At 39.7% G+C, this 144,179-nt stretch overlaps 5 protein-coding genes across 7 annotated transcripts in view; 1 reads left to right on the top strand and 4 right to left on the bottom strand.

The window, feature by feature from the left end:
• The window catches only part of dbh (dopamine beta-hydroxylase (dopamine beta-monooxygenase)), a 12,053-nt gene extending 5,158 nt beyond the window's left edge, over nucleotides 1-6,895 (top strand). The window contains exons 5-12 of the mRNA XM_014993869.2: nucleotides 561-663; nucleotides 1,510-1,676; nucleotides 1,789-1,932; nucleotides 3,388-3,426; nucleotides 3,782-3,841; nucleotides 3,950-4,077; nucleotides 4,998-5,157; nucleotides 6,368-6,895. Coding sequence (XP_014849355.2) covers nucleotides 561-663; nucleotides 1,510-1,676; nucleotides 1,789-1,932; nucleotides 3,388-3,426; nucleotides 3,782-3,841; nucleotides 3,950-4,077; nucleotides 4,998-5,157; nucleotides 6,368-6,460 — 894 coding nt within the window. The 3' untranslated portion in view covers nucleotides 6,461-6,895. The remainder of the gene's footprint in view (nucleotides 1-560; nucleotides 664-1,509; nucleotides 1,677-1,788; nucleotides 1,933-3,387; nucleotides 3,427-3,781; nucleotides 3,842-3,949; nucleotides 4,078-4,997; nucleotides 5,158-6,367) is intronic.
• Nucleotides 6,896-6,979: 84 nt separating this feature from the next.
• sardh (sarcosine dehydrogenase) lies at nucleotides 6,980-36,080 on the bottom strand. Its single transcript, XM_014993867.2, has 22 exons — nucleotides 35,632-36,080; nucleotides 33,971-34,160; nucleotides 33,601-33,737; nucleotides 33,264-33,442; nucleotides 32,222-32,401; nucleotides 31,591-31,714; nucleotides 30,203-30,303; nucleotides 28,292-28,396; nucleotides 25,802-25,931; nucleotides 24,919-25,005; nucleotides 22,356-22,446; nucleotides 22,085-22,226; nucleotides 19,253-19,336; nucleotides 19,045-19,158; nucleotides 18,479-18,617; nucleotides 16,665-16,778; nucleotides 16,093-16,240; nucleotides 12,654-12,747; nucleotides 11,141-11,303; nucleotides 10,826-10,994; nucleotides 10,161-10,296; nucleotides 6,980-9,294 (listed from the first exon to the last, which is right to left on the bottom strand). The coding sequence occupies exons 2-22, from the start codon at nucleotides 34,153-34,155 to the stop codon at nucleotides 9,166-9,168; spliced, it is 2,751 nt and encodes a 916-aa protein (XP_014849353.2). The 5' UTR covers nucleotides 34,156-34,160; nucleotides 35,632-36,080; the 3' UTR covers nucleotides 6,980-9,165.
• A 2,768-nt stretch (nucleotides 36,081-38,848) lies between these two features.
• Nucleotides 38,849-50,149, bottom strand: cercam (cerebral endothelial cell adhesion molecule). Its single transcript, XM_014993873.2, has 12 exons — nucleotides 49,793-50,149; nucleotides 48,121-48,231; nucleotides 45,560-45,677; nucleotides 45,275-45,409; nucleotides 44,960-45,164; nucleotides 44,261-44,380; nucleotides 44,044-44,120; nucleotides 43,671-43,777; nucleotides 43,273-43,405; nucleotides 42,404-42,531; nucleotides 41,708-41,911; nucleotides 38,849-40,335 (listed from the first exon to the last, which is right to left on the bottom strand). The coding sequence occupies exons 1-12, from the start codon at nucleotides 49,993-49,995 to the stop codon at nucleotides 40,101-40,103; spliced, it is 1,776 nt and encodes a 591-aa protein (XP_014849359.2). The 5' UTR covers nucleotides 49,996-50,149; the 3' UTR covers nucleotides 38,849-40,100.
• A 16,068-nt stretch (nucleotides 50,150-66,217) lies between these two features.
• Nucleotides 66,218-75,055, bottom strand: urm1 (ubiquitin related modifier 1). The gene is made up of 5 exons (XM_014993874.2): nucleotides 74,980-75,055; nucleotides 73,196-73,266; nucleotides 69,086-69,167; nucleotides 67,396-67,444; nucleotides 66,218-66,851 (listed from the first exon to the last, which is right to left on the bottom strand). Exons 1-5 carry the CDS (start codon nucleotides 75,012-75,014, stop codon nucleotides 66,783-66,785), a joined length of 306 nt encoding a protein of 101 aa, XP_014849360.2. The 5' UTR covers nucleotides 75,015-75,055; the 3' UTR covers nucleotides 66,218-66,782.
• Nucleotides 75,056-80,019: 4,964 nt separating this feature from the next.
• On the bottom strand, nucleotides 80,020-142,764 carry sh2d3ca (SH2 domain containing 3Ca). Of its 3 annotated transcripts, XM_014993875.2 has the most exons (16): nucleotides 142,249-142,764; nucleotides 139,893-140,156; nucleotides 139,322-139,793; nucleotides 135,319-135,358; nucleotides 92,463-92,591; nucleotides 88,947-89,096; nucleotides 87,993-88,270; nucleotides 87,815-87,892; nucleotides 86,306-86,433; nucleotides 85,844-86,213; nucleotides 85,365-85,494; nucleotides 85,037-85,152; nucleotides 84,712-84,883; nucleotides 84,503-84,614; nucleotides 84,215-84,421; nucleotides 80,020-82,518 (listed from the first exon to the last, which is right to left on the bottom strand). In XM_014993875.2, exons 1-16 carry the CDS (start codon nucleotides 142,265-142,267, stop codon nucleotides 82,343-82,345), a joined length of 2,841 nt encoding a protein of 946 aa, XP_014849361.1. In that variant the 5' UTR covers nucleotides 142,268-142,764; the 3' UTR covers nucleotides 80,020-82,342. The 3 variants fall into 3 exon arrangements, with proteins under 3 accessions (XP_014849361.1, XP_014849362.1, XP_014849363.1); XM_014993876.2 differs by lacking the exon at nucleotides 87,815-87,892 and having other exon boundaries at nucleotides 142,249-142,529; XM_014993877.2 differs by lacking the exons at nucleotides 135,319-135,358; nucleotides 139,322-139,793; nucleotides 139,893-140,156; nucleotides 142,249-142,764 and adding an exon at nucleotides 126,706-127,242.
• Between the last annotated feature and the right edge of the window lie 1,415 nt (nucleotides 142,765-144,179).

The following is a 144,179-nucleotide window of genomic DNA, read 5'->3' as shown; positions in this document are numbered from 1 at the left end:
ATGCCTTCTGTGAGCTGTGAAGACAAGATTAGGTTGGAAATATTCAGGCCTCTTTCATCACCTTCTTATAGTGTTGTTTTATCCTCCTAGGCAGTGCACTGAAAGAAGAGGGTATTGAAGCCTTGTAAAGCAGCTGAAAAAAAAGAGGGAGAAATAAATTATGGAGAACTGTCCTTTTGAAACAGTGGAGGAGCAAGTTTAAAATGTTTTTTTTTTTAGAAAAATACACTTTACACGCCAGCATAGGATTTCAAATTGTTTAATAGGTTCAAAAACACAAGTAAAGTTATCTGATGTGCAACTTTTCTTTGCAGGGAAGCAAATTCTAATATTTCTGTTACCTTTCGGATACTAGAGACTAATTTATTCATGTAAAACATTTAAAAAGTATTTTATTTTTAAGGGAAAATCCTGATTACTATAAAACATGAGTGTAATTCTAACACAGTTGTTAAATGAACTGTAAATTGTAAGTCGTCCAATTAGCCACTGCACTACGCAAACTCCTGCTGTGGTTTTTCCTCATGAATCTTATATTTCATGTGTTCCTGTGCTTGCAGGCTTTTTACTATCCTCCCGATGCAGGCCTGGCAATAGGTGGACCTGGTTCCTCAAGGTTTCTTCGCCTGGAAGTCCATTACCACAACCCTCTCCTTATATCTGGTACACACATGAATACTTAACTGAACTGGATGTACTGCCAATGGCAGACATATTCTTCTAAGAAAAAATAGATCAGCTGATTTGACTTTTGCAAATATGTATCTGGATGTGAAATATCTGTGTATTTCACATTAATATTCTCATGTTCCTTGATATGAATAATTTAAAACGTGTTTCTGCTTTTATGAAAAGTCTAGCGGTTTTAATCAGAAGAGGTGTGGCTAAATGTAATATTACAGGTTGTAGGTGCGCCAATGAGAATCTGTTTTCTGTTAGGTTCTGGTTTATCATTCAGAATCATGAGAAGACATATGAGATGTGTACACAGCTTCTCTGTGCTTTCATTAATTCAAAACATCTTGCTCTGCTGCTGAAAATACTTAACTTTGAATCTTCTTCCATCACAAACTGACTTTCTGGCCACCTTGTCAGGGCTGGTCAAGTGGAACAGGCAATTCCGGTGCATCTCAATTAAAATTCATGACTTGCAAAATTTGCAGCAAGTTAAAAAATGTTAACTTACTATAAGATCACACTTTTTTTTTTTACTTTTCTCATTTTTGTTTAAAAATAACAATTATCAATTAGCATTTCCTTGTCATGTCCAAGCCATAAGTGCTTCCAAACACATAGAAGACCAGACAAAGTGTCTATTTGACACTTTCAGTCATTGATCACTGACAACTTAAATAGCAAAAGGCTGCTACAGAAAACAAAAAGGAAAAAAACATCTTCATTTTTACATTTTTCAAAGACTGGGAAGGTGCACAAATATTCTACCTGTGGAATATTTTTCAAGTATCACAGAATACATGAAACATTAATGAGTCTGTATTTTTAATGCAGGCAGGCATGATTCATCTGGGATACGACTGCATTACACTCACAACCTGAGGCGGTACGATGCAGGGATCATGGAGCTGGGCCTCGTTTACACTCCTGTCATGGCGATCCCTCCAAAGCAGCATACCTTCTATCTCACTGGGTATTGCACATCTAAGTGCACCCGGACTGTACGTACATAAAAGCTTCATCGCTTAGTGTTTCAAAAGCTGAGAAACTCAGCTTTGAGATTTATCGGTAACCTAAAAACTCTTTTTATTTGTCTGCCGGTTGTCTCTCTAGGCTTTGCCTCCGGGAGGTATCTATGTGTTTGCCTCCCAGCTGCACACCCACCTGGCTGGCCGTGGGGTCAGAACAGTTTTGGTGAGGGGAGGGAAAGAGCTGGACGTGGTACAGGAAGACCAACACTTCAGTACAGAGTACCAGGTGAAAGAAAGGACATCTCTAACCATGTCAATGCTAAAATGATGCACCTTCGCAATTTTTTTTCTAATACAAAAAGATTGGAAAATTAATTTTAAAAAATCATACTTTAAATGTGTTCAGAAATACTGTTTAAAAACTTTCAAGAGGAAAACCAAAACTCTTTTTCCCTATGAGAAAACTTTTTATATTGTTTCATAAATATGATCATCCTTAATTTACAAATAAACAGTAAAAAGTTTATCAGAAGTTAAGAAGAAAGAAGTGTCCATGTTCCAAACAGCAAGTGTTATGTGGGCAAACTAGGTGCCACATCACAGCTTTTCTCCATTATTATTCTAACAAATAAGAAAAGCTTAAAGATTTATTCATCATGTCGTCATTTAACCACTTTACCTTCCAAGAAACTGAAACAAAACAGAGTGCAGTCTATTACTCATTTTCTAATAAACTTATTCGTGGAAGTTACAAACTGCTACTGTGCTAACTTCCTGCAGCAGCTGGCTGTGCTAGAGTGCTAATGTGACTGTGTGCAAAAATCTGCTTTAGAGGAGACAGCTGCTATTTTAAAATCTCTGATTCAGAATAACAATAATAATAAAATGCTTCTTTTCTTGAACAGAGCCACTAATTTATCAGCCAACAGCTTGAGGTAGTTTGAAAATGCTGCCAAACCTCCTGCCGCATCTAGCTGTGCTACAAGGCTAATGACATCTTGATTATAAACAGAAATACCAATAAGACACAAGTGGCACTTTTTTTTTTATTTCTGTCCTACTAGAGTGTTAGCTACCATTTCCACATTTTGACTTTTTGTGGTGGGTTTAGTGTGGCTTGTTTTACATTTCCTAATCCACCAAAAGGGGGAGCTACAGTCACAACAGCCACTCACTTCCGGTATGAATGACAATATAACTCATGTCATGGTTTAAGGACTCATAACACACTATAATTTCGAAGCTGCAACAACCTTATCTGTCAGCTCTAAACTGAGAAACAGAGGCATTAATATGTTGAGTTACAGCCCAGACGCATGCTTTTTGCATGCTACATATGCTCATCACCTGTTATGTGATAAAATCTCAATATGATCTAATGTGAAACCCATCTAAATGTATGTTGAGTGGCGTTAATTCAGAACCTGAGGCCTCGTTAGACATATGAGGGCCTTTGTAACAACGTTCTCCGCCAAGCTAACACATTTTCTAAAATTTGTCAGCATAAAAAGTCCTGGGGAGGGAAACGGCTGCCGTTCCTCCTCTCTGTAATTAAAGTGTTTGTACAGAATGATGCAAAACTACTATGCTGAATTGTATGGTTAACTCTGAAGAACAATAAACACATCCTGTTTTAATTAATTGTCAATCATACCCAAACTGATTTTTAATGTGAAGCACAATTGATTTTTGACTCATGAATCCTTTTGTTCGGCTGAATTTGCTCTCTTCTTACATGTAGACAATCCGAGTTCTGAAGAAAATGATAAATATTTTACCAGTAAGTATAACATTTTGTGGATTTTTGAATAAAAAATGTGTGTATATATTTCACATGTGAAAAATAATCTATCTCAACTGCTTTCTTTTTTTTATTTCATTCTTAAGAATAGCAATTTACAACTCAGCTGGTTCAAGTTTATTCATATTTCCTTCCCGTTTGCTTGCACATCAGTGTATAATTAGATAATCTTACCACTGTGTGAAGCATTTAATTGAATGTAAATAGAAGGAGGCTGTAAAATCTGAGATGTGATGGGGAAATTCCCAGAAGATTGACCAAAAAGCTCTGATACACAAAACACATTTCTTTTTGATGCCAAACTGGCTGCTGTAATTATTGTTCTGTCCTGCAGGGCGACGTCCTTATTACAAAGTGTACTTACAACACAGAGGACAGGAGCAAACCTACAGTGGTGAGAAGTTTCAGTCTTTAAATGAAAGCTTGTTTTAACACTGTATCCCTTAGTTCCCCCTCTGATGTCCCTCACACTCATTATTTTGTTCTGCTCTTTTCTCCACAGGGAGGTGTTGGCATCATGGAGGAAATGTGCGTCAATTATATACATTACTACCCTCGGACTCAACTGGAGCTCTGCAAGAGCCACGTTGACCCAGGGTACCTGCAGAAATATTTTAGCTTCATTAACAGGTACTGCAGAAAGACTCTTCAAATCGTTACGAATTTCTTAAACTTGTGTGTCTTTTATGCCAATTTCAGTCAGAAATATTCAAATCAATCAGGAATTATATATTTGTTTTTTTTATAATGCTGGTATGTTTAGCAAACTCCTCTTTTATTTTCAGAGGAAAAACAAAACTAATATATTTTTATACAAAATGCATCCCACTGAATATTTTTCTCATACGTATGAAGCTCAGACTATTTACACAGCTCTGATGTTTTTAATGAGAAACATAAAAATACTACAATAATTTTGACAAAATACATTTCAAGGAGTGCTTAATTATTAATATTAAAAACACTGAAACGGGTCAATGATTAGCAGGAACAATGAAAACGAGGAGAGCCGGGGTTCAAACAATTTCAGCTTTCTAAAATCTACTGTAAAATATTTTTCCACTTTAAGTCAATATTTTACAATTAGTCTCTCCTTCTACAAACATATTAAATATTAATTCTATTTTTGAATTTTATACCTTTAAAAGGTCATTAGGTGCATTTTTCCATTGTTTGAATCTGTAAAAAAAAATCTAAAATGCATCACACACACAAAACACACAATCAAAAGCAAGGGCAAAAAAAAATATTAAGTATGAAATTTTGCAGTAGTTCTTGTTAAGATTGGACAAAACATGAACTTTGTTGGTTTGATAGCTAATCTGAGCTATTTTCATTCAACCCTGCCTAAATGGAAGGAAAATTAAACCAGGATAGCACAAAATGTCCCCGAGATCTGTGAAGAATTAGAGAAACAAATGGGGATTTTATCCCCCTTCAAACCCGACACACTGCTATCCTCTAAAAGCAAAGATAAGCGTTTAAAAATACCTCGTCTCCTTCTTTTGTGTCTCCTTCTTCCCCGATTTCTCCTCACTCTTCCCATCAAGGTTCCATGGAAATGACCAGTGTGTGTGTGGCGATGTTGGTGTGACAGATCAGTACGCTCAGCTGCACTGGGACGATTTTGCCGGAGAAGTGCTGGACTCTCTTTATAACACGGCTCCCATCTCCATGCACTGCAATCAGTCCACTGCACGCCTCTTTCCTGTGAGTCCCTCATTCATCAAATACACATATATTTGCAAGCTACAATGGACTGGTGAGCTACCAATTTAACCAAATCAATGTGGATATCATTTCTGCAGAAGAGTCAGACTCAGTCAGAAATAAACCCACACAAACATCCGAGATGTGTGGATGAGAGTGAGTAAATTGATTGCAAATGGTACGACGACCTTAATCAAGATTTCTGGACAGAAATGCTCTTTCGTCAGAATACTAGATTTAGGAATTCTGGCTTGTAAAAACAGGAGTCAAATTTAAAACCAATTTATTTAAATTATTTTCTTAATGTCACTCTGCAGCTCAGTGACATGGAGCGAAGGCAGCTTTATCAAAGTATGTGGTTAGAAGAGAAATGTTACGGAAGGGAATATTGTCAGGGAAAATATAACTAAAACACCATGCCTCATGGAAAATCTACAAATGCAGGACCTTATCATTTTAAAAGTCCTTTAATGTCAAGCCCAGCGTGTGGTCTTTTCTCACACTGACGTGTCTCTATAAATTGTTGAACGAATGGAACGCAAAAGAGCTCAAGATAAAAATGTGTAAGAAAAAAAACCCCTAAATGAGTCAGCGTTTATACTTGCAGTCATTCTCATTGTTCCTCAGTGATTTCTTTTACAATATGTTTGTTCTTGCTTGCAAAACTTCGTAAGTCGATGCAGCAAGTACAGGCTAGAGTTATTCTAACAAACAACCGGAGGCCGAAGGGCTCGGCCTCAGAGCAGACTCAAAGCGTTGCACACAGCAACGGGCTGCCTCAGCATGGTGGCATGAATCCTTCACTTAAAACTTTTCAGATCATCAAGCAAACTTTAAATTGAGACAAAGATAACCGTTGTCAAATTAAAAGCGACTCGAGTAAAATGTCTCAAACGTATGAATGAATAAGTGCTTGATTTAAATAACCTGAAAAAGAAAATCTAGTTTTATCTAGCCAACTGGTTTTGCCTAATTTGCATTTCCTGAATTGCATTGTTCTTTTGAAGACATTTACACATTTATTGTCCTTGGCAAATTATGTTTACTATAAATGTTTGTGCTTAAATGTGATCAAGACTGCAGAGTTGTTTGTATTATATAAAGAAGCCGAACAAAAGACCAATGAAGACATATGGCGTATCTGGACATTTGTTGAAAAGAAACAGAAGAAAATGCCTTTGAATAAAACTATTATTAATTTTTCTCCCAGGGTGAATGGGAAAAACAGCCCCTGCCAGAAGTCACCTCCATCCTGCCAAAACATCGCTACCCCTGTGAAGGAGGTGCAGAGTCGTACAGCTGAGCCGGCGCCGCTCCAGTCTGAGCAGAAACATCTGGAGTAGTTTGAGGACAGGGAGCGACCAGCAGACCAACAGGAGATTAAAGAGGATTATTAAATGTGACTTAGTTTGAATCGAGTTTTATCTCTACATTAGCTGATAAATAGCATCCACTGCTTACTGTAATTATATGCCTGTGCAGACACCCACCAGCTGTGTTTATTATTAGTGCATACTAATTAAGCTAATCGCAGTGTTGTTCATGTGTTACATCTAATGAAAAATGACAGTGAGATATTTGACATCAGAGGTCTGTCAATGTAAAAATAAAAAAACATAAAAGCTATCCAAAAATTAACAGAAAAAGTTTGTTCCATTTCTCACGATTCTGTTAAATTACAACTAAAGCGTTGCATTTGTCATATAGTTAAATAAATAAATATTGTATGTTACAGTAAAATGTTGGATTACCTTCCAGTCTTTGCCGTATTTGATTGTTCCTATGGAGGTTTTGTTTTTGAAAAGAAAAATGCACAAAGTGCTTTAGGTAAAATCACATTTTATTAATAAAGAAATTCTCTTCAACACAAGTAACAAGTCTAGATTGACATCAATAATTTACTTTGACTGTTTCTCTTTGCATGACTCATTTGTTATTTAAAGTCAGCGCTGACTTTAAATAACGATTAATTAGTAAACATTTTGTACTTGATGTGCAGCAGCAAGCATCAGAGAGATACTAGAGTGATGCTAAGCAACTTACAAACCCATCCAGTGACTAAAGGGCACCTTATGTTTTAAAGGCTCAGTTACAGAGTAAAGAATTTATTACATAAAGAGCACGAAGAGCATGTAAGAAAGTAGCATTACTACTACAACTTTTACTCCATACTCAGTAACTTTATATCGACGATGCGGCTATTTGCCACTTCCTGAAGATTCTTGTCTGGCAAAAATAATCTTAATTATGAGGTAATCAAAATGTCAGTGTCACTGAAGCTGTGTTTTTATTATGCTAGCCTGAAACTTCAGCCCTAGAATTTAATGACCCCGAATCCTCAACCAGAGATGCTTCAAACACGGTTAAAACTCGGCATTCTGCAGCCGTGAATGTTAGTTAGTCTCCAATTCTCTTATTCTTTGAAATTGAATTAACGTCTAAATTGTAGCAATTAGTTTAACAAACTAAGCCGACGCCACTCACAGAGCAGCAGCCTCCATTCTTTTAACCTTAAAAACTCTGTTGCACATTCCTGAAGGGTTATGGCTGTTTTCGTTTCTGTCTTGGAACATTGAAACATAACAGAAATAGATTAAAACCTTGAAATATTCTCTCTTCTGCCCTTTCACATCCATTTCAAAGGATCAGAGTAATATCAAAAACTGAAAGCTTCCATATCGCAGCCATTTTCTTATGTAAATTTCTACTTTACTCATCTGTTTATAATTTGACGCAGACTATATAGTTGCAGGATGCTAAGTCCAGTTCTCAGACTTACCAGGGAAAAGTTGCAACTTAAGATACAGTAAAACTTTGATTTTAGGAGAGCTGAGGTTTAACAATGTTTGAAAAAGTTGTTTTTTTAAAAAGTGCACTACTTTTTTTTTTATTTGCCTCTGTGGAGTTTTTTTAACCTGTAGAAAAAGAGCAGAGCTCATAGCCGTTAAGTACTTTTATGAAAACCTAATGGAGCAAAAAGAGCCTTCATGGAATATTGTGACCCCTATCGCGTTAATGTTAAAAAATATTCATGATAAATAGTTAACCTCATAAAAAACATCACTCTACCTCAGCCATTTGGTGGGCATGAAGCGCCAAAGGCACAGTTATAAAACTTTGAAGCCAGAAGCAGGAGGTCACACACAGTCAGTTTGCTAGATGGCTGAATATTTTACCCTTCAGGACAAAGCCTTGATCTCTAGTTGTTGGTGATCAAAAAATATGAAAAAAAACAAAAAAAAAACCCAGCTTTGCTCTTAATTTAAGCCAAATTACATTAAATACTCAATTACCTGGGAAGCGGCAGGATCTGATTTACTTTGAGTAAAAACACACACACACACACACACACACACACACACACACACACACGCACGCACACACACACACCCACACACACACACGCGTATAATCTCTTTTCCGAGCCCTTTTAGGACTTCTTTTGTTAAGGACACTCTCAGTGCTTCACATAAAACTTTACAACACAGACACGTCTATCTATGGTCATGATAATTAATTCTGTTCAACAGCTCAGTGCAAAGTGAGCTGCTACAGGAAGTAAGACTTTCAAAGGTAAAAACTGAGTCTTTAAAGTAATAAATATCTGCACTAATATCCTCTAATGAATTGCTAGTTTGGCAAAAAAAAAAAAAAAAAAAAAAAAAGAATTATTCGGGTAAGTTATGTTTGCGTGCTGAGAGGATAGTGAAGTTTATTTAGTTCTAAAAAGATTTTGTCTTGATAAAAAGTCCTGAACTGGTGGAAATTTTATGGTAATAATCGTATAAGAGCACATGTCAAGGAATAGTGGACCTGCTTTGATTTTGAACATTTAAATCATTTAAATGAGCAAATATTGTTAAACTCAATCTCCTTCAACGTCACTTTATCGCTTCACATTTATGAAACACCATCAATGGCAGAGGTATACAATTGTAGTGGCAACTGAATGTGGAAAAGCAGCAGATTGCATATTATTCTCTAACCAGAGTGTTTTCACATTGGCCCTCACTCGTAGATTCCTTTAACCCGTTTATTTTCAGGGTCGAATGGAGATTTGAGGTGCGCCTTGGCCTTGTACGCCACTCCCATCCTTTCGAGCGTGAACTCTCCGGTTTTAATGAAATCGGCACTGACCTGGTGAAGGAAATAAAAAGATTTAGTTGGTTAAAAAAAAAAAATGAATAACGATAAAAAAAATAAAAAAAACATGTAAAGGGCTTGAGGAAAGCAGGAATGAAAGAGGGATTTCAAAGGATTCACAACAAACAGAAACCAGCAGCTTGGAAGTCCTGAACGCAGAAAGCAATTAAGCCGTTTGTGACTCGGCTGTCAGTTCCCTTGAAACACAGAAAGCTAATTTTCACTGACCAGCTCACATTTCCCTCTCGGCAGCAGCCCTCCCTACTGATCTCCCACTCTGTCTCTCAGTCATTTACACAGTGAAACTAACACAGCTGGCTGCCTCTTACATGAAAACTCTGAGTAACTCCAGGTTTTTATATAGAAACCTTAAATATCACTCGCCTGCAGCAAAGAAAATACCAACGCTTCATTGAAACAAAGATTTCAAGAGTAGCAAATCCATCGGTAGCCCTTTAGAGAATATGTTTTTTACTTATCAGCTGGGTCAGATTTATGGTTATCCAGCAAGATCTATTTAGGAAAATACTTAGGTTAATAAATATTTAAGATAACAATTTAGATTTCAAGAAACATTCTCGTATGAAACAGTGATAAAAGGCTTTCTACAAGGTTTCCACATTCATGGTTTATCAATAATTACAACCTTGCTGAGATATTCAGCTTTACTCACTTCTCATTTAGTTCAGTTGAACTGAATGCTGTCCTACATAATCATTAAATATTTTAAGTTTTTCTTTTAATCAATCAGCTTTGGTCCAAGAGAGATAAAAGAAATAATGTGAAACTAAGGGAACAAGAGCAATCCCAGAAACCAAGACTGGATAATAAACGGAGAAAACAACGTGCAACAAACTCACCACTCCTCCATCAGGGTTGCGGATGTATCCATAACCAAGAGTTTTGTCTATGAAAAAGCCGTAGTCGGCTCGCCGGAGGTGACCAACAGGGACGCCGTTACGGAAAATGGCCTCCAGACCGAACATTGGTATTTTTCTGGTGTAAAAGATAAGAAAAAAAAAACAATGGCGTTGCAACATACTTCTTTTAGATTTTTGGAAAAAAAAAAAAAAAATATATATATATATATATATAAATATATATATAATACTTTCAAAGTGCAAACAAAGATACCAAAAAAAAGTTGAGAATCTGTGAAAAGGAGTAATAACTTGATTTTAGGCTCATGGTTTCCTAACTGAGAGTTCCAGATTTCTCTGCGCTTCCTTTCATTTAGAAAAACATGATACAAAAATAAAAAAAAAATCATTATCAACCTAAGGAAGATATTCCTACAGATTCAGGCTCCAACTACAGATGGATGATCAAACAAAGTACAGCAATAAAAATAATTTTTTATACCCGACATAAAATACTACAATGAAATACTGCAATTTTCCATCATTTTCATGTCTGCATACTAATTTTAAGCAAAGAAAAAAAACATTTAAAATTAAAAAAAAGAAACTTTTTTCCCATTTTGCTGAAGGCTTAATTGCAGCCTTCAGACAGAGTATCTACTGACTCATCGATGGTGAAACAGACGATACGCCTCCTCAGCCCCTCTTCCTTCTGTCTCTCCAGCGTTTCCCGGCCCTGGAATGGGATGGAGCTCTTCAGTTTGCAGGTGAAGGCAAGCCCCGCCTCCAAAGGTGTGTCATCGGGCCGAAGGTCAGCGTGCCAGTGTCTGTACCCTGAAGAAATTTTAATTAAGAAACCGGGAATACGGGCTTATGAGCATCAAGACCTCCCCTCCTAAAACCGACTTTGCAGTGAAACAAATGTTGAGAGGAAATCATTATTTGAGCTGAATTTCAATATGTTAAGTTGTTTACGTTACCCTTCTCTATGCTGAGAGAGTCGATTGCTCTGTAGCCTGAATTGATGATGCCATGCTTTGCACCGGCGGCCATGACAGCACGGTAGACGGGAAAACAGGAGTCTTTGGGAATGTGGAGCTCCCAGCCGAGCTCTCCGACAAATGACAGACGCATTGCTCGCACCTGGATGACAGACCGGGTAGAAAAGAGGGTTACAGAGGAGGAGGAGGTATTTGTGTGGAGAATCAAGCTGCCACAACGAGGGTTCATCTGTGCTCATTCGCATATCTAGTTGGACAAAGAAAAGCAAGAAACAGAAAAAGAAATGAATGAGAGTCAGGGAAGAGGGTAAGGAAAATGTTTGCAAAAATATTGACAGGAGAAGATAGTACACACCACATGAGCAGGAAAGGAAATGTGGAAGGGGACAAAAAAAAAATGAGGAAAGGAAACTTCTCCAACGGTTCTCGCAATTGGTGCAATGACAGAAAGTCCATCTGTCCAGTCAGGGATCACTGCAGGCACCATATGCACATCTCCAAGCTCAGCGTAGGTTAGTACATTGAGCATATGACCCTAACACACATATGTGTGAGGCATGCATGCATGCCTCACACACCACCACACTCATGTACCAGGCAGCCAAAAAACAAACATACAGACAGAAGCACGACATGAAATTATACAGATAAATGTGTATGCTTGCGCAACTGCTGCCGCTGACAAGTTAGGAAAACAGAAACAGACAGCGAGAGAGTCTAATGAGCTGTGAGGGGGTGCGGAGGGGCAGGAAGAGCTCTGCTCACACAAACAGCACTGCAACCATTAAACTGTCACCGAGACAAGGCCAACAACCAGCTGGAAGACAACACAAGCGCCTCGCTCGGCACACATCCCCACACGCTCCTGCAGCGGCGAATGGAGATGCAGATCGCAATCGCTGGGACCTTGCATAATTTATGCAAGAGAAAGTAAAACAGACTGAGGCTGAGTGTGCCGATATGTGCCGCTGCATGAGTCTGTAATGAGTGCAACGCTCTCTCCTTTTAATCAGAAGGTCAGAAATCACAGGTCAAATCACAGACACCTTACAGAGTTATTAAACAAGTATGCGACAGACTGGAATGTAACAGTTCAATGTAAAACAGAAAGCCACAATCATCCCTGCTAAAATAGTGCAATATAGTAATTGCTACTATCCATTATATTATCTATAATAATCTGTCTTTTTTATTTTGATGCCAAAATCATAAGAGTACATTTTAAAAAACACATTAAGCCTCAATAGGAGTAACGTATACAGCTATGTGCAGGTATAAAACTTTAACAATTCAATTAAATGTCCCATTTAATTAAACTAGGGTTTCCAGTTCATATATGGACTGATTTGACATGTTAGTAAGAACTATCATTTATTCTCCCTCAACACAATTAAAAAGGAATCTCTATTCAGCAAATCTCAAAAGTAATAAACTTTTACTCAATAGTATACGACTGGTGCCCATGACCGAGTGTGATTCTTAGCGTTTTCACCTGATATCCTGCTGCGTTCACAAGCTTATGGGTAGAGAAGGGAAACGCTTCGTTGCTGAGATCTGCATCCAAAACTTCTTGCAGTACTTGTCGACTGTTAAGGCAGAAAAAAAAAACAGAGTCACAAACTATGTTAGTCATTCAACCTATGTTTGACCAAATCAGATGAGCCAAGTGTACGCAAACATGGGATTGTGTTTTATTTTTCATTCTGAAGCTAGATGTAAAGTCAGATACCAAAAATTGCTGGACTGAGTAAACAAAAGAGAAGTACATTGAAATCAGCTCGCAAGATGAATTGGTGACTATTTGGTCAACATCTCCGACTGGTGACTAGTCAGTTAGAAACGTAAAAATCCAATCTGTTTCTGATCGTTTAACACACGATTTCAAAGCACTATCATTTCGCAATCATTGCTGATGGCTGACGTTAGTCATTTCCACTTTTAGTTCAGTGTTTAAAGACAAAAGCAAGAGAAGAAACTTGACAAGAATCTATTTAAAAGGAACTGTCATTTTCATAACACATCTGTGGTTCATTCAGGCTGCAAGAAAGAAGAGAGCAATATTTCCAGCAGATAACAGAAAGGCTAAATAAAGTACAGCAGAGTTACACCATTCGAGTCCTTAAACTTTTCAAACTGAGTTAGTTAAGGCACATGCACCTTGTTAGGTCTAGATGGAGCCAAATTATAAAATATTTTTCTTCTTCCACTCTTCTTTGTGTTCTTCATCACTTCTGCCCCTCACTGTTTGTGGCTGATAAAAAAAATTGCAATCTGATACAACAATAGGCACAAATTGGTACCATCTGCTGGACTAAATGGGCATTTTCACAATCTGCATATATTCTGTGCTATCTGAGTTATAAAGTTGGTGTAAAACTAAACACAGGATGTGCAAAACAATTGTTTAAAAAAAATTGCACAAAGTTGTTAATTCTAAGCTGTAAGTTTATTATTAAAGAAAGTTATTATTTGATTTCTAGGTCACTAAAATGTCTCTCAAACAGGAAACACTGGAATTTGAAGAAAATATGCAATCGTTCCTCCTGCAAGCTACACTGAAATCAATATTACATAATGATGAGTCAACACAAAATAATAAATATTTTATTTTTGCTCTCTTGGCCTCATATGCTTATGAGTGGGAAGACAGAGAAAACATCTTTTTAAGGATTTTTTTTTTTTTTTTTTGCCACGGTGTGGCAGGAAGCCAGGCGTGTGGATATTTGTGGAATGACTGAGGTTCTGCTTCTGCAGCTTTGTGCAAGTCCCTTTTTCTAGAAAGCAAGTGATGTAACAGATATAGAAGGATGTGGGCACGGACAAATATAAAGCTTTATTCTTGAGCTAATACGGGCTGATGTTTACCTCAAACTGTGCTCTCAAACTTTCTCAAGAGAATTAAAGAGCCAGGAAGCAAAGGAGGCTCTTGTTGTCGTTTATTTCTTTTTTTTTTGTCCATTTAGCATTGACTTCTCAGCTGTGCATACACACGGGATGTTTCATGATTCTATCAATTACGCATACTGTTAATAATTATCTAAACAAGCGGCTGAGTATTAGTTTCACACTTTGAAACATGATGCCAAGCTGAGAGAAAGAAAATCAAAGGTTCCTCTCATTGGGGAACTTAAGTGAGACGTCATCGGGAGAGAAAACCCCAACACATCTCTGTAAACACTGTGAACACATCTTCATGCTCCTCAAGCTTTACTGGGATCAATTTGCTTCATCAGTTAGCAAAAACATGACAGAGGAAGAGTAATTTTATGAAATTCCTCAACCAGGCAAGACATGAATATGGTACTTTGGAGAGGCAAAGAGAAAAAGAGAGAGAGAGAGAGAGAGAGAGAGAGAGAGAGAGAGAGAGAGAGAGAGAGAGAGAGACAACACAAACTGCAATCTCGTACACACAGTTACAAAAAAAGATCCATAAACAAATGAAGCGACTTGTCGTTGCTAGACTACAGTCGGGGACTGAAATAATTATTCCTGGCTTGACGTAAGCAGATCAGTGAGGAAGACCATGAAAGCAGGGGGGCAAGGTGACTCAGAATAGGTCGACCAAGCAGGAAGCGAGGAACAGTGAGAGAAGACAAACGAGGAGATCTATTCGATCACCGCAGAGGGAGAAAAAAAAGGAACCGAGGAGAACAGAGGGTAAAAAAAAGAAAAAAGAAAAGAAAAAAGAAAGGCCTCCAGGAAAAGATATCGACAAATCCCACACAGAGAACAGGGGTGGACGGACCCTGCAGCTCCGTGAGCGGGAAGAAGAAAGGCAGAGGGCAGAAAAGTGGGGAGGAGAGGAGGTGAGAGAGAAGGAAAAGTTAGATTGAGGTGAGCACAGAATGGGATCAAGAAAAAGTAAAGTTGGCCTTGCTTGCTCTGCGAGTAAAAAAACAAAGAAATGCTGGAGGAAGTCAGAACAAACATGGGCTACCGGTTATTCACAGCAATCTTTTTTTATTTACCTGAGCGAGTCACCAACCAAAGGTTACGGCTTCAGTAAAACCACAAGGACAGTTCTACACGTGAAACATTATTCAATGTGATGAAAACACATTTACAATGGAGGAGATGTTCACAATGAGTGAACAACACAACAAAGAAGGAAGAGAGTAACAAAGAACAGGAAACAAGCCTTTAAAACGCCTTTCATGTCATGGACTTGGCAGGTTTTATCAGTAAAATAAAAAAAACTGATCGGTTTCTGGACATTCATCATGATGAATGTTAAATATAAGGGAAAAAATATATTAACCTTTTATTAAATCTTTAATTCAATTACGTATTTCTACATTAAATATTTACAAAAATTCTCCTCTGCAATTTTGTTTATATTTATTTTACAAAAGTAACTGTTGCCAGAGTTATTGGTACTCTGAATAATTCATAGAAAATAAATTTAACTGAGGTGCTTTTGCCCTGTGATGGGCTGGCAGCCCGCCTGGAGACGGGCACCAAACCCGCCCACCACCCTGTCGTTTCACAAAATTACCCTGATGAGAATGTTTTGCTGGCATGTAGATCAGTGGATTAGTTCCTCCTTTGCACTACATTACTAAATGCTGAAGCGTTTCCTTCTGTGCTGTAGCTCTTTGAGATTGAGATCAAGCAACTGATTCTAGCCTCACTATAAGATGTTTTTTTTTTTTTTTTTAGTTGTTTTAGGTTACTGTCCATCTGTACTGTGAAATCCTGGTCCAATCGTCTTTTCTGCAGCTTATCTACTCTGAGCACAAGCTCACATGCTGTTAATTAAAAAAACAAAATAGCGGCTAAACTATTTAGATGTTTAGATGGCTAAACATCTGTGAAGTTTAGCCATCTTTACTGTTCAATGACTAAATCATAAATTTGACCTACATTATGATTTCCCCATTCTCTTAAGTAGGGATAAATGACGACCGTTCCACCTTCTTTCCTCGTCCCACCTCTTAGGCCCCTGGATGCTGATCATCCCCATGTCTTCGGAGTGGTCCGTCAGCTGGCAGTGGAAGCCTTGGTCCTGAATAACCGTCCGAATGTGGTTCCAGTTGTGTTCGGCGACTCCGCCTCCAATGGCAAGGTAGTATGCATCACCTGGAGCAAGAGAGGCCAGTAATTTGAGAAGATTAGGCACAGTTAGCCAGCAGAAAAATACAGCATGACTCGTTAGCTTCTCGTTATATGTCGTATGAAGACGCCAGCTAACATCTTAAACAATATAACAATGCAGACGTGATCACATCCAACTGTTTAACTTGACTTTTTCATTCCTGTATACTCGTGCTGATGGAATAAATGGAGGAAGCTTAGAAAATTATCCTACTCAAGTTTCTTTCATTAACGCTGGCATTTGGGTAAAGATATTCACCTGTGATTGCAATAAGTAATAATTCTGCCCATGTTCTCTCTTCCCTCACATCTCTTCACATTTTCGGCCAAGTTTTGTTTCAGACTCAGTTCTTTGGTTTGTGTTTTCAGGTGAAGTTTCTCAAAAAGAGGACGTCAGTCTGTTTCTCACCATCTGATTGCGGCGCCAGCGGCAGCTTGGCAGCGCCTGGCTCCAGCCTGCTCACCGTCAGGTCGGCCTCCGCCCCTCCTCTTTTATTCAACATACACGTATACACAGTGGAACCTGAAACATGCACACACACCTGTCAGTGAATACTTATTTACAGTGCTTTGCAACAGCATTCATGCCTATTGATCTTACTTAAAAGTCACCACATGGTCAACATGAACCTCAATGCATTTTATTTGGATCTATGGTGACAGACTAGCACAAAATAGTGCATGCCTGTTAAGTAAAAGAATAAAAATTAGAAGTGTCAATTTGCATTTAGCCCCTTTACTTAGGTCAGAAAACACGATTCTACGTTCTCACAAAGCACATACCAATCCATAATCTGAAAATGGAAAGAGTGGCATATCTTCACTTAAAGCTACAGTACATACCTTTCACAAAAATATGTTTTTTATGTATTTGCTAAGCGGTGTATTTATGCAGCTAGTACTGGAAGAACTGGGAGAAGACAAAAGAGTTCGATTTTTTTCACAGATTATCTGGCTTATACTTTACTATCTCGACAAAGTGATAGTTTTAACAATTATTGTGGAGTCGGCATTGTGCGACAGAGTTGCTTTTTTTAGCAGGACCACAGAAGAAGCTGGTCGAAGTCAGTGAGAAAATGGATGGAGCGAAACAAAGGTTAAACCCGGAAGAAAGCCTGTTGGGCAGCTATTGCAAGAAGTCATGCATCAAAATTTGAGGCAAAATGTGAAAAAAAATTCAATGAATATGAAGAATTATGTAATGCACTATATATATGAGCAGCCTTGAATATGTGCAAGCTCAGAGTTTAAATATTTACTTTCCCTCAAAAATCACCCCAAATCCATGGTTTATTTTCTCTCCTAAGAGCATCATACCATAAATAACTCTGCAACTGGATGTTCTCTATTGAATATATGTATGACCAAAAATGTTTTTTTTTAATTATTATAGCACACCACTTGACAGGAAACAAGTTCGGTAACAGCCGGATGACTCTAATATGTGCCAAAGCATAGGTGGCATATTTTACTGCAAAGACATTTGTTATAAAGAATCAAGAAAACCTCCAAAATCAAATAACTCTATAACTAATTACAAGTGACACCATTTTTTTAATGCTCATCCATTTCCTAAAAGAGTTAATGTTTGCAGTCACAGATAAATATGTGCAGCTGATGCCTTCATCAGCTGTAATTTAAAAGAGTGATTACTGTTAACAAATACAAATCTGTTCAAAAAGGATTATCTAACAAGGCTTGGAGGGAGATGTAGTGTAATTGCCTCCGAGATAAAATGATCAGAGAAGTATGAAATATTGGATTTAAAGGAAACATGGCAGGATAGTCTTGCACAGACACATGCAGCTCTACAGTGCTTTGTTAATGGTGGAGAACTGTTTCTCCACACTGTCTGCAACCATGTAAAAATAAAAATAAATCATTTTGTTTTTTTTGCATAATTTGCTTCGTTAATCCATGTGCAAACTTCATTTTAAGTTAGAAAAAACCAAGAGTTTTACAAATACAAACAGTTCATGCATAACCCCGCTCTATCTGACTCTAGCCTTAAAGGGCCGGCGTCTTACATGTTTTTGTTGTGTCCCAGAAACCAACACACCTGAATGAAAGGGCTGAATCACTCCCTAAGCATCTCATCAAATTCTGCAGAGGCCTCGTCATGAATCATTCATTTCATTCAGGTAAGCAGTGTGTGTGTGCGTGTGTGTGCGTGTGTGTGCGTGTGTGTGCACGTGTGCTTCTTCAAACAGTTGCCCGACTAACCTGGCTTCTTGTTGACATCAGCCGAGAAGAGCCAATCGGCTGCTTTCTTGGCATCTGGTCCGGTGAGATAGAACTTCCCAAAGTAGGACATGTTAAACACGGCGACGTCGTGTCGGCATGAGAGACACTCACTCTTAATCTGCATCGGAAGCAGCAAAACTCAGCACACGTGTTCAACACACTCGCTGAAGAAAAATAATAAAAAACACGTCGCCATCTTCTTATTTTGAAGAAGGCTTAAATCGGGGTTGCATCACAAAGAGCAGAATTCATCAGGGGAGTGAAGTTAAAGGCAAAAATCACAGATTTCACTCCCAGAGTGTCTGTCAAGTTGCTAAATTAGCTTGGAGGTTTAAAGCTCTTTATGCACCATTAAAGCCACTGCTGGTACCCACCACCATTACTTGTTTATGACAGAAATTCATTCAGTCTTTCAATTTTTCTGCTCTGCGGACTGAAAAGTAAACATTCACACTCATCAGACTAACTTGTGTTTTGACAGAGAAAACAAGCTGTTGAACTTTGTCTGACTCCAGACACAAACACTTCTGCTCTCTGTAACTTACCACATCGTGATGCGGAGGGAAGTCGAAGGTGTACTCTTTGCCCAGGAGTTCTTTGTATTTGTAGTTCTCGTTTTTCCTAATGTTGTAAGCTCCGTAGTAATCGTACTTTTTAGGCTTTTTTTTAACAAGACATGCAAACACAGTGTTAAAGTATGGCAACTACAAGCAGTAAGTCTGTGGTAGTGTGTGTTTGTTGCAGGAGCCTCACAGGAGCCGGCCCGTCTTTGTTGAACCAGCCGGGTCTCTCCCAACCATGCCTCTCTTGAAACATGCAACCTTGCTCTGTCAGCACCTGGAGTGATGAAATAAACACAAAAACAAATCAAATCGCTGCAGAATGCACAGAGGGCACACGAAGCTGAGAATATTGCCAATCCACCGGTCAGTGTTTACTGAAAATACAAGTCCGTGGTTAAAAAAACAAAATATTGTTTATTTTGAAACAGTGAATTTTATGGGACATGTCAACACAAAGCAGAGAGTAATTTCAAAGTGAAATGAAAATACATGCATATGCATTTAACCCTCTTTAATCTGTTGCACAAAGTGAAATCCAACTAAATGTTCAGTCAGACTGGGTTGCTGAACAGCAATTTTTTAAGTATTGTCACACACTTCCAATTATATTTAGATCCGGACTTTGACTGAGCCACTAACCCTGCTACAATCCTCTCCACAACATTCGCCTTGGCCTTTCTGCGGCGCTCCTTGGTCTTCATGCTCACTTATATTCTCTAGTAAACCTCAGAGGCCCTCACAAAACAGTAACTGGAGTCTATTTACTTTTTATATGACTTCTGAAGGAAATTATTTGCACAAAATTGATCCATCTATCTCTTGCAATAGCAAGATTACTGACCAGGACCAATTTTAGTAACTTAGAGCTGCTCTAACAACATGTTATTCCTTGAGTCTATTGATCTGTCTGCATCAACAAGCTAATGAAACAAAAGGCCAGTCCATCAACTTGATCCAACACAAATGCAGACATAATGATTACTGCAGACAGTCGCTGACATTTGTTGCATTTAGAAGAGATAATGAAGTTTCTCCACTAATGGAGGAACTGATAAAAAAAATAAAAATAAAATGTTGTACCACGTTTGTTTATATCAAGTGGCTGCAGAAACTTCCTAATTCTTGAACACTGTTCAGATAAGATATTTCGAGGCTCTCCATCCTCCTTGCTAAAACTGACAGTCGCCCACAGTTGGTAGGTATGTTGTGCTATGCTCTCTCCCGAGCAGGCATCAAGCTGTCTGTCTTTTGCCAAAACGTCCCACACTGAGCTATATTTACCATCTGTGCTACCGAGGTGGAGAAAGCGTGCGAGCAGCAGTGTCAGAGATGACTTGCTGATGGTCTGAAATAACCACATATTGCCTCCTATAAGTAGAAAGTCTCATTATTTGCACAGAGACAGCTTGCCTGCCTGGTCATACCTTAAAGCATACCTTCTAGCGGTAGTGCATTACAACACTGTGTCATTTCAGATTTGAAAAATGGATACAAGTGTTCCCATTAAGGCAGGTTAAGCCGTCTTCAAGGATCTAAGTTGTCAAGTATAGAATATAAGAGTTAGAATTTAAATTTCAAACATTTTTTTTTTACATTGCTACAATTTTAATTCTTCATGTAGTCAAAAGACTACATTAAATAACTCCTCCATCACCCCTTTAGTTTTCATTTTTTGTTTTTATTTTGCACCATGTTTAATGAACCTCTGCAGAAAGCTTTATGTATGCATGTAAAGCAGGGGTCCCCAAACTTTTTCCTGCGAGGGCCACATAACTGTTCCCTTTTCTGGTCGGGGGCCGGTCTTAGTTTTTCGAGAAAAAAACCTTAGAAAACTTTTGTTGACGGGGGGGGGGGAGTGAAACTGTGGACGGGGGGGGCCTGGATTACTGCCGACGACATATTCGCGTTTGTAGATAGATTTTTACCCAGAATGCAAATGGAAAAAAACCGTGAGTGAAACGGTGACTAGTATATATTTCATTGAGGGAAACTAAGTTTCATATCTGCTCAAGAGCCCCCCTGGTGGTTGAAGAAAAATCCACATATATATGAAAAAAAACACTGAATGCTCTGGTATTGTTCAGGGGGCCGGACCAAATGAGGAGGCGGGCAGGATCCAGCCCGCGGGCCGTAGTTTGGGGACCCCTGATGTAAAGTGTTACAGAAGCTAAATAAATCAAGCTTGGGACACAAATGAAACTTATGGGACCATAACTTGTTCTAGAAAACTCATGCATGCAAGGGTAATAGTCCAACAGTTAAAGTTAAATAAATATTTAAAAAAAGTATGTCTCTAAGTGATTCTTTAGTGTGTGAAACATGGCGGTGAAATCCATTAAGAGTTTGTGCTAGGCCAAGGAGAGAAACAAAGCTGAAAAACATCCACAACTTATCCAACAGAGCCGAGTGGATCGTTTATAGTCATGCATTAGCAAACGCAGTCACTGCAGAGCTAAGTTACGCCGCTTATGCCATCACTTTGAATCAGCCACGAGACGGAGAGGAGGCAAAGAGAAGACTGAAGAAATGTGAGAGGCAAACCCACTGAGAGAGAGACAGTGTCGGTGCTTGACAAGGCAAAATTACAGACAAAAAAAAAAGACAGTTATGCAATCTATGGAAATAGTGGAAGTAATCAAAGTTGACGGGAGATGCCCTGGTGACTTGAAAGGGGTGAAATGATTTGCTAACTGCAATATGACATTCCAGATAAGAAGTTTCACTGAACCAGGGAGGTGATAAGCTGAGCCAGCTTTTCATCACTGTCAGTCTCAGGCAAACTGGCAGCATAGGAAATGGCCTACAAAACTATTTGTCAAAGCTTACTTTGAATCCAACCCAGATGGCCAACTTCTTAGTAAACCTTTTGTTCATTTTCTTTCTCATAAGGAGCACAATATGGAGCAAAAAACCCAGCATAACTCTGAAGCAAGCGAGGCATCCTAACAGGAGCAGGACTTGCTCGTTAAAGTTATTTGTCAGTCGGTAAATGCTGGTGAAACACAATGAGTAACCGCCGTACCTCATGGAAAGGGTCCTTCCTCATGTTACGGCTGGCCAGTGGCTCATCAAAGGGAAACACTACAGAATAGTTTTTTGCATACGACTCATGGCTCCTCTCCCTGATCCAGCGAGCGTTGTCTGTCAGCAAACTGTGAAAACGTCTAGAGAAAGGAGGGAGAGGGATTTAGTGCTCAGTAAAGAAGTTGCTCCAGACTTCAATGCAAGCTGTGGCTCCTGGTGCCATTTGATAAAATGCCATTGAAGAGTCTTTTTAAGGCATGCCCATATACCTGATGTCGTATCCATACATGTCCTTTTCTGGCCGGCCATGTATGATCCACTTAGCGAGCTCTCTGCCACATCCACCTCCCAGCATCATACCTGATGGAAAAAGACAAAGAGGAAATGTTGGGAACATTGAAATGTTATGTAAGATCAGCTCAACTTTGCTGATTTGATCTAACCTAACAGTCTTTAGGTGAAACTCGAACTGAAACCTACGTTTCCTTTTAGTGCACTGGAGTATTCAATAAAATGGGGGGAGGGGAAACAGCAAAAACAATCTACATGTTTTGCTCTAAAGCACACCAACAACTATTAGTTCAGAAGTAGCGCTATCCACTTCGTGAAGCTAGAAACAGATTCATTTTAAACTCATGTAAAGCGTTTATTAAAACATATAGTACTGTAAGTGTAACCATAAACATCAATGTATTTTACTGAGGCTTCGTGTGATAGATGATATAATTCGCAAGTCAAACACATAATCTTGCAGCGTAAAATCAGCAGAAATATGTTAAGGTAAGTGGTTGCAGGTGAATGGAGGCTTTTGTGAGGCATTCAATGTGCACACAAAACCCCCAAAAATTGTCTTCCACAAACTCAAGTTCTCACCTTCGGCTTCAGGACATAATGCTTAGTTTGTCTTCTGTTGACAACCTTTCGTAAACTAGATATATGGATATAAAAATTTCCAGATTAAAGAAACCTTTTGTTTCCAGATGAAGCTTCTGTTGCTTGTGGCCTTGAAGGCAAAACAAGAGAAAACCTTAACAAGCAGCCGAAGCTCCGCTCCCTTTTCCACCTGCCTGATGGTCCAAATTGTCAGAAAGACAGAAAGTCAAATTAATTTGAAGAAAGGAAGAAAGCCACGTTTTCCTTTGCCGCCGCAGCTGCTGTGTGACATACGACTGAGCCACAGAGGACTGCATTAACCTTTATTCCAACACTTGACCCCTGCTCAAAGCAGCCCCGGAGCAATCTGACCTCGTCATCTGGCCAACAGCTGCAGTGTTCTGTTTGTTTCCAACCATTCACCAAACAAACGACGGCAGCCCAACGCTGTAATCCACCGAGTCCCAGAACTGCTGGGTTAATGAGCTGGGTCCCTGTAGCAACCCCCCTGCTTGTGCTGCGTTGCCTGTAATTTGCATACGTTGCGAGTGCTGCACAATGTGTGCTGCGTGCACATTAACATGCAGCAGCATCCCTCCATCCCTCCATCTTTTCCCCGCACGTCCTCTTCCTCCATCTCTCATCACTTCACTCATCTGCAGCCAGGAACAGTCAACTCTGAGCCTGGGAGGAAATCTGAACGGCTGGCAGGCCAGCTGGATGGAGGGATGGATGGGTGGATGGATTGAGAGATAAAAGGGAGGAGGGTGAGAGGAGAATGATGGAGTTCACCCCAGACAAAGTGGTGAGAACCAGCGAGGCGAGGTGTCACAGATAAATGTCACCTGAGATAACCACACTGACGTGCGAGTGTCTGCTTGTAAGCCCTCATGCTTCTGCTTCCACTCACACCAGAACTCGATTTTTTCCTTCCCTTTTCTTTCCAGGGTGCCTGTGTAAAATGATTTATTTTTCCTTAAGAATTGGTGATATTAGATTTGCATAAACAAAAAAAAAATGCTTTTTTTGTTTACGCAAAAAAAGCATTTTTACAAACTCGGCCCCTGTATTGTGTTTCATTTTACTGATGGAGTTAGTTTTATTTTAAGATTTTTTTTGCCATGTTTACCACAGGTCCCAGTACATGTGGATGACTTTTACATGTTTTCTCATAACAGGAAACAGATCACTGCGACAGCAGTACCTTAAAAGAGGGAAAAACATCTCCATACAAATCTCAACTTCAAACCACTTCTAGATTTTAAACAAAACAATTTCAAGAGCTGTACAATCCTCCCCTCCCCCCCCCAAAAGGAGAATAGTACTTGACAAACCCTTACCTAGACATAATGTTCAGGTTAATGGACAGAACCAGATATTAATGTGCCAAAAGGTCACAGTATTATGTAATATGTGACAACACTTTACTGAGGCCCACTCAGAACTCAACTTTATTCCAACCCCCCAATCTTTTGTCGGAACATCTTGTGTGCTTGACCCCACGGCTCTCTGCAGAGAAAAAGCTTTCTTTCAATTGCCTATTAAAGCTCTTGCTGATTACTTCAGCCTTTACGCCTCCTCTCTCTGTCACACACTTCTTAGATACTGATATTTTTCCAGGGCTAATGTCAGAGGCTCAGTGCAGTAATGGAGTGACTTGTGCATGAACAAGACTGTGTATGTGGTCTATGAAGTCCTCTCTAATATTTGTTTGTGCCTTGGCCCACGTACACAGAGATATAAGTCCATGTCAAAGATTGTTAAAAGCATCCAAACATTTCACCTCGTTTTTCCTGCTTACCCATTTACGCTCTTAAAAAAAGTTTATTCAGCCTTTCATGCGTCATTTCAGATTTCTCAAGGTAAAGCTCCGCATCAAATATTTCAACGGTTAACTTTAAGGTGAAGTTTAGAAAAATACCTTTTCTTCTTGTTTCTTTAAATTGATGCAGCACATACCAGCACTGTTGAAGCCACAGCCCAGGAAGTAGCCTCGAACTTCTGGTGCTTCTCCCATCAGCGGCTTATGGTCAGCGGTGAAAGATTCTGGTAAAAACCACAGAGTTGACATTTTTACATAGTTAAAATTCTGCTATTTTTCCCACACCCAGTTTTCTGTCTATGGTGGCCTGTTTTATTAAGCATAAATTTAAAAGTGGATTATGAATTTATAGTATATATTTCTCCAGTGGACTGGCTTAAATCGTGCAATTACAGATGGACTGATGGACGATTAGTTAAATTGTTGACAAACATGGGACAGTATGTATGGATGCAATGTTTACACATAAAATAAAACATAAAATAAAAGGTATTTCATCGTATTTTGCCATTTTCACAAAGCTCTGGTTAACCAGGGCAAGGGCCGGTGTGCTGCATATTTTAGATGTTTCCCTGATGAGTCAACACACCTGAGCTATAAGAATGGTTCATTAACAGAACTCTGCAGACCAAGGTGATATGCTGAGGAAGTAATTCAGCCATTTTAATAAGGTGTATCTCAGCAAGGACACATCTACAATCTGCAGCACATCGGCCCTTCAGGACTAGTGCTGGTAATCACTTTATTAAATAAATAATTTTAAGCAAGCCTTTGTTTTATTCTGCTGTTGCTACTTTAACGTGAAGTTTCCTACTCTCCTATTTTGGTTCAAATTGTCAGGCCTCTCTGCTTAGAAGCTTAAAAAGGACGAATCAGGAACTTAACACCAATTAATCCTCATCTGTAATGAAATGAATCCAACAGCTGAATCCACTTTACTACTTGCCTAAACAAATTTACTATGGACTTTGCAATGAGTCCATGATAAATCATTATGTGCGAGAGTGTGTGAGTTTGTACCTGGTCCACAGACAGTGGACTTGATACCGGTCTGCTCCAGAACAGGAACTCTATTTATAGCTCCCTCGATATGTTGCATAAATACGTCCCAGTCCAGGTCAAACAGGCTGAAGGCAAACTTATCTGACACCTGGGAAATTAGGAAACATTGGGAATAAATCCAAACTCCATGAGAGCAAGCAAGTCAAAGATGAAAAATGGAAACAGAAAATTAGTTGTTTTTTTTTTTGTTTTTTTTTTTGGGGGGGGGGGGTCCATTTTGTATTTTTCTTGTACCAAATATGAACTCAAATAAATTTTAGCGAGCAAAAGAAATGTGAAACCTCTCCATTTTTATAGCCCCAAAACAATACTTCTGACTCTCCCTACTGCCTGAGACATCACCCAAACGGCACAGTGAAAAAAGTTTCTCCTCAAGATGAATAACGATTCAATTTGGTGCAGAGTTTAAATTTCCCTCAACCTAGGATCCATGGATCTGTAACCTGTGTGAAGGCGCGGCACGTCTTCAAAAGGTTACAGCTTTAAAAATGTCTAAAATTCCACGTACTTTTCCTGTAATTCAAAGTCCTTTTAACGAGATCCCACAAATCAACCACATCCTGGCTACCCAAGAAGAAAGTCCAACTGATTAGCATGTTCGAATCCCCGTCTTACTCAATAGAGAGCAGTTGAGCTTCATCTTTTTGCTTCTCTCCAACTCACTTGCTGTAAACTCAACCAGCACTAAACCTTCAGTGCCTATTGTGTATGCATAGAAGCAGTAATCACCTCGCATCCAACATAGATCATGTCAACTTAGATAATCTAAAAGGAATTTAGTAAGCCTGCTTTTTTTTTTTTTCTGTGCAGCAGTTTTATCAAACATATTTGAACTCCGTTGGAGCATCTGGGGAGCAGCACAGCTTTCCAAGTCCCTTCCGACCCATCGGTCCTGCTTATCATCACGCTCTGCATCGATTCTCACTGTTTTCCCACTAATTCTCCTTTATGTATTGCCTCCTTTTTTTTCCCCCTCTCCATCCGCCTTAGACATCAAAGGAACCCTCAGCTACCAAACGAGAACAAAAGAAGCTGCCACCGCACAAAGAAATCTTCTCACACATAAAAACCACAGAGGAATATGCGGACTGGCAGGCTGCAGAAATGGAAGAAGCTGAGGAGGTCGAGCAAGAAGCAAGAAGATATCATCAAGACCCTGAAAAAAGAGACGTCTTTTTAATGTCTTCCGTGTAATTGTGAGTGTTCCTGTCGCGGGATTAAGTTGCTTTGAAGAACCAGAGATTTGTAGGGAGTGAGGGGCTAAATCCAACATAAATGTGCAAAAGACACAATGACACCGCTTTGTTCCCTCTGATGTTACAGAACATATCCAATAGAGAAAAACACTTCTTAGTTCATAGGCAAAACAAAAGCTAACCCCTCTGGAATCGGTTTATTTCTCAACTGGCTTTATTGAAATTAAAAATTTTTAGAAGAAATGCTTTGAAATAAATAATCCAATGAGGGCCATCTCTGACGCAAAAAGGTGAAGAGAGTAAACTTTTCTGGGCGAATCAGAGAAAAATCATTAAAATCACACGAGTTTATTGATCTTTGGAAAGTATGTTGTGCTCTTGTTAAAGACAGTTCTTGTGGACAACAACCAAGTCCTGTTTTGTTTCCCTCACTGGGTTGGTTTTTATTACAGGGAAAGAAAGAGAAACTTTGAAAATCTAATTTTGTCACTTTTAGTACCAAAAATGGAAACCAATTAGAATCGGTTACATGTTGAAACACCTACAAACAAGTTCCTACAGACACCTGAGCCTTTAGTTTGTGTTGCTATGGGAACAGTTGTCTTATTTGCTAAAAAAAAAATGTAATAAACCGAAATTATAACTTGCTTCAGTTGTTTGTATAAAAATGTGAAAACAATTAGAGTTATCAGTCTTTTTTGACCATTTCAAAATATAAATACTGCAATTCACTATTAGTTTACAATAGGGGGAAACAATCCCTATACATAATATGCAAATTGCAATAAAATGCCAGGACTACAACACACATTAGCTAATTATTTAGTAGCCACACGTTGCGGCTCTGTCTGACTGCAACTGTGTGGTAACACTTGCTACTTAATGCAACAGAAATAGTTTTGGGATATTGTCAAGTCATTAATTAAGAAGCGGCAGCTAAGTTGTTTCACACTTTAAAAAAGCAGACTTCAGTCAAAAGCAAGTTTTTCAATAAAACCTTGCTAAAATGGAAACAAAGTGTTGAACTCCAGTAGCTGAAGAGCGCACACATTATGTCTGTATGTCTGCTGCGAACCCAAAGTTTAAAGATATGAACTTTTTTTTTTTAATATTACTTTGATGGAAATCACATATTTATCGCGACATTCACCATCATTACTGCATATCGCAGGCTTTTCCATTTGTGCAGAACCATTTGATGTGAGATTTTTCCAGACAGAATCTAAGAACAACGCATAATATTTAGGGTTACCTCCTCCCAGAAGATGGGATTTTGCTCATAACCACCCACAGACAGAGCATCACCTTGGAGGCGCAGGTACACCGATGCGTCATGGTCCCTGACATTTGGCATGTTCTGCAAGAAGTGAAAAGAAAAGTTAAAAGGATTCAGTAATTAGAGCTGAAATTAGTCGGAAGAACTCTCAGATGCAAGCCAAGGGCATCTGATGTAAACTGTTTTCACTTATAATTCCCACTTAATTGTTTAGTCTTTAGAGTTATTGTGTGTTTTCCTCATTACGGTACATTCTAGTAGGTAATACTGAAAATATTTACACTTAATAAAGGAGACGAAAGCATCTAAAGCTGTACCAGTCAATATCCGATATGGATAATAAACAATGAAGGAAAAAATCTTTATTCAATTTTCCTCCTTTGTTATTAAGTGACTGAAAGTCTCAACAGCAGTCCAGTTGCAGTGAACAGTTTTACCAAATGCAAACAAAGCAAACTGGCTCAGAAAATGTGTGATACACCCAATATGAACAAAATAAACTTGTAATGGCATTAAAACTAAACTCCTGATACTTGGTGCAGTTGTAGTGTCTGTAATGTTATGCTAGCTGCAAGCATTGCAACAGGATTTTGCACATCCAAGATTGTTCAAAGTGTGTTATATGACTTGCTATGACGCAAAACCATGATAACAAGATATTGTTTTTACAAAATCTCAAATAATACTTGAACTATGACCCCTAGCTCAAGAGGAGTTAAAGAAGAGGCATTATGGATGCAGAGCAGGACCAAAGAGCAGAGAGAGAAGGAGAAAAGTAAAACTATCTCTACTGAGTAAGGATTACATTTGGCAATTTGGTTCCAATGTTTTAGGTTGAAAACTTTCAATATGAACAAGTCTGGTTTGTTTTTGTGGGAGCTGATCTCAGAACCACTTATTGCACAGACTAAACATGTACAACACTGGAAACGTATATCAAATCGACCTTCGAATTGTTTTACACTTTGACTCAAAGCTCCTGACATCACATTCTAAAACTGGACAGATGTATTGAACTCTCGTGTGCCAGAGCATCTTTCTGCAAAATCGTTTTTCGTGTCAAAACCGTCTGGTCTGTATTCATCCTTCCCAGACTCCATCGACTTTTTGGGTACAAAACCAAAATACCAGCAAGCCAGCTGACATTTTAAAAGCCGCTCACGACAAATAACGGAAGCCAAACTGCTCCTTTGTCCTCTCCCTCCTCTGCACTCAGCTCAGTGTGGCAGCTCCATGTGATCAATACTGAACACTGTAACACTCACACATATAAAAAAAAAAAAAAAAGAAACATACAAAGACCTCCACAGCAGCCTCACAATGACAAATACAGACGCATGGACAGCGTGAAGCGCTTGACCTGACAAGTTGCACACACTGGGAACAGATTCCCTGACGACATCTGTTTAGTGGGTGGGCTGACGTCTGTGTGCATGATGGAGAGGTAATGCTTGTTAAGCTTCTCTTAAACTATATAACACAAGAAAGTGCTGACAGCCCACTCTAAAACCACCAGCCTCTCGGGGAAGAGGATATATGAACACAAACTGCATTAAACAAGCAGAAGATGGACGGAAACTGCAGTGATACACTGAAGCATTTTACATTTCATGTCTCTCGGGTGCTATGTAGCGTAAACAAGCATAGCCAAAGCAAGCACAAATAATAGATACAAATTAACCTCTTTTTTTTTCTCTCTCTCTCTCCTCCAAACATGCCAACAACAGCTTGGAAAATTAGGAGCAGTAATTTATTTGGTCATAGTGACCCCTGCTGGTCATATTAACCTGATACATGGGAAAGCTTCAACTTCCAAACCAAGTGGCCCAGTGTTTGTAACAATATGTCTGGTGAACCAAAGCAAAGAATAATTAATAGAAATCTCACCTGTATGCCCTCTATCCTCTCTGTCACCACATAAGCATGATGCATGGCAATAAGAGGAACATTGACTCCAGCCATCTCACCAAGTCTGGTGGCCCACACACCTGTAAGTAACAAACTTTACCGAAATGCTAAGCAGCATTGGAGAATCAAAATTCTCCAATGCTGCTTTCTAGGGCTGTTGTAAACGAATATTTTAGTAATCGAGTAATCTATCGATTATTCTTAAGATTAATCGAGTAATCGGATAAAAAAAAAGTAAAATGAAATATTGGTAAATCTGGCATAATACCGGTGTTACTATCAGATATCAATATCAGTCCAATTTTTCATATTTAAGCATCCCTAACAGTTGCTTTTTTGTAGTTTAGAAAACTAACCTGTAAAAATAATAGCTCACTTTCTAAGTTAACCAGAAGAAAAGTTATAGAAAAATCTGAAATTATATTGAATTTAATAACAAAGAGGCAGGCTCACAAATATGCTTATAAAAAATGTCTACAATCCAGCTTTTAGTTTATGTATTCATCTTCAGTGAGTTTAATAGATTAATTAAACTCACCTTGCCACCTAACCTGTCACGCTTTGGGTTTGAAAATACGGGAAATGCCGCCTGGAGTGGGAGGAGAGGGCGAATGAACGAACGTAAGATGGGTGGAGGGGAGGAAATAGACCAGCGGACTGACGAACCGTTAGACCGGGGGACGAACACGGGGGGAAGCAATACGGGATATTTACGACACCTTCACTGGTCACACTCAGAAACTCATCTACCAGCCATGTACGATGCGCTCCGCCACCCGTTTCTTCAGACCGGGATATGAAATTTATTGTGCGGTTCGTCGGTAAAGCTACATTTACACGGTAAGCAACAGCTACTCAGCCGCCCGCCCTGTTCAGGCTATCCGCTCACCTCAGCGCTCTTCCCGCCGTTCGCTTTCAACCAGCAGCCCCGGAGGAGAAATGCTGCCGTACTCCAGGCATCCCCCAGTCATTTTAAGGATGCTTATTGGTTCCCCAAAAACGATAAAAAGTCGGGCATTATCATCAATCAATAAAATCCCCACGGGCCAATCTTGAAGATTGGACTTTATGCCGCTGAGACTTAGCTTTTGTCAACAACTCAGAGGCGGAAGTGAGAGCTCCGCGCAACGCAAATGAAGTCCCGGCCGGAACACGTGCGCTAACTAATAAAACATAAATTAACGAAGCTTCGAGGCAGGTAAATTTTCCTCGAGGAATTTTAGTAATCGAGGTACTCGAATCATTCGAGGAATCGTTTCAGCCCTACTGCTTTCTTTAACCTCGTCCAAATGTGTTGACATTTTTCTAAGCAACGTAAAAACGTGCTACATCGTCAAAAGGATAGGTGAAGTTCCTCTGAGTTTTACCTGCGCAGTTCACCACACACGGAGTTTCAATGGCTCCATGAGGTGTCTCCACCGCCTTAACCTTCTTGACCCCAAGGTCGTCCGTTCGCACTTGGATACCGGTCACTGGGCAGTTCTCAATCACCTGATTCAGACAGGAAAGTGCAGTAAAGTAATACCTCAAGACATTTGACATCCAGAACTGTTTAAAGTTGGTCAGTCATTGTCCTTTATTTAATTTATAGGATTTTTGTAGGATTTTTGAGAAAGGGCTTCATGAATCCGTGAGTGGTGAATCATGAAGCCCTTTCTCCAGCTGCAGTCCAGATTTTGTGAATCTGCATCAAACTCTTGAATGGGCTTTATTACAATTCTATTGAGGCAGCAGAATTGCATAATAAAGCAAGGAGTATGTTCCTTGTGTGTCATTTTCATTTTGTCTTTCCACTAAACTTTCCATTAGTGTTCTTCAATCAAGAACTCTAAGTGCAATAATCTTCTGCGGCTTTGTGAAAGGTGCCAGCATCTGTCTGCTGAACAATTGAAAGTCAGCAGTGTTTGCATGATCTTGTAAATTGACATTTTTGTACAAAAATCTCCCTTTTAAAAAAAAAAAAAAAAACCCAGCACAACAGAGATTAGCCCAAATTACCGTGACTCCTCTGGCTGTAGCAGCTCTGCTCAGGGTGGTACAGGTGCCTGCAGGGTCCATGGTGCCATCTTTGGGAACATACAGCGTTCCATACAGATCGTCAATATTCATGAGGGGATAAAGGTCCTTAGTCTCCGCAGGTGACAGAACGTAGGACTCGATGCCATAAACTTTACCCAGCTGAAACACAAATGCCAATTGACTTATTTTCTATGATTTTGAATTCACGTTTTATGTGTTTTCCAACTTCCGGGGTAGTTTTCTGATTAATAAAATCCAGTGTAAAGCTTGGGAATGTTGCTATAAAGCTACCTATTTAAATTTGCCCATAACTAGTTCTGATACAGTTATGTAATGATGAAAAATATATAAACACTCAGTCATAATAAAAATAAATAAATACATCACACCCTGACAATTCTGGACATTTTTTGTCTTGATCTTTATTAAATAGATAATATGCTGCAATATGTGGTGTGTGACTGGGTACATAATGGGCTATATATAAACTGTTTTAGAGTTTAAGCACAAAAACATAAACTGTGCCTTCTTCCAAAAAAAAAAAAAAAAAATCTAATATATGAATAGTAAACCACTTATTGAGACATATAGCCTTGGGCATTTAACGTCTTTATAGAAACTGATTATTCTGCATAAAATGGTTCAGATTAGGTTTTGTACTATAAATGTCTGGATATAATTAAACTATAAAAAGCTATTTCAAATTATTAAGGATCTCTAACGACCACAGGACATAAACTCGCTATCCTCATATCTGGTGAACCGTGCCCATTATGGTGAAAACCTTTAAGCCTGTCACTTCAATGTGTTTAAAAAAAATCAATTTCTATAAGTCATCTATCTGTACTGCTGTTGGGAAACAGTGCGGACGAAAATTTCTGTCTGGATTTTGTTTAAATGTTTGTATGTGAGCCTATGAAATCAAATACTTTATATTAATAAAACACTTATTACAAGGATCCATTAGTGCATGGCACTTTATATTACAGGCAATCAAGAACCAAGCAGTCGCTGTCCATACCGACATGAGGCGCTTGTATTCATCCAGTCTTTGCTTGTTGGAAGCAATGAAGAGTCCTCCATTCTGGATCCAGCCAGTGTGAAGGCCCGTTTCCTCTTCCAGGTCTTTGCTGATCACGTTCCTGGTGTGGGCCAGGAGCTCCACCTCCACGTCACTGGGACGGAGTTGCCACAGAAGGCCTGAGAAAACAGTCTGATGTGAGGTGTGTGATTGAATGCGCATTGATTTGAACAGGGACAATTATCTTCTAGACAAAACCCCAATCTGGGACAGAAACTCTTACTTACACAACCTAAGACTTTAGTTCAACATTTTTTATTAATTCTGTTGTAGTTACCGGCCGTATGCCAGGTGGTGCCAGCAGTCAGTCTGTCTCGCTCCAGCAGAGCTACGTTGGTCATCCCCATTTTGGCCAGATGATAGACGGTCTGACAGCCGATGCTACCTCCTCCGATCACCACCACATCAGCTGACCTGAGGGAACAGGAAGGAACTTTTAAAGCTGGGCTGAAAAAATGCTAAATCTACAGTTTGAGTCTTTAAGAAAAAAAAAAATCAGCCTTGATATTTATTTGTATTAAGACAGAATATCCAGAGCTGAAACAACCTTCATGAATACCTGCTAAACAGAAACACGAAACTAACTTTTCAACTGCAAAATTTACTGGCTGAAGTATCATCTTAACATGTTAAACTCTCTGGCTAACCTTGGTAGAGGCTTAGTGGGTCCTGTGGAGGCTCCTTCCTCCTGTTTGAGTGTCTTCTCATAGGGGACGCTCTTTTCACTGGTGTGTTCAGTGCTGTAAGACCGAGAGCTTGTCCGGCACAGCGGGGCTACGGGGGGACGCGCTGCCGATACGAGGCGCCGGACTGCACGCCCAATGAAGGCCATCACCTCTGTGAACACAACAGACCAGGTTGAAAACCCCAATAAGACATTTTTCTTTACAAAATAAAATATCTTTACAACTAATTTTAGTTCTATCAATTCACAATGGGTCAGTTTCTGCTATGACGGTAAAACAGGGATAACAGTCTGAAAACCCCAAACTGGTTTTGTTATGTCGTACCTATGATTTAAATGACTACTTTTAATAAGATACCAGAGGAAGTTTTCTCATGCTAAATAGAACGCGGATACATACTTTACAATCCATCCCACACATGCTGCTGCATACTGCCAATCAGCTGGCTGAAAGAAAGTTGTAAACTCCATTCCATCCCATTTGGCTTCTTGGAAAAATATCTGATTAAAAAAATAGCATAGTTTGCCTGAATTATTAATTAGCTAATATTAGATAGTTAGTTTTGTGTGGCTTTATGGAGAGAAGACAGCAGAATAATACAGCAACATGAAAAATAAATCAAAAGTAAATACATTTAGCAAGTGTTTACTCCAGATGTTTACATAAGACTTTGTATCAAAAATAACAGTAAAAGTAAAAAACATTATTAGAACAGTATTAAATATATTTCTAACAATATTATGATTTTTTTTCTCATGAGATTCTCATGCTGACTAGAAAATATAGAGAAATGTCTTCCTGCAACTGGATGTTTATAGATTTATGCCTCAATTCAATATTTTACTTAAATAAAATCATCTTATTATAAAAAGTTACATATTGAATTTTGTTTGGTAAAAACGTCGAGGAAAGACCAACCTATCAGGTGTGTTGTAACACCCCAATACATGTCAGAGGCAGCATGAAGCTGCTATCTGAGCTTAATTCCTGTATAGAGAGGTTGAAACCTAAAGTGTGGTCCATTATCACAGCCAGTGATTAAAAGGTGACATACTAACACACGCCGGGTCGGTAATTATCATACAAGATAATTATGAGGTGGCAGACATTAGCAGAGTTCAAATTAATGCAGGACCAGGTGCCTGGAACTGGGCTGCTCCAGTATAAACCCAGCCATCCATCATTAAGGGCACAGAAAGCTAAGAAGTACAACAGTAATATCACAGAAAATAAAAACAACAACAAAAATACATAAACTGTCAGGACACACACACACACACACACACACACACAAGAAAAACTGATTTAAGGAAGCTTATTTGCAAGCTCAATTTAAATGAGTTTAAAAGAACTTTTGCAACAAAGTTTGACCTATATATTTTTTTCACTTTACACTTTCAAATTAAGCGCAAGTTAATGTGTAAGCAAGCGACACAGCATGGAACAACACAGCAGAAGCACTGTGCAGGTAGAGAAGGCTGTGAAACGGGAACGGCATGTTACTAAACGGCAGTAATTGGAGAAACGTGGCAAACAGAGCATGGAGTCCAAACACAACAGCAGCGAGATGCACCGCACTCTAACTTTTTGTTGCAGTCTGGGTTTCCACGTGGAAAACTTACAGTCGAGTCCGAAGGACAGCCCCGGAAAAGAAAACAAAAACAGTCGATGCGAGGAGGGGGGGGGAAATTGGGTAAAAACAAAGGGCTATGTGCAAAAAAAAAAAAGGAGGGAGGCTGGTGGGTAAAAATGGCCGAATAGTTACCAAAAAAAAAAAAAAGCGAAGCGGTACAGAGGTGGTGCAGCGTGGGTTGGAGAGCACCGCTGTCAGATAGCACGATCTGTAGCGGGACAGCAGCTGTAAGTCCCTGCCTTCAGCAATCCCTCCTTCTTCCTTTCACCCTCTCAGACGAGATCAGCCCACTGTGCTGAGCTGACTTCAACTGTTCTGCAGGGAGAGATCAGGGCTGGCACCCTGGAGGCTGCAGGCGAACTGCAATCTTTAACAGAGGCAAACCAACATAGACTTTAACATTATTGATTCATTTTATCGATTCAAATTTATGCAAGTCTGTGGTTATTTGTCATCTTGGAAATACTCATTTTATTACCTATAGAAACATGAAAATATAGTATGTGGAAATATATTTAAAAAAGCAATCATTAATAATAAAGATCTCAGAAGCTGGCAGGGGAATTTGTAAAGCCTTGTCACTTTAATTGACATTTAATTTAATTAATTTCCAGCAGCTAGGTTTCCACGTTTTGTGTGATACACTAACACAATAGTGCATTAATTTAAAACGGAATGAAAAGGTTTGGTTTTGGTATTAAACCCCTTTTACCTCTGATAATCCCAGAAAATCTGCCGCGATCATTTGCCCTCAGAAGTTTGTTGACATATAAGAGTACACACATCTGTAATTTAATATCAGTATTAATGCAAATGCTCTTTGAGGCCTCAGAGGTTTGTCAGATAACATCTGAGAACAAACAGAAAGACCAAGGAACGCAGCAGACAGATCAGGAATAGATTTGTGGTGAAGGTTTTAGCAGGTTTATTTTGTGAACCAACATTCAAAGACGTGAACGTCTTACACAAGCACTTTTCAGTCTATCATCAAATTAGAGAATGGTACATCTCTGAAAACCTAGATGTCCTCTTAAACTTTAGATAAAGGCCACATAGACTGTACAAATGTTTAAAACACAAAATGTCTTCTTGCTTTCCATCCTGTTTAATTTCTATATATGTGTTTTAGTTAGATGTGGGGTGAGCAGCTGCTTATCAAATTCCTTCAGGCACAAAGACTTAATGAAGCAGAAGTAGACTACAGTAAACCCCATTACACATACAGACACAAAGTTATGATCTACAATCCCTGTTTTGAAATGGAAAACCTCTGTAGATACACATTTCTGTATTACTTCACTCATTTTCTGTCCATTTCTAACATTAAAGCACAAACATTCACTGTCAGTGTTCAAACCCAAATGATTAAGTGATAACAAATACGGGCTTTCCTTCTGAGTTTATGGTCTTAATCACAGAAATCCAATCTCCTTGATTCAAAATAAGAAGAACCCGAGGTTAGTTAGTAAAACTATGTTTCCAGCCATGTAAAACAGATGAAGCAGTGTGTGTGTATGCTGGGGCTGAAACAACTTGACTGATGCGTTTTTTTCTATCAAGCACTTAAAACAAATTCTAAATGTATGAAAATAAGTTTGGAAGACAAGAAATGCCGGTTACTTTAGTATGTCCACATTATGAAACCTTATTCCCTGTTGCTGCGGTCTGCCTGTTTTGGCCCCCTGAGTCCACGCCTCCTAACCAGCAGCCAATAGTTGCTGAGTTTAGATTCCCTCCTATGACAGGAGGTTCTGTCTAGTTTGTGCAGCTTTGAACAGGACAGAAGCTGAGTGTAGAAGCTGCTGCTGCCTGTAACCTTATTTTCTCTATAGAGAAAATATTTAAATGTTAATAAGAATATAACATTTTCCTTTTTTTGTAAAAATTGAAAAACCTTATTTTCTCTATAGAGAAAATAAGGTTACAGGTTACGTTTTTAAAAGATTTTCTCTTTTAAAAACGGACACAGAGTTCTGAGCAGCACAGGAACCAATCACTGACATGCATGAAGGGGCATATAGATGTGTGAGATCTGCTTTAAATCCAAATCTAAGAAAGGAAGGAAGCTTCAGCAGTCTTTGAGTTCCTCATGACTAATGTGTATGTTTCTTTTTAAACACAAGTCACAGCTCGATAAGCTTGTGTACTTTTGGCCATGTAAACAAGTCCAGGAGTAAAATTTGTACACTGTGAACCACGCTTCAGTTTGGCTTCTTTCATTCTGATTTCAGATAAATCAAGTCACGAGAACCAGAGAGCTTAACGTGTGTAGAGATCTGATCAGATCATGTGCTTAGTAAGACTCTATTAACTCTTTAGGACTATCACCCTGATTTAAATGTAAGAAAATAGAGTTTTTTCCCCTTTTAAGTAAAATAGATTAGTTGATTTTCATGTTAACATGATGACACTTCAAAAATCAGTAATTTAAATACATGTTTTACTTAAAACTGCTAGAAATGACCAAGTCACCTGACTTCTACCTAAGCAAACATCCATGGCAACGACTAAATATCTCCATACAAAGGACTCACAATCTTCGGCGTTTGAAAACAGCTTGTTGAAGAAGAACGGGTCAAAATTCCAGCTGAGCAATGCGTGTCACTGGTTTCTCCACACAGGAGACATTCTGAAGCTTTCACTACCAAAAAAGGCTTTTTCACAATGTTTTTAATACACTTCTGTACCTGTGTCCAAGACTAATTCGCTTTGTTTTCTTTGTATGTCTGGATAACTTGAGTTGTTGCTGTTGTCTGTTGTGAATTTTATTTTAGTGGACCCTTTGAAATTATTTAAAGTGAGACAAACCTATTAGCACCTGTTCTACCACAGTGCATGTACACACAAGTAGTTCTGGAAACTGAAGACATTTCTAGTAGTTTGGTAGTCAACCGGAGCAGCGAAGTTTTTAACCTCATACAATCATCACTATAACCTCAGCAGACATTATCTTAAACTTTATGACCTGTTTGACAAAATACTCTTTTCAAAATCAGACATTTCTTTAAAAAAAAAAAAAAAAGCCTCAGACAGACTGTAGTCGCAATAATTCAAGAACAAAGCAAGTTACAAAGTTACAAACCCGGTACTTTCTCATAAACTCCAACCACTGCTTCGACTATCTGATACTTGAGAAATGACGCCCTCTTGTGGTAAATCCGAGCCTGTACAGCATGGGAAGCCGAATGAAAACTTCATCAACTACATTATTGTTGAAGTCTTCTTTTATTATTATTTTTATTTGACTGGTTTGTCACTTTAAAATGACAAATGTTCCATACACCCCACATTAAAACATGAAAACAAATAAAAAAATTAAAAAAAAACAGCCAGAAGAATAAGTCTTGATTCATCAGTAAGACACATCATCGATGACTCAATAAATTAAAACACATGCATTAGCAGAAATAATTGAAACAGAAAATAGGTCACTACACATGTTTATGAAAATAAATGTAGAAGTTTAGTCAAACCTCATTTATGTAATTCAAATGGCTCATAACTGCTAATGTAAATGTTTTATGTAGTTCCCTAAACCCATATCAAGGCCTTTTAACGTAAAAAATAAACACTTCTAACCTCAGCAGACATCTGTGTTTTCTGTAAATTAAAAAAAAATAAAAATTAGAAAATCTTGAGTGCCTTAAATTATTCTGATGTTTTATTTAATATAAAATAACAACCGCTATACCTCCTGATCACGTTAAAATTGAACAATTTTTAAGAATATAACATTTTCCTTTTTTTGTAAATATTAAAAAAATACGGTAATCCATGATTTGTTTAGTTTAATTTGCCCATTCAGCTCTGTAAATAAAACAACAGGGAGCCAAATCTATCCAATACTTTACCTTTTTAAGAAATACTTACTAAAAACTATCTGTAGCATTCAGTGTGTGTGAGTATAAGCACAATATCTGATGAATACAGTCTTGAATCACTCATGAGAGTTCTGAACCTTCACATGTCGAAGCTTTGACACTGTTACCGCTGAGGAAACTTTTACCATGTAGAGCTTAGCAGTAGGTGCAGTTCTGTCCGTCAACAGTTCCACTGGAATTAAAAAAGTACCTGGAAAAATCCTCTGACTTCTGGACAGACTTGTGGTCAAGCGCTCTGAGATATACAGTCACCAACAGGCATACATCAAACACACAATTTCTTTTACACCCACCAAAGAAGAAGTAACAATAAAAACTTTAAAAACTCTGAATTGATTGAGGAAATTTGTTGTGCAAGTTTCTGCATAACATTTAAAGCATGCTGCTACAGAGTGAGTCAATAAATAACCCCAAAGATCCTCCATGGAGTACCACACACCCTCTACAACAATAAAAATGGAAAAAGTCCAGCTCTTGGGACAATGAGCATGTCTGCCTCATCAAAGCGACTGAAATGAAGTCTGACATCATTTTGTCCCCTAAGCGTCCGTCTTTCTGACCTCCCACCGTCCCGGCACTAAAGTTCGTCCCTGTAGGAGGCCGACAGCATCTCAGGCGGTGGTGCAGCCCCCTTCAGTGTTTTATGGGAGCCCCTCCAATCAGTCCTTACTGAGTCATCGTCCCACAGCGTGGAGGTCTCTGTGTCACTCACCCACTCAGGATCGCCGGCGTAGTGACATGGCTGTACCAGAAGGGGGCGTGTGCTGAAGGCTTGCAGGTTTCTGTTGAGGAAATGGGACTTGTAGTCCTCACTGTAAATAGAAAAGGAAGTACAGATATTTAAAAAGTTTTTTTTTTTTTTTTGTGATTTCAGCTGTTTATTTATTTTTCTTTTTACCACAAATATTTTCTCTCATATTAATCAAAACTAAATAATAATAAAAAAAGAGATGCTGTGATTCACTCTGATTTTCAGTGTCGTTTAGTTACACTGAGTATGAAGGTCGGACAGAAGGACCAAACGTGGGGTGCAGACGCTGTGTAATCTTAGCGGGGCAGTCAAGCATATCAAATGAGCCTCTCAGAGGTTAGAGACGGAGAACAGAGAAAGTGGGCTGGCTGGGTGCCAGCTTTCCACACAGTATGGAAGTGCATGCATGCACTCCATACTGCCATCTGGTTTACACATTCTGCAGCATGAAACATGTTATTTCTGCAGTCTGATGATACAGGGGGTTTTTTCAGTGAAGAAAAATTTCTTATTGCATGTTAGCAATAAGAAAAGCTAACATGCTAATGTAAAAATAAGATCAAGATTGGGCTGCAGCCTACAAACATGCACATCATTAAAAGAAAAATGTCCCCTAAGTCTAAAGTGAAACATTACTGCAATTATTTCTAAGCTAAAGCCCACTGACGGATAGCCACAGTCTTTACTCCGGCTCTTTAATCTGGAAGTTCCCACACCAAACAAAGCTAAGTATGAAACTCAGGCATGTAAATTAAAGAATGTGTTGGGCAATTATGAGACCCGTTTTTAGATTTTTAAGACTTGGGTAGAGAAAGAATATACAACACTGGAATGTATTGAAGGCGATGAATGTGTGCACATATCCTTTTTTGTTTTCACATTTTACCACATTCCAGGCACAAACATCAATTCATTTTATCTGGATTTTATGGGATAAACCAACAAATTGTAAAACATAATTATGAAATGAGGGGAAATTCATACTTGGAGTCATTTCTTCTGTAAATAAAAGTCTAAAAAGTGTGGCCTTCTTTCCTCTGATACTGCTAAATCAAATCTAGTGCCTTTGGAAAATTAGTTTATAAGTTTTCAGTTTAAACTTAGTTCATATATTGATGCTCTGTAAAGGTCTCAGGCTTGTTGGAGAACATTAGTGAATAAAAAGCATCAGGAACAGATATGGTATGATATTTTATGAAGATAAGTATTCGGTCACACAAATCAACACCACACTTTTTATTTGTAAAACAACCATGCAGAATTTTCCTTTCACACACCAATTATGTGCTCCTTTGTGTTGGTCTGTCACATGAAATCCCAATCAAGCATGTTGAAAAGCTATGAATTGTTTTTCACGTTTCAGTAGAACTGCTGTACTAAAAGTAGTTCCTCCTAAGAGCACATCTAGAAATAAAACAATGTTAAATACTTACTTGGGATGTTTGTCATACATGATGGGGAGGAATTCATCGACAGGGAGCATCTTAGAGAGCGGCTCAGCATTGAGCAGTTTCTGGGCTCCCTGCTGAGAGATGGCGTAGGACAGAGTCCAGTATGAATAGTCGGCCACCACCAGGTTCCGAACGTTCTCCACCGCCACCTCCTTCCCAGGATTCACTTGCTTCCTGCCTAGATATCTGTGGAAAAGGAAAGGGAACGAATTTAGAAAGACTGAAAAAAAAAAGTCAAAATGTGTTTTCTAAAGTTCATTTGATTTAGTTTCTTCTGTTCCTTTTTTTTTCTTGCATATGTTTTACACATGTCTAACCAACATAATATGCACAAAAGAGTTAGTAATGGTTCCTCCTCCCGCTAACAGATGCTTACAGAGAGCTTTGATTCCATGTCTGACGTTTTGCCCAACACACTCGGTATGATTTAAATTGAAACAAGCTGGTTTGGGGTTGCATGAGACAAAGAAATCCAGCAGCAGTAAGACGCACGAGAAGGAATTTACACTGAGAACATTCAGCTGACTTTGAATGGTCAGATAGCTATCTATGAAGAATTATTTTATCCCCTTTTCCCACTGTTTACCACATTTAGACAGCTGAATTTGTTGTGTTACATTAACTCCTCCCATCCCTACGGAGCCCTCCAGGGGACATGGGGAATTTTTTTTCTCTCACATTAAGTCCCAGTCCAGCTCCACCTGCTCCACCTCTTCCATTAGCCTGAGCACTCGTCGCTTGAAGTTTGCCTCGAAGCGAACGTCATCCTCAAAGATCAGGGCTTTATCCATTTGCATGTCCACAACCTACAGAAAAAGAAAATATATATATATGATATATATATGATATATATATATATATATATATATATATATATATATATATATATATATATATCATATATCATTATATATCATTATGAAAATATCTGTAAATAGGTAAAAATTTCCACAAATAATTTGGAGTCATGCCACAGAAAAATCCATGGAAATTGAACAGTGAATAGGTAGAGATCTGCTGTAACGTCAAAAAGAAAGGTAATGTGATTTGCATCTCAAAATAACAAACCACAATCATAGTTTGATTAAATATTAATTTAATCAAGCTATGCTTTTTGCATTTTTGCTTGCTTTATCCATTTTTTATTGATGTAAAAATGTAGTTCACACACCAAAAATTGAAAAAAAAAAAAAATACAGCTTTGGAAGGTGAAATACCTCAGTGCAATGCTACCTGACATACTATTGACTGGCACTTGCAAAGCAGCCAATCGTGGAGCACCATTCATCTTCCTCGGAGATGATTGACAGAACCCCCAAGAGCACAAAGGAAGACTGTCCACACAGTTTTCCCTGCGTGTATTAATGTTGTGTGAACTATTAGAATAGGCAGTTTTAGGTGTTTTGAAGGGCTCTCAAGTATCTGCAAATTTCAAATATTCGTGGGCCGCCATGATCCCCAACTCGCGGGTTCCCCTGTAAACTTTCTAGCGCTCCTCCAGGTTGGGAATGTCCACACCAGATCTTCGTGTGGCTCAGTTCTCTCACCTCCTTCCAGATGTAATAGTGGCTGAGGAAGCAGCCCACCTCTCCTTTGGTCAGCGTGCGTCCAGAGAACGGGTCATAGTAACCCGGCAGCAAGTCGACACCCAGGAACTTAATGTCGCTGCTGTTCAGTGCACTGCAGGAACAAGCAGTGAGAAACAAATATATATTTGCTTTAAAACAAACAAACAAAAAATCCATATTTATCAAACTTTGTCACATTTTCTATTAATGCAGCACCAAAATACACAACTGGATGGTTTTACTACCAGCCATTCAAATGCTGACATTCTCTAATTCTTACTGTTTTGCCTTTGGGATATTTTTTTTTACTTGATGATAAGACACTTAAGGAACTGCATTGATGAATATCTGTCTGGAGACTTTGAGTGTGTGCTTACTTTCCGTCTATAGCATCTACCACTTTGACGTCAACCTCCAGCTCGTTCAGGGAGTACAGCATCCTGTCTCTGCGGTCAGGCCGGCGTCGCAGGTTAATCAGATAGATCTGCAGACAGACCAAAGCTAACGCACGCGCTGCGGAATAACTAAAAGCTTTCAAACTTTGTGCATCTAAAGACATCTTCTCAGGAACTGCAAGATTAAATTAGGTTAGAATTCACTTTCCTTCATGCTCTTATCATAGCATCATTATTATTATTTTTTTCTTTTGGCAGTAAAAGCCACAAATAAATTAGGTTTACAAATATTTTGCTCTGAACAGAAAAAATAAAAATAAAAATAAAAAAAAACCTCAAACCATAAAAATCTCACCTCATCAAACCCCACCAGGTCTCTCTGCTTCGGGAACATGTGAACGTATCGAGAAGGATACATGGCGGGCCCATCAACTTCCAAACAGAGACCAGATTTGAGTTTGAAGAGGAAATGCAAGAGAAACAACAGGAATCATGCAAATGTGTCTGACAAGACAAAGGTTTCGGTGATGTAAAGCACTTGTCAGATAACAGTCTGATGCTCGGTTTCTTACTCAGTGACTCCAGCTGGACGTGGACAAAGTTGAGACGATCGTCCTCCAGCGTGAAATGAGGTTTGCCGGGAACATTTAGGTAGCCATAGCGCTCCTTGTTGCACACGTACATCTGGACCTCTACACAAGCAAAAATGAACACTCAGAGAGTTTTTTTTTTAATGGCTTATAATCTTTCATCTTCTGTGGAAGAGTATTTACATTATATGTGGGGAAAGTGTTTAGCAATTTGAGCTTGTTTGAAAAGAACTGTCTTTTCCCCTAAGCCCTGATTTCCTCCTGAGGTGTTTGTTGGGGAATTTGTTTCAACCACAGCACCGAGGTGCAGAAATGTTGCTGCATTTTATAGAAATAGCCCAGAATAACAGCCCAGTCTTCATCCGATCATTTCATCTTTTGTCATGGAAACATCGGATCCCCACATAAGCATGAAATATTCGTTTTGCCGCTTCATTTCTTTGGCTGCTTCCTTTTCTTTGGAACATTTAAACATAAACAGCAGCATCTTCTGGAAAGTTTACCTCATGGGGAAACATCTCTAACTCAATTTATCTTTTGAAACTTGGTGGCAAAATGCTGTAGTTCTTTAATTGAACTTCTAAGCATCTAGAGCGGTTTCTGCTTTCACCATTTACAGAATATAACTCTGTCCTTATAAGAAGCCAGGACAAACATTTCATCTGTTCTGAGGTGACAAACCTGCAGCACGACAAGAAAAGGCAAATACGATGATGTCATCATAGGGCCATGAGTAGTCTTCATGAGGAGGGTAGAAAGCCAGTTTCTTCATGCCTTCCTTCCTCAGATCCAGCAACAGGGTGCTGTGGACCATCGGCACGGGGTAGCAGCCGTGTCTGTGGCGGTAACGTGTCGGGAAGTATTCCGCCGTTCGTCGATAATAACCCTAAGAGAAACAAATAACTACACTGAAAATGAGCATCAAACATGACTGTTTTCAGGTTATGCACCCACTGTGAGAGAGACGTCTTCATTTTTTTCTCAGCGTTTCCTCACCTGCGGCGTGATACCGCACCAAAAGTTGGAGTACGCTCCCGGGGAGTCTAACATGGGAGCGATGACTGACTTGTTCTCAGCGATCATCAGGTTGAGGGTTTCTGGGTTGGTGAGGATGTTGTCTGTGTCAGCATACTGACCAACAGGAACCACAGAAAACAAAGAAGACAGCGGCAAATTAAATTAACTCTAAATGCGTGAAGAATCAGCCGCAAAGAAACATAAACGCAGCAAAGCGAATCAAGAGATGTCAATATTGTAAAGGGATATGATTAAATAAAATACCAATATGTAGTCAGCCCAGCGTTTTCTGGCAAAGTTGAGAGCTGCCTGCTTCAGTTTCATCACATACTCGTATCTGCTGTTGGGCCAGTGCTTTGGACCAAACTCCCCTGCATATGACCTAGAAAAGAGACAGATGTCATCCCTGGACATATTTCTGTTTTGGAATTTTATGGAACTGTTAGCATAGCGATCCACAAGCTGGAAACGATTACATTTTATAGCAAAAATTGGTTCCTCCTTCTTAAAACAAAATAAAAAAAATAAAAAAAAGTGGGTCTCAGAGGACGATGTGCTCTCGGAGAGCCCTTCCGGTCTATAACTGAGTTAAACTGAGTGATCCTGATAGCTACATGCATTTCCAATACAAATCCAATCTTACAAGAAGTAAAATGAAACATTGACCTTTAACAACTCACTTTCTATTACAATTTCTAAATTGGAAAAAAAAAATGAAGTAAAACTGAAGGTCACATTTTCCTCATATTCAGAGTCAAAAAGGGTCTGAATAACATAAGAAATTGAGTCTCGTATGATAGCTTTTGTGGGGAAAAAATGACTAATTTTTAAGATGCATAGATTGTATTTCATTGAGAATTTTCTCTACACGGTACAAATTATATCTGGCTATATATCTATTAGACAGTTTCAGTTTGAGCAGAAGTTTTTTTGTTTTGTTTTTATTTTCTAAACCATTAACAATCTCCTAGCATCATTCAGGGTGGATATTTGACCACTGAAGCAGAATTGTTGTCATTTGTTTAAGATCAGATTGCGTTCAGTCACTGCCAGGTTCTTAAGCATATTCCATAAACTTTCAAAAACATTTCATTCAGGCTCACTCCAAAGTTTAATTTTAACCTTCCTCCCAAAACCACTCGTGGAGTGTTTTGAAGATCCTTATCCGGTTGGAACTTTCAAGTGTGTCTGACGTTTTAACCATCAGACCCAAATTGTCACCTTGAGACGAAGGAAAATTGGTCAGGATGTTCAGGAACAACCCAGCTCTTGAGGTAATTATGAACTGGAAGATGCTGGAACACCAGTGTCACCATCCAAAGTGAAACAAAGTTTATAACCATAACTATAGGTGCTGACTATGAAAAAAGCCTCCAAAAGCACAAATTCCACTTGAAGGTGTCCACACAAGCCATGCGTCTTCTGGAGAAAAGTTTGATGATAACATGAGCCAAAATGGACTTTTATGGTCACAATGAGAAGGAGTATGTTTATGGGAGTCAATGTGAGGCTTTCGAACCTAAGAACATTTTAGGAAAGCTCAGGCACTGGTGGTGCTGGTGCGCCTCAATAATAACGTAGGCTGACAAAGAACTCTGATACAAATATTGCAGCAATTATCCATGTTTCACTCACTTCATGATGCAAGAAACACGTGGTAACAGATTTGGTATGGCCTTATTCCTGATTGATTTGGCTATTAATTATCTCACCCCTGGATGGCAAATTAATCCTTAAATATTAGAAAATGAACACGTTAGTAGAGGTAACATACCCAGTCCTCACCCTGCTGAACACTGTGAATCCTAAGCGACTGAGCTCAACACACAGGCGCCGTATAGAACAGACGTTTCATTATTTACATGCTGTTTCACAAAATCCCCTTCGCTTCTTCGTGAACGCACATTTGTTTTTCGTTATCCAAGAACCGATGCCAAGACAATAAAAACAACAAAAATTTTGTTAGCAAGATCATTTTCACCTGTTGAAAAACAACGCAAATTAATCTTTTTTCCATTTTTTTTTAAATTGGATAAAGAAATTACCATGACATCCATATTCAGGATGAGTGTATGTAAACTTCTGAACTGCAAGCTGGCGTGTGAATGGATTTTCAAGAGGGTGAAAACCACAGGAGGAACTTTGCCTTATGTTTTGTGTTGAGAATGAAAAAAAAATCATTGATTTTTATCCCTGAGTAAGTCATCCTCCAGGCCAGTTTTACGACCGGATCGTCTCAGTAGGGTTTAGTCAGAACGAGTAACTGAACGCAAGTCTTGTCGTCACTCATTTCCATACAGTTTGCCTCCAAATAATCAGACTTTCTAGATATTTCTTTAAAGTGATTCTGAACAGATATTATTATGTCATTTAGATGATATTTGTTTCAAGAACTGGGCTGAAAATGATTAGAAAAAGCAGATAGATCAAAGAACTTTTTTTTTTTTTAAATATCTTTAACAAGCTTGAGTGAAACTTTCCTGGAGCCGAAACAAAACAAAAAAACGGAAGAACATTTGGTTTCTTGGAAGCTAAATTACTGCATTAAAAGTTGCTGCTCCTTATTATAGAGTTATCTACATAACAGCAGAGTAGAAACATGCAAACAGACTTTTTTTATTATTATTTCTGATGACAGTGCTAACATATAATTCAATCTCAGTGAGAGTGAAAACTTAAGAGGCAGTTTTGAGATGCAAACAACATCTGGTCAGAAATGCCCTCTCCTGCTCTTTTATATACTCACACTAACACTGTGATCTGTGGCTGTCGTGGACCAACGCAGCCCTGCAGGAAGCTTAACATAACGGTAAATGTGGACTTACGTCGGCTGGTCCATTGGTCTCCACTCGACATAATGGTAAAATCTCTGCATGACAGTGAGCCACTCTCTCAGAATGGCTGTGGTGTTGTCCGAGTTGTGATCTGTCGCGGCCCTGAGAGGAGCAGGGAGAAATCAGAGCGGGATGTGGACAGGGCTTTAAGAATGTATGAAGATCAGATCCGCAGTCACATCTGTTGTAAGCTATAAAAATAATTTACTCCACTCCACCACCTCTGGGCGAAGGAGCGGGTCGGAACCATTAATATCGAGGCTCTTTTTTCAGCAGTGTCCCTTAATGAGGGAAATGAATTTATAGCAAAAACCCACCATTATAAATGATTCGCCTAATTGATTTAATTTGGAGAGCTTCTCTGCTGCGATATAACATTTGTGTGACACTTTCCTATGAATTAGAATTTCTCACGCTTTGTTTTTATTGCCAGAAAAATTATTCTCCTGTCTGGTTGTTTTATTTATAAACAGTTTTTACCTTGCTTTCAAAATGTTGGCTTCAAAATATTTGTGAAATTTAAAAATGCAGAGCTAATATCCTTGGCATGTCAGTGTTTTATTTGAAGGCTATCTACATTATGCAAAATATGAACATGAAAACTAAAACTAAACATGGTGTATTTTTAACTCATGTCCATAAAAGTCAAGATAAATATAAAAATGTTAGCTATATAAATATTATAACTGTAATTATCAATATTTCATATAATTTTAGCAGGAGGTGGAAAGAAAACTGTTTCTTCTTTGAATAAAACAAATGGAACAATGTTTTACATTTGTATACTGTATGCTTCTGTCCTAAACTATCCAATTGTTGCGGAGACCGTGTGTTTAGGGTTGTTGTCCTGCTGGAAGGTGAAAGTTTTAAGTCCTTTGCAGCCTCTTAAAAAGTGTTCTTCCAGGATTGTGACTTTAGCATAATCCCATCAAATCTGACAAGCTTCCGTGTTCTTACTGAAGAAAAACCTTGACACAGCATGATGCTGACACCTATTTTATTGTGAAAAATGTGCATTCAAGGTTATATGCAATGTTAAGTTTTCCACCACACTTTTGCATGTGATCTTTCTTCTCATTCTACCCTAGAGGCTCATGAAGTGCTTGGTGGAGTTGTTTATTTAAGAGTGTCAGAGTAAAGTGGGCTGAGTACAAATGCATGCAACACTTTCTAAATGTTTTTGTTTTTTCTTGCTGTAAGACATTTTGAAAAAACATGCTTTCTAGTTCTTCCATTTCAGAATCACGCACTACTTTGTGTTGGTCTGTACATAAAGTCCTAATAAAATCCATTAATATCTGTTGGTGTAGCGTGACAAAACTCCTGCAAAAAACACTTTACTTACAGAAATTCAGCTTTCTGCCAGTAAACCACACCCAAGTTTAGTTACTGATGGTGGGTTTAGATTTTTTTTTTTTAAGAACAGCAACTGAGTCATGGTCAATTATTATTTTAGCCTGCCGAAACAAATCAGAGCAGAGCATTTAAAACTGTCTCCAAACAGCAGGAACTGAATGCAGCCCTGCGCTGGGAGAAAGGCTCAGAGGGGGAACAGGACTGGCTCCTTTCCTCAGCTCATCGAAATGGCTTTGACATTTTGAAGGCGTATAAGAAGCTGATCCCTGACTAAAGAGTCGGGGGGCAGAGCATGCAGGACACCCACCACACAGAGATGCGGTCTTTGGGGTAGTTGAGTCTCTCCAGAGCTCCGAGGTAGTACGGCAGGGAATGCGCTGCGTTCCTGGCTATGATCGCGATCACCACGGTGGGAGGCTGCATCCCGGACTCCTCCGGGAACTTTTCTTCAATAAAGTAACACGCAGCCCGGGAAGTCAGGGCTGCCACGACTAAAACATGAAGTAACATGGTGGAATGTGGTGGAGAGGAAAGTGCCGCTCCGCTTCTGGGGCAGCACGTAGACTCTTGTACGCGTCAGCAGTCCAAGAAAAAGAGGGCTTTCCCAAATGATCAACCACCTACTTCTCCCCATTGCTGGGTGAAGTCATGCAAGCTCAGATTGGGAGAGGACTCGCAACTTCCGCTGTAAGGAAAAATCTAGCAATGCAGTAAAGGCATCGCGATTTGGCCAAGACTAATTTCTTACTCCCGAAAAACAAAAACGTCTTTATACAGATATTAAGAGATATTTGCTCTCAATTTTCTGTAATTTAACTATTTCGACTTATAAATAAATACAAATCTTTTCCTTTTCATCAGTTAATATAGTGTTTTTCTTTTATTTCATTTTATTTTTATTTTTGCAACAAACTGCAGTGTAGTTGTTAACTAAAGTAGCCCGAATAACCCATGTGTTTCCTAATAATTAAAACAGATTGACGTGCAACCGATTTTGGAAACAATTTAACAAAATCACCAGAAGGGGGCGGCTTTGAACCAAAAGAAGCACCTAGTGACGTAAGACGTCAAAGTGAGGGCTTGTTTCTTCAGCTTATTGCTTTCTAATATCATTTTGTTCTACTTCTTTACATTCGCGTGGTTAATTATTTCTGTAAAAAGCACCTAAAGTCAGCCATAAACCTACAATAGCATAACCAAGTTTTACAACAACAATGACAAATATGTTTTAAACACTTACGTCCAGCTCTCCCCAAAGCAAAAACAGCAATTGTATGCAAAAAAGTTGAGTGCGCGCCACAAAGGCCGCGTGGCCCTTTGTGTTAAAGGTGTAATTATGAGGTTAAAGTCGTAGACACTTGAGGTTTTGACATGACCAACTTAGCCATTGTGTAAATTATAGTTATTTTTGTTTAGATTTAGGTTTATTCCAAATAGAGATGTAAAACACAGAGTTTGTAGGAAGTTTTATTTAATAAAACATGGAGAGTTCATGGTCATAGCACATTGAATCACAGGTGCGTCAGAAAAGTCAAAGACAAGTGTTGAATATGTCAGGGTGTCATTTATGATAGGTCAGTAAATTCTGATGTGGTGAACAACTATAATCTCAACGCTTTTTACAATATAAATGTGCCCATGTCAAACAGTTCAGTTAAATCCAATTGTGCTTGCAGTTAGAGCTGCTATACAGATCCAGTTCAATCCATACTACAAAAAAAGTGCGATCCAAGATGGAAAAACACTCTCCAAGACAGGACTACTTTCTGGAAAATTAAAATAGACAGAGTTAATGACAGCAATTGGTCATAATGCAAACCTTGAGAGTAGTAGGAAAAATCTGGCAACAACCCAACCCAACAACAGAGACAGGTCACGACAACATAAGCCACAATAACTTATCTTTATCAGAAAGGAAAGTTTTAAGTCTGTTCTTAAAGGTGGGCAGGGTTTGAAACTGGGAGCTGGTTCTGCAGGAGGGAAGTCTCCCTCTGTCTCTGCTTTCAGGAACTGTAAGAGGAGATAGGCATTCCTACTGAGGAAACCAAATGTTGAAAATGATTTAAACTAAAGATAATAAACACCAGGAAAATGGCAATGTATGTCAAGTAGTCCAGAGTATTCAACCAGTGCATTTTGTAGAAGTCTGCAAACTGTGTTTAGTTTTTTTTCTATCTGTTTTAATTTTCCATTTTCCAAATAGCTTGAATGAAACTCATTTAGTTGCTGTCTTGTAAGACACTGACTAAAACTTTAGCACGGCTTTATTCAGCGATAAGAGGAACGCTCAAGGTGTGGTAAAGTGTTATAGTGCCTTTGCTCAGTCTGTACAAAAGTGAATATTTAGGATCATAAGTCTAAGTGGACACAGGGGAAGCTTTTAGAAAGGAAAGGGTTGGGAACATAAATGATGGAAAGAGTGGAGAATAAAGACCAGAGGAGAAGAAAAAGGGTTGTTGGACAATAATAAGCAAAGTGGACCATAATGAATTTTAAGGTAGTTTTTTTTCCAGTGTTCTGTGAATAAACGAAGGCAGTCGGCAATGACAATGGTAGACTTGGGTTAAAGGCGCTCGTTTGTTTGGACAGGTCACAAGGGTAGAGGGTCAAATCTCCCCTATTGACACCCCAAGTGTTGCCACGCTCACACACAACCACGCACGCACTGACACGGAGCCCAAGTGTGTGCGTCCAGCGCGATTTTCCCAGCGTTTGAGGCTGCAGCTGATCTGGGAGAGCTCAACCTCGGGTGCGCTAACTTTTCACTGTGAGGTCAAGGGTGGAGACGGCATTTGTGTGAGGGAGTGTGTGAACGAGGGACAGAGAGGCAAGAATAGGCAGGGAAGGACAAAAAGAAAACCTTCATTGTCTTGAGCAGATTGCAAAAGAGAATCAGTGATGGGGGGAAAGGGCACAAATTCCACTATGTAGAGGAGTTTCACTTAAATCAGTTTTTTTTTTTTACAATTTAAAAACATATTGTGAAATTAACCTTTAATAGCCCTGCATCCGTAAAAGCAAAGCTTTCATTTCTTTTGTTTCCAAGAAGCAAATTATGTATTGTAATCTTTTAAAATGTGTTTGATCAAAAGAAAGTTGACTTCCTTGCAGTTTTTCAGTGTTTTCCTGGACTGTGTTTGGTATTTCTCTTCAATTGAGTCCTTTTGCTTAAAAGCCGACAACTTATTCTGGTAATGTATTGAAGAAGAGCAAAATCAAGAACAAAAGTATGTGTTTTTTCCATGTCTGATGATAGAATGGAGCAGGAGATAGACAGACTGGGGACTCGTTTGCAGAATGCTTGCTGCTGCTGCTGCTGCTGCTGCAGCTGGGCACAGTGAAGAAAGAGCTGAGTGTAAACGCAAAACTCACATTGTTTACTGGTTCATCAAACCAAGGGAAATTAAAAAAAATAAAGCCAACAAGGAGCCACTAAAAGTGGTCCGGGCATTAAATCAGTAGACCTCCTGGGTTTCTCCATCGAGGGTTGTTCTAGGTGGAAAAATTCAGGGAAGACCAATAATGGGCTGAAGAGATAATACTGTGCTTGCAGTAAGTGTATTTTGACAATATTATCATTTTTAAAACATTTTAATTTTTTTTTTTTTTTTACAGATGTCACGTCATCTGAATTTCTTTCATTTCGAGAAGTTGAGCTCTGAGGCAATCGAGAGTCTATATCAAAGTGATTTGATTAGTCAAAGTCCTTATTTCTGTTCCAGTGGATACAGCCAAACTGTGCCAAGGAAAATAAATGTCACTCTTGGATTGGCTGGTTTGCAAAAGCTAGCCTGAACCGTGTCAAAAAGAACAATGCTTGGGTTTTTCAGCTTCTCCAGCTGCATTTTCTTTTGACTATTTTACATTTCTACAATCTTGTACAAAAAGATTAGAGGAAAATCAAACATCACTAGGAACTCATTATTCTGTAGTTTTGACATAAAACTTCATCCTCCCTGCAATCATTCAAAGTAAAAGGGGCTTAGTGCTCAAAGACATGGCCAAGGAAAGGAATGCTGAATCCCAACCACTGTAGAACACACACACACACACACACACACCCACACACACACACACACACACACACACACAGTAAGGATTTGGCCAAGAACTATCTGGAAACAAATCTTTCCAGCAGCTCAGATGAGCTTCCTTCTTAGAGTGGCTAAACTCAGGCTTAGAGATAAAGCACAGATCTCTGTCATCCAGAGGAAGCTTGGAGTGGAGTTGTGGCTCCTCCGCAGTGAATGATGTAGCGGAGGTGGTGCAGGTTTGGATCCCTCTTGGAAGTCTGTCTTTGAAGGAATGTCACACTCAGAGGGGGATTCTGAGGCTGATCCAAAAGTCACCGGAGAGATTTTAAGTATATCCCTCCTGACCTGCGAATGCCTTGAAGACCTCTCAAAGTCGATAGGGCACAGGGATGTCAGGATTTCCCTGCCGCGTCTGAGCAGAAGACAAAGAATGGATGGATGAAGAAAACCTTAGCATTGTTTATGGAGTAAATACAGAATTCATTCAATTTTTTATTTTTTTTTTGCTTAGGCTTTCTTTATACTGGATGAGCCCCATTTTATGCTCTCCTTGATTTACACACATGATCACAGTCACTAGCTACTGCCACAGACATTGGCATAAGTCCAATACCATTGGTTCTGCTTCTTTTTCTCGATGACAAAGTCATGCTGGTGCTGGTGGCCCCAACCGACTCCCCCCATGCTTCCCCTTGGATTCTGATATGTTGCACGCTCCTAACCCCATCACACTCTACCATGCGCATAAAAGGAAGGCCACTGCTGAGCTTCCACCGTATTGTGGGTTTAAATCTTTTTAGATGTCTCTAAAATGTCTGCCTCGATTCAAGTAAAATCGTTGTGATTATTGTTAGCTAATGCTCCACCAATTCCGTCTTCATTTTTCTAATTAAGAACCTGTTTGCTTACATGAAAGAATGAGTAGGTTAGGATGTCATGTAGTAGGAGCGCTTCTGTCGCTGTGTCGCCGCGTTGGGCCTGTGTGTCTCATGTCCAGAGACGAGTTGTGACATTCTCACAAGCTTTCAGGACCTTTATTGCAGTGGCAATAATCAATAGCGCTCCCAAAGAGACGTCTTTTGGCTGGCCAGGTCAATACCTGCCAATCACGGTCTGAATGGAAGCTCACACCCTCTTACTCAGCAGCTATGAGAGCCCGATGCTCCCAGCCTTCCCTGTCATTGGGTGTGTTGTAACCAAAGATGGCCACGTTTTTACAATGTATGGATAATTCCATCTGAGCATTATTATTATTATTATTATTATTATTATTATTAACAAATAAATTTTTTCAGCATTATGTCAAAGTAGTTGTAATATTTATTTTCTAAACACTTGTCACAAGGCAATGTGCAATAATTCAGATGCGGCATTAGAACAGACAAATCTTACTCCGTTAAATCAACATTTGGTTTTGGTGTTTTGGCTAATGGTCACTGAGAAGAAGGGGGACGTTGTTGTTGTTGTTGTTGTTGTTGTCGTCGTTGTTGTTGTTTTTAATCAGCAAAGAAAATCATCACAGATAGGCGCTAAAGGAGAGATGCTACAGCTAACTTGCATTCTAAATGAGGATACTTTAATGCTAAATAATATATTTTTAAAGGAACATAATTCCAGTCAGCATGTCTTCATACTGGGTATTGAACTGGCACCAACAAAGCCCTCTCAACATGATGGAACCTCATGTTGAACATTTCTGTATGTGTTTGTGTGAATGTTGGTAGGAGTTTGCCCTGTAACCAGTGGATTTGAGCTCCCACTCTCTCTCCCTCATTCGTTCACCAGCCTTTCTTGCTGGTTGTGGCCAAAGGGCTCAGTGGTCCCTGTGCTGGTGCGTGCCAGCTGTGGCTACAGCGGCTTCGGTTCACCGTCATCAGTTTGCATCAATGTTGGTCCAAAAACACATCCAAATAAACAACAGGATGCATTTTTGCTTCCACCTGACGGGGGTTTTGGACAAGAGATGATTTTGCGAACGGTGAGATTTCACGACGTTTCCCAAGCCTGCATGAGCAAATCCTGCTGAGTCAGGAAGTGGCCTGCTGTTAGACTCTTACCAAAGAAATTAATAAATTTAAAAAAAGGTTCTTCAAAAAAACTGAGATCATACTATCTGATGCAACCAAATCATTGTAATTTTTTTTCCTATAATTTTTATTTTTCCTAAAGCAAAATAGCTTTTTCTCACATTAAAGGTGGAAAAACATATGCAAGAATAAAAATAGCCCATCTTTTGGATGACAAATCTGGGATCCTACCAGGGGTGTGTAAGAGAACATTTTATGTCTAATTACGTCAACAGGTCTACACATTTTTCTCTGAAAATTTGAGTAACAGGTGCGCTTGCAATCAAAGAACCACAAGTCGTGTTTAAATCAGACCTGCATTCCTTCACAGATGTCATGTTTGTATTTTTAATTGACAGTTTAAAGGGGAAGTTCTGTGCTGCTGGCAGCAGTATAGATAAATTGACTTGCCGTGTCAGTGGGCTGGGTGTTTCTTTTTCCTCCTCTTCTTCTTTAATTCCCAGGTGGCCAATATTGTTGTTTGACTCAAGCACTTTAAAAGAATTGCTTCAGTACAAAATGACCCAAGTACATTCAGTCTGGTCTGTACACAACACAATCTTGTCAGCACATTGAAACTAAGGCTTTGAAAAGAATCCTTTGACGTTCAAGAGAATAATATAGTTTTCATGTTTTGATGGATTTAAAGAAAAGAGTAAATTTACCTTCAAGATTAATCTGGGCAAATAAAAACGTCATTCATGTCGGCCTTGCAAAACTAAATTTAGAAAGGCAAAATGTCGAATATTTTGACCACCTTTGTGGCCTGATCTGTGCGTGGTAATGGTAAGATAACTGAGGACTTCTCCTCTCCCCATCTCTGCTACCCCCCTGTATGACGCTGCTCATCTCCTCGTTGCCAAGAAACAGCGCAGCCGCTGTCAAAGAATTCAGGGGATGTTTGGGCAGCGGTGTGCTCGGGGGTGGGGTGCAGCAGCGGGTGCATGTGTGTGTGTGTGTGTTAGGCATGTAAGTGTGTGCTTATAATGGAGGTGGAAAAGCAGTAAAAAGGGTGAAAGGAGTGTGTTCACCTGAGCGGAGAGAAACCACGAGGAGTTGTCCATTTCAGTTTTACTTTTGGTCTTAAAACAGGAAATGTATTTTTAATTTTTGAGATAATTCTGACTTTCATGAGTGCACACACAATGCTCTCCTCTTAGGCATTATATTTTGTCATCTTTTCACTTATTGGCTAAAAACAACACTCATAAGGGTCAATTAAATTTTTGTGCATGTATTTGAACGTAGCTAAGTAATATCCTGTCTCTTTCTATAGCTGATCTCATGGGATTTGCTGCATTCAGAGACCTATTGCTAATTCTTTTGCAAAAAAAAAAAGAAAAAAAAAGCACTTACAACCAAATTTATGAGAAATGCACATATGACATTGTGGACACAAAAGCAATGGGGAAAATGCATCTAAATGATGGAAAAACTCTAAATACTGAGCTCCAAGTAAGCCACTTTTGGTCTATCAGCTTAAAAAAAAAACCTTAATGAATAGAAACTCTGCAAACTGAATTTTAAACAATTGGACTGGTCTTTAGAAATTCGATTTTCCCAACTCTTGATCAGCATGTTGGAGACGTGCAAGTCAGATTTCTGAAGACCTTCATCGCCAAACACTGCCTGTTGTATTCTGAGCCCTCTGACCCATCTGTTCTAAATGTTTGCTGCACTAAATAATGCAAGCATCCAGCAAATTTCAATGTGAGACAATTTATATAATTTACACTGGACATGATGCATCCAAGCTGTTGACAGAAAAAAAAGGATTATGGTTGGGGAGAAAGTACTTTCTTTTTATCACGTTTCATGGACAGAAGTGTTAAAAACCATTGGAAGTTGTTTTAAACTTGATGGGTATCACAATAAGAAGATATAGGGTTGGAAAAGAGAACTCTTAGAGTAAAATGATACAATTTCATAGTTTTAGACACCATCTGTTGATGTTTCTCTACAACGAAAATCAATCTGAGGTCTGTGAAAGTCAAACCTCAGTCTGTTGTCCAACATTGAACAAATTTAATAAAAGACAGACATGATGAAAAAGGGCTATTCAAATCAGCCTATTTGATTGGGAATCCCGCTCCCCGTCAAATCCTGAACTGGTTGAACATTTTTGGTTCAATTTCAGTCGCATCTATTCTTGGATACTGGCTGGTCGGTTGAATCAAGAAACTAAATAGAACCTGTTTGACAATTAGTAACATGTGGAAGTTTTTATATTTTGGTAATTTTGTCTATTTTCCTGGACAATTTCTATGTCAATTTATGTATTTGTTAATGTTATTATGGTTCATAAAAAAAAAAAAAAAGAATGTCTGGTGAATTCCCATGGCCCTGAGCATGCCTTGCTCAGTAATCCGTCTATGTTGCGAGGTGAAATTAGTTTCTCCTTCATAATGATCCTTTAACATCACCACAGCAGGTAGATTTATAGATCATGAGTTTGTGTCTGTCCACTGACCCTTTTCAGGGACTCTCCTCCCAATTTACTCCTTTGTCCATTTGACTCTGTGTGCTGGCTCGCCTAAACAGCCGTCCCACTATAAATTTCAATGACACCGCCTGGCACGCTGTCGCCTAACTCTCCCCTTCATCCTCCGTAGCAGCAGGGAGGAGATGCCTTCACCAAAGGAGGTTTATTTTAAGGATTCCCCTGTTTGCTCCGTCTTTTCTCTCCCTCCTTCATCTCTCAACAGGACTGCTTCACAGCCCACCTCAGTCTCTGTGCCTCCCTCTCTCCCCCAGTAAGGCCTTCTAGCCAGCAGGTTAAACATTGATTTGTGAATGGGAAGGGAAGTACAGCAGCAACAGAGTGCAGCAGCCTCCTACCGTCTCTGTGTGTGTGCGCGCACACATCGTGACAATACACCACCAAGACCGAACATCCAGCATGACAGGCAACTGTCACTGTCTGTGTGTCTGTCGAAATCAAAAATAATACTACGTATTGAACTTTTTAATACTGGGTCATGATAAGATCACAGAGTTTAATGTATCTTTTGGAAAACATTTTTTTTTTTGATAGAATGACACAAAGTAGCCCATAACTGATAAAGCTGATAAAAATATAATCTCAGTATCAGAGAGCTGTTTGGCATTTGACAGCCACAAATAAAATTCAGCTCAAGCTGATAACTAAACGGGGGTCCGCCGTAATTTATGTCTCATAATAAACACCTCATCATCAGAAAGTAATAGCCAAATGGTTTCATTCTCAGTTACCCGCTAAGTCACAAATTCAAGCACTGAAACCCCTCTTCCACCAAGAACTGAAAGCAATGCATTCTGGGATTAATAGTTTTTATTCCAAGCCCCTTCTTCCCATTGCGTCGTCCAGTCCCTTGTGGCTGGACTACATAACCTTCCCCTTACTCTGAGACCCCAGTGTAACCAAGTTACTTAAGAATCCATCTAATTGGTAAAGCACAATTTTACATTCAAATTAACAACCAAATAAATACTAGCCATGGAGCAGGTCGTACCAAAACACGGAGTGTTTAATCTCTCCAAATGTCCGCAGAAAACGTGTAAGCGTTTGTGCACCCAGAGGTGAGAGTGAAAGCTCACCCTCTTGACTCCTTCCCGCCTCTGAAGAAGTCAAGAAAAAAGCAGAAGAGGGGGGCGGGATTGGAGATGGAGGAGTTTGCTTTTCAGGACTCAAAAAGGGGAAAAAAGAGCAATGAATGAGTGACTGGCTGGATGAATGAGAGGCGGGCTGGAGCTGAGAGGAGCCCTGGCTGCGCGGAGCCTCAGAGGTTAACTCGGCTTCTTCAAGAGGGGATGAAAAGAGAGAGGGGGTAAAACGGATTGAGCTTTTTAAAGAGGAGGACCCCCTGCGCCTGCGGGGCGGGATCAGTCAGGATGATTTATTAGACAGAAGGGAGAGAAGGAGGGAGAGAGAGAGAGAGAGAGAGAGGAAGAGAGAGAGATGCAGGAGGGGAAGGTGCCGTTTGCAAGCATCAAAAACCTGCAGCGCAGACGCAGCACTGAAAAAGTGCTGATATGCACGACATGCGGATGGGTCTGGTGGTTCAAATTTCAGCTTCCAGTGAGGTGGACACTTAAGTTTACCGTTTAAAAAACAATTTAGACGAAGCTTATTGTAGTTTACATTGAAGACGTGGTGAGAAGAAATATTTTTTATTTTATTTTGCTTCATAATTATCTTAATATAAACTATTTAGTTTTTCTTTATATTTGAATTTAACTTTGGTGCAAAGTACGACTCTTTTTTGGTGTTTACCAGACCAACTAAGAAAATGCAAAATAACAGGAGTTAAGTATTAAAAATACGTGGTAATTAATGTAATCAAGAAAGAATTTCATTATGTATTACATCAAGGTCTACCAATTACTTAAAAAAGTTAAACACACACACACACACACACCCACGCACCCCCGCACACACACACACACACACACACACACACACACACACACAAATAAAAGCACTGGTGTTAATTCTAAAGATCTGAACAACTAGATGAGTGCTTAAACAAATCAAAACTCAAACTAGTGTCATAAGTTTGTCTCTTTAAGATTTAAAGAAGATTCTGAAAGCAGAAAGCAGAGAGGGTAAAATAAAAAAAAGAAGAGCAGCACTAAGTTTGATCCTCCAACATGTTGTACGGAAAGAACCAGAAAAATGCTTTACTCTGGTCAAGAACTGTAAATATGTTCTCAACATCGTCTTGTGTTCTGTCAAACACTACCACTAGGTCATTCAAATGTTACTGAATGGCTAAATTAGATCTGACATAAAAATTTGATTAACATAAAAGAGAAAAAAAACAACAGAACTACATCATGTACAAATCCAAACAGTGTGATCGGTCCTCCCTTCAGCCATGTTGATGAAGGTTTTTTGTTTTTTTTTTTGCTTTCTCTTTCTCCATTTAAGTCGTAGTTTGAATAATGGCGGGAAATACGTAACTTAGGATAGTCAGTGATATATATATATATATATATATATTTTTTTTTTTTAACCACATTCTTCTCAATAGAAAAAGAGAGACCAAAAATTTCAACTTTTCTAATATTCAGAATCAGCAAAATAAATGATTTATATAAAAGATAATTTAACATATAGCGTGAAGCATTCAGCCAAAATTATTTTGAGCATAATATGCTTCTGTTGAAGTGGTAAAAACATTAATATTTTGATCATTAATGCCTCCAGGATGGGATAAGAGGAGGCTATGATTAGAACTAAAACATTATCAAGGATGTTTATAGGTGACATTTTGACTACATTTTTTTTCAAGCTAAAAAGCTAAGCCTTGGGGTCCAACTACATTAAGTTTATTAAGATTCCTCATATATATATATATATATATATATATATATATATATATATATATATATATATATATATATATATATATATATATATATACACACACTGCTCAAAAAAATAAAGGGAACACTCAAATAACACATCCTAGATCTGAATGAATGAAATATTGTCATTGAATACTTTGTTCTGTACAAAGTTGAATGTGCTGACAACAAAATCACACAAAAATCATCAATGGAAATCAAATTTATTAACCAATGGAGGCCTGGATTTGGAGCCACACACAAAATTTAAGTGAAATGTTCCCTTTATTTTTTTGAGCAGTATATATATGGGAGGTTCTAAATATACTTTTTTATGGTTAATCTGGAACGTTCAGTTTTATCAGTGAATAAGGACCCCCAATGTGGCCCTATCACTCGTTTGTCACATGAGTATGTTATAATCCCCTCGTTTTGTGTCACTTTCCTCAGAGGCCTGCAGTAAACTGCCCTTTGAGGAGCAGAATGGTTGCGCATGGCGCTGAAGGCACCGCTTTATCTCCAAGTGCCTGGTTACGGCGTTGCACTAGTTTGCTCACACAAGTGAGCGGGGGCCAAAAGAGAAACATTCAACACGTCATGCAGCGCGGCCAGAGAGTAAACAGTGTCCGGATTGTAATCTCTTTTTAGGGAAGGAAAATGGGGCTGTTGTGTCTTTAAGAGGGGTTGCTGGTCCCTCATCGCAGCTGCCGGCGTGTGTGCGTGCGTCTGTGCGTGCGCGTTTGTGTGTGTGTGTGTGTGTGACACAGAGGACAGCGGAGATTCATTACTTAAGCAGTACAATGGACATTTATCACCCCGTGGTGTTATTCAAATTCAGTACCAAGCGAAGACCTTCTCCAGTCCTCTCTCCGCCTTCGCATCGCAGCCGCAGCATTTATTGTTGGAGCAGGAGGTGCAGAGGGACGCGCATCCGCACAGTGTGTCAGTCAGTCAGAGCCCGTAAAGGATGGGTGGAGAGGAGGCAGGAGCGTCTGTCCGGAGAGTATGAAGCCTGCTGGCTCCGCAGCCCCTCTGACGAGAGGGGGGTGAGCGTTTGGACGGAGCACAGACATCCGAGGGGGAACGCACGATGTGGGAACAGAACCAAGGACGCGCCAGCAGGAACTAGAGCGCTTTCCATCTCTATTTTTTTCCCTCCCTTATGGTTTCAACAGCGGAGGAAAGGACCACAGCCGCCCGACGTCCCTCTATTCAAACAGGAGGGGGATTTTTTTTTTTTTTCCCCAGTAATTTAACAGCCGTGGAAAACCATTGTGTTGCACCTTGAGGCACCAGAATTGAGGAGTTTTCCTCTTTTCTGCACACACGGATGCAGGAATTGCGTTTGTTCTCTCCCTGCCGCTCTCTTGTTGGACAGATATTTTTACTCTGGTATAAAGCAATTGCTTACGAGACTATATGTAGATATATAAAAAAACATAAAAAAAAATATGTCATTTTGGTTAAAACTGCAATGTTCATTCAGCCATTTTAAAGGACTGCTAAGATAACTTTAAAACTAAACCGGAGCAGATAAAGGACGCTTAGAAACACAGTCGAAAGGCTGAAATGCATCTTTGCGGTGTTTTAAAAGTGATTTATTTCTTTTTTTTTTTTTTGGGGGGGGGGGGGTAAACGTTTGATGTGATCAGAAAGAGAGTGGAAGTTGTACTACAGGTTGTCTCAGTGCTGTCACTGCAAATGCATCCTGCTGCAACAGCTCGGAGATTGAAATGTATGACAAAATGCTGAGCTTTTCTGAAGAAATTGCACATCTAAGAGACAAAGCTGAGCAGAGTTATAATAACAGCAATAATTTAGAAATAGAAAACAGCTTTCTGCGTCACACTGTTTGGGGGCAGCGGCAGCAGGTGCACCCAGGGGCCCAAAAACTGCTCCACACGCATGCACTGTTGGTGTGAGTTTTTGTTTTTGTTAATTTTTTTATTATTATTATTTGATTTTCTCCCACACCTTCTATCCTGTGGATAGAGAATATGCACGCAGAGTCTTTCGCGACTGATTGTCCAAACGCAATTCTTGAGTAAAAATCCCATTCCGCCCCAAGAATTGTGTATGGACATCTGTTGCTGCAGGCTCACATTCATCAACTGATGCCTTCCAGGCCTCCAACATCACCGAGACAGCCAGCAGAAAGGCCGTTGAGTCTCTGTTTGATTTGTAACTGTACCTTTTGCAGGTAAGACACATATCTAAATCTGCATGTTATTTACTCAGAGGGTATGAACGCGAGTCTGGGCCAATAAAGTGACGGGAAACCCTTTTCTGCCTCAGACTGTGTTTTCGGCGTGTTTGCCCGATTAGTATTTACACTTTGTCGAATAAATAATCAAGACTGTTTGTTTTAAAAGGTAAATATCGACTGGATGCATTGATGTATCGACTGTATTTGGCAAATATGGTTGCAGGCTCACGGTGAGGCCTGCATACCGCACGGAGGCGCACGCTGTTGGTGACATGAGCCAATCATCGGACACGAGCAAAGATTGAGGGAAACGGTGGCAAACCATCTGATAAAAATGAAACTTAGTTATTGAAAAGTGTAATTTTACTTTAAAAAATGCACCTTTTCAAAAAACGTGGATGTACCAACAGAATTTTATGACACAAGTAAACACTATAGATCTTTAAATCGCATTTAGCAGCAGGGACTCTAAAGCTATTTTCTATGAAATGTGACGCATCTTATTAAAGGTACAATACTTTCTGTAAAAAAAAAGAGGCTTAAATATAAACAACCCTGAACTGATGTTAAATATAATCGATAATTCAAGTGGGACTCTTTTTGGCCTAATTTAAGACACATGCTTCATTCTGGGGGGAAAAAAGCAACTCAAAAACGTTATAACAGCAAATAGTGAAAAATATGCTAAAATTTCGAGAATTTGTTATTGTTGTTAAAAAAAACATTTGCTAATTTCTTTCAGAATAAATACAAGGAATTATAAAATGTCATTTTTCAATATATGTAAAATTTTTGCTGTTACTTATAGACTAATTAATATACACAGACACACATACACACCAACTGTCGACTCTCTCTCTCAACCTCTCTCTCTCTCTCTCTTACAGACACAGACACACACACACACACACGGACAAATGGTTAGGCAATGTGTGTATTGTAGTAGGACATTAAACGCTAACCTCTTTTAATACCAGAGGATTAATGCACAATGTTTGATCTTACAGCAGTGCGCAAAATGCAGCGCAAATTTGACAATACATCTGAAGGATTTAGCCTCGTTTATCAAAAATAAAGATGCTTTCGAAGACATAAGGAGACTTTCACTTCATTTTTAAAAGTAAATTAATGACTTAATTTAAACCATAATTCGGTAAATCTGTGTTTTTCAATTTGCAATTCGTTTTTAAATGCCTGTGAGTCAAACCCAGTTTTCAAAGGTGTTTGCACCTGGAAAGGAGAAATTCTCGCGATAGTTTGCTTAAGGGGAATTTTTTTTGTTTAGAATTTAAAAAAAAAGAAAGAAAAAAACTTCAGCAGGTGAAAAAGTGGACAGGTGAGATTATCTTAAACAGTGCTATTCAAAGTCTCTCCAGTAGGAATGAAAAATTTATATTTTTAATTTCTAACCATTATTTCAATGTCATCATAGAAAAGGTTTCACGGTTTTTCTTATGCCTGCAAAGATTTCTTTTTGCAGAAAAGGTTTTCATCATCTTTTCAGCCTGATCTTTAAATATGAAGCCTCACACTTATTCGTCCTTGTTGTTTACTATCTGTCTGTTTACCTCAGACTGAGCTGTTTATTCTGCTGGTGTGAACTGGGCATGTCTTTATGATGCTGAGGGCAGGAAGGTCGACCATAATGTCTCCCGCTGAGCAGCCGGTGCGCAAGCTGTGACCTTAAATAATAATCCACTACTTCTGAATTTGCAAATCACAATAAAAAAAAAAAGGAAAAAAAGTTGACGGAATAATTTGAATTAACCACAGAAAATGCAAGTAGCTTCAATTTCTAAAAAATATATGTAATTTTTATAACCTAAACATTTATTTTAAATGGCGCGTGTAAAATCTAGTTTAAGAGCACAACAGGCTCAGCGCACAGCTGCAGATACATGTGTGGGATCATTTCCCTCCACTTTGTAAGCGTGTCCCTCGCAGACAGCCTCGGTATATCCTGCAGCAGCTGACACAGTGCAACACTTTCTCCTCTCTAACCCCCTCACAGTCTCATTAGCATTTCCTTTCTGCTGCCCATTATAGGCCGGTTTCCCGTTGCAAATCGGACTCCACCACCGAGAAAAGGGTTTTAGGTCGCCTCGGGCGTTCAAGAGAGGGCAGCCCGGAGGCTAGACCTCGACCTCCCGCAGTGGTCCTGTAGTTCACACACACACACACACACACACACACACACACACACACACACGCACGCACCCTGTATGTCCATCCTCCACCTCTTCGCATGAATAGTCCATCTGAGTGTGGCTTTAGCTAGGCAACAATCAGCCCCAAGTTGAGTCTAATCATCATAAAAGTGCGGCGGGATCACAGAGCTGCGCTTTAATCGATTTTATAAGCTATCAAATATGGTAAGGTGCTGTTGGATCTCAATTAGGAAAAACGTTTTGCAGAGGCCTCTGTGAGCGGTGTGTTAATGAATATAGAAAATAATAGGATATGTCTAGAAAATAAATTTATCCACTGAAATAATAGCAACTAACAGTTAATTTTAAAACTTAAAAAAATATTAATACGGAGAATCGAGACAAAATGACCTTTTGTGAACCTAATTTTTTTTTTAATACATTACATAATAATCTATTGCAATTCATGTATGAAAATACCATCTAGCAATAATGGTATAATGAACTAATACCAAAAATTACAAATGTGTATGCTAGAATTCGATTAAAATATTTGTTTCATTTTGCAATTTATCATAGGTTGAAGAAATTCTATTTTGAAATATACAAGATAAAATAAACTATTTAGCTGCAAAAATTATAAATAGATCACTACTAAAAATTGTTTTTTCAATCTCAATTGTATTTTTTTTTTGTTGTATTGTAAAATATTCCTGCTTTGAAATAAAAACAATTCATAATAATAATACAGTCAGTGCAACAGTCATCTTGCAATTAAAAAGTTGTGGGTGGGAATCTAGTCTCCTGCCACCTGTCAATGTGCCCTGGGCAAGGCACTACCCTCAACTTGCCTAGAGCAATTTGTGCATCAGTGTATGAAGGTGTGTGTATTTGTGGTTCTGGTGTGAAGTGTTTTGAGAAGTCAGCATGACTGGAAAAATGCCACATAAATTCAGTCTATTAATCATTTATTTTCAGTTTATTGGAAAAAATACATACATTTAAATGAAAAAAATTACATACATTTCAATGGAAGTAAGAAAGGAAAATTAAGAAAATGTGGGTATTTGCATGATGAATAACATACTGTAAGGTATAGCCGTAACGAGTAAAACAGTTAACAAATCTGTGTTTATCTTCAATTTTTCTTCTCATGAGTTAAAAAAAAGAGATTATGTTTCAACATACTTAGGAGTTTCTGTGTCCCAAAATTATAGTGACATATTTTTTTCCAATTCTGGTCTCTATTGAAAACTCTGGGCTGGTTTTTTTACCAGCCTAGTTTGATCAAAGACTTCCACACAATTCCAGGTTTTCAGAAGCCAACTCTGACATTCCCCTCATTCCTGCTGAACAGTATCAGCTGTGCGATTCGTGATGGCGTTGACGCGTCATCGGCGTCCAATAGGGTGAGTTGTTGTTTGCATGTGAGAACAGAAAGGGGAGTGAAGGGTGTTGAGGTCTGGAACTGTTATATACGTATTACACACGTTATGATGTCCGTCCTGTTAGTTATTTATCCTCCGTGAAGCGTAGAAATAAAAACAATGTTGTCTTGGTCTAGGAGTTGATAGTCCAGCTCCCCCTGATGTTTAAACACACAAAATATTCAATACTTATTGCAGGCACAAGACGAGGGAGAAATAACTGTGCTTATTAATATGAAAATATCTATTCCTCCTGTGCTCCCAGTGGGGTTCAATCAATGACAAACTTCTCAATTTATTTACACCCTGAGCCGAGTGTCGTAATCAGATCAATTCATTTAAAACTGGGCCGTTCAGGCCACGTGTGAATCTAAATATGTGTTCAGCTATGAGACCCCAAGGACAAGCTGCTTCCACATTTTATGAAGCCATAACTGACTGGGAGAAAACGAGCAAACTCTATTCTCTGCATCAGCAAATATGGAGGTTATCCCTCCCCCTCAAATTAAAAAGTCATAATTTTCCTCTGTTTTGAACGTACCGTTTAAGTTACATGATCTGAGATCATTTGATGATCAACAGACAATATGTTACACATGTCATGCAACACCCACCATCCCCTCCCCTCATCCCCCCACACATGCGCACACACCTAAATCCACCCCTCATCATCTGACAGTGAACGTGACTCCAAGGACTCACCATTAGCTCCCAGTCTGCATCGTTGATAAGCACCAGAATCCCAGGCCTCCTGTGGGAAAACGCACCGCTTTAAGTCAAACGCTTGTCCCAAAGGTGACGCACAGAAATGCAGAAAATACCTAAAGTTACCCAAAACAACCGCCTCCAACCCCTCAGCAGGACCTCACATCAAAGACAGCTCACTGGAAATTGCTTCTGCAATTCGCTACGAGAATCTACTAGAAAAAAATATTAAACTAGATTGATTTCTGTGTCGGAAATATTCACCATTATATCCTTTCAATTTAAGCCTCGCTGGTTACACTTAGAAATAAAAATAAAACCAATGAATACTCCTGTAACAATATCATGTCTAAAATATTTTCAGGCTTTTTTTTTTATTGCAGTGCAATGTACAAAAATTGCAGCACAATTCCTTGCTCTTTTAGGGTCACACTAGAGCTGTGTGAGTTAAGAAACATTAAGTTTTTTGTTAGTTCTTTTCTGATATTGAATATTTAAGAAGTCTCCTGTTTGTCTTAATCATTTTGCTGACTTCCATACAATTAAATGCAATACAAAGTGCAAAACAACAACAAAACAGGCATGCAAAATGTTATTACAACAGAAAATACTAAACAATAAAGAGACAACTGAAATGTAGAACAGTGGAATCAAAATAGCAATAAAGAGTGCAACAAAAAAAAACAAAAACCCACAAAACAGTGTAATTTACATACAAAATGCATGTAAATCACTAGACACATGTATACACAGAGTTTTCTGTAAATCTCCCTTCATATTTATCTGGATTATATATATCTAATTCAACTGTAAATAGATATAAATCATTTTTCATTCAGCATAACTTTGACCCAGCAGGCTGATGTAAAAAGCCGGCTGATTCTGACAGCGAAGAGGAACAAATCACACGAATACACTAACAATTTTGGGAAAAAAATAATAAAAGTGTGCTCTGGGAATTTGTAGTTTCATATCAATAAGTTGTAGAGGATTATATCTTATGACAGACCTAAAAACAAGCTCTTACAAACAGATGCTTTTAAAAGAGTTAAAGTCATGTGCATGCTGGGATAATGCAGGAGGCATACACTGATGATGGCTCTCATAGTGTTCCTACCCACCAACACAGATCCTCTCTGACGTCAGCATGAAAGGGCAATGCAAGAGGAAGCCAAAAACAAACACACTCAAACACACACACACACACACACACACAAAAAAACATGCAAAACAATCAAGGACAAAGCAAGAATTTCAAGTGTTCAACAAGACTTAAAATAGATCTAAATGATAGGGTTTTGGGTAAAAAGAAAAAAGGAAAATGTTTGCGGCCAACATGTCCAGCTTTAATCTAATCGGTGAGGTTTGTAGGTAGGCCAGCTTTTTCTCCATTCATTGGTTAGACGGTGCTATAAATAGTGGCGAACAAAGGCAGCTGTAAAAGTCAGCCAGTCCTATAAGACTGCAGAGAGCCCCACACACACACCAGCACAAACATGAGTGTGGCGTTATCACGTCACTGAGGCCTCCGACTTGAAACCAAATCACGCAGGGAAAAAATGGTCACAAACACAAATTCCTGCAACAAAATGTGTGTTTTTAACATAAGATTCCAGAAATGATGTTTTAGTGGAGAGTGTTTAGGCTTCCAATGTCCGCAGATCAAGTGTATGTCAAGTGCACTCACACTGTGTCTCCCTGGACAAAGAGCTCAGGCCGTTCCTTCAGCAGGTTCCGTTGGATCCAGACCAGCAGCTGCTTCATGTCCCCTGCAAACCACAGACACACATTTCCATCACACTCCCTCCACAACATTCACCTTTAGCTACCATCTTCTAAAACTTCAACGTTTCCTTTATCCCCAAGAACAAAAGCCAGATCCTGGCAGTGTGGCTGCAGAAAACAGATTTATGTCACCCACACACACACACACACACAAACGCAACCCAAACGCATGCAGACAACGCAGGTCGCAGGTCAGGGATTGGGGGTCAAGGTGCACGGTTCCAGCCTCCCGGTCGATGTGACGCGACGGAGGCACCAGGTGGGGCAGGGGGTGCACGAATCTCTGCGCCCATGTATGTATATTTATGAGTGTAAGCAGAGGAGGGGGGGGGAGGAGATGCTAGTTGCAAGGGGGAAGGTTGTCTAGAATAAACTGTCCACAGCAGCACAAATATCATTTACTTTAAATGCAGAAGTCAAACCAATGATGAATGTGGATACGTAGAGGCTTAATGTTGAATTTCATGGGTTAATATTACATATAAAAAAAAGCTGGAATTAATTTTTTAATTGACTATTTTTAAATCATTTCATGTTTCTTTCCTTTGAATTAAAAAAAGACATAAAATTTTCTCTTTGCTGAATTTTTTGCTACATATTAAATGCAAGGCTTCTCCATTTAGCTTAATTACCAGCCACGCCTGCATTTTCTATTAGTCTGACCTCGTCAACAATCAGACTGACCTTGTCTCAACAATAGGCTGAACCTCGCTCAGACTGAGCAATGGAAGCCGGGCTTAAAGGACAAATCCCCACTAAAACAGCAACTGTGAATCCATAACGGTTACAGCAACCATTCCCTTAAACATTTAATGTGGTGTAGGAGTATTCAGATGTATTTTTATAAGAGGAGGAGGACAGATACTCAGATGAGCAAAGAAAACGACGACAATTTCCACAATTCTCAGATGGGTTTTGCCTGATGGCCGTGTATTACTCTGCAACTCAAGTGTCGCTCGATCACAGGTCTGCAGTTGCAGGTAGCCGCGCGCACACAAGCAGATTAAATTAATTTAAATCGCTGAACTTGACCGCTTCACGCAAAAGAACAGAGGAGACGAGGGGTTCAAACATGGAGAGAGCGAGCGTAAATGAAGGGAGGAGAGGAATACAGCGGTAGGAGGAGGAGGACAGGGATTCAGGTGCGAGGAGCAGGTTGAAGCTGCAGCAGGAAGCTGTTAGTGAGAAGATGGAGAACGAGCAGAGATTACTTCATATTTAGACGCTTTTTCATTAAATCGTTTTAGGAAAATGCAAAACAAAATCTCAAATATAAATATATACATACACACACACACACACACACACACACACACACACACACACACACACACACACACACACACACACACACACACACACACACACACACACACACACACACATATATATGTGAAACAAGGTTAAATTTACAAAAAAAAATCCTGTTTAAAGATTTGTATTATTCTAATGCAGATTTTACCCCGGACTCAGTGGGCTTTGGGTTTTGTGTTTCTATATTTCCGTTGATTCAAAATAAAATATTGAACATATTAAACAAATCTTTGCTCTTAAAACCTACCTCTGTCTGGTCTCTGCAGCTTTGTGGACGACACACATGGCAGATCATTTGGGTCTCTAACCTCAGACTCAGGTTAACTAAAGTGCCGTCTGTCCGGTCAGAACTGCATGATAGTTTATAATCACTTCCGTATAAATAAAGGAGACCTTGTTTTGCAGCCAGTGCACACTCACACTTTCTCTCACACACATACACACACTCACAGTAACGGGTGGTTACTGACCTGCACTTCTACGGGGCTAAAAACAGAAGCAATCACTGTACCCGTCATAACTCCTTTTTTGTGCCCTCTGCCTTTCACTATTAGGATTTCTCTCCGCCATTACCTCTTATTCGCTCTCTCCCATTTACCTTTTCATTTCATATTTCTCACACACACACACTACCCCTCCGGACATGAAAGTTCCTCTCCCCCTCTTATCTTGTTTGCCCTCTTTTTTTGCATTTTCTTTACGGAAACACAGGCAAACATATTATATTTGCACACTAAAAACAAAGTGTCTACAATCCGGTTAGCTTTTTGGTAAAAGAAATATAAACGCCTCTAAAGTGTCACATAGGTTTAACAACAGGCAGCTAAGTGAAATAAAACAACAGCAAGAGTCTCAGCTTTGTACAATTTCAAATACTCTTTGCAGCGCAGGTAGAGGAGAAGAGACGCATATGATAGAGGAGAACATGCGTCACAAGATCCCAGTGCACCCTGGGATACAGCTCTGTAGAAGGGGAGGGGAGCCGAAAGGCGCCATTTTGATGTTTATTTAATACTAAAGCCTTTTCGTTTGCGAACGCGCTTTATTCAACTCCATTTTTCGCTTTTCTGTTTTAATGCGATTCCGACCGTCACGTGAGGTGTGTGCAAGGGGGAAGGAGAGGAACGCGGTTCCATCTATCTGCTGATGTAATGGGCAAAACGAAAAATAAAAAATAAAAAATTGGGGGGATCCTCTGGGCTATAGGGGTTTTGTTGTGTGTGTGCAAACAAGAGGGGGGACGGGTCTTTCAGTTGAGGGTCATCAATCATTGGTCGGGGTCAAAAAAGAAATACGAAGGATTCAGAACCAATTATATCAACCTTCACTGCATCCCCCCTCTGTGCTCTTATGAACACACACACACACACACACCCTCAGATATATAGGTTAAGGATATTTTCAGAGATCAGAGAGCCAACTCAGCCAGGCTGGATGTCTGCTCAAACCCAGCAAGCTCAGGCAAAACAAAAATAATAAAAAGTCAAAATGTTTATAATGTCTGCCTGAAAATGTAGGATTTAAGATACTATTACTGAAAAGAAACAAAGCTCCTGACAAACACACATAGAGACCTGCAGGTCATCTGGTGGAGCAAGGTCAGACATTCCCTGTTCTGGTCAACTTTTGTCTCTGTGCTGTCGTGGTAACATCAGCACCCTGCATGAACAGCCATTGTTTAGCCAAAAAGCAGAGGCGCGTATTCCTCCTATTTGTCCTGAACACAGACAAAAAAAATAAAAAAATCACTCAGTAGAAATTTTTATTATTGTTTTTTTTTCCACCTTCTATGTCTTGTGAAAATTACAACATATGTGTGAACTTGGGAGTTCATGTGAAAATAAAATCTCATTTTTGATGTTTGAGACAAAAAGGTTTGTTGCTTAACTGAGAACTAAATTATTTTATTTGGTCTTTTGGTAACATACACTGCCTCTCAGCAGTCGTATCACATGAATGTGTTTATATTTTTTCATATTATAAGAACAATATTGAATGGGTTTTAATGGGACTTTATGATCGACTCACATTAATTATTCTATAATAGTAAAATGGATTGAAAAAGACGCATTATTTTTCAATTTGCTTATTTTTTTTGCAACTAAAATATGAAAATTGTGGTATGCAATGTAAAAGAGCAGTCCCTTTAAATCTGATCCCTAAAGGAAATACCAAGTAGCCATGTATGTTCAATAGCTTTTTTTTTATAAGGAAGTGTACTTTAAAAAAAAAAAAAAAAAAAAAAAAAAAAGCTTCTCTGATTAAGTTCGATTGACCATTTTAGCTCTGATACAAAACACTATGTTTGGTGGAAAACTAACACTGCAAATCACCCAGAATGCACCACTCCCATAGTGAAACATGGCAGAAGCATCATGCTGTGGGGATATCAAATAGCTCTAAAAGCTATTTGAGCTTTGAGTTGTAGCATAAAGCAATTTAGCAAAACAGTGTAGCAATTACAACACTGAAAAGTATCAACAGGCAACAAATCTCTAGCAGATGTCTAAGTAATATAACTGTTTATTGCAACATAGAAAACAATTAAACACCACTGATCCGTTCTGATACACATGACGTTGCATCGTAACCCTAAGCGGGTGTGCAGGAGGCAAGGTCAAAGCTAGGTTTGTATTTGAACTGGATGACTTCTTTCTAGTTTTAACCGCTGTGTTTTAAGGTGACAAGTGGTACTCACATGGTTCAGACTGGCTTGGTAGTGTCACATGATGCTCCTTGACGCCATCAAAAAGTAGCTCTGCTCCTCCTCTACATAAAAGAACCAGGAGTTAAATATTAAAAATAAAACTGGAATACACCAAAAGCCTAAAGACGAATTTTGTCTGGAAGTTTAAATAACAAATAAGGACTAAACCAGGATTTTAATTAGAGAAATGTTGCATAATGCCAAACACGACTATGGGGATTTCTGACTAGACAGTTATTCAGCAGAAAGTCACGCTCTATAAGGCGGGTAAGCCACAAAAGGTAATTGCAAAAGAAGTTCCTGGTTTACAGAATGATGCATCCCACTATTAGACAGTGGAGTGGAAGAAAAAATGTGTGATAAGTAGGTGTACAAGGAACAAGGATGACCACAGCCTGGAGAGGAAGCCCATTCAAGAATTTTGGATTGGATTGACAGTTACATAATCTATTTTGGTTGTTGTTTCATTAATTACAATCCATAAAATAAGTTTGTTGTTCTGTTCCTGGCTGCCATGTATAAGCAGACAAAACTTAATTCTTGGCACGTTAAGCATCCAGCCAAAGTGAAACAGTGTTATTCCAGTAATCAGTTGATAATCTTTGTTAGCTCCTGTCACTCTTCTGACAAGGAAGACCCTTAATTCTTACCTTGCATCATGACTGAGCTCCAATGGAGACCCAGAGAATGACTGAAAAGTTTAAAAGCACTCGTAAGAGGAGACATCCCTGCATAATTTTATATAGAAAGTTACCCTGTATAAGAAGGACATTGATGTGATTCATGAAACTGAGTCCTTTCTAAAGAGTGCTAACATTCATTACAAGGGTAAGTGGCTCAATGAAAACTTGGGTAACCACTGCTAGATGAACAACATAATAAAGTGAGCAACTATCCCTTCTGCTGCCATTTATTCATATATTTTGTAATTTGATTCTTATGTTATAGATCGGTGAGCAATACAGCTTCATAAGCGATATTCCATATTTTTTTAAAAATAAATACAATAGTAAAACCTTTAAAATGTTTAATAAGGGTTTTATGCCATTATGAATTTATATTGTCAAGGAATAAGGAAAAGTCATCATTTTAAATATTTTTAAAACATATCCAAATAGTATTCAAAGAATAAAATGTTGGAACTTTATTATCTTCATATGACTGCATATTAAGTTGAGACTGTTTTTTTTTTTTAAACTAATTCAGTCCTAATAAAAATAACCAAACTGAGGAAATTTTCTTCGAATTAAACAGGCTTTTGACCGGTTGGAACTAACTTATGTTTTGTGTTAAGGTTTTTTCCAGAATATAAATTCAACAACCTGAATGAATGGGGTTAAAAGATAGTTAAATCTCATATTTTTCGTTTAAATGAGGGTTTGTTTCGAGGTTTTTGTGGCGCTATTTTAGCAGCCTCCCAGTGCTGATGCTTCTCTGCAGGGCTCATTAAGCACAGTATTCAGCTCTGTAAAAAGCTGAGAGACCGTATGTGCAGACTGGACGGATTCGAATGAAATGCGGAGATTAGCTGACTTGCAAAATGGCCATCTAGGCAATAAAGTACATGTTCTGTTATGTTGTTGCTCTGAGAAAATGTATCTGCAAGGTATCCGAACTGTTTTCTGCTCTTTTCTGCCTCGTTGAAGCGTTAAACAGCTGAAGGCAGTCAAGGTTTACGAGAATAATATATTCCCAGTGAACATATAAGCGTGTCAGTTTCAGAAAACTAAACATATACTGTTTAAATAATCGAGGAAAGTTTAAAATGTACCTACCCAAACTCCAGATGAACAGCAACGGAGGCTGCCATGTTGTCCGCACATGCAGGAAGTGACGGAAGGCTAAGGCGGAAGTAACGTATTCAGTCAGTGTTCTGTAACCATGGCTACTGTCAATTTGAAGGACATTTCATTTTCTTTTTCTTTTCGAGTGAAATAAGGTATAGCTTTTTTACCTGTTGAATATTAGATTCATGATATTCATTGTTATTCATAAAACATTTTGTTCCTCTTTTCATTGAATCGTTTAAAAAAAACGTAATATTTATAAAGATAATTATAGAGCACAATCATTCCAATAATTTGTTCAGAATGTAGATGGAGCTACCGTTTTGTGTTTGTTTGTTTGCTTGTTTTTGTCTTTATTGCATTTAGATAAAGCTAAACAATAATCCTTGCTGAAAATTACATAGGCGGCAGCATCATGTTGTGTGAATGTGTTATGCTTTAGGAGGACTGATGATCTTACAAATTAGATCTCATCATGACAAAAAGAACATTACTTTGAAATACTGAGCACACAGCTAAATAAATTGCAAAGTGACTTAAGTACAACAAAGTCAATCTTTCTAAATGGCTATCAGAAAGTCCCATTTTCAAGCCCATAAAACATTTATGGACAGGACAGAGCTATAAAAGGTGTGTCTAAGTAAAACTGCCTCTAAACCTGACTCAGTCACACCAAGTATGTCAGGACAAATGGGGCAAAATTAAAAGCTAAAGCTTGTGGAGTAAACAGTAGGTGTTGCATTATAAAATATGAAATTCTCCACGGTGGATTGCTGATATATCATCACTTGTTACTATTTCATCAGTGGGTCGAAACTTGTGTTCCACTATGGAAGTAATTTGCATGGTTAGGAAATTTGGATGCTTTAATGTCTAGTCCAGATTTTACACACAGATGTTTTATTTGTTGTTTGTTTTTTAAGCTTTGAGTTACCACCTTCGTAGAGCTTTCTAATTCCTGTCATGTCTCATCTGACAGTCAAATGTCACAGCTCAATATGAGGTTCTTGTAGACTCAGTTTTAATGGGTCCATTTTCTTTTCTTTAATATGACATAAATATTAATAATTGCAACAACTTAAGTCCGTTGCTCCAATGAAAAAAAAATCTTCTGATTTTGTAAAGTGAGCAGAAGTATGACGTAAAACAGTGAAACCGCATCTGCCCACTCAGTTCGTCTTGCCCTTCTTACGCACATTATCAATCATCCTGCAGACAGTTTGAACCTCCGACTATCCCAGAGATGAAGCGGGAGTCGAGACGGGTGGGGGTGTTGATGGTCAGCAGTTTGAATTGCAAATCTGCTGCCTTCTGTTGGCGTCCACGCCATAGCAGGCCCCTTCCTCGTCTGTATTCATGTGTTAATGAGGAGCAAGCGCAGACAGATCGAGCTGGGCCTGGCGGGGGCGAGGGAAGGGTGAGGGCAGGCCCACCGACAGCTGAGGCTGCAACGAAAGTTTTGGAAAATAATAAAGACATAATCATTTTATTTTTGTTTCTGCTTGAACTGAGCTGAAATGAAAGCAAAGGGATACGACGCGGTTTCATGGATGTGGAGTGAATTGCCCCTGAATGAGCACACCATCGCTGCGTGTCATGTCGCATTTGCTAAGCTGCTCTGAGGTTCTTGCGCAGCTGTAATGGAAGACGCTTTACATTTCTATTTACTGTCTTTCATCTAAGTGATTCTTAAACCAAATTAGGAGACAAAAATCTGTTCCAATTTTATTTAACAGTTTTATGTCATGAAGCAGTTCAACCTTAACCTGAAAACAGGATGCTGTCGCCTTTCATCTCATGGAATATCGGACAACACTTTTGGTAAAATCTGAAAACCACAAAAAACTTGACAGCCTGGTAATGTACGTTTGCTGCTACGCTGCCTGCACCAGCTAAGGAGCAGCCAAGGTCACACATGATCAGATGACAATGACCAACATGGCAGATTAGCTATAGAAGGACGTTTGAGGGGGGGGATTACGGGTGAATTGATTATGATTGGCTGGCATGCTCGGGAGATCTCTGGTCTGTTTCCATATGAAAAATAAAGAGCTGAAATTAACATGTACCATGATACCAAGCAGAGAGAATCCTCTTAGAGATTACATCCATAACATGTTACGCCTATGGAACTGTATAAAACAGGGGGACAAAAGAAAAGGACAATATCTTATTGTCTGAGGAGTCCCATCATGCTTGATACTCTATTGTTGGTGAAGCTTCTTTTCATCTTTCTTCTGATATTGGTTAAATCCCTTAGTGCTGTTTTACAATGAGCTACACTGAAGAAAATGTTGCTATATTGTAGCCATTATTGGGATTTTACATGATAGAGTGTAGCATTAATTATTACAATACTTTGTAAAATGAAGGAAATGATGCCTTTAAAATTTCTTTATTACAAATAGAGGAGACTCTCCAATCCAGTTTGCAGCTCCTTACAAATTTCTTTCCAATATTATTGTCCTGTTGTAGCTTCATCCATCTTCCAATCAACTCTGATCAACTTTCCTTTCCCTTATGGCAGTGGAATAATGCTCCCACTGCTATGTTTCACTTTGGGTATGGTGTTTTCAAAATGAGTAAAGGTTTTAGGTTTTTTTCCTTTGATGAAAATTTATTGAAACCTCAGAGATTACAAAAGAGACCTAGACTAAGACAAACAGTCAAAGTCCAACAAGGACTTAAGGACGATCATACAAAGACACAGAAAAGGCAAAACATAATTATACCTATGGCTTTGTGCATACAGGCCAAAAAGTTGTGCTTTGGTCTGATCAAACAAAAGCACCTTCTTTTTTGGTGTGTCCCCGACATGCCTTTCTCTCTAAACCATGGCAATATTCTTGCCACTGTTCCTTAGATGTCAGATCTGTGGAAGTTGTAAGTATCATCTGTGTTTTCCACAGATATCCCTGCCTGAGCTGTGGATCTCTTGGCAGCGTCTCTGATTTCTGCTCCCCTTGCCAAGTCGGCAGTTGAACCATACTCTTTTCATTTGGGATGAATTACAGAGTACGCTGTCAGATGTTTAAATTATAGGACATTGGTTTAGAAGTTACCCCTGTTTTAACTTCTCCACAACCTTGTCCCTGACCTATTCGCTCCTTGATCTTCACAATTCCGACTGATCATTATCTAATAAAACTGTGACACCCACGTAACACAGCTGTGCTTATTCTGAAAACAGCTTATATAAAACGTGAGAAATTTAAATGGTGTGAACAGTTTTGCTCTGCACTCTAGCAGATGGTGTAAAGAAATTAAGCAGAAATTCTGCAATGACTATGATATAACACACCTCTGAACTCAAGTTAACAAATGCACACATTTGCACAAATGCACAAGAGTACTCAGGGGCACACATTCATCTATATGCACTCAACACACACATATACACACACACACACACACACACACACACACACACACACACTCCATCTGTCTATCCTCCCTCCCACTGAGTTGACCATGGCTCTATCTGCAAAGCAATGTGTGAGGCTTCACAGAGCACACATCCGCTCAATGCATTTTGTACTGCTTATTTTGATGCATTTGTTTCATGCACTTTGACTTTTTAAAACATGGACAGAGGATTAAGTCAAGTCCACATTTGTGCATAAACCAACTACAAAGCTAAATGTTTGATTAGCTGCAAATAGTGAGTCTACATCCACCTGAGAGGAGACGTCAGCGAAGACTATTGCTGGTAACGTGAAAGCCGTGAGGTTCATTTTTAAAAGGGAATGTCGCCATCTTCTGGCCTGTATTGTGCATTGCACAAGACCGGGGCAAAAAATAATTTCGTGAACTTTTTCTGTTTCTTGTAACCCACGCCAGTGTTACAAAACATATAGAAGTGTGTGTTAGAAAATATGTAGGGATGGATGACAAAAATAAATGGAATAAGGACAAAATTAAAAAATATAAAATAGCAAAAGTGATTTTTTTAAAACTGTCTTTTCTGATACAGAAGAAAAAGTTTGAAAGAAAATATTTTTTTTCTAACAAAACATTCTGTTGTATCCTGAGGCAACCACTTTTTAATTGTTTAAATAGTTGATTTTATTCATTTCCTTTTCACTTTCATTATTTTTCCACCAACAAGACTGTTTCAGTTGTACAAAAATGAAATGAATATGTATTGTATTTTCTGAGTTGAAGTAACCAATGATAGAAACACAAAGCTCACCCAACATTACACTGAATGATCACATCCATTGCCTTAGCTGTATAAAATCCAGTGCCTACGCCTGTAGACTGCTTCACTCAATTAATACAGTATGCATGAAGACAGATGAGTGAATACTAGTGCAATATAAAGTTTTTGGTAGTTTGCATTGATGGTTCATCCTCATCATAAAAAAATACAATTTAAACCCATTTAAATCAGATGTATCTTCTGAATTTCATTATACCTGCCCATAGATTTTATTTCTTTAGAGATAAATATCTCAGATGCGGTTTAAAAAAAATGATTTTGTTAAATGAAACAACCATATGAGTTAAACAGTCCAGCAATTCCCAACTATTTTTTATAAATCATTTGTAAGATCACATCATCTGAAGAAATTATGGCATTGGTACTATTTGGTACTGTGCTCATAAACTGAGCAGCTATTATATTTGTCTTCTGTCTCTAGTCTTTAATCTCAAGTATACCTGTAAAAAGAAATATCCCTTATTAGGTTTTAACTCTCAGAAAGGTCATGCAATAAGTGATTTTTATAAAATAATTGGTGCTACAATTATAGGCCAGTATATCAAAATTGAAGACCGGATGTTTCTAAAATTATGAGTGCTTATATATGCAAAGCATGCATTTATCTGACAGATTTTTGATACACCTTTACCATGTTCTTAAGTAACGAAGACATATAAAGCAACGGACCACCTCAAAAATGTTTTCAAGATTTGTGACAGCAAAATAACAGTCAGACATCAGATTAGAATATGAAGGAAATGTTTAAAATAACTGACTGTATCGATGTTTGCATCTTATTGTTTTTCTTAAAAGAATCAAACACATCCACACAAGCATTTGTTTTATTTGAAAAAAAGTGAATTATTATATACAGTACAAAAAAGAAAAACAAAAAAGAACATGAGATCAGTCCTGAATCATTTCTTGACTTTTTTTTTTTTTTTTTGCTTACTTCATACAGATAAAAGCACTTCACATCATCATCATCATCATGTCAGTGAAACCTAAACCAGTAGGTATCCTCTTGGTCACAAAACAAGCAAGATCTGTGTAATTTGTCCCTGCCTCTGTCTAATGTCTTTATTCCTTTTTTTTTTTTTTTTTTTTTTTTTTTTTTTACATTTTTTGCTGACTAAAGTGCGCCCTCTCCTGTTAGAAGTGGCACATGGCACCAACTCTCCAGAACAGATCATTGGATCCAACATCCACAGAAAAGTTCGAATACACAACTGTGGGGGTGTAGATGGAACATTTTCAGGAAAAATATCCGATTTGATATCGGAAGTGATATCTCCAATTGCCTATTTGAAAATTAAAATTCCTTAAATATCTTGAGAGTTCCCAGCTGAAACGATTGCATAGCTCTGAGAGACGTCGACAGCCTCCTCAGACCTGTTTACGGCAAAAATACTTTAAAGTAAAACAGGTGTTGTTCCAATTATTTTAGCTCTATCGTTGAAACATAAATTGAAAAACATACAGCCATCATTCAAGCTAACCATAAATTAAACATGACACCCAGTTGCATCTCAGTAAAACACAGTGTTATCTTGAGATTAATTTATTTCTGTAATTTAACTCAAAAAGTGACATTGTATCATAATCCAGTGTTTGAAAAAAAGGTTAATCAGCAAAATCTGATAACCACCGTAACATGTTGAGGATGGACTATTATAATGGCGTATGTATCTGAAGCACTAAATGCATTCGGACTGCACACCTGCAGGAAAATTGCATCACCAAGATCAAGGCGGCGTATAAAGTTTCCCTTAGGAGAAAACACCACATCTCACACAGATGAATGCTGCAGTTTGTGGGGCCACATCGTTTTGTTCAGCAACCTTCTCAACACACACTTTGCCTGTCATTGTGTGCCTATTGAGAAACTATGATCTGAAGCAACAGACTCACTCCAGTCACAGATTACATCCAACTCCAAAAGGCTGCAATTATCCCTGCATCTTGTCTTCTTTTTCCTTATACATTTTCCTTCCACTAAACTTTTCCTTGCCATACTTAGATCCAAACCCTGTCACTTTTCGAACTGGATTACAAAAACAAAATTAACTTGTCATTTTGCTGAGATGGACACTTGTACTTTCTCTGCCTTGTGAGTCTCATAAACAGTACACCATCGCAGGGTCCTTTCAGCGCTTCATATATTTGACACGCGGGTTTAGATTGTTATTAAAGCAACATTAAACTCGGTGCAACATTTACAGCAGCGTGCATCGACTGTTTTGGCCAAGCTTTGCAAACTGTAACATGTTCATAAATGCTCCCAAATAAGTGAAACATTGCTTTAATTAAATTTAAAAAGAATACATTCCCAGGTAGTCTTCTTCACGATGCTGCTTTTGGCTACTTTTTGAAAGTACATGATCCACAATCCACAATATCAAATATATTAAGCAGCCAGATGAGACGAAAGGTCACTTTGTCCACACTGAGCTTTCATGTTAAAGTTGCTGCATTAAATCTGCATTTATTAATGCATGCCTGGTACATTTTTAATAGAACTAGATGGGATTGCGTGATCCATATTGAATGAGGTCTTATTAGCAGGGTTCCTTCGTGATTAGCACTGAGAGATTCATGAGTTTCATGTGGAAGTGGCCACAGTGCTTTGATATTATTAAAAAAAACAAATAAATAAAAGAACAGAAACAAAAATGGAGGAGCAGGCTTATCGACGCACGCATACTCACGCAGACTAAACATCCCGAGAGCTATGTAAAACGTTACGGTTATCTCGGCCGAAGTTTGTGACAGCAGTCGTAAGTTTCAGTTTTACTGGAGCGATGCCAAATTTCGCAGCTTCGTTTGGCCCCCAGAGCCCACCGTACACATGTTCCCATCGAACAGCTTTTCCCTCAGACTTAAATATTTTAGCAGGTTAGTCCACAGGGAGGTACACACGTTTTTTTTTTTGTTTTGTTTTGTTTTTTTTTTCCATTTCCACAGTGAGTGCCACACTTGTTCTAAGTAAAGAAATCTCCTCGTGCACTTTTAGCTGCCTCCTCATTCATTTCTGCTTCTTTCACATCATCATCATCCCCCACTTCCGACACAAAATAAAACCATACCACACCGGGAGTGGTAAGTGCAACAAGAGTGTTTTGGCGATCTGGAGTTTCGGGGCTGATGCTATAGCTCGCTGTGGCGCACGGGAGGCTCCAGTTTGTGCGACAGAGCTGTGAGGACTTTGTCGAACTTCTCGTAGCGCTCCGACTGGTTGCCCTCGGACCCGCGGCTGCCCCACAGCAGACGCATCTGAAACTCCGTCTGGAAGACCTCGTGTATCTCAACTCGCTCCTGGAGTCCTGAAAAGGAGAAGCGATAAGGGTATTCGATGAAGATTTCATTGCAACTATGGTATTTAAAGAGAAACGGAGCTAAACAGAAAGAGGCTCTTGATTGTTTTGTACTATGATCAAAGTTCTGCGTCAAAAGAAGATGGGAAAGAACAACCATAGAGAGAACAAAGAAGGGAATTGATGCAGCTTTTTTAGTGAAAGCACTCTGCGGAAGGACACCATTAACATCTCATTGTTGAGATGCTCACATAGGTTAATAATCTTTATAAATACAGAGGGGACATCTCAAATCTAATTTGTTAAAGGCCTAATTTAATATGTCAAATTGCAAAGATTTGAAAAAGAAGCCTTGATAGTTTGACATGTTTGATTAGGACAGACGAAGTAATACATCTTCCTCTTATCTTACGGATTTCTTCTGCTTATGCTCTTTTGCCACATCTAAATATTTTAGTTTAAACACAATTTAACACCAAATATAACAAGAGTAAAATCAAAAGGCAGTTTTCCAATGGAGATTTCATTTATTAAATTGAAAAAAAAAAAAAAAACACCCAAAGCCAGCCTGGTCATATCGCAATATCTCCATCACAATTAAGTCTAGACTTTGACAAAAACTGCTTCAAAATCTCCATTTTGCTTTCATGAGAAATTCAAAAACTTGCTTTGGATCATTGTTCTGTTATGACCTAAAACATCAAGAGCCTAAAGCTCTAGTGGTCAGATGTTCTTGGTTGTAGGGATCAATGAGATGTAGTCTGACAAATATGAGATGGCTCATTGGGTTCTTTTTGCTCAGCTGTGGTTTTCCCCTTTAAACACATGGAAGCGATTTTTGCCCAGTTTCTCTCTTGTTGTTGAATCACGAACACTGATTGATGCCAGTGAGACCTGCTGTGTTTTAGATGTTATTCTTTGCTCTTTTATGACCTCGTAAATGAGTCATTAATAGGCCCAACCAGCTTGATAAACAAAATCAACATTTTGAAATTGTATTTTATGCTCATTTGCATTAATTCTGTCTGATATAAAATTGATGATCTGAACAAAATGTGACAGAAAGAACTCGTAGATGTATTCAGATGCAACTGACAGTATTTAAATTAACTGAATTCACTTAAAGTCTAATTTACAAAAGCTTATTTAAAGCGTGTAATGTCACAGTAATAACTTATAAGCTTGTAGTCTCCCACTTGTTAGATACAGATCACAAAAATGTAGCCAGTAAGCATCATTTACCAACATGAATACTGACAATAATAAAGATAATAATAAACTCTAAAAGTCATAGCCACCTACGAAACAAAAATGTTTCCAAACACAGCAAGGGTTTGAAGTTAAACAGGTTAATGATTGGATTCACCCTCACTGATAAAAGGGTCACGGTGATCAATTGGTGGTTATAATACAAACTGTAGGTGTTAGCTAAAAGCTATTGACAGGCTGTTCAATAAAGCAGTAATGGCATCAAACACGGACCCAAAAACACATTATTTGAATCAATGAACCAAACATAGCAACCATATGCATGGGATCAATACATCAGATCAGTGGTGCTGTGACCCTGCTTATTTACAGAAAGTGTTCAGAAAAATAAGCATCTAATTCACATAAAACTACAAGGCAGTTTCTAAGTTTTGACCAGACACTGATCATCGCAGAGCTGCAATCAGTCTTCGCGAGGTTAATGTGGAAGTCTCACCCTGCAGCTTGGTCTCAGCGGTCGTTTTGTAGATGTCCCCGTGATGTGCAATGGTACGTGCGGCCTCTAGGTGGTGCATGACCACGTCCACGCCGGCCTCGGAGCTTTCCCAGGGTTCGAGCACCTCCCCGACGGCAGCGCCTCGCTCCAGTAGAGAGAGGACTGGGAGGACGTGGGGGAAGGAGGTGCTGGACATGACACTGGACTCTGGAGGAAAAAAGACAGGGTTGGAGTTCATCTGAGAAAGTAAACATCCTCCAACCAAACAGCTACCAGCTAGCAGCTCACCTTTGCCGTCGTTCATGTTTTTCAAGAACGGCTTGAGTTTCTTCTCGTACAGTATAGCGCCCTCTGTATGTCTCTGGCGTAAAGTCACCCACGTCTGCTCCAGGCGGGAAATCTGAAGACAAAAAACAAAACAAACAAAACCATGCTGGACTTTCCGCCAAAATGGAATTCCTTGGTATCCTCGCTAGTGATGGTGATAGATGACTGACCTGTGGCATCTCCAGGGCTCTCATCACAGCCGCAAAACCAAACATGTTTCCCAGGTTACTTTTCAGTTCTGCTGCTAACTGGATGGTCTTATGCAGCAGGGCCGCTCTCTCCTCTGTACTTCCTGTACAGCCGAGGAGGTCCACGGCCATCATGATAGACATGGTGTAGAACCTGAAAATAAAAAAAATATATAATAATAAAAAAATAAGGTTCTGATGTAAAAAAAACAACAACTCAAGATTATGCAATGTTTCAAATACTTACACAACATTTCAAAACTGCTTATATTTAACTTTCTACACATGGAAAGAAATTTATTTGTACCTCTCCAGCAAGTCAAGTCTCAGCTGATGCCCATGTGGTAAAGTCAGTAACTCCAACCCTGAGGACACTCCCATCATCCTTTGCATCTCTGTCGTTACACCTAATATTCTAGCAACCTGAGCCAGAGCAATAAATATACATACATTATAATATTTATGTTTTCTGTCATGCCAGCTGCAGTGAGCTTGTTTCTGTTTGCACCTGCAATTACGCATGCAAGCTTGTGTCAGTATTTTTGTTTGTGCGTCTATGTGTGTGTGTGTGTGTGTGTGTGTGTGTGTGTGTGTGTGTGTGTGTGTGTGCAAACTGCTTGTACTTGTATGCATACCTTGCAGTCGACAAGTGTGATGTGTTTAGCTGCGGTACTGGCATCGACTTCACCCAGCAGCTCTTTGACTCTCTTCAGGACTGACATCTCCAGAGGCTTATTTTCAGCAGGAAGCAGACTAGACTCATACCTGCAGAAGGAGAGTTTCAGAGATTTAGGAAATAATGGACCGTGACAGAACTCGAAGAGCAGTGAATGCCGCTACAAAAATGTGGAGAAAAGTAGGTTGCACAATTTTGCGACCCAGACAGCTGTCCGGCTTTGAATGCATCCAGATCTTTACAGAGTTAATCTGTCCCACATATTGAAAAAACTGCAAGATAAATCCAGAGTATTTTTTTATGGAGACTAGCTTTTGTCCGTACGGTATGCACTGACACATTAAACTATGAGTTAATACTGAGTCTTTTTAATTGTTTCTCTAAACTAAGAAAGACATAGATGTTGCCTGTTAGCCCAAAACCTCCTCCTGGATGTACCTGGATGGCCTGAATAAGGAGGTCGACTCCACCAGCGGGGCAACAGATGTCCCGTCTCCTTCTCTGCCTTCGCCTTTCCTCAGTTCTTCAACTCGCAGTCGCTCTACGTAGCTCTTAGTTGGGGGCTTGGGCGGCCCGCAGGGGCAGGGTCTGAGGTCACAGTAACTTCCAGCCGTCTCCGACGACTGCGATTGGTAGGCGGAATGATGGGCAGGCGAGGAGTGTACCGGGTGAGGCGTTTGCGTGGGATATTGTGCGGGAGCGCTGCCGTCCAAGGGGCTGAGCTGAGGGTCGCTGGAACGGCGCATCACGGGGGAGGGAGGGACGACGGCCAGGGCCCGTCCGCCGGAGTGGGCTCTCTGCCTGGTGACTGGATAAAAAGAGAGACGAGCTTTCAACTCTCTGCAGAAGGCGTCTGTGTGATGGCAATGTATTATTTATGTGTCGGAGTCTGTCACTTACCAGCACTATACGCAGGAGACAGCGGGGTTTCCCCGACAGGCGACAAGGGGCAGCGGTACTCCTGAATCTGGTCCATGCTCATCGCACAATTGCGCATTGCGTCTTTATGGTGGTGAATAGTTGATGGGCTGCAAACGGCATTTTAAAGCTCGTGTTATATGACAGGAGCCATCTTGGTACGGATGTAAATGTTCTTTCTTACAGGGTGAGGGAAGAAGGAATGTTTTAGTTTGTGAGACGGTCGCAATAAAACTGCATTTCTGTTATTTATGAACTACAACAAGGCAGAAGCAGACATGAGTTTGATTTAGGAAATAGGAGAAAATAATCAATACCTGAGATTCACTAGCCTTACAAGCAAGTTTTTATTTTTATTATAAAAAATTGAAAAAGTCTGGTTTGCATTTATTTTCAACCTCTTTTACTCTGACAGACCAAAATAAAATCAAGTGCAAACAAATGTCTTCTGAAGTGCCCAAAATCTCCTAAAGGCCATCCACCATGAGGAGACGCAGCCAAGAGGCCAATTTTAACTCTGGAGGAGCTGCAGAGTTACACAGCTTAGATAAGAACATCTGACAAAACGATAATTAGCACTAATGATCTCCACAAATCTAAAGTTCATGGAAGACCAGCAAGAATAAGCCCCTAATTACTCCTGCTTGTAGTTTCCCTCAGGCGATGTGTGGGACACTGCAAACATGCAGAAGACGACATTTCAGTCAGATGAGATCAAGGTCAAACCTTTTGGCTCACACGCCTGAGATCACTAAAACTGGACTTCATCTTAAGCATTAACACCTCTACAGCAAAACAGTTGCTGCATCATGCTGTGGTGATGTGTTACTACTACTACTACTACTACTTACTACCAATCAGGATTGGTAGTAAGACGTTTGAAGATAAATTCCTATCTAGGATTAACATTTGAGACTTGGGAGAACCAAAGCAGACTCGTGTGTTGGACCGGCCCAGTCAAAGTCCAAAATTCATTTAGTCCATTTGTGTGGACCAAATGATGGTAAACACAAGCTCTCCATCCAATCTAACTGAGTCAGAGTTCTTTTGCAAAGAAGATTGGGCAAAGATTTTAGTTTCTAGATCATACAAAGCGTGCAGACATTTGGGAAGGTGGTTTCAGAGTATTGGCTCATAGAGGTTTAAAACAAAAGCACACTACACTTTTCACACAAGTTAGTAATAAAGTTTGAACCATGTCTTGTTTTTACTCCATTTCATAATTGGGTGTTAAATACATTCTAAATAAATTATATTGAAGTTTATGGTTGGAAAAAGGCAACTTGGTGCCCAGAATCTTGTCTGCTCCTCATTGGTAGATTCATCAAGTTTTAAACAGCTACATGCCGTTTAAAACTTGCCTCACTGGGTGCAGAAGTGAACAGTTCTCATCACAAAGGGAAGTACTACAGGTGTCTGTGAAGTGAAGGGGCTCTAGGAGTGTGGAGGGAACCAGAGCAACACCATTGTTGTCACACACATAAACACAACCTGCATTCGGACACAGGCTCCGGCTCTGGCTCGGGCGGGGCCAACGGTGTCTCAACTGGACTGGGGCTGTCTGAATCACTGATTATGTATGCGACATAAAAAAAATCAATAACATTTCTCACAGAGCTGCAAGAGAGAAAGAGCTGTCAGGGAACATCAGCGTCCGCGCCCTCCTCACCTGTGAGGCATCATCTTTTCTGTCGTCAGCCCGTCCGTCATGGTGACGCTCCGTCGCTTGATGTACGCCCCCCTCTGGCTGGACGGCGAGTAGGCGGAGCTGTGCTTGCTGTTGGACAGGGCGAAGGTCGCCTCCAGGTAGCGCAGAGGTAGAGTCCTGCTGACGGGACAGTAGATGTGGGCGCCGCTGGACTGCGAGACGGCTTTGCGTTGGCCCACGTAAAAGCGCACGAGCTCCTGAACAGAGTCGAAGCTGTCTGACTCCAACACGTACTGCACCTGAGGAAGACAAGGAGGGAAGGTTTTGTTTCGAACACTTGCTTAGAACATTTGTTCCATTCTATTATTTATTAAGTGAGTAAAACATCGGCGGATCGTCTTGATCCTCCAATAATATCACGGAAATGATCTCACAGCTGGTAAAAACACACAAAAGAAAGAGTAAGCAGGATCGCAGCTGGTCAGCTTTGTACACCTGCAGCATGTTAGCAGAGACAACGAGACAACAAACACAAAAATACCAAATGAAAAGAGAAACATTTATTGTCTTGGCAAAGACAAACTTTCCAATTCAGCTTAAAATGCAGAACTCTTGTGTCCTCGGTAAAATAAGCAGCTAAACAAGGTGAAGTTTGATAACTTGGAACAGACCGAGCACGTGGCGGCCTGTTGCTAATGAAATAGTCTCATAATATCACTGTTGTTGAACACAGTGACTCACTGGGCGAACTCCCAACAGATGAGAACAAATGCATCATCAATGGAAACAACTGGTTGCAATATGCACCTGATCAGATTTTTACATCCTCATTGTCTCTTTAAACATTTTTCCCCACTAAACTTCGCTTTTTAAAATGTAATAAAATTATGAAAGTTAAAAGTATTTCATATTTTCACATCGACTGCTTCATATTTTCCTGCTTAAAGATCCCTGCCCTAGCAGAAGTTGACGTACCTTAGTCTCATTTGATTTCACCAGAACTTTGCTGATCTTGAAGTGCAGCACCTCATTGTCCCATCGACAGGTCAGAACGTAATCGCCGACATTGGTCAGGGAGTCTCGCACAAGGAAATCACCGTTTCGCAAAACCAGAGACTCAGAGACCTGAAAGGAAGAGAAAAAGCCCAGTTAAGTTAAAAAAAAAAAAAAAAAAAAAAAAACTACAATGCAAACAGAAAAAGAGCAGCAAACTCGGCTACATTAGTTGTGGCATGTGTATGAATAATTTGTTTGTCACAATTTGAAAGATGAATAAGTGACTTAGGAAATGTGTGGTTATTTATAACAGTTCCTCGGGACTTAGTGCTGCTGATCAAACATTTGTCCTAGTGTTAAAACAGATTTTTCACACCGACTCAGTTCTTACGATCCACTTAATACTCTACAACACCAATGAAGAGCCAATCTAGAAAACTAATGTTCCATTCACGATCAACGAATAACGTATCACTGCCAACTAAAACTAAAACGGCACTTGTGGGGAAAAAGAAATACCAAAAATCCGTTAATTAGATGTGTGGGGAAAAAGAGGCGCTAAAATCAGCCTGAGGAGTGTGTCTTTTTAAGCAACCTGTAAGAAGGCTGTTTGTGAAAGCAGAGGGTGAAAAGCGTTAAATTCTTTAAACAAGCCATGAAATATGCAGAGCAACAAAGCCAAAAGGAAAACAGTGTCACAGGCCAGCAGGAGGCAGCAAATGCACAGATCAAAAGGCCTCAAATTCATGCAAAGCTTTTATCTCCCCCAGTGCCAAATGTTATTCTGTTAAAAGGAGTAGGATTGTGTTATTAGAAATTTAGAAAAAAATATGAAGGGAAAGCTATATGACTTCCTTAAAAGTGAGATATTTTAACTTTAAAACTAGAGGATGAAGAGCATAATCAGGAGGGATGGACGGGATTAAAACTGATTAAAATAAGCTCACTAAGTGCTATCTTGGTAACCTGGCCTGGGGTTTCCCCCAAAGTTTAAACTGGGGGAAAATCCCTGAATATATGAATATTTTATGTAAATCAAAGGAGCAAAAAACATGCAGATGGCACAAGTCGGTGTTTTGTGTTCGAAAGAGACGCAGGTTGATCAAGAGCCAGGGAGACGAAGATGATGAAGACGTACCCTCCACATGTGCTCCCAAAACTGTGTGTTTGTGTGTGTTTGCGTCTTTGTCCCCAGCTGTGAAGCTCAACTGCGTACATCAGCAACATACGCAGCTGTCTGTTTGGCAGAGTCTCCCTCCTTCCGAACGCTAAAGCACTCGCTGCCGAGCTGCGACAGATGATGGGCTTCATTAATCAGTGTCGTTCTGTGAGTAAACCGCCTAAACTGCGCCTTTCAAAGCCAGAGATGATGCCGGAGTAATCACTCTGCTAATACCGTGCGATTACAGGCACGAGTGTGTTCTGTGAAACATTTGTTCCATGTAAAAAGAATTTCTATTCTTATGCGAAACTGTTGCTTATTTCTTTGGTTTCGGATTTTTGCGTGTGTAACCATCAGGGTGAATTAATCTGGAGGAAGAGTTACATCCTCTTTCATTTGTGTCTAACTGCTATTCTTGCATTTGTTGTCTTGAAAACAGACCAACATTCAAAACTGTTGTAATTAAGATAACTTTTTTTTTTTTTTTTTAACAGAAAACATAAATAAGCCTTAAAATTCCCACGACATGTTGACTTTTAAAACTCTTAAAACATGACCTACATCCAGCTGGGAAATCCTTTGATAACGTTACTAAAATCAGTTGGTGTCTACTTATTTTCCTGTAAGTTTCTGCTAAGAATCTATAGTTTTTGTTTTGCTTGACAACTAGAAAATTGTACTTCAATTTCTTCAAAACGAAATTAGAAAATACCAGTATCATACAAGTTTCATCTTGAGAAGTGACTGAAAGTCAGAACCTCGAGCGTCTTGTTTTTGTCTTGCAGTGAATGCATCATATTGCACTGAAAACAAATTTCTTTGTGTGAATGAATCATTGACTGAAGAAGGTGTAGTAAGATGTTTTCAGCAACAGCAAGGTGTTTAAAATGAAATCACAAAACTGTTCCTCCTATTTCTAAGGAAACAAAATCGTTTTGAGCCACGACTGTGATGTAGATGATAATATGCACTTTCAACTTTTATTTTATCTTCTTGACGGTTTTTTCCCAAAAAAATACAAAATGTAAAAAAAAGAAACCGAAAGCTGAAAAACAGTAATTTCCAAACTCTTTGACCTCCAAAATATTTCCGAAATTGTTTTGTTAGATGCTTGTTGCCACACCAACACATTTTTTCTTTTCTCCGCCAAATTTCACACATGGTTTCACATGTTTTCAGCTTCTGAACTCAGATGGTGTTAACAGATCTGTAAACAACCTTTTTTTTTTTTTATTATTTTGACCTTCTACAGATAAACTCTCCGATTTATCTGTGCGCTTTGTGTAAAGCTCTGGATATGGACATATTGTTAAGAACACACGGTCCTTGAACTGTAAAATTCAGCTTCAACACTCGTTCATTAACTACATAAAGTCTTTAAATCATTCATTCATTTTCATTTGTGCTTTTTTGCCACCAATTTGCATCTAAATTCTGACTTGCCGTCTGCAATGTCTAGCAGGTCCCTCCACAGTGACCTTGTGCTGGCAAGAAATTTTCATGCATACATAATCATAAAACCTCAGAGAAAAAGGTCCCACACAGTCACAAAAAAAGACAACTGGGAAAAGTAGAAAAATAACAGGGATGCTAAATCCCTAAACTCTGAAGCTTTGGAAGTTTTTTCTAAATCTGGAGGATGAAGGACATAGAAGTCTTAAGTGCTTCTGTAGCAGCAGAAATAATACTCAGTCCCACTCATAATAAATCTAACCAGGTAAATTCCATATTTCAATTAGACAGTTGACAAAGAAGAGTTGTCCACCACATTATTGATAGTTTAATATTTTTGGTTTTTGTGCATTGAACATCCACCTAAAGGTCTCAAATATGTTTGCAATTATGTATTTTAGCATAAAGAAAACTTACTGTTTTAGGTGAAAAGGGTATTTGTATCTTTACAATTTAACACTAAAAAGCATTCTTTCTCCAAACTAAACACATTTTGAAATTAGCCATATCTCCCCATTTATTGCACACAAAAAAACACAGTCAGCTTTACTTGAGACTGTAATGCTCATAGTTACCACCAAATTACTTAATTCATTCTTTTTTTTTAAAAATCACATGAGGAAAACTGATATTTAAAAAAGCATATATGATGAATTATTTACGACTGAGCTACATTCTTTAGGAGTGTTGAAAAAACGGAATAAACAAAAGCAAACCAAAAACTTAAGGTTTTAAGCTTCTAACTAAACCCACCCGGGAATTTTGTGAAGCATTCGTTGGTAATGGAAGTTATTGTGATTGAAAATTTTTATATTGCTGTTATACTGTCTTTACCTTGTGTAGTGTGACCAACAAGTAAAGAAACCCGGCAGCACTAATACCTCTCTGGGGATGTGTCCATGGTACCAGCCATGGCTCCGGATGTCAGCAGGGCTCAGCTTCAACTCCTCTTCCAGTTCTTTACGAAGTTTCTCCGGAGGAGACTCCAGCAAGTATTTCTCCTTTGAGAACTGTGACAAATGAGAGATAAAAAAAAAAGGCATCAGTCCAAATGTAACTGGTCAGACAATACTTATATGGATGTAAACAAAAAAAGGTGATAAAATTTATCAACAATAATAACTATTGCAAAACAACTGAATATAACTGAATTTTAAAAAAATTAAACAAAAACTAAGATTCCTATCAAACAGTTATAACAACAGTGATAGGTCTGTGCAATACAAGTAATCACAAAACAGACACCTGTGCTGCCTTCTGCGGCAGTGCTGCCGTAGGGAAGCTTCACAATGCACAAAATGACGCACATACCCACTTCCCCAAATACACACAAAAACACTAAAATACCACAAACAATAAGCTAAGAGAAAATCCATTGAGGAACAAGTTAATCGTTTGTTGTTTATACACACTGCAGGGACAGAATGTCACTCGTTAAGTCTTGGCCACTGAGAATGGCTTGGCGAAATTACCAGCCCAGTCATAAAAGCACAATACAGATACTTAAAATTTTATTCCAGTTTAAGATGCACTGAGAAACTGGCTCTTGACTGTAATTGGATGATCTGTAGCTCGATTCAGAAACTCAACAACACTGCCTTTCTCAGTCAGTGAATGGTCCACATGTAAACCACTACCAATCTGCTCTCACGAAAACTGTCTTCAACACAGAGAGTAAAAAAAAAAAGTTATCAGTATGAAGGATGTGTTTAAAATGAGGCCGGAGGAAGCACAGAGATGCAAGATTGTTAATCTCTGTGACATGTCAGACACGTCTGCCAGTCAGGCTGCAAGAGAAAGAGCAGGACATTGAACAGAAACAATAAACCGAAAAGAATACAGCAATGTTGATCTGTTTTATCCACTGGAGCCTTCAATGTTCTAACATTGGCATTATTTTTTGCAAATTTCATAGTTAAAGTAATACGTGGCCACTTCAGCACTGCAAACTGTGCTAACTATTATATAAGATGCTATAAACAGTTTGCAACACAGATTTAGGACATTAATAAAACCCTGCTTTGCGGCAAATGCTCTCAGTGACATCACATCTCAGTGATGTGGTCATATAAACACTTACTGCTCACAGTAAGAAAGCTGGACTGAAAATATTTTGAATGCTGTTTTTGTAATATCAGTTCTTCGAGAGAAATCATAATTTGCTGACGCCTGCGGGTCAAAGCTTTACTAAAGCCAGACCTCAGAAATTGGCCAGAAAATTCTGACTGTTGCATCTCTTAATGTGGCTCATAAATGATCACCAAAAGGAAAAAAAAACTGCTGCAAACACACAACACAAGGGGCCCCTAAGCTGTGTGAGTGTGAATCAGTAAAAACTGCAAACATTCAGCTCATTAGGCAATGTTTTTTTTTTTTTTTTATTGCGACCAAGGCGCTTAAAGGCTCAGGAGGTAGAGCAGGTCATCCACTAATTGAAGGGTTGGCGGTTTGATCAGCAGCTTCTCCAGTCTACATGTCAAAGTGTTCTTAGGAAGAGCCTCAATTATACACACAGCCAACTAGAGTGTGTTCATGGCAGAAGGGGATTTCTATGGGCAGAACAGAGGCTTTGTATGTTAATGCTCTGCTAATCAATCAGAAAGGAAATGTCTGAATGCAGCTTATTTACAAAATAATTTTTCAGAATAACTGAAAACAGTTTACTTAGGTTAGATTTACATTTTATAACCATGTTATTCATAATTCATTACCTTGCCTTCAACTTGCAATAAATCCCTTTTAATTCCTTCAAGTTCACCTAATCTGCTCTAGTGCTATTTGCATGGAGAAAAATGGGAACTCCCTAAATGGGACCCCGAAGCCACTGTAACGACTGATGGCTGTGGAAAGATTGAGTTCAGACGAGCAGCCTAACATAATTAATGCACAAGGCAGGCACACACAAATATCTGCGTGCACGCACACAAACATTTGACAGAAATCTGAACCAGGATAAAAATCCACAAAGGAATAAAAAGTGAAAACAAAATCTTCACGACTGCCAGTATGAGGAGGAATGCGACTGGCGACCAGAATAAACAGTAAACAACCTTGTCGCTAGGGCTAATCTTTTCTTTTTTTTTTTCCTAATATTTGCCCCAGATATGTTGCTCTACCCAGAACTGGTGTCGTTCAGTGATACACTATCAAATACACACGGTTCACACAAACAGCTCCTGAAAAAGTTCTAGCAAGATTGTTGTCTGACTTTTCAGGGACAACACAAACATTACGAGTAAGGATGGGAAGCTGTAATGACCCCTTTATGTACAGCGTGTTTTTTTGCACTGCTGCACAAGTGTCCGCATGTGATACGAGACTCAAACACACAATCTTATCACCTTCAGGTTGCTGAGAGGCAAAATTATTAACTTCCTCCTCTCCTCCTCGCCCCTCTTCTCTCCTATAATCCTCTGGGGAGGATGGAGGAATATCACCACGGAGGCGAGGTCTCCCAGATTAGATTCAAGGTGTGTGTGAGTGGGTCTGTGTGAAGGTGAGAACAGGCCAATAAAAAAACAGATGGGTCAAGTGTGCCGTTATTGCTTTCCCTCCCCCGTCTCTGTGGAAACCCAAGAGGTACCTGGAATGGAACTGATGCTCAACAGTGGAGTCAATGTGTGTGTGAGTGTGTGCGCACATATATATCTATATGAAGGGTTATGAGGTAAATTGAACTGTCAACATGGCTCTATTTATGACAGGTTTCATGAAATAGGCTGACATTAAAGGGGAAACACTGATGGAGACCAGCAAACAATAGACAATAAGAGGTGACACAACAGGCATCTGTATTCTAATATGTGAAGGCAACAAAACCCACATTAAATCCTTTAGAAAAAAATACTGTCTATGAGGTGTTGTTTCTGCAACGGCATGGCTGGTACCCAAGTATTTGAAATGCTCGAGTGCTTTTCTTCACAACCTTTGACTTTACAGAACAAGGTTTTGGGTCAAGCAGGCTTAAAAGTTATTGACCTTTGAAAAGGTCCAGATTCAAAGGTTGGCTCATGCTACTATGTCATGATATACAAAATTTACTTTTTTTTTTCTATACCTGTACATTTAAATCTTCAAAGTTACATCTTCAGTTTGTGAGTTTGATCTTTAAGAGTTTAAATACATACGCCGGACTACATATCTATAGTCTGGTATTTTATGGACTATACAGCGCACCTCACTATAAGCCGCACCCACAAAGTAAAAAAAAAAAAAAAGGAAACATACATATAAGCTGCACCGGGTCATAAGCCGCTGGTATCTCCGCCACTCTCGGCTTTCCAACATTGATAAATCTGCTATTAAGGACGCAGCTCTGCATACCTTGGATTGTTCACGCTGAGTTTACGTGCTATCGATCTGTACTGATCGATAGCCTTCAACTTAAAAGCTGCATCATATAAACTTCTTCTTGTGGTTTCTATGATGAAGAGGTAATAGTTTGAAAACATTTCTCAGTCATCCCTGCTGCTAGCATGTGCTTGGTCTAAAATGAAAATCAGCACGTTCTTTTTTGATTTCTAATTTTGACTTCCAATGATTCACTGCCTGCTAGAGAGCCCCCTGGTGGTTGAAGAAAAATCCACAGAAAAGCCGCACCGGGCTATTGTTGGGATCTGAGTTCTTTGTTCCTTTTAGTTTTGGGTTTGGGTCTTTTTTTTCCTGTTGCCTGCCACTCCCTCAACCATCCACCAGAGGTCCTCGACGGGTTGAGCCCCTGGAAGGTGCGGGGGCAGACCCCGTTGCTGCACCTGTGGCTAATCAGAAGAGGGCTGAAGTGGAGTATTTAGACGGCGGCTGGCAAACACTCCGGTGCCTGAATGTTAACCTTGAATGGTAACTATCTCTGAGCTAGGCCCTCTGAGTTAAACTCTGAAGTAACCTTCGTCGTGTTTTTCCCTCTCGTCAGGTCGTACCTGTAGGACGCCGAACCTCAGAACGGTCTCCGATTCGACCAGCCTCCCGAGGAACCTTTCCTCTCTCTGACGCCTCAGGTCTTACCTGCTGAAAGCCAGATCCTTGTCCCTGGATAAATCCAAGTTCTCAGTTTGCCAGCCGTCCGCTACCAGCCTTTCTTACCTGTCCGCCCTCCCACGTGCATCGCTCGCCGGATTAGCGAGCTCTGGATCTCCGACCTCCAGCAAGACCAGGCGACATCCTAAACCTAGCTCATTTGCTACTCTTTTCCCAAGTAAGACTCTCCGACTAGCTCCGCTAATTATTCAATTATCGACTGTATTTACATCAATCCTCCTATTTACAGTTGACGACCCGGCAGTCCCAACCCTGTTTCCAGAACTCCCTCTCCACTCCTCTTTATTTAATAAACATTATTGTGATTTACTCTCCTGATTGTGTTCTTGAATGTGGGTACGTTCACAATCACCCATTATGACAGCTATAAGCCGCGTGGGGTAAAAATAGTGGGTTATAGTCCGAAAAATACCTTATTTACCTGTAAATGTATTCATTTAGCTCAGTGAAAATGACTTTTAATCTCTATCTGCTAAGGGTGTGAATAATTTTGAGCTAAATTTTAATATCAAAAGAAATCTGCAAGTTAGTATTGCTAATAGCTCGTCTGGATACTAGAAAGAACAGAAACAATTTAATCTGTTTTGCAATTAGACTGCATTCAATTTAGGTGCGTTATCACCCCCAGATCAGCTACTTTGAGACAAAATGGATCTAAAGTTGTAGGGAGAAGCAGAAGATGATGAGCAAGGACAGTTCTTAAATGCTGTGAAAGAGAGTAAAACATCTCTTTCAGAAGGATATATTACCCCATGGCAAAAGTGGAACAATGGGAATAAGTAGAAGGGGAGTCGGTGACAATGACTAATGTGATGTTTTTATTGCAGTTACAAAGATGGAGAGGATACCCTTTACTATCCTGACTGCTTAGTCTCAATTCTCAGGGAGTATACTTCCCTTTGTACTTTTAAGAGTAGAGCTTCCTCTGCCACATTTATTTGATTGTTTTTACCTTGTCCAAAGATTTGTTTGTCAGTGTGTGGCAAAAGCTTTTTTAACTTTACCAAATGATGGAAAAGATCAACTGGTCATTACGGTTAAAAGCTGTGAAAACACAGTGGGGTGGAAGATTTTTTTTCACCCTGTCACTATTTCATTTATTTAAATTTTGATCATTTGTGATTTGACAAAATTATGAACAAAAAGGAAGAACCATTCAAGAGACATTTCACACCATATCAACAGCTAAAGTAATTTTCTATAATTTATTAGTTTACTGTAATGAAATCTTTCTTAAACATGACTGTCAGAAGGTAATTTGATTTAATCGGGGACAATCTGTAAAAAAAATTTTTTAGAAAATATTACACTTAAATTAGGCATATTTGACATGCAAGTACTGTTATAACTTGTCTCCACAATACATCGGTATATAAAGCTCAAGGAACACCACAGGCTTTTATGTACACTCTTACGGCTGGTATGTACATTTTGAACATGCCCAGAAAAGCTTCAAAGTTGAATATGTCACTTTCAAATATAAACATTAAAGTTTTCATTGTCATTGCATGCAAGAGTTCACTCATTCACTGGCCTTTTCTTGTTGACGAGTTGCACCAAACAAGGAAATGAGCACAATTCATTAAGAGAATATGTAAGTGTTGCGAGTATAGACTGAGTATCACAATATCCCTAAAGGGCAGTTAAAAGCATCATGGTGAGACCCAGAAAACGGTTAAATTAGGAGCAGACATGAAAACAGGCACATGAGCACAGCAGGAACTCTCCTGCAGAGACATGAGTAAAGTCAACATAAAGACAAGACATCAAACATTCAGGAGGACATAGAGGCAGACAGACAGACAACAGAAACTCATTAATGTAGACAGAGAGGCAGACGTGGAGGAAGACAGGTAGCCCATTAGCGGATGAGAGGGAGTTTAGGCAATTTAGCAGCTGATGCAGGACTTTTTTTTTTTCCCTAGGGAGGGTGAATGGAGTGAAAGGGATTGGTGTATGTGAGCGTGCACAATGACAATGTGTCTTGGTGTGCATCTTTTGATGCATCCCTATGTGTACGTGCATATCTGTGAGATCTACAAATACAACTCTGGTATTTTTAGGGCACATGAGAGAAAACACCAACAGGTAACAACAAGCGACAACGCAGAGAGTCAGAAACTATGACGAGGCTTAGCGGGTCAGCACACGTGTGAAAACGAGTTAAAGATAACATAGTGTGACCCATCACCTAATTTACACCAACGTTCACTTTAGACTGCTGTTCTCACTGCAGGCCAATTACGCGGTTTCGTCTCATGGCTTTTACACTCCAAGTGAAAATTGACATCACTATCACTCAAAATCATGAAGTAAGAAAATAAATGAAAGGGACGATAATGGGGAGAAATTCAAAATATATGCACATATTTATGCATACATTACACACCCTTCTTGGTATGTTGTATGTGTGTCTCACTGTGGTTCTTTGAATTGGCTTTGTGTGTCTCGCTCTGAACTGATTACGAGCTCCGTCCGGTTTGCATGCTCTCTGCCGGCACAAAATGAAATATTATAATTAGGAAAGTCCAAATCCGGTTTGAAATATCAGGATCAAACCCAATCAAAGCACTTTTAAAGGTTAGTTCCAGGGTCTTTGAGAACATCGCCACTGTCAATCAGCTATTTAGGTCAGCCAAAACGCATTTCTGCTTGTAGAGAAATGAAAATATCAATAATACGTACAAAACACAGGAGCTATTTGCAAGCCAAAGAAAACTGAATAACTCTAGCCTCCTGAGGAAGAACAGCAGCATGTGATCCTGAGAGAACAGGGAACAAAGGTTGGCTCTGTGTTATAGAAGAAAACCATTTCTGTACTACCAAAAATAATTTAAAAAATGTTTATTTTCAAATATTCTTTTAGGTTGTTGCAGATGTAGTTTTAGTTTTTTTTCTGTTTTTGCAACAAAAAAATGACCTGATTTTACCTATCAGCTCAAAGTATATGTATCAGATATCTGTTATTTAATGTCTTTGATTATGTCAGTCAGCCCGCCATTGAGACATGTTAATTATGTCTTGACAAACCTACATAATGTAAGAAATTATGCAGATGTGTTATGTAAGTTGTTTTTTTTTCTTTAAGTTAGAAAAGTATAGAAAATTAAGGAACAAAAGAAAGTATCCATACTGCAGTGAGGAGCTGTTTAAAGGCAAAGGATATAAGTAGGAATTATTGTTATTACCTTAAGTCACCTAAAGCATTTTTGTGTGTCTACTGTGTGGAAACGAATGAAACTATTGGACAGAGAAGCACGACAAAGAAATAGTTCAACAATATAATGACAGAAATGGTTTATGCTGCAAAAGTTTGCTCGGTTTGGTGACATTAATTTGAAAAATAAGCCCTGCATACGTACCCTGCGAAACAGTACAGCAATTTGTAAAATAAAGTAGTTTATTTCAAATTCTCAGTGCAAGAGCAAAATGGCAAGAGAATAACGAAAGCCGGGCAAATCTTGGGTGTGAAGGCGTGAGTAATAAATGAAATGGAAAATGTTTGATGACGAATCTAAAAAGCTGCAGTAAAGAAGGAAAGCATCTGGCATTTACAAGCGAGTATGGAAAGTAAAAAAGAAGGAACGCATTCCAACAGGAACAGCACCAAACAAAGGAGAAGAATGCACTCCAAACAGACGGCTGCACTCAGTTTTAAGCTCGCGTCAGAATGTTGGGTCTTTCTTCTCTGGCCGGCGTCAGGAGGCTGGGTCTTTCTTCTTTGGCCGGGGGGACAGCCTCTAACCCTGTTGTCAGGGTAACACTCTGAACCGTGGTGGTGTTAGTGGTGGTGGGGTGTTCCCACCTTCTGAACACACACACACACAAAATCTCAAACAGGCTTTAAGGCAAACGGTTCAGATTTCAGAGAACCTTCCTTCACGTTTATCTTTCTCCTTCTTCTCATCGCTTCACCCCTCTTCATCCAGATGTCTCCCCTTCTCTTTTGGTGATAGGGTCACGGATTACTGGTAGGGAAAAAACGTGAATCCTCATATCTTCCATTGCAGCCACAAACACAGTGGCTCTACACCTTTATGAAGGTTTATGTTTACATCTATGCTTAATATCAATCCTTTCCAGATTGTTGTAATCCCTGTGCTGTGGCCTCCCGGCCATTGTCAGATGCACATCAAGTTACCTGGTCAATGCTTTATCCATTGAAGGGGATTACTTGTAGCACTAGATCTCTATTTTTCTTGGCAAGATGACATGCAGAGGGATACAAAACAAATTCAGCTTTTATTGATGCTATTAAAGAAGCTTCTATCATACACTTAAGTGTAAATACGGTAAAGCATGACTTGAATCAGAAAACCTCAAAAGTGAGCCAAATGGCTAAACTATGACCTCTTTTGATAACAGAAGAGTGCATAAAAACAAAGTTATGGTAAAATGAAAATTAATTGTTTTTTGTCGATGCAAAGATTATTTTATTTTATTTTTTTCCAAAATTAGTTGAATCATCTTTAAGTTCTTCCTAAAATTTTAGTGCAAATATCTAAAATGCATCCACTGGGATGTGGACGGACAGTCGGTCTCCTTCAGCCAGATACATCAAAGAACCAACATCACAACTGATCAATAATTGGTGTTAAAATAATAATAATAAAAATACTAAATAATAAAGTAAAACTACAATGTGACAATGTTAAATAGTTCCTTTTTTTCTTTATGTCTATGTTAAACGAGTTGTTTTGTTTTTTTCTTTTCACAGAGCATCTCCCACATTTTGAAGCAGTCTGTCAGCTGAGCAGATGCAGATTATAAAAAATTCATCGCTTCCCATGATCTCATGTGAAAACACTTCAGGAAAATAAAAATGTAACCAATCGAGAAAAGAGTGAAGTGTTAATACAATCCTAATTGTTCAAAAACCCGACAGATGCACACCAACCTTCACAACCTTATCACTAAACCTGAGATATGGAAAACTTGGCATATGAAAACAAACAAAAAATTAAAGCTCCGCGGAGCCTCAAGCGGCCCTCGCAGCCAAGCGCCGCTCAAGCCTATAGCCACCGCGGGGGTACCAGCACCGCCTCCCGCCGGCCACCGCCGACGCTCGCGCGCCGTCCTCCATGCGATCCGCTTCGATGTCTTCGGCAGCGTTCACTGGCCATGCACCCAAAATCTGGAGCAGATTGGGCCATGTGGCAAGGAGATACAGCTGTTTGATTAACCTAGGGGGCGCAGTGGAGTCAAATTGCAATTAAACTGTATTGGGCTCCTCAGAGGTTCACAAGTTTCACTCATAAAAAGTCTGGTGCAAATAGGATGATGCGTTTGTGAATAAGAGACGATCATATGTATATGGCGAGGGACAGCCATTTTGCCACTCCCCCACGGGTCAGTAGGCATTGACAGAGTTTATCATCATGTCATGTTATGTCAGTCTGCACAGGGTTGGAATCCATGACACACCAACATGTTTTAGAGTGTAAAAGTAAGACATACAGTATAAAAAACAGGTGACTTCCTGTCGGAAGTGGGCGGGGCTAAGGTGATGTCATCAATCGACCACCTAACTGTGATGAGGGCTGGTCTATAATGAGACATAGAAAGTCTGATGCATCTGTGACCTGGCATTAGGAAGTAATGTCACATTCATGTTTCATGATGTATATTCAAAGTTTGGGACTTAGCCACGCCCCCACGGGTCAGTAGAGTTCATCACGGCAGAGTTCATCATCATTTCATTTCATGTCAGTCTGCACAGGATGAAACCCATAAGAATTAGAGAGAAAAAGTAAGACATACAATTGAAGAAAGAGGTTACTTCCTGTCGGAAGTGTGCGGGGCTAGGGTGATGTCATCAATCGACCACCTAACTATGATGAAGGCTGGTCTATAATGAGACATAGAAAGTCTGATGCAGCTGTGACCTGGCATTTGGAAGTTATTTCACATTCATGTTTCATGCTGTATAGTCAAAGTTTGGGACTTAGCCACGCCCCCACGGGTCAGTCGAGTTCATCATGGGAGAGTTCATCATCATATCATGTCATGTCAGCCTACACCGGATGAAACCCATATGACTTAGAGAGTAAAAGTAAGACATACAATAGAAAAAACAGGTGACTTCCTGTCGGAAGTGGGCGGGGTTAAGGTGATGTCATCAACTGACCATCTCAATGTGATGAGGGGTGGTCTGTAGTCAGATATAGGAAGTCTGATGCAGCTGTGACCTTCTATGTGGAAGTTATTGCATCTTGATGTTTCATGGCGAATAGTCAAAGTTTGGGACTTAGCCACGCCCACATGCTTTGACGTAGAAAAATTCCTACGATAACTTTTCATCTTTAATGTCTCAAGTCTCTGCTGACTGAGTTTGAAGTCTCTATCTCAAAAGCTGCAGGAGGAGATAGATCAGATGCGATGTCTATGAAAAAGAGGAAATGGCTGATTTTGATCCAAAATGGCCGACTTCCTGTTGGGTTTGCACCATGGCTCCAAGAGACTTTTTTGTAGGTCCTGACATGATACACATGTGTACCAAGTTTCATAATTCTAGGTTAAAGCATGGCTTGGGGCTGATCATTTAAAAATTTCTAGGGGGCGCTGTAGAGAAATTAGGCCACGCCCATCAACGACTGTTATGGATTCCTGTTCGGGGATGGATAAGGATGCATCCTAGTGAGTTTGGTGCAGCTGGGCTGAACGATGTGGAATCTAGAGCCAAACGTATGGCGGCGGCGTTACCTCTGCTTCGCCGCGGTCCCACGGCCACGCCCTCTACAGAAGACTCTTGGCGCTTTAAAGCAAGTGACACTAACATGTTATCTGTCATCCAACACAGAATCATGTTGATTAGGTGCAGTGAGCCAGAAAGGCAGCTTTCCATGGAAAAAAAAGCACTTCCTGTTCTGAGGGGGCGGGGCTTAGATGACGTCAGACTATGACAACATAGGATCGTAGGGGACCCTACCAGGATCAATCATGTCAAGTTTGGTGCAGCTGGCCTCAAAATTGTGGAATCCACAGCCAAACGTAAGGACACGGCGTTTAGGGTCACTTCGCCACGCCGCCACGCCCACCTGCTGGATTCAAATGAGCTTGGCTTGGAATCCTCAACACACCAACATGTTTTCTGTCTGTGGACACAGTTTCACCTCGATTAGGTCAAAGGGGTCAGATAGCGACCGTTCAGCGTAAAAAATGACACTTCCTGTTCTCAGGGGGCGTGGCCTAAGTGACGTCATCATTTGACCGTTGGGTATTTTAGAGCATCCCATGATGATCAATCACTGAAAGTTTGGTGCTTCTATGAGTTTTTTTCAAAGAGTTATAACAGTTTGATGTTTCATGGCGAATCGGTGACCTTTGACCCCCGGAAAGACCCCTTCAGCAAGCCCGAAAACGCAAACCTACGATAACTTTGGATCGGCCATGCCTTATGAACGATCTGACCGAGTTTGAAGCCGATCGATCGAAATCCCTAGGACAAGTTCGATCAAATGCGAACCCTGCAAACGCCCAAAATCGGGTCAAAATCGGAACTTTAATCCAAAATGGCCGACAATCTGTGATACTTGCACTATGACATTAATTGTAAATTCAGAGTGTTTTGGGGAGCTGTACAAGTGTACCAAGTTTCAAGTCTCTACGATAAAGTAAGTGAATAGGAAAGGGTCTTTTGAAAGTTGCTAGGTGGCGCCCTTGAGCCGTTTCTTTTGCGATTTTTGCAACCACCATAAAATACAAAATTTTTCACCGGGCTCTATGCCCCCGCCACGTTTGGTGAGTTTTTGAATATGATAAAGCCCCCAAAAAGCCCTCCAAAGAAGGTGGCAGAAAAATAATAATAATTAAAGCTCCGCGGAGCCTCAAGCGGCCCTCGCAGCCAAGCGCCGCTCAAGCCTATAGCCACCGCGGATGTTCCAGCACCGCCTCCCGCCGGCCACCGCCGACGCTCGCGCGCCGTCCTCCACGCGATCCGCTTCGATGTCTTCGGCAGCGTTCACTGGCCATGCACCCAAAATCTGGAGCAGATTGGGCCATGTGGCAAGGAGATACAGCTGTTTGATTAACCTAGGGGGCGCAGTGGAGTCAAATTGCAATTAAACTGTATTGGGCTCCTCAGAGGTTCACAAGTTTCACTCATAAAAAGTCTGGTGCAAATAGGATGATGCGTTTGTGAATAAGAGACGATCGTATGCATATGGCGAGGGACAGCCATTTTGCCAGTCCCCCACGGGTCTGTAGGCATTGACAGAGTTCATCATCATCTCATGTTATGTCAGTGTGCACAGGGTTGGAATCCATGACACACCAACATGGTTTAGAGTGTAAAAGTAAGACATACAGTATAAAAAACAGGTGACTTCCTGTCGGAAGTGGGCGGGGCTAAGGTGATGTCATCAATCGACCACCTAACTGTGATGAGGGCTGGTCTATAATGAGACATAGAAAGTCTGATGCAGCTGTGACCTGGCATTTGGAAGTTATTTCACATTCATGTTTCATGGTGTATAGTCAAAGTTTGGGACTTAGCCACGCCCCCACGGGTCAGTCGAGTTCATCATGGGAGAGTTCATCATCATATCATGTCATGTCAGCCTACACCGGATGAAACCCATATGACTTAGAGAGTAAAAGTAAGACATACAATAGAAAAAACAGGTGACTTCCTGTCGGAAGTGGGCGGGGTTAAGGTGATGTCATCAACTGACCATCTCAATGTGATGAGGGGTGGTCTGTAGTCAGATATAGGAAGTCTGATGCAGCTGTGACCTTCTATGTGGAAGTTATTGCATCTTGATGTTTCATGGCGAATAGTCAAAGTTTGGGACTTAGCCACGCCCACATGCTTTGACATAGAAAAATTCCTACGATAACTTTTCATCTTTAATGTCTCAAGTGTCTGCTGACTGAGTTTGAAGTCTCTATCTCAAAAGCTGCAGGAGGAGATAGATCAGATGCGATGTCTATGAAAAAGAGGAAATGGCTGATTTTGATCCAAAATGGCCGACTTCCTGTTGGGTTTGCACCATGGCTCCAAGAGACTTTTTTGTAGGTCCTGACATGATACACATGTGTACCAAGTTTCATAATTCTAGGTTAAAGCATGGCTTGGGGCTGATCATTTAAAAATTTCTAGGGGGCGCTGTAGAGAAATTAGGCCACGCCCATCAACGACTGTTATGGATTCCTGTTCGGGGATGGATAAGGATGCATCCTAGTGAGTTTGGTGCAGCTGGGCTGAACGATGTGGAATCTAGAGCCAAACGTATGGCGGCGGCGTTACCTCTGCTTCGCCGCGGTCCCACGGCCACGCCCTCTACAGAAGACTCTTGGCGCTTTAAAGCAAGTGAGACTAACATGTTATCTGTCATCCAACACAGAATCATGTTGATTAGGTGCAGTGAGCCAGAAAGGCAGCTTTCCATGGAAAAAAAAGCACTTCCTGTTCTGAGGGGGCGGGGCTTAGATGACGTCAGACTATGACAACATAGGATCGTAGGGGACCCTACCAGGATCACTCATGTCAAGTTTGGTGCAGCTGGCCTCAAAATTGTGGAATCCACAGCCAAACGTAAGGACACGGCGTTTAGGGTCACTTCGCCACGCCGCCACGCCCACCTGCTGGATTCAAATGAGCTTGGCTTGGAATCCTCAACACACCAACATGTTTTCTGTCTGTGGACACAGTTTCACCTCGATTAGGTCAAAGGGGTCAGATAGTGACCGTTCAGCGTAAAAAATGACACTTCCTGTTCTCAGGGGGCGTGGCCTAAGTGACGTCATCATTTGACCGTTGGGTATTGTAGAGCATCCCATGATGATCAATCACTGAAAGTTTGGTGCTTCTATGAGTTTTTTTCAAAGAGTTATAACAGTTTGATGTTTCATGGCGAATCGGTGACCTTTGACCCCCGGAAAGACCCCTTCAGCAAGCCCGAAAACGCAAACCTACGATAACTTTGGATCGGCCATGCCTTATGAACGATCTGACCGAGTTTCAAGCCGATCGATCGAAATCCCTAGGACAAGTTCGATCAAATGCGAACCCTGCAAACGCCCAAAATCGGGTCAAAATCGGAACTTTAATCCAAAATGGCCGACATTCTGTGATACTTGCACTATGACATTAATTGTAAATTCTGAGTGTCTTGGGGAGCTCTACAAGTGTACCAAATTTCAAGTCTCTACTATAAAGTAAGTGAATAGGAAAGGGTCTTTCGAAAGTTGCTAGGTGGCGCCCTTGAGCCGTTTCTTGTGCGATTTTTGCAGGTACCTTAAAATACGTAAATTTTACACGGGCTCTATGCCCCCGCCAAGTTTGGTGAGTTTTTGAATATGATAAAGCCCCCAAAAAGCCAATTCATTTGGCTGAAGAACTATAATAATAAGAAACAGCAAGGTTTCAATAGGCTCTCGCAGCGCTTAGCTGCTCGGGCCTAATAAACAGCAAGGTTTCAATAGGCTCTCGCAGCGCTTAGCTGCTCGGGCCTAAAAAGGTACTCCACCCTGTTTGTCCATGTGCACAAACTCTCATGATGATTGAGATATTCCAGGCACTGGAAAAGACAGATAAAAGTGACAGCTCATGTGTCATTTAATCACCGCGTATCAGGAAGCAAACTGGTTTATTTGCGGAGAAGGAGCGAGGAGGACTACTGGTACACGCTCAAGAGTATGAGAGTGATAACAGTGACCTTCTGCTGTCATTAGGAATGAGCGTCTCCTTCATGTACGTTCACGCAGAGCATCCACCCCTGGAGGCAGCTGGATGCTGATGTATTATATCGCTATATGCACACAAACGCTCATATACAAAGCACTGCTGTAAGCTGTCAGTCAGCCTGGTATCACCGAGACCCCCTGTACTGACAGACAGCTGGTGGACAGGATATGACATACACACACACCCCCACTGAGACTGCAGGAAGCCCCTGTCTCAAAATTACATTAATCTCTTATAGTTCACCTTCATTTGCCCCAGGCTGCCCAGTCAGTGTATTCTAGAAGCCCTTAAAAGGTAGAAAGCAACAGAAACAATGCAAGTCAACAAGGTGGTGGTGTAGGTGAGAGAAGGAGAAAAACTCCAGTAACAATAAACGCGCTACCTCCAACAATCAAGAGGAAAGGGCACAAGCTACTGTGTAGACTGACAGAAACAACCCCGGGGAACAGAGTCTTCAATTCACAATCTTCCCCTTCTAAAGTTTAATTGCTGTGATATTTGCAAGTGAGCCTGAGCAATCAATATTCCTGTCAACTCCCTGTCTTTTCTCTAATCTAAACTCTAGTTTGAAACTATTATCCTCAAGATACTGACTGAAAGTGGCTTTTCAGGATCTCTCTGTGGGTAGCAATAGCTTTAAAGTTCCAGTATGAAAGTATAGCAGATTTAAGTTTTCTTTAAGCAAATAAAACACTGAAGAAAAAGAAGTTGCTGTCTCCGGAGAGCTACTCTGGCTGGTCAATTTCAGACGCTTCCCCCTCTTTGTCCTCCTGCTTCCTTATCGCTACATATAAAGCCCGGCGTTTGTCTCTTTGAATTTGACATGGCGCCTGAAGAACTTCAATATTTCATTGCTCTCCCAGGATCCAGCAGAGTGCTCTTGAGGAAGACACGACCAAGTGGACAGACTTCATTCAAATTGCCTGATCAAATCATGCAAGTGCACATGCATCATGGGTAATCTGTCATTGCTGCTACCAAGATCCTCAGTACTCAAGACCCCATGCATGCTGCTACTACAGTCTCACCAAGGAAGGTTTGTGCCTGTCATGTTCCATCACCAATAATAGGAATAGCATTGCATTGTTGACATACTTCAGTAAATCTCTCTAAGACTTTTTAGAGACTATTTTCCTTCTGGCTGATATTCAATGTCTTACACCGTAGAAGAAGAACATGAAAATTTATCCTTTGCTTACCTGTTAGCTTCATAATCTCAACAGTACTTATGAGTTTGCTTAAAATAATGATGAAATGAGTCAATCGTGGTATTTTAGTAATTTATGTAATTTTTCAAGCAGGCTAAGTAATCATATGTTTATTTGCTTTAGTCATAAGTAAAGTTTGTTAAATAGGCAAGAGCTTTGAAAGTCAACATAGACGATAAAGTCTAGGATTTCTGAAGTTGACAGGTGAATATCGAAATATAAAAGTTGAGAACCTTGGTCAGGTCTATAATTTATTTGTTTTATTTGCTTGAACCAGTGTAAAATCACAATAGCGTAAAAAGTTTGGGTAACAATAAATTCTATTCTATTCTATTCTTAAACTGTAAGGGTGTTGGGACAGGATTTTTATTGCAACTTCAAAAACCGAACCTCCCGGAAGCCTAAACAGATTTTCTTCTTTAAGAATGTTAACAGGATCACATATTTTCTCTTCCCTGAGTCAGACGCATCATAGGCTTAGTAGCATAACTTAAGACTCTGACCTGAATGGTGTTTTTATGGGGCCTTTCGTCAACACGGTGCAGTCTGGCTATTTATGGTCGTAAATATTTCCACTTTTAACAATGCTAAAACTCTTACATCTTAATTACATAGGGGGAAAAAAGAAGACAAGAAAAATGCATTTGACCAAGAGAACACAGGAGCCTCTCTCCGTATTCATCATCCATGCTTTAATGTCTGATTTCTTCAATGATTTACTTGTTTACCTGTTCCCCCCCCCCCCAGCTTTAAATCTTACTAAAGGTTTACTTCTCTTCCTCCGTCGCCGATCCACCAGCTGAGGAGGAACATCTATCAACACTTTGATGAGAAGACCATTACTGAGAGTGAAACATAAGTGTGTGCATTATGGGTGTAGCTGTCAGCGTGGTAGAAGATGTATGATGACGATCCACTGCCTGAAGGGCTAAATGTCCTCTGTGTGCCTGCTTTGTATTAGTCTTATTTGTTTATGATCAACATCATGCAGGCATCCACAATGCCCGACGCCGTGGTGATTGAACTCTTTTCCTTTTGGGCTCATTTATTTTGGTGACTTTAAATCTGTTCAGAGTTTGCTCATGAGAGCAGATTCAGGCTCCGTGAGAAGGAAAAAGGGAAGCTTTTGGGGGTAGGGAGAGTTACAAAAACAAGAATAGGTTCATAGAAACTTTTCATCAGACTCACACACACACAAAAAACAAAACATAGAAGCATCGAAAGCTTTAATGAGGTTGGGCTTGAAATTATGACTGCTCTTATTTCCCCGGGCTCTGAGCCCGTGGTCTATGTGCTCAGCAGGCCTACAGGCGCCACATCTCCTCTCTGTCGAACACACAAACGCAACGTTGACGGAAGTAAACATAAATTTCCCCAAAGCCTCCGCGCACAGACACAGCTCGCTGTTTTAAACCAACACTACACAACAAGCAGAAACACAAAGAGAAAGCCTGTGTGCAAACAAGACGGAGCACACACAAATACCTGCCAACAAGCAAAGATGACAGCGTTTTTATTTTTGCTGCACACATATAGTTAAAAAAAAAAAAAAAAAAGCATCAAGCATGCCCCGCATAAGATGCAGTGGATGATTAGAGATTACACACATTTAATTAAATGTTACTCTGGATGAGATTAGACGATATCGTAAATCAGATTAGTCTAATACATCTGCTAATAACACATGGAGCCACAGACATTGAGTTGCTGTGATTGGAGAACGTGTTTGCAAATTAATGGGATTAACATGGTGGTCTTCACAAGTACTGGGACTTGTGGTAAAGATGTGTAAAAAGCTTTAAAAAGATAGTTAATTAATTACTTAATTGCAGACTAAAAATGAAAAAAAAATTAACATTTACCTTATTTGACTTAAAGGAACTGCTTCGATTGTTTAGCGCTTAGGCAAAAGCCTGCAGCGACGGGGTACAGCTTTGTGGCTGCAAAAAATGGTCTAAGTGGTAAAACTGGTATAAAAGTTTGGGCATAATTAAAAGAATTCATAGGAACGTGAAAATAGACAAAATCTTCATTTCCTTAAAATCATTGTGAAAATAATCTGTATAGACTGCTTATATTGAAAAAAAACAAAAAAACATGTATGTTATAAGACTTACTGGAAGAGCGGAAAAATATCCAGAGCATCACATAGATAAGGTCCAAAACACTCAAATTATCACACATCAAACGAGACAAGAGGGCGTATTTGCAAACAGCTTTAAAGACTGCCTATTGACGCCACACCTATTGATGCTGTTGCCATGGTTAGTCAATATTCTACATGCCCCAGCTGGTGTCTCCCTGAGGAAGAAAAATGTTTGGGTGTGTGCACGAGTGTGAGAAAGAGAGAGAGAGGTTAATGCGCCCTGTGTGTGCATTGCTCCGTCATGTGCAGTGAAGTGTACCGAAGAGGAAAACATAGCTGGTTGGAGGCAGTTATCATGGACTCCTATTGTATGTGCAATTGTTTTTTCCCCCCTCCCCATTCATGTGATCTGTACATATAGTGTTTTTATTTGAGTCATCAAGTTTTCCTCATGGAGATGTGGTTGGGCGCGTAAATCCCTGACTCTGAAACAATGCTCATTTAAGCAAATACATTTAGAGAATTTTACGTTCAGATGAGACCAAAATTAAATATTTCCGCCTAAATGCAAAGCACCATGGTGGTGGAAAACTAGCTCTGCACATGACCCTGAACACACCACCACTACTTTGAGAAGTAGGGGTGGCAGTATCATGCTTTGGGATTGCTTTTTCTTCCACAAGAACAAAGAAGTTGGTTGGGGAATATGGTAATGTGGAAAGAGCTAAATACAGAGACGATCCATGCTCTCTGTCCAATTTGGTAAAGCTTGAGGTATTTTTGGAGAAAAGAAGGGGGAAGACTTATTCTTACATCTGCCCCATTGGTAGAAACTAATGAAAAATATATTTAATATAAAAGGTGGATGTATGAGTTTTGACTGGAAGAGCCCAAATGCAAACAAATGTCACACTTTTTCGATTTCAATATGCAAAAAAAGGTTTTATTATTCTGTTTTATTTTTGCTATCACTTCATAATTATGCACTTTGTTGCGCTGACATATTGCATATACAAACCGAACAGGACAGGTCCTATTTATTACACATTTGTTCTGTTACAAGTACAACAGTTGCTGTACTCTCAGCTCTGTCTACCATCACCTCAAACTCTCTCCCTTTAATTTTCCTCAAACCCAAATTAAATATCTGGTTCCTTCGAATAGTGAAGCATTTTCTTTAAATGCTACCATTAAACTCCACGCACGGCAAACGATGGAGCTTAGCGTAGCACAACATAAGAAACCAGGCGTGAAAAGATAAAATGCAAGCCGCGAGGAGATCTTTCAACCTCATTCAAGTCAACCCCTTATAATTGTGGGAGGTTAATCTACAACCTTAATTTGTAGTTATGGTAAAAAGACAGCACTCTACCAGTATGGTTTTGTGTGTTTGCAGCACACGTGCCAATGAAACAAGATGGTAAACTTCTGTGTGGTACAGCACAATTCGGCGGTAGCAGGAACAGCAGCAGAAACTTCAAATTGACTTTAAATTTTCTTGAACTCGTTTTCATACCCAACTCGTAGTTCTTAACCCCAGCCGGCGCCCTCATCCGTCTTTTCCGACTTGGCCAGACCTCTGAGTAATCAGAGAGAGATATAGAGAATGAAGGATTTGCTGCCCAATATATTTCTCCCTGCTTCACCGTGCAGCTCGTACTTCACCTCACCATCTCGTTGTGCTGCAATTTATAGACGGCTCAAAGAGTACACACAAGTCTGACTCATCCGCTGGCTTTCCTTGACATCACTGCTTTGTTTTCCACTTCTCCTCTAGTCAGGTTCCTCCATCTACCATCCTTTAGGCAAACACTGCAGCCTTCTCCTGCCTCCTGAGAGGCTCGGCTCTGATCCTTTCCCTGAACCTGTCGGTTTTGTTTTTCCCACACATCTCTTTCTATGACACACACAGCAGAGAAAACAAGCTGAGGTAGGTCAGTGGTCTCATTTCCTCTCTCGGAAAAAAAAGATCTGGGCCGGTATGTGTCTAAAATCTTTGTCACTCTCTTCAATTTAAACGTTTAACTTTTCATCTAACTCCGTTATCTCCTTTCTCCCCCCTATGTTCCATCCTTTCTACTTCCTGTCTCCTCACACTAACTCTGCATCCCTTCCCTCCCTGCAGCCCATCATCTCTCCACAGCACATCATATCATCCTTCTCTCCGGGTATCTTCCTTTTCCGATCCACTCAGCCGGGATGTTGGTGTGTAGACGTCAGCGTGTGAATTTGTTTTGATATCATACAACAGAAAGGAGCATCTTACTGTTCCATCAGCAAATAAGAAACGGGATGCAGAAGAGAATAAGTCAGAAAAGACAGAGCTAGTGTTCTCTGGAAATACCTCTACGCCTTCCATCTAACCTTTTACACAGTATGCATCTTAAATCTATCGCAGCTTACCTATAAAAATTGAAATGGTACAGTTTTCTCCCTTTTTAAAGAGGAGTGAAACTGATTTATAATGTAACATCCTTTTCAGACAAGCACGGTTGCCCATTTATCCGACGGTGCCTGAATGTGTCTGCAGGGCTGCATCTGAGTTTGGCTTATGAGCTACTTTTCATTAGCATTTATGAATTGCATCGTTAGTGCTCTTTTGTTTTCCTTATCACTGTTATGAATGATACCTGAGCCAAAAGCATGATTGAAGTTGAACTAAATATGTCTGATGGTGTTCTTTTTCTGAAATGTTGTAGTTTTGGGCCAGATTTAACATATTCCAAACACTTCAGATTTTGTCTCATCAGTCTGCAGAATATTTTCCCAAAAGTCTTGTGGAATAGCGATTTTTATTTTTTATGGCAAATTAGAGATGAGTCTTTGTGCTCTTTTTTTTGGAACTCTGCTTTCAATGTGACTCTTGTTTTTTTGTATGACTGCAGGATGAGTTGCTAATTCTGAGAAGGTCCACCAGTGATTCAAGGTTCCTTTATTTGTCGATAATGGCTCTATGTTTTGTTTTCTGGATTCCCAAAAAAACCAGAGCGACAAACGCCAATGACTTTTTTTCTCATGTGTTCTTGAATTCCTGAAGATCGAGGCATACGCTAGTTTTTGAGATCTTTAATGCTACTTTGTGCTAACGGGCAGGTTCTGTTTAAATTATTTCTTGACTCTGTGGCAGTAAGCAAGCCAGGGGGAAATTAATTTGGAGAAATGTGGCTGGTTAGTTAATCCCAAATTTCAAATATATCAGCACCTTTGGACAAACGATGTCTTTGACCCAATTACTATTTTAAAATCACTCCATCTTAAGGAATAGAAGCTTTACTTTATTAACATAATGAAGATAATCACGTTAAAACACTTTTTCTATTTCGCCCTTCAGTGAAATCAACTAATTTGTTGTATTTGTCGCAGATATATTCATTTCTAAGTGTACATGAAAATCTTAGTATTCTTCTATGAAACTGACAGTTTTAAGTGACCTTAAGTTTTAGATCTCCTCCACTCCACGTACAGAGTACCGTCTCGTAATATTTAATTGAGAAAGAGTCTGCTAGTGTCTATGACAACTGGAACCAGCTGGTGTAACTCAAAGATGCTCTGGGGTAATTTATTCGCTCAGCTGGAAATTTACATCTAACCTTTAATTATTGCTTCAGATAAAAACTTGTGATAGGTGAGGAAGAGGCTCCGTTTTCACCTTTAAAACAGAATCAATATAAAATATGAATACAGTACGCATAGTAAAATTAAGTCTGGTCACGATAAAATGTATTTTTTTCTTCATTTTTTTTCTCCAGATTCTCCCCTGAAGCAGGTGCCACCCGGTCATCCCTGCCTCTCAGGCCATTAATAGCCAATTTTCTGCCTTTTTGGGGGTAAAAAGGTCATCACCTTGATGGATTGAAGGTCTCAGGACTTATCAATGTAACCCCACCACACACAAATAAACACACATTTCTTCGCTGAGGTTTGAACATGCAGCGAGGCATTAAAATGTGACATGCGCGCACATATTGCATATACACAAACACACGCACATGCATTTGTCATTTCCCGTTTAGCCAGAGCCATTACTATCCACACCAGGGTCATCTATCTCAACAGTGACAGGTGTGAAGGGAAAACCACAAATTCGAAATGGCTTTCTCCAATGCAGTTAAAGAGGATGGGGACAAAAAAGGGCAGGAAGCAGCAGCTGAGGGACCGAGAAGTAGAAAAAAAAAATTAGGAAAGATGGGGGCTGGTGATGGGGGACAGTTTGGTCATTATTTATTTACCAAATCTACCAACACCGATGATGTACTGCTGAGCTATTAATCATAAATATTTCTCTTTTGCATTTTTAAGATCCATCATCCTGTTAGATAAGAGCAGCTTCCAAGAAGAGGCGTAAAAAAAAAAAATGCTCAGCAAAAGTCAAAAGAGGAATTTCTTAGAGGGATCTACAGTTCAGCTTCAATTTTCACTCCCTTCAGCAGGGACTTTGGCTTTTTTGTTTCACCGGTGGCCTTGGCCAAGAGCTGCATCCTTGTTACCGAGGATAGAGACACATATGGTGACACAGCATCTAATTAATCATTAATTAATCAATGAGTGACAGCAAAGAATTAATCATCTTTGTAAGTTGAAACTCTGCCAACATGCAAACAAACACTGCTGCAGCTTTTAATGATTAAGTCACCTTTTTATGCCCCTTTTTTTCCCCTTTGGTCACAATATTTATGATGAAAAGCGCCTTCAGTTGGGAACTGAAGGCTTAAGATTAACTTGAACCCTGAACCAAATGGGATCAAATGGTTTTAGGAAAGCAAACTGCTTCCAATTAACAGACACTTCATCTGGCATCTGCTGGACTTGAGAGATTTGTACTGCCATTAAAATGTAATACATATGTCATTTTGAATTCAAGATGATTAATTTGTAGTTGTTTAAAAGAGGACACGCCTTGTTATCTAAGATTCAGTTTGATAAGTGAGTAACTGAATAATTATGTCAGTTTAATTTTTCTATCTGGGGAACTTTTCTTGGAATAAAAGTTCACCAGATGCAAACAAAGCCGTCACAATGGCATTTTACATTTTACAGTCCGTACATAAAGTACAAAAAGTAAGCTGGTTTTGAAACTTAAATCTTCATAATAAAGAGTAGAAATACTAATAATTATTGAGCAATTGAGAGGCTCAAGACATTTAAAACAAAAGGGCAGAGATTAAAGAAAAGTGAGAAAATGACAGACTTGGAGATTAATGCATGCAAGCAAAAGGAGAATTATAAACACATAAAAGAGAGGAAACAGAGTGATGCTGATGGACAGTATGAAAAATTTGATCCCTTAGGTAGACGATGGATGCATATCAATCAGTTAAATCTGTCTGTGACAACACACACACACACACACGCACACGCACGCAGACAGGCTTCCTCGTTAACCCGGCCAGCAGAAAGAAGCACACCCAACAGCTGAGCTGCTATTGGCCAGAAATGATGTCATCTCTTCCTGGAGGTTGAGCAGCGAGTCGTACAATTGGCTGGCTGAGAGACACAGTAGGAAAGTGCTGCTGAGGTATCAGTTCCATTCATACAGAAGCAGCAATGAAGCATGTTTTGTGTGTGTGCATGCATGCGTGCGTGTGTGTGTGCTTATATGTGCACGTGACCACTCCCCACTGAGACATACAGAAGGAGCCATTAGGGCTGCGTCCATCATTCGGAGGTCCAGGCATTACCTGCTGGGATATTCCCTAATGGTCTCTCCTTCTGTCTCTCTCACACACACACACACAAACACACAGGAATTTCACAACAGTGCACGCATTCAGATGTGCACGCACACAGCTGATGGGGGGTTGGGAGATGGGTGTTGTCTCTTGGTTGTTACCAAGCTGTTGTCATGGCGATGCAGATGGAGCTTTTCCTGCAAGCCGGGACCCTCACTTTGCAGCATACACACAAACACGCACATGCACTTTGCAACAAACCACAGCCTTGTACATTAATCCTTGCCTTTGCACACCTTTTAGGAGATGCAGCTGCTTACTAGGTGGAACAGGAAGTCGACTTTGTGGGAGTGTGTCTGTATGTGTGTGTCGAGGTGGGAGAGTGTAAACAGTCCCAGGAGAGCCACTAGACACATCCGCTAAGAGATGCTCATGAGAAATTAGCCTGTGGTCGCCTGTTACAGTGTGCTGCATGTTCACCCACGTCCGTCCATCCCGCACCTGCATGTTGTATCTTCCACCTGCCTTCATTTTTCCGGTGCTGCACCTTTAACCTCAGCTCAATGCTCCATATTTAGAGTATGATGTCAGACATGACCCAGCTCTGCCTCGCCGACTCTGTCACTTCGATCGGAAATCTAAAATGAGCACCGCAGATACATACAGAACCAGATAATATCCTCTGAAAGCCACTTACCCAATCACAATGATGCGCTTCTTCAAGTCTTGATATAGAAAATAAAAGCCTTGCAGGAGGAAGCTTTCTGCCTGTGCCTTGTCCATTACTCTCTTCTCTGTGGAAGCTTCTTTATTACACTCAGGAAGCATAATGACAGCTATCTACCACTCAATCGACACAGAACCCCCATCTGTTTCTCTATGTTTAAACTAATCACTGTCACTAAAAGGCTGTCGCCATGTGCATGCATGAACTGCAGTGTCCAAGCTGCATGAATTCAGTTTTATTGGCAGAAGCATTAATCTCAGCTAATCTAATTTGAATGTAATTATGCGCAACAAAGCTATCACATTTCAGTCAATATGATCAGCTTAATCTCTAATCTGCATCTGTATCTGATTCAAATAACGACTTCAGTCTGGTGTATTAAACGCCACAAGATCTTATCAGAACCTTCGCAAGAACGATCGTCTAATTCAGTGTTTACATCTACGTGCTGAGCTTATACCTGTATTTGTGCTGAAACCTTTTTAGAAATCGGTTAAAATGCTTTGAAATTAAGTAGATATTTGCATTTACCAGAGTAATAATTAAAGGGGTTTCTGCCATAAGCCGCAGTTCCATACATGCATACATGTGGCATGTTTCAGACCCTGTCCGCATACATGACAGAGGTTCAGTCCCAGGCGTACAGTGGGTGTGGGAATGGGACAAAATTAAGCAAGCCTGTGCAAGTGTGTTCAATGCCATTTTCAGCTGCTCACTGCAAATCACCCCGAGACGCTTTAACAGCCTCTGGGTCTTTTCATAAAGCAAAATGGTGCATTAAAAACCCCACAGAGGTCCACGGCCTTCGGTAACTCAAACACACTTACCCCGGCGGGATTTATTAGAATCTCAGGAGCGCTGGCATGTTGAGAGGGGAAACATAAAACTGAGGAAATGTCCCTGAAAAGATGCTCTTTGTCCCAAATTTTAATCCTTAAGAAGTGAGAGACGATTATCTGTATAGTCTGGGTTCAGAGCATTTGGATTTAGTGTCTTTGTCTTTATATATCCATCATCTACATTCTTAATACAGCGTTCCAACTGTCTTTCCTGAACTTAACCAATAGCTTCATTGATAGCTTTTTTCCATTTCTATAGAAAGTACTCATGGTCCAACGCATCTATACGTTTTCTTTTTTTGACTCCTTTCTTGTTCTCTTGATCCTCTGCTGTTCACAACAGAAGATTTCTTTTATATTAAAAGGGAGCCGTTCTTTCCCACTGTCCCCATATGCATGCCTTGGTCTGATCAGAACTGTATTCTGCTGGAGTAATTAACATTAGGCAAACTTTTGGAAGCGTTATGCAAAGTGCCTTGAGATTTGTTGTGCTATGCAGAAAAGCAGGATCAAAACAGAATTACCCCTTTTTACATCTTAATTATACGGCAGGTGGCATCTTTTAGACTTTTGTCTTTTTGTATCATTTCAAGCAGGAGGCCTAACGTTGTGTTCAAACAATAAGCATCAGAAGCGTGACAGCCCAGTGCCCCATGCTGGAATGCCTATTTGTTTCATTTGGGAGAACTAAGCCTTTAAACTCGCCGGCAGCCTTATGTCCAATATCCTCTGTGTTCTGCGCAGGTCTGGAGAGGTCAAAGATGAAGAGAGCAAACAATTGGCAACCTCCTGCTTCAAATCCCCACACCACGCCAAACTGGCTCTCAGCTGCGCCTCGCCCAGCATGTGTGAGCATGCTGCGTATGTGTGCGAGTGTGTGTGCGTGTGTGTAGGCATTGTGAATCCACGGCTGTGTAATTTCTTTAGAGGGAGTCTGATGGAGAGACTTCAGAGGATTCTTTCTCACACACAGAGTTTGCAGCAGTAGTTTGAGTCAGTTCTGAGAGTCTAGTGGCGAAACAGAGATGAGAGACAGATTCTATCATTCATGAGTCATCGTTTAAAGTTGTGAATGAATGTGGGACATAAAAAAACCAAAGATCTTTTTTTTTTATCCAATTTTACTATGCTTTTTTGTTTATTTAAATTATCTATGTATATTTTACCATAAGCCAAAATCCACACTCGAAAACCAAGATTTAAAAATCTAATAGAATAATATGATTCCTAACACAGGCTACTGCAATAAACTCTCAAGAAATGTTGCCATCAGTAGATGATCTTGAGTCAAATCTTATCTCAAACTACCACACATCAATGCTTTCTTGAGTGTAATCTCTCCTGCACCGGCTTCCGTTTCAAGAGTCTAACCTGTGATTAAATGCACAGGAGCATTCGCCATAGCTTTATGTTCTTGTGTTCTTCTTGATAGAGCTTTCGTCTATCATGCAGGAGGGAGAAGATGATTACACGAAGCACTGAACTGGAAAGCTCTGTGATCCTCGCCTGCAGCTAGAAGCCACAATATGAGGAGACCGTTTTTGCATTTTCTCTTGTTTAAGTGGCAAAGCGGGCGATGCATTTTGCTGGACTATCTGGTCTGCCCTCAGATGACGCACTGAGGGATTTATTTAAACTCCTCATTTAAAGCCATCTCCTCGATGACCTAAAGACTAATCTCAGTCAAAGCTGAGATTTCAATCTGTTCAATTCCCCTTTGCAAAACAAGTCAAAAGTTGCTCCTAAGAGACTCAGCGAGCCATACGTCAACGTAATCTGCTAATTCACATTTGATACATTCACAAATGAAAAACATGTTTGCCTTTTTAGAGTAACCTTTCCTTGTAGTAAATTGAAGCCAAAGACCCAATTAACTTTCAGTGATTTAACTTCCAAAGCCAGTATAAGGAGTTAAAAGGAGCCTGAAAGCAAAGTCTGAAAGAGACAAACCAGTGCTGAAGAATGAATTACCAGTGGACTCGTTAGCGTTCTCCTATATGGAACTCAATATTTCCTGTATTGGTTTCCAATAAAAACCTTCCAGCAAAAATGCATTAGGTTTTTTCCTTTAATATTGCATTGCATAATATTAGCATTTCCATCTTTATTGCATCGACTCAGTAGACTGATTTAAGTGTGAAGAGGGCATGCCCGATAAAAGTTTGAAGACTTAGTTTAGTGAAGGAAACATCAAACCCTGTAATGTTTAACTCAGGAAATGATCAGAGAGGCACTTGGAGGTACCATGTTTGAAACTAAAGCCCAGAGGATTAGTTTGGGGTTTCTTTATGCTGAACATTTGATGGTTCTGCATCAACTAGAGCTTTTAAGTGTTGAACCAGTCCATACTTCCAAGTATTATCTATTGTCTATAGTATTGCCTATAAATGAATGTACTCCTTATGTGTGATTATTGTATTCATCAGGATTTATGCAGCTTTCAATAATTTTGTCTAGAGGCTTTTCAACAGATTTTTAAGACCTTTCTTATTAAATTAAAACAAATATTATGTAAAAAAGTTGACCAAATAACTTAAACAACTCTATAAGCCATAAAATACACATAGCCTTGACAACTTAAGTTGTGTTTAAATGAATAAAATGCTCTTGCACAGGTTACATTTCTTCAATTCTCCCAGTATACAGTAAACCTAATCATTGCTACTAATGACAGATTTTCATTAAATCTCTATTTTCAAGCTACCTACCTACTCAAATATATTTTTTCTTCATGACAAAGGAACAAGCTCTGTATAACATAGCACAAACATTGTTATTTTAATTACCCAAGCATGAAATAAAGAAGTTTAAACATGTTTACAGTGGAAAACATTAACATACTATGAAAAATTTAAAACAGGGATCAGTTCCTTGTGACTGTCACGCGTAAAAGCCGATTAAAATCAACTTATAGTATCCGTTCTTGAACAAAATTTGATACTTTCCAGACCAATACTCTCTAGCATTTGCACCAATCATGACTGATTTCTTTAGGAAGCAAAAACAAAAGTGAAGTTATACCGGTGTACGCCCAAAACCTCACCAAGGAGAGATCAGTGTGGATGGCAAAGTAGAGCATCTGTTTTGGAAACAAAGACGTGAATCTTTTTGTCTTCCGCAAAGCGATTCTGTATATCACATGAGCTCAAACTTCATCGTCAGAGGTGACCGGCAAGTGATATCGTTGTATAACAGTCATTCAGGGGAACTTTGTCTCAGTTTTGGAAACAAACTTTTATCACCAATGGAATGCGACAGCAATGAAAGTTCTTCAAGTGAAAGGAGAGTCTCGCCAGCTCCGAACATTTTAATGCAAAACTGAATGGAAGTGATGTTGGCATGAAAGGAGACTGTTTACAGAAAAGGTTTAAATATGTATGCAGCTTTGGGGAATTTTACTTTGTTCTTGCTTTCAGAGAGTCAAGAACTAATAAATTCCTCAGGACAAGCCTTTTCTTTATGCATCACGTCTCATCGTCTGATCTTATATCAAATAGCAGTATTTGCATAAACAGGATCAAAGAAAATACCCATGATCCCAAAGGCATTGGGAAATGTGCGAAATTAAGCAAGTAAACAAAGAGGGGTTGAGTCGGGAGGGGCACATTTTTCCACATTTTGTTTGACTTGACGCCGACTGGCTCACACTAATTTCAGGAAATCTTTGCTCGGAGGGGATCACAAAAGTTTAAATGTGTCAAAATCGTAACATAAAAAAAAATTAAAAAATCTGCTCAATTACAGAAGCTTAAACCAAACACTCTCTTTAACTAATGCCAAAACAATAATCTCTGAAAATAGCCATTACAAACCAATAAGTAACATTCTGGAGAATCAGACACGTTATTGTAAATATATAAAACACACTCGTATACGGCCGACACACACACACACACACACACACACACACGCAAACACACAAAACGGCAGACTTCTTGCTCCTCATTAGTGCCCAAACTATCACAGCGCTTTAATGAGAATATGGAGTCGGGAAAAAGGCAATTCTAGCCATGCACGCACAGACACACGCCCAGAGAAACATGCACACACACATGCGTGCACAGCTGCCCTTCACACTATGAGCCTGCAGGGTGTGACAGGCGGGCACGCCAAAAGAGGATTTGCAGTGAAAAGCTTTGGGGAGGAGAGGGAGAGAGAGCGATAGGAGGAGTGGAGAAGAGGGGATTACATGGTGAATATTTCAGTACTAAAACATACCAATCGGTTTGGACTCCCCTTTCTGGCACGGACTGACACACACATACACACAAACAGCATTAGGATTGCCGTATCTCATGCAGTCAACTACACACAGACGAGACAGTAAGTGGGGTGATGGGTAAAGCTAATTCCAAACACCAACGACCCCCCTCTGGGACATGACTGATGAACTGATGTTGAGCCTGCTGGGACAAAACTCAGGACCAAAACCAACTAAAATCTTCCTACTCTTTTAAAGTTGTATTTTAGCAAACATGCAAGCGGTGCGAATTGATGGCAAAGTTTTTTGTGACCTCAAAACTAATAAATCTAAGGTAAACACGATGAAGTACTTGAGAGATAATAAAAGAAATCCTATAGACAACGAAGAAACAGTGAAGAGTTTAATTTTGTGTTATTAAATTGTGAAAGAGGGGATGGAAAAGATATACAGAAGAGATGTCAATGTAATAAAGTTCACCACTTCAATATGTAGGAAAGATTTATTACAGGGCACCTGGGGAAAAAACAATAGATTAATGTAATAAGAAATAAGAAATGGAATGTTTATAGTTTTCCTTTTAAAAACCAATCAGTTAATCAGTTCTTAGGTAATTTTTTTCAATAACCAAAATTGCTTAATAAATACATTAAGAGATGTCATTGTTTCTCCCAAAGCACAATGGAAACCATCTTGTGGTTATGTTTAAGCTAACAGAGCTTGTTTAACTAAACTGTCACATTCAGGCATAAGAGCAACTAAGGTTAGACCTTTAGTAAACCAAACAGTCACAAAACATACAGAAAACAAGCTAACGCTAGCATTACCACTTTAGCAAGCTGAAAAGTCTTTTACGAACCAACAGACAATTAGCTAAGTTTAGCATTATCACTTTAGCAAACTAAACTTTCACAAACAAAAGTCAAACATCAATCAAGTCAGGCTATGGTGTAAGCTTCTAATAAGTCTCCCTGGAAAAAAATCATATCCAAATGAACAATTTAGCTGAGCCTTGCTAATCCAAAGCATGCAATTGAATGACATAAGAATTCAAAATGACAAAAAAAAAAAAAAAAAACAGTCAGAATGTGATATAAAACACCACACTCAGTGCTGTAAGCCTCCACAAGCAGAAACCTGCATTACATTGCAAGGGACTGGATGGCAGAGGAGTGCCATGTTGCAAGGTTGGAGGTCACAGCAACATTCTAGATAAAGTGGGACTGCAGGAACGCTAAAGGACACAAGGACCGGCTGCCGGCTGGAATGACGACAGCCAAAAGCTGGTCAGGTCAGCAGGGAATCAGGCTCAAACACTGAGAGGCACAGAGATGGGAGGGGGAGGGAGGTAAAGGAAGGTAGACGCTATAGAGGGGGGACAACAAAAGATTAATTTAAAAAACAATCAAAGCAGAAGAGGCCATCATTCCGTGCGGGCCAATGCATTTTTTTTTATGCGTTTGTGAATGTGTGTATGTGTCGGAGTCTGGGGGCTTGTTGAGAGGGTCCCACTTTACATGCTTGAAGCACTGCCGACACATTTGTTAAGCCACATATTATTCTGCGTGTGAACATATGCAGGGGTTTGTGTGTTCACAGTCAGCACACTGCAGTCTAGACCAAGGGATCAAGTGTAATCTCCCCACTGATACAGCTGATGAACTTAGGTCAGAGACCACTGTCACCATGTCAAAAGCATTTTTTTTTCCCCAGAAGGCAACAGCAAAACAACATGGCCTCCTTGTTGAATTCAGAAATTTGTCTTTTTAAAAATGAAGGTATTCCAAGCGATTCTTGTGACATTTTAATTCATTTTTGGTCATTTTTGTCTTTATTGAAGTTGATCTGACTGGGACGATTGCCATGAGCTGCTACAGCGATTTGCCTTGAAAAATTTGAGGGGGAAAAAAGAGAAGAAAAAGTTGTACATGGTTCTCTTTCACATCACTAATGGACACTGAAGCAGCAGGACCCAGCGTGGGCAAAAACAGACTGCAGTTGCTAATGATGCAGAGTGATGCTGTGTAATTACTCTCACTGTTACTCACCAGGTCAGTATAAACCTTTCAGTTTTCAAAACTGAGATGCACCTTTAGCATCTCATCTCCAGCAATTTTAATAGGCATTTTTCATATTATAATAGGATATTAACATGAAATGATTACTGCACTGCTTTAAGTTTTTCAAGTTAGCAATACTTGGGTCAATATGCAAAACCTGTCTGTGGTAACATCATACTGCTACAGAAACACACTGCAAACAGAGATGAAGACGTCAAGCATACACTTGAAGATGATTGGAGTCAAGGTAATTGTGGTGTTGGATTAACTCTAGCCTCATATATTCAGTCGTTTTTATGGTTTGGGAGTAACACAGCAACATACTGCCAGCTACTCTAACAGATCTGAGCTTTTTATCTGAACCAAGCCAGCACATAAACTTGTTGTGGAAGTTTATGACCCAAACATGGTCCAGAATTCAAAAAGCAGCAGCCATAAATCAGTGTCAAACTTGTGCTCCACAGTCATACATCCAAATGGATGAAGCACCATCCCTCCTTCTTCCTTAGGATGACTTTACTGATGGCTAAATAAAATCCGCAGGAATGATTTCTTGGACATGTGAATTATAAACTTGTTACAATGCGTATTATGTTTATTGACATCGTGACAAGCCACTGCAAAAAAAAAAGTGAATACACAAAGGGGCAAAACTGTAACAAACCTACAAAATACTGCTACGCATTTAACTGAAGCAAAATAAATGAAGTCATTTAAAATCCCAACAGTCAAGTAAATAAGGCAGTCATATATATATATAAGTTGCAGAACTGAAGTAAAATAAACAAAAACACAGTAAAAAGTTTTCATAGGATGAACTCCTGACCAGGTACTGAGTAGTTCTGTGATTGACTGTTGTTTCTTCCCTGGACAAAATCCCCCAGCAACACGGCAGCTACAATAAATCGTCTTTACTCTCCTTGTTTTAGTTCTCACAGAAAGTACTCGTAGCTCAGTGCCCTGTGTTATTGATTGAGCTAATATTCACATTACCTTTCAGTAGTCCTGGCCGAGTGTTCATCAAAAATGCTGCCAGTCAAATCTTTTTCCTGCATCAAGCCATTGATGGAGCTACGGCATGCGCGCTCTTCTTTCTTACAGAAAGTATTCCTGGCCAGGTGTCCGTGTGTCTCTTTCTTTGAATCATTCAGGGATTTATTGCTGCCATTAGCTATGCATACACTCCATGATAAAGTTTACCATAGAGGTGCTCCTGGGATCAGTGCTTATGTGTTTAGCTGCGTCTCTTTCTTGAACCAACTTATTGTCTCAATCTAATTGGCTGCGCCTCCTCGGATAGCAAAGTTGAACAGTAATAACTTTAACTGCATTGTGTTATAATTTGGACTGAATTGGACAGTGATTTGATCGCAGTGCGACTATATGGGTTATAGTGGAAGAAATCTAACCGAGATACGATTCATCCACTTTGACTGTCAATTAGAAATAGACTGTCTACTCCTATTTCACCACTTGAATAGAAGCAACAAAGTTAAAGCTTCTCCGTGTAGCAGAGTGTTTGGGTTATTCAGTTCCCTGCTTTGTGCCCGACAGGCCTATTTAATTAGAATGAATCGTGGAGTAAATATTAGTCTTTAGACGGCATCACACTATTTGTAAACACAACCAAGTTAGAGTGAATTAAAGCAATTTATTTTCCTATCCAAGAAACGCTCCCACTTAACTCTTAACTATTCAGTGACTTGTAATTAAATCCCGCCTCACACACACACACACACGCACACGCACACACACACACACACACACACACAGCTCCACCGCAAGCACCCCTACAGAGGAACACCATGGCAGATTTAATTGAAATAAGTTCAATAGGTTGAGTTTCTAAATAAAAGCAGATGTGTCAAAAAAGAAAAACAAAAGTTGAAACAAGAGGCAGAAAACTCAAAGACAGTGACGAAATGTTCTTAAACAAGGTGGAACGTGTCAACATCAGGATTAATGCTTTGCTCTGCAGAGCTCTCTATAATCGTTTTTTGTTCATAAAAGTAAGAAATAATGAGAAATACAGAGAACATTTCAGATACAAACACAAAAACACAGACAAAACAAGTCGAGGGTGTCATTTTCTCTTAGAATAAGGTCAGATATTTGGTTTCAAGCTTCAAGCCAGATTTAGACCAAAGTAGAAGATGATACCGTACACTCTCTACTGTGCCCTTCGGACATATTCTTTAACTCTCCTACAATAAATAATCATTCCTGTGCTCCTTTCCCTCCCTCACACAAACTCAAAACTCCCCCTGAAAAAAAACAACAAAAAAAACAGCAAAAAGCCCTCCCCTCCCTCAGCACCCCTCTCCAACTCTGTCCACGCAGAGTTTTCACACAGTCCATCTGACACCCCGAGTGCTGTGCAGAGTGTATGATATCATCAGTCTGCCAACTACAAGGCAGGCTGACATTACCGGCTGCCAGGACAGCAAAGGCAGCCAGGAGTAAGCCCAGGAAGAAAAACCTAAACACACACTCATGCACGCTCATGCACATATGTTCAGAATAAGTCAACTTAAAGGGTGTGTGCAATCAGAGTGCACATATGTCTGATGGTGACATGCGCAAAAAGAGAGAGAGAAAAAAAAAAGCACTCACCTGCACCTGCATGAAGGATCCCCTGTAGAAGCAGCATGCTGCAGCTGACAGAGCACTCCACAGACTACACCTCTCCGTCATGTTGGGCTCACACCTTCCCACTCCAATCTCTTTAATTCTTTTTTTTTTCTTGGTTTACCTCACCTAGCCCTCTTCTTACTCCTGGAGTCCAAACCAACACCAACCTCAGAGCTCAAAAGCCTCTCCCTCTCCCACTCCTCTCCGCCTGCCTAACAGACCCTCAACATTCTGCCACCACTCGCAAACAAGAGCAGGCTGCAAGCTGCACATCTAAAGAAGCCCCGGCTGCCGGCTCGCAACATCAGCCTTTCACCCACGAGCAGTGCTGAGGATGAGAGCGAGAGATGGTGCAGCTGCTGACATCCCTCCCCGCACACTCCTGCCCCGCACCGGCTTCTGCTTCAGCTCGCTTCTGCTTGCCTTCCTCTCTCTCTCTCTCTCTCTCTCTCTCTCTGCACTTGCTTCACGCCGCTGCTAGGGATTACCTCATTGCCTGCCCATGAAAGGGGTGTGGGTGGGGGGAGGGTGGACCAGAGGGAGAGGGATGGTGGGAGGGTGGTGTATGATGAGGGGTGGGGAGGGGGGAGAATGCTTACAGGCTGAAGCTGAGAGGAGTGCTGTTGAATTGCTGGGCAGAAACCCCACCCACCCCTACAATGACCCCCCCCCCCCACCTCACCCCACCACACCAACCCCTCTTCCCTTCAGCTCCCAGAGCGGCTGAGACAATGCTGACAAGCGCCGAGGGTATAAAAAGGGGAGGGGAGGGAGAGAAAGTGAGAAAAAGATTGGAGGAGAGGGAGAAAATTAAAAGATGTGATGATGAATGAAGGAGATTAGGGAGAGGAACGGAGGACGTGTGCAGCCTGCGTTGTGCTACGTTCATGGTCACACCTTCACATCGCATAGCCAGAGGTGTAGAGATGTATTTCCTTTTGAAGAAATATACAAATATACAACAGATAGAGCGGAGGGGGACTCGGGGGGGACAACAAAAAACTGCATTTTTTTTAAGTGTACCAAAGAAAAGCAAAGTTTCTCTGGACCTCTGACGTCTCAGAGCGTCTTCAGGTTTGACACTAGAAGTTGAGAATAGAATTAGACAACTGGGGGTTGAGTCAATGATGCAAGTTTCAAGGTAATTTGTTGCAGGGGTTCCTACGAAGGTTTGGCACAAAAAGTATTTGTGCCTTGTAACTATGACGTTGAAGTCAGAGAGAAAAATCCAACAGAAGTTTGTGATGGCAATTTTTATTCAGTCTTTCACAGTTACACTTCTTTCCACGAAAAAGATTTGGGACGGAAAGTTTGTAAAGGTTGGGCGGATGCTGAGCACTGATAATCTGCTTAAAAATCGCAGACTACAATGAAAAAATAGTATTTGTAAATAGTTGAAGCTTGCCGTTTTCTGTCATATTCAATAAAATATTGTGGGCACGTTACCATTTGGCCAGAGGGGGCGCCATAAAGAGTCAATCAACTTTAGCCAGTTTTCAAGAACAATAAAAACACAGCAGGCTAAAACAAATGTTACTTCAAATCAGAATTTTATCTAACTATCTAGTTTTTAAAGCAAACTAACAATAGATGTTATTTTAAATCCATGTCACTACTGTGAAAAACGGACAGGAAACGGAGGAAATAAAAAAAAACTATGATTACCAACATGTCAGTTTCACTGTGATTTGTTGGTTTTAGTAAATGCTATACTGAAAGAACAACTTGATAGATCCTGAAATTTATTCTAAAGCATTCTGTGGAATATTTTCCTTGAGGAATAGAACTCATATTTTTAAATACATTGGCAATAAGATAAAGTGATCATTTACATTGCAAGAGGTTTAGTCTTACACATTTAGGCCAACACTTGATTTTATGAAAGGTAAATTTCATCCACTTAAAAGGACGAAATAGCAAAACAACTGGATTTCCACAACAAGTAAAGTGACACAGACTCTGCTAAACAGCATTAAAGGGACAGTTTAAAGTTTTTTCTACAGGTGAGACGGAGGTAAAGGCGCCACCAGAACATGAAAAGCACCCGTAGCCTTTTTCCTACTTCAAAAATCCAGAACTCTGTCTTTAGGTTCCCGTCTACATTTTACCACACACACCTCTGCAGACAGTTTGGTTGTATCATAAACGCTACCTGTGTGTGCCTGTGCGTAGCTGAATATAATGATGTGTCTCTAAAAGGCCATGCCGGCTGCAGCTAGACAGCTCATTATGAGCTGGAAAGCAGTGGCAGGTGTTTCAAGCATAACAGGGTGTGATTTTTCACTGGCCAATTTCACACAGAAACACACACAGCAGCAGGGAGATGTCAGGTGCGGTGGGGCACCCATCTCCGGAGGCCTCCTGAGTGACTTTGTTGAGGACACTTCACTGTGGAAACGCCAGCCAGGGAGCCCTGACAGCATCCCAAATTCTGACACTGCACTTAATTGGGCCTGCGCCACTGCAGCAATGCAGAAAGAAGGAGAGAGATGGAGCTAAGGAGAAAAGAAAGATCCTTTCCCTGTACCAGCACGCGCACTCTGACCCCACTCTAATCTGCTTGTTGAATCTATGCTAGTGGGCCAAAAAGAATAAAAACCAAAGGTCACAAATGCAGAGCAACAAAACACAGGATGGATTCATTAACCACATCGTCTCCTCTTCATGTAATCTCAAATCATCCAGGCGTGGATTAGACAGATTACACAGTGGGTGGGACGCAAATAATCTCTCGGAGACCTGCGCTCCTCTTGCTGTTGCTCGATAATACCACGACAAAACCTTTTATGACACAGCCACGAGTATATATTATGGTAGCTGTGGTGCGCTACGCCCACACATACCGGTTGCTTTGTCTGTGCACCACATTTCTAAGAAAGCGTTAAAAAGTTGTCTTGTAATCAGAGAGGTTTATTGCCATCTGTAAAAAGTAAAATAAAAGGCAAATGTTGGTTATCTAAGAAAAAAAATATCGCTTTGTAATATACTATTGAACTCAATACAAGCGGGCGTGAGAATAATGGGTGGATTGAGAACGGGTTTTAAAAATGGACAGTGAGAATGGGATGGTCAAAAAAAGGTAAAATGAGGAGAACAAGAGGGATTAAATGGGAATAAAATGAGGTTAGGAAAAAAGAATGAGGAGGATGAGTGGGACAAAGGGATTGATTGGATAAAAAGTGGTTAAAAATAAAGAGACACATGAAAAAAGAATATGGAAGTATCATAAAGAAGGGATGAGCTGGATGGATGGGACAAAACAAGTTTATAAAACGGGCACAGGGGTTGAGAATGAAAAACAGGAAGGGATGAGGATGGAAGGAGTGAAAGAGGAGGAGGATGGGGTGGAGAAGCGCTGCGCGGGTGGGCCAGCTGAGGGTTTGTTTGCTGAGTAATTAGAGACGTAACCGAGGTGTGGTTTGAACCTAAGTGAGCACATCAACTACAGCAAAAACCGAAGATCTGCTGTGGAAAGTGTGAGAAAATCTCACACCATTAAAGTTTGTATTGTAACTTTGTTAAGTGCACCTTATTGAATCAACCTTTGCAGATGAAAATACACACATATAGTAGATAATATATAGGATTGCCAATTGGAGTCGTTATTGCGCAAACCTCCCTAACAGAGGTAAGAAGAGAGGAAAAAAGTGATCAAACTGCACTGTCTCCCAGCTGTGAACAGAGCCACCACATTCTGGGATTCAGAGGTGTGTGAATACTTTATATTCTGCCAATAACTCCGGCTTCCTCTGACTTCTTCAGATTTGCACCAGTGAAAGGTTCCAGCACAACTTGTCATTGTTTCAAAGTGAAATGGGTTCTCAAGCCTTACACTTGTTTACGTGTGTCATTTCGCATCCTCAGATGAATCACAGTGACAGACATCAAGTCGCTGTGGCGGGTGAGATGAGGCATTAAGCAAAGCAAGACTGAGTCAACTTTTCTTTTGAAAAATTGAAAAAATAAAAAAATAATCCAAGAGTGAGATAAGATTTCTGGTGGATATGCTAGTTTTCACACACAGCTGAGAGGATGTAAATTTTGAGTTCTGCTGATGTGCTAAATTTATTAAAACCCTCACGTACCTTACTATAATTGACCAAAAATTCATTTTTCTAAGAGTTTATCCCGTCATACATTCATTGAGGTTGTTCTGTCTCTTTTGCACCACGGACTTTCTCTCTTTCTCCATCAAATCCAGTGTTTCTCCAGTCGGTCTTATCACAGCCTTCCTGCTCTCATCTCTCACCTTCTTATCCCTCTGATCAATAGCCTAACCTCCTCCTTCCAGCCTCTTCTCCTCTCTGATCCCTTTCCCCACTCTTCTTCTCCGCCCTCCTGCTCCCCTTCCTGGCCATCCCTCCACCTTCCTCTCACTCCAGTCCTCTATCTCCTCATCTCTCCCCCTGGTTGGAGGCGGGCTTCAGTTAAATATTAATTAGTAAGCCTCATCCCGCAGGCTGATAGGGAGGACAATGGAGAATCCCTGCTTGTGCCTGTGAGCGTCTTACTAATGAAAGAGTGTGTCTGGATGTGTGGGAGATAGGCACGTGATAGAAAAGGTGTGAGTGGGAAGAGTGGAAAAATGTGTGTGTGAGAAAAGAGAGAGAGAGAGAGAGAGAGAGAGAGAGAGAGAGAGAAACCGCGGGATAGAGATTATATGTGCAAACACATCTGTAACTGTGTCAATGTGTGTGTTCATGCCCTAAAAACAAAGGCCATGCAGGCTGTGTGTGTGTGTGTGTGTGTGTGTGTGTGTGTGGGGGGGGGGGGTTAAAAGGGTGCAGTTAATGATCTGTGTGTATGTGCCTCTCTGTGATTGGTGTATCTGATCACCATCAGGGTGGACCTTAACCACCTTCTGGTTAATCTGCATTAAACCTTAGATATGTGTGTCAAAGCCTGTTCGTAACACCAGACTGCTGCAATATAGAGGAAACTCAAACACTTTGTCTCCACAGATATATTGTAAAAAAAAAATAAAAAAAAAAAGATTTAGGCATGAAATTGTGCAATTTAAATTCAGCTGTCTTGCTATAATCACATTAAAATGTCTAAACCTTTAACCGATATGTTGCTGTGGCAACAAGGCACATTTTTTTAGTGTGAATAAAGCGGCATATTGTATAAGAGAGATGAATGTGGCATCATTCCTGGCTTTGTGTGCTGATTTGTGGCATGCTGACCTTGAAGAGGTGGACAAAATACGCAAAATGAGGGGAGTATCAATATGAATCCTAGCTGAGCCTCTTAAAAGGTGGGACTTTGACGGTGTGGTAATTTTAGAAGTTCTTTGTACATGCCTGACTGTGGGTTAGGTAGTTAGTTATAAAACCTTATAAAGTTGGGTAATAAGGCAAGTTTATTGGTGTAGCACAATACATGCACCAAGTAGTCCAATGATATTAAAAGGAAATTAAAGGAAAGACATTGTAATCACAGAATGCATTGCTTGAAATGGGATCTCATTATACCATTGCATAAAAATAAACTTTAACAAAGGAAAGAAATCACTCCAAAACTTTTTGGACACTACAGTCCGTTCTCGCAACAACCGTATCACCAAGTTGTGACAGTCAAAATGAATTTCTAAAATTGCTGACCGTGTTTCCCGTCTTTTAATCTTGCTGTTCATGTCATCGAAGTTATACAGTCAGGTGCCTACGTGGGTCTGGATTTGACATGGAGATAATTGAGGTCAATGAGTCTGTATCTGCTGAGCTTTGCTGGGGAAGAACTGCAAAATTAAAAGAGTTCATCAAATCGCCAGCAGTCATGTCATCTGACACTTAAATGGAGGAGCGTTCTCCATAGATTGAGGTTAGAGCTTAAAAAAGCTGCTCACGTGTTACAGGAGAAACACACACACACGATATTTCATGATTTATAGAAGGCTATTATGTTTTTATCACTTTTGCTGACATAAATCTAATAAATAATGAAAATTCACACAGCATAGTGATGATGCCCACCAAAAATAACTGTAACTGATATCAAAGATAACCAGGCCTTTTTTAAAAATGTTCATTTCTTTAAAAAAAAAAAAAGATGCCGCACTTATTCAGTCTACAGTAGCAGAAGCTCACATAATACATGCAATCCCCCCAAAGGGCGCTGCTTTGATTTAATTGAGCACCTCTCAGACGCTTGCAGATCTTTGAAATTTAAAACCATTCGCATAATCAAACATTCAGCAACACACTGATCCACAGCTGAACCCCCTCTCACACACACACACGCACACACACGACGCGCACACAATATTTTATCCCGAGCAGCGACGAGAGTCCCAGACATATGTTAATAAACCTCATATAAACCAACCCGTTCCACCTCCCCCCCCCCCCTTTGGCCCCATCCCGTTGTTGTTAAACCGAACCGCTGAACAAAGCAGGAGACAAAGCGAAGGCTGGGTCGCAGGCAAAAATAGATGCGCGTTATTGTAAAAGAGTTCACATGAACGTCACGTGAAGTAATAAAAGACGCTGAGATTGAGCTAATTAGTACCACAGTGTAGTCACAAGTGTTTACTATCCACAAAGCATTTAAAGTCGCTTTTTACTTTGCTTAAATCAGAGCCAGTTTCTTCAGCTCATAAAAACCCGGCAAAAATGTTAAAAGATAAAACCGAGACGTTGGCAGTGAATACTTTATTTATTTATTTAACCCCAGCATTTAATCTTTTTTTTTTTTTTTTTTTATCCGATGCATAATATTTGTTCAGTGTTGTCCAATTTTTATTGTTAGTGTTTGTGTGTATAGGCATGGGTGCGACTGAGCACATGTGGAAAACTGAGCCGCTGGGCTGGTCTCTCCCATTATAACAGGGTGCGCTGAGGCCGACTCCTGATTTAAACATCAGCTGTCATAAATGTTTCAGAGAGGTGGAAGGAGAAGGGGACACTGCTGGCAGCTTTTAGGGAGAGGGCTGGGAGGCGGGCGGGTGGGTGGTGGGTGAGGCTGCTGTGGTGACAAATCATGCAGGACTGGTGTTTATAATGAACATAAAACATTAGGTCTGCTAGAGTTGAAAGAAGTGCAAAGCTTCTTTATTTTTATTTCGTATGCATGCAGTTTATAAAGTTTAAGAGAGAACATATGGTAGAATAATTTGACTGCAATATTATAGATGTCAGAGTTTATGTGAGAGACACGCACCACCCAACACATCCACTCACATCACTGGTGAAAATGTGTCAACATAAGTTCATATATATTAGTGCATACAAGAATAGTCTGGAAAAACAACATGAAAAAAATCCAACTTATAATTTGATTCAGTGTAAAACTTAAAAAAAAATTAAAATGTGATTATGTAATTTTTCAGTTTGAGCTTTCCAAAATGAATCATGTATGTATCAACGTTAATATTTAGTATTTGCCTTGCTGTGACACAGAGGTCCATTACTCTTCTCCAAACTTCAAAATGGGAAGGCCAAGACAGCATGCTCAGTTTTGTATTAACTGAGGGAAGAGGGAAGGGAAGTTGGGAAGATGTTTATCTACAGCCTTGGCTGTGGATCTTTATATGTCACAAAGAGCAGAGCTGCTCTCTAAAATGTCTATATCTGCAGTCAGAACAACAGTTCAAAACTTTACAACAACTGGAACTGTGACAAAGAAGGCTGGATACGTGCAGCTAGCAGGAGTGTCAGAGAGTTGCCACAAAAGACATGAAATAAAACGGTAAGGTCCTTGTAAAAGAGCAGCAGTATAGCTTAAAACTATATTTGAGGAGTATTTGAGTGTATATGCGACATATTTGGAAAATGTTGGCACAACTGTTGAGTCCAAATGTGCAAAGATTTTCTTTTAATTCCTATTTGGTCTTTAACTACAACTGATGTTTGCCTCAAACAATAAGAATAACCGAAGAAGAGAAGAGTTGGGAAGATGGTTATCTACAGTCAATTTGTTGAGTCTGAGACATTTGTTTTACAAAGAGGGAATACAGGTCAGGGTCACAGGAGAAGGCTTTTATCACCTCACCGGTGATGTGTAATCAATACAAAAACTGCTCCTCAAGCACCCACTTTCCCTCCGTCTTTTCTTCTCCCATCCTTTCTAATTTAGCTTCATCCTTCATCTCTCAGGGTCCACTTTTGATCTTATTCCTGAAGAGTTTGTTTGTGTACGTGGTGCATTAAACCCAACTATGTCCAAGGTCAAAAACAGACTCATAAATATGGACCTCTCAGCTCGAGAGGATGTCGCCACCTGCTGGAGGAAGCGTGCACTGCTTATAAATGTAGAGTGCTGACATTGCCATTAAAAATTCAATTAGCTAAATGGCCGGTTAAATTAGACTAAATACAGAGTGAGTCTGCTGAAATGAGCAGAACAGAGGACAGATTGAAGGCTGATACCAACATCTCAGCACTTGCATAAAATTTTTTAATTTAATAATGTTGAGCAGGGGAAGTGTTTCCAGCTGAACAGCGCAAAAAAAAAGTTAATGCAACAAAACACTGATGGAAACACCATAGAAAAACAGATGAGGGCTAAAATGTGTTTTATGCGACAATTCTAAGTACAACATCCAAAGAAATATTTAACCTGGGAGGAATAAAAATGGAAAGACATCTAAAGACTGACCTGAACTTGTTCTGCGTGGGTTTCTGCCGGCTTCATGTGGCTGGAAAAGGAGAATGAAAAGAAGTGAATATGTGCAAGAAAAAGACAGATGAAAGAAGGAAGATGTTCGGCAATATAACAAAGGAAAAAAGGCTACCTAAATTGTGTATACCTGTGCTTTGATACTCACCCTCTTTCTTTTGTGTTTGATGTGCTTGTCTAACAGGTGCACGTTACCACAGACATACAAGCTTCTTTAAAAAAAAAAAAAAAGAAGAAGAAAAAAGAGCCTGTATTCCCATGGATGTCTACCGCAAGCTTTCAAGTGCTTAAAATGTGGATGCTGCTCAGCCTCATGGAAAGAAACATAACAAACCCTGCTGCGCTTCAAGGGTTTCTGAGTGTGGACTCTCAAATCTGGTGGCAAGCATATAACACGAGCTTGTGATGGATCCCGATCATGTGTCAAAAAGCGTTGGAAGTCCGTCCGCGGTTACTGCAGCGCAGCTTTGCAATGAGGAGCCAGAGCAAGCGCAGGGGGCAATTATCCTCTCAAGCAAGTTTTAAGATCAATTGGTGCAAGTCCCAGTTGTGAGATACGTCTCAGAAGGCCGGGAGTTAAGCAGTGTTACACACAACCAGAGGGAGAGGTCAGATCAAAAGGTCCATTTATGGCAGTAGGAGAGGGGATGGTGATAGTTTCCACACTGCCTTACAAAGCTCCCACTGTTATCTTCAGAAATTAGCATTTTTTCCCCCTCTGTTTTTGTGCCGATAACACAGCATCTCTCTATAAGGATTGAGCTAAAATAATAATCTCTTGTTAGATAGTGGCAGAAATTTGTGTTAATTCATGGCAGTTAGAAGACTTATTGTCAGTGAGTACAGATATGCAGACACATAACTGTGTCCATTTCACACAAAGCGGTTGAAAGAGAATTTCCGACTTGTTGATTGACATATCGCGAGAAAGAAATTAGAAAAGTCATTGCTAAAGTTGTCAATGCACACTGTGCATGCGGCATTTCCAAAAGTTAAAGATTAAATCTAAAAAATTACATCAAGAGGAAACATTTTGGTCATTTTAATAATTCAAATTCTGGTACGTTGACTAAAAATGGATGTGTGAAAATATCCATGTGTGGAAGCCAAAAGTTTTTGATATCAAGGCAATAAACTGAACTCATAAATGGCGCAATTTACTGAAATGAACTGCAAACTAGAGATTAGCAGCAACTTTCTTCACACACCGGGGCTCTAAAGACCCAGTCTTTGAAGCTGCACAGAAAATGAAGTATGGTTCTTATACACTCCATTTTGTTTTATACAATTTTCATATGCATGGATTTCCCTTATACCTGCCTGAGCTGAGAATTTGGGACCATTTAAAAAAAAAAAACGTCAGAAGAACAGAATACATTTTTGAGCTCTATAAAAACACGTGTTTTAACAATTAAATTGTAGTACACATACACAACAAATAAAAGTTAAGTGTTTCATTAAAGAAACCGAATGAATGAATTCAAAACCAGGTAGAGGGACGGACAGCTGAACCATCGGTCAATTTTATCTCATACCTCACACGTCAAACAAATATCAGCTTAAAATAGTGAAGCGCAAAAAACTTTTAAAGGCTAAAGAATAAACCTCACATTTGTCAGATGAGCTGATTATCACAGAAACACATTGGTGCCATGCCATTTCTATTTTCTTCTTTTTCCAACGACCAAAGGAAGCAAGAGATACTGTCAGGCAGCTGAGAAGGAAAAAGATGCAAAGAGCTGCACAGAGCAGAGGCAGTCGGAGAGATGGACGGACAGAGTGGTGATTTGGGGTTGAGCTGACATACTGTAGGAGGGAGAGCTGTTGAATGAGCCTGATGTACAGAGCTTTATTTCCCACGGTAACTGAGCTGAACTAATGGCCAGCCAGACACTCTCTGCTCACACATGGGAGTCTTTACATGGCAGCAGATATACAGCCTGTGCTTTTAAACAAGCACACGCAAACACGGCACTAATGAAACCTAATATGTGCACTCTGCGTTTCCTACGGGTTCTGTCTTTCACGTGTCCAGGGATGACGGTGCGGGGAATGCAAGCTGTCTGGGTGAAGGCGGCCTGCGCACATATAGAGGTTTAATTCTTCCCTTAAACTCCCAAAGAGCAAAAAGTTATTAATAAATCAGCTGCCCCAGTGAGAAACACACACAATAAGCCCAAAGAACGCTAATTTCCCAGGATCTTTTGTGTGTACGAGCAAATCAATGCTAAATGAGAAATCATCCAACCAGCAGCCGACCGGCAGCTTTCCAGACGCATTTGATCAATAAAAGCAATCAATATTAGTTGCTGCCTTAAAAAGCAGAGGAATGAATCCAAGTATCTTCTCACTTTACACGCATCATTTAAAAGAAGACTGTGTTTGCAGCGTAACATGTACCGCTTTGTGTATGTGCACAGCAGTCAAACTAAGACGATAGCTCTGCCTACCACAGGGTTGAAGAACTCTGCTTTCTGTACCACTGCTGGTAAAATCTGACTCATGCTCACCAAAACACTTCATTTTGGGATTTTCAGGATTCCTTTTCAACTGATCTCTCTTTATAGTAGAAGGATTTAAAAAAAAACAAAAAAAAACAAACAAACATGCAGCTGAAATTTGAAAAGAAGACTTGGTGCACAAGTATAAATTTATTATAGATTTTATGATCCAAGATGGTTGGAACTTGGGCTTAATTGGTGTTCTAAGCAGGCAACGAACAGAAATCTAAACTAGTGGATCACTGAAATGAGCTCTGTCATTCCGATGCAGCTATTTGAAAGACATTTAGCCAAATACTAGTGGGAGTGTATGTATATATGGGAGTAAGTATTTATATTTTAATTCTGTGTGCATCATTCCCTCACTATATCATAAATTAGGGGAAAGTTTATCAAGCCCAATGTTTATCTTGTCCAAAATAGAAACATTTAAAATAATTTCAAACTACCATTTATTTTCGAAAAGCATTTAGTCCCAACTGGGATCAAATTAAATAAAATAGAATAAAATTTCAAAATGTAGGATCTTAAATGCAAAAAAACTATTTGCTCTTTCACTGTGGAGGCACATTTGTAAAGCAGGAGCCCCATACTCAGAGCTAAATACCAAAAATTGTAATGAGAAAGCATATGCATTTCATAAACAGTGTAAAAGAAAAATAAAGAGAACCTAAACAAATAAAAACAACATACAAATGCAAAATATTGCATTTGTATGCAATGCAATACAAATGCACTTTCAGCTCTATATGCTGAAAGTGTTGCCCTTGTACCACTGTGACTCTTAAAAAAATGTTTGAATGCTTATCCAAGAGTCGGGGTCACAAGCATCTTACTTTAGTTTATTTGTTTATAGAAGCTGAAAAGTTTTACACAGCTGTCTCGGGTTCAATTCACCGCCCGCAGACTTTCTTCACCCGCTTATCTCTCTTTCTGTTTCCTATCTGATTACTGTCAATACAGAACTGTTTGTCACAAAATATATTTTGTTACAAACTATTATTTAATGTTTAAATAAACTTTAATACAGCAAAATTTACTCATCAAGAGTCTGATTAATAAAACTTATGCAGTCATTCAACTTTACTTCTAAAATCTTCTTTTTTTTTTAAAAAAAAAAGTGCAACATCCTTTCACATATTTTGTGTTTCACACCCTTAATTTGTAAAGCAACTAAAGCTAAATATTATAAGTGAAAGCAAAAAAAAAAACACACAGATTTGTAGTAGTAAGATCATAGCTTGTGCAATACTTGTGAAAAAACTAGTTCTCTACCAGAGGCAGCAACCACTAACAATTTCATCTAACTTCAGCTCAAAGCAAACAAGAGCAAAAATAATTTGCTAAGTGTCAATTAAACAAACATTGTTCTCAGCAAACTAAAAAGATGAATAAAGGGAAACATGACTCAATAATAATCATAATTGCACACAAATGTTTGTTTTTTCTCAATCAACAAAAACTAGAAGACAGAAACTCACCAGTAAATGTCGTCTCCTTCATCCATCTTTGCTTCCTGTTCATCCTCCTTTAGCTCTAATCCATCACTTTCAATAGTTTCTTCTCTTTCTTGACTGACAGGAATCTCTTCAGGTTTGGACACTTTCTTCTCCTCCAACTGATGTACTACATCTGAACCACCAGATGGTAGCACTTCCTCACTGGCGGTATTGTTTCCAGACTGGATGCTTTGGTTGATTGTGGGATCTTCTGCAGGTTCAGACTGCGTCTTGGAATCAGCTGAAGTAACATCCGGGTCATGTTCTGCACCCTCAGCTGAAGGGACTTCTTTCAACCCTGTGTCAGCAGTGACTTCCGCTTTAACCTCAGATGTCTTGGACAAGGAACCTATAAGTGTCTGTGAAACCTCTTTCTTGTCTCCTGCTGGTCTCTGGCTTTGACTTCTGCTGACGCTGCTCTTGTCTTTAGTCTTTTTACTGCTGTTGGAGATTGCTGTAGCGAGATGGGTTATTAGAAACTCTCTGTTTCAGAAAGCATCAGTAAAAAAAAATAATAATTTGCAATAATTTGTTGAACATCACCCCTGCTCACCTTTGCTGCTTTTATCCCTCTTTCTCATCAGCAGCCGAGGCAGCGTGCCCACATGTGTGTAGTCCTCACTGGAGCGGACGTAGCTGGCAGTGCGAGGACGCATTGCCCCCAGATCGTCCAGCGTTGTCTCGACAACCGGACTCAACTTACCCGAGGCAGCACATTCACCATCATCTCCAGCCTTTGACTTCGAGGCCTTTGAGTCCGATTTGTCAGTGGAGCGACGAAAAGAGATGTTGGTCAGGCTGCCAAACCATTTGAAACCTTAAATGGGAACAGTTTGAGAGCATGGGTTGGTGAGATGACAACTCTGTAACATTTTGAATATTACAGAAATTATATCAATTCAAAATCATACTTTGGAGATTCCCTTTCTTTGTTTATTTTTACTATTTTTTTACATAATTCATTTCATTTATAGGAAACTACTCAGTATATAGATAATTTAATATTGCATGAAATCTCCTAAAATAACTGAAAAGCAGAAGCGACAGTGAGAGAGAAGTGGAACAGACCCACCCAAGATTACCGACAATGTGGCCATCAAACTTTGCATCTCAATAAACAGCGTAAACGCTTCTGAAAATAATAACCCTGCAAGGGACAAAGCAGTTTACTGTAACTTATAAACTTATTCAAATGATTCATTTTAAAATGCCAAATTTGCAACACATGGGCCAAGTTCTCTGCATTTAACAATTTACTGTATGCAGATATTGTGAATTCAAATATTATGTTTGTTGTACATTTACTCAAAGGAAACAGCACACCTACAAAGGGGCAGGTTTCAAACCCTATATACTGTAATATCTTTGCCTTTGGTGGATAAGATATAAATCTAGGGACAAAACTCATGAAACAAGTTTCCTATTGTTTATCTGCATGTCCAGTACAGATGCAATTTTGTTTTTTTTTTTCTTATTTGACGATTTCCAATTATTTCTAAATTACAAATCTGTTTCACTAGTATTACCACTTTTAACACATAGCTCCCACAAGGCCAGACTGGAAGAAGTTACTCTTGAAATAAACCATGTTGGTCCGCAACAACGTTACTTGGGATTACCGATGCTAGTATTTTAATACTTGTTCTGCTCTTTGAGAGTTTAGAATCTAGCAGTAGCACATTTTATAAAAATAGTCAACAAGTCATTTGTGTTTACTGAGAGTCATACAGTGAGAAGGATGACAATATGATTGGTACTGACGATGAGAATTGACCACATGTGGTTGCATTTTAAGTCCATAAAGTTGATCAGAGTCCCCAAAGACTCTTTTTTTATTGTGCACATTGTAAATGTAAGCACAAGAAATGGCAAAATAAGCATTAATTTAAAAAAATGAAAGCCTGACTATTAATGAGAATGTCCATCTATTCATTGGCTGTACTCGCTTATCATTGCAGGCCTCTCCCAGCCCTGCATCTCCAGCAGTCATCAGCTGAGAGGAAGTGGAATGGTTGCCAATCCATTACATGGCAATATAGAGAAACACAGGACAAACAACACACACACTCACTTATACCTAAGAATAACTTTAGAAAAAACAGTTAGCCCAACAGTAATGCTTTTGGACTGTGGAAGGAAGAAAGAGTAACCAGAGGAAACCCACACAGAAAGAATACCCAAAGTCCATGCTGGAAGACCACAAGCCAGAATTCAAACCCCGGACTTTCTCGCTGCAAGGCAACAGTGATACCTACCACTGTGCAGCCCAAATATCAATATAATGCATACATCAATTAACTTTAGCTAAAAATTCTGACAAACATGTCAAAAATCCAGTCAGAAGCTGTCTGATGGATACATGGTTGAGGTCACTTTGCTACAGGATGTTCAAGTAATTCATAGTGTGAAATCCTACTTTTATTTGAAGCTGTAAGTGTATTTAAAAAACAAAAACACATGCTTTAAATTCAAATGTGTGCAGCCCAAATCCTTTCTTAAGTTAGTGAAGTTGTTTATCATTGACTGTTTGGTTCAAATTAATAATTCAAAACCAATATAGTTGACATAATTGGAGTCTCTCCATAACTGACTCCTTAACCTTGTTTTTCTTCACTAATGTTTGAAGAATGAAGGAAACTTTGTATTTGCATTATTCTGTGAATACTTGACTCCTTCAGGGTCACAGCAGGATTTACGAAGGGATTTTTCAAGTAGGTCTTTTGCCACCGCAAGTTTTTTCCACACCAATGTGAGTTTGAAGCGCTACATAGTTGATGTGCTTTTATAAAATAAAACACTTTTGGTACTTCTCACAACTAAGACATTGCAAAACTGTTTGATGGAGCAGCATATGTAAAAAGGACCACAAATATTAGCAACAGGTTCACACACACACAGAAGATACTCACCAAGTTTCCGTAAGCTCATGGTGGCGCCCGGGCTGTAGTTGAGTGACAGATGGATCAGCTGCAGCAAAGCAGAGGAGAAGATGAACGGCAGCTTTTTCTCAAACAAGAAGAAGAGCTGAGGTATTTATCAGATAAGGGTGAGCCGCTGCTCACACTCTGCTTGCAGGGGAACAAAACTGAAAGATGTGCAGCAGGGGCAGGGCAGACCATAACTTCCTGTGAAAAGGCAGCAAACACCAAAGTGAAGAGGAAATGAAAAGCCCCAAAATGACAAGAGACGGGGCTGAAAGACACTGATAAAAAAATGACACTTAGAAAGGTTTCCTCGTGGCTGTGAGTAAAAAAGTGCAGTGAAATTGAAACTAATAGTTTTCTATTTTCCATAGCTTCTTTAATTTTTCATATAAAGCTAATTGTACTTATTTGTACTTAACTGTGCTTATTTGCTGAGATTCACCCCTGCTCAAAATGTATCAAGAGTATGAGTCATGCTCTTCCAGTCTGAAAGTAGAAATAAGGAAACTTCACGTTTGTTTCCTGGCTGCAATTTTAGTCTCTAATTAGCTCCTTTTTTAAACATGTCAAAATATTGGAATTCTCCTTTTATCTTTTTTTTTTTTTATTCAGGCGTAAGGGTAGAATCGAATAGTGCAGACAGAGATTTGAGTCTTATGTAGGTTCCCATTAGCCTGGCCATTACCATCCTATGCAATTTCACTCGATTCAAATCTCGTTCCACAGCCCAGTCTGAACCATTCACTGGGATTTCTCCGGTTTAATTTCTGCCAGCCAATCAGCGAACAGAAGGAGAAGTTGTCTAGTTTTAGCAATGGCAGCAGAGGAAGTGAACGAAGCCGTTCAGTCTGTCGGCCATGCTTCCAAATATTGAATCAACATAACAGTCGTCTCCTTCGGCTCAGCACTTCTCTCTTCGCTGTGGAGGACGCTTGTTTGCAGCACAGGTAATTTCCGATAAAATTCATAGTGTCGAACTGGCGCATTACATATGTCACGGACAAACGTTAGCGACTGGATATAATTTCAAACTTCAACAGAGTCAACGCCTGCAGGAAGCAATCATTTCTCTCAGTAGCTGAGAGCCCAAACCCACTGTAAGAAGCAAATGGTGCAAAACAAGGAGCTGGATTTTATCTGGCTAGGTTTTCCAGCAACCTGTTAATTTCCTATTTCTTATTCCAGGTATCATCTCCAGAGTGTGGGGTGACTGGGCCGCTGGGTGGATGGAAAGGCACGAGCAGCTGCTTCATATAGAAAGGTGAGTTCTCACAGGAAGGATCTTTGTTGGAGAGATGTACTCTTGAAGATGGATAAGAGACTTCCACAGCTGCACAGGGGAGAACTTGAGAGAATCTAAATACAGAGATATACAAGAGGTTAACAACAGGTAAAGTGGCTCAAGGGCTCTTAACGCCAAGTTTAGTTTCACTGGGCGGCTTAATAACAGACAACCAAGTACTGAAGTCAAGGAGTACTGCTTCCACAACGCCCAGTCCGGTGAATCTGTGATCACCAGGGCTGCTGCATTGGAGGAAAAAAAAAAACAAAAAAAACAAAAACAGGGGCAAAATCCAAAGTCATTGATGATGACAATATATTTGTCATCACTGAATACCGCAGGGGTAAGTGAAGATGGGCCAGGTAGATTGCCAAGTTATTTACTGGTGTAGATGTTGCTGTTTATGAATTTGAAAACAACTGAGTTTTAGTTTTTGTTGCTATCCAAAAGCAGTGTTGTTATAACTAGCTGCAAAGAAAGTCAAGCTTGACATTCTATGCCAAACAGAAAGTGGCTAAGAACCTGTCTTGCCACATATCTCTTACGTAATGCGTCTGGCTGAAGTTCAGTTCATTTATTCAGCTAGCACTAAAAAGAAGAACCATGAGAGGTGATAAAGCCTCTGCTGCAGATA

This window comes from Poecilia mexicana, unplaced genomic scaffold (assembly GCF_051168715.1).
Source record: "Poecilia mexicana isolate PSO_F unplaced genomic scaffold, ASM5116871v1 scaffold_12, whole genome shotgun sequence".
Lineage (NCBI taxonomy): Eukaryota > Metazoa > Chordata > Actinopteri > Cyprinodontiformes > Poeciliidae > Poecilia > Poecilia mexicana.
The sequence above is the reverse complement of the archived record's forward strand: the minus strand, read 5'-3'. Positions and strand labels throughout refer to the sequence as shown.

Bases quoted from the DNA above. Each gene is read 5' to 3' on its own strand.
- sardh (XM_014993867.2), bottom strand. From the start codon at position 34,155: ATGGCCTTCATTGGGCGTGCAGTCCGGCGCCTCGTATCGGCAGCGCGT. The intron at 31,715-32,221 runs GTAATTTGGGCT...TGTCTGAATCAG, and splicing joins CTACAGCCAGAGGAGTCACG to GTGATTGAGAACTGCCCAGT. The intron at 12,748-16,092 runs GTGGGACGAGGA...CTGCCTTAACAG, and splicing joins AGCATCCAGGGGCCTAAGAG to TCGACAAGTACTGCAAGAAG.
- cercam (XM_014993873.2), bottom strand. From the start codon at position 49,995: ATGTTACTTCATGTTTTAGTCGTGGCAGCCCTGACTTCCCGGGCTGCG. The intron at 48,232-49,792 runs GTGGGTGTCCTG...TGCTCCTCTCAG, and splicing joins AAAGACCGCATCTCTGTGTG to GGCCGCGACAGATCACAACT. The intron at 45,678-48,120 runs GTAAGTCCACAT...TCTCTTTTCTAG, and splicing joins AGACCAATGGACCAGCCGAC to GTCATATGCAGGGGAGTTTG.
- urm1 (XM_014993874.2), bottom strand. From the start codon at position 75,014: ATGGCAGCCTCCGTTGCTGTTCATCTGGAGTTTGG. The intron at 73,267-74,979 runs GTAGGTACATTT...TCTTTTATGTAG, and splicing joins GCTGTTCATCTGGAGTTTGG to AGGAGGAGCAGAGCTACTTT. The intron at 66,852-67,395 runs GTGAGTCCTTGG...TTTAAACATCAG, and splicing joins ATGCAGACTGGGAGCTAATG to GGGGAGCTGGACTATCAACT.
- sh2d3ca (XM_014993875.2), bottom strand. The intron at 86,434-87,814 runs GTTGTGTTTATG...TGCCGTTTGCAG, and splicing joins GAGCCTGTGTCCGAATGCAG to CCCATCAACTATTCACCACC. The intron at 85,495-85,843 runs GTACATCCAGGA...CTCCTTCTGCAG, and splicing joins TCCTTATTCAGGCCATCCAG to GTATGAGTCTAGTCTGCTTC.